This window comes from Numenius arquata, chromosome 10, assembly GCF_964106895.1.
Source record: "Numenius arquata chromosome 10, bNumArq3.hap1.1, whole genome shotgun sequence".
Classification (NCBI taxonomy): domain Eukaryota; kingdom Metazoa; phylum Chordata; class Aves; order Charadriiformes; family Scolopacidae; genus Numenius; species Numenius arquata.
This window is the reverse complement of record NC_133585.1, coordinates 44,871,808-45,015,986: the sequence shown is the minus strand read 5'-3', so window position 1 is coordinate 45,015,986 and position 144,179 is coordinate 44,871,808. Positions and strand designations below refer to the sequence as shown.

At 38.8% G+C, this 144,179-nt stretch overlaps 3 protein-coding genes across 3 annotated transcripts; 1 reads left to right on the top strand and 2 right to left on the bottom strand.

Annotated features, from left to right (window-relative positions):
• The first annotated feature begins 25,512 nt into the window (after window positions 1-25,512).
• On the top strand, window positions 25,513-125,559 carry FRYL (FRY like transcription coactivator). Its single transcript, XM_074154741.1, has 61 exons — window positions 25,513-25,632; window positions 31,571-31,624; window positions 35,013-35,152; window positions 35,596-35,692; window positions 38,099-38,178; window positions 38,614-38,694; window positions 39,169-39,337; window positions 40,401-40,493; window positions 43,418-43,516; window positions 45,037-45,138; window positions 51,409-51,512; window positions 52,133-52,241; window positions 53,250-53,336; window positions 54,021-54,192; window positions 55,491-55,623; window positions 55,870-55,977; window positions 57,293-57,530; window positions 58,181-58,366; window positions 58,460-58,546; window positions 59,359-59,627; window positions 60,055-60,250; window positions 61,268-61,392; window positions 64,642-64,699; window positions 65,678-65,769; window positions 67,380-67,552; window positions 68,034-68,194; window positions 68,723-68,833; window positions 69,762-69,916; window positions 70,131-70,230; window positions 71,362-71,530; window positions 72,294-72,553; window positions 73,456-73,596; window positions 75,408-75,576; window positions 76,894-76,978; window positions 78,606-78,718; window positions 81,122-81,272; window positions 81,638-81,741; window positions 82,243-82,428; window positions 84,129-84,333; window positions 85,035-85,156; window positions 85,630-85,820; window positions 86,515-86,609; window positions 87,861-88,468; window positions 89,105-89,202; window positions 90,177-90,347; window positions 91,336-91,476; window positions 93,881-94,078; window positions 95,330-95,491; window positions 95,793-95,867; window positions 97,387-97,563; window positions 100,265-100,468; window positions 101,353-101,523; window positions 105,364-105,617; window positions 107,542-107,749; window positions 109,043-109,192; window positions 112,423-112,521; window positions 117,029-117,097; window positions 120,457-120,474; window positions 121,405-121,515; window positions 122,886-123,082; window positions 123,434-125,559. The coding sequence occupies exons 1-61, from the start codon at window positions 25,513-25,515 to the stop codon at window positions 123,690-123,692; spliced, it is 9,060 nt and encodes a 3,019-aa protein (XP_074010842.1). The 3' UTR covers window positions 123,693-125,559.
• A 3,315-nt stretch (window positions 125,560-128,874) lies between these two features.
• ZAR1 (zygote arrest 1) lies at window positions 128,875-130,268 on the bottom strand. The gene is made up of 4 exons (XM_074154953.1): window positions 129,444-130,268; window positions 129,265-129,357; window positions 129,106-129,180; window positions 128,875-129,018 (listed from the first exon to the last, which is right to left on the bottom strand). Exons 1-4 carry the CDS (start codon window positions 130,266-130,268, stop codon window positions 128,875-128,877), a joined length of 1,137 nt encoding a protein of 378 aa, XP_074011054.1.
• Window positions 130,269-130,997: 729 nt separating this feature from the next.
• SLC10A4 (solute carrier family 10 member 4) lies at window positions 130,998-132,953 on the bottom strand. Its single transcript, XM_074155114.1, has 3 exons — window positions 132,550-132,953; window positions 132,124-132,334; window positions 130,998-131,513 (listed from the first exon to the last, which is right to left on the bottom strand). Exons 1-3 carry the CDS (start codon window positions 132,936-132,938, stop codon window positions 130,998-131,000), a joined length of 1,116 nt encoding a protein of 371 aa, XP_074011215.1. The 5' UTR covers window positions 132,939-132,953.
• Window positions 132,954-144,179: the final 11,226 nt, after the last annotated feature.

Genomic DNA, 144,179 nt, shown 5'->3' with positions numbered 1-144,179 from the left:
CAGCTCTAGAGTTTCTAGGAGCATTTCTTGTCTTAATTGAAGCGGCGAAGACGAGGACGCTGCTCTTCGTACAGACAAGCCCTCTGTCCTCAGGTCACCCCTTCCCACACGCTTCAATGCAGGGGCTGGGGCCCGGGAGCTGCCTTGCACTGTGTAGCAGGCTCTGCTACCCCGAGCACGGCGGCTTAATGACAGTACGCCAGGAGGTGATAGAGATGACGTAATTGTACGTCAGCTGAGTATTTTGTATGTCTTAATTTTCTTGTATTTGTAAAAATTAAAAAAGGTCAAAAGCAGGAGGTATCTGGTATCTCAGCTTTAAGTCATGTCTCATTAATTGCTGCTTGAGGTGCACTGGGATGCAGTTCCCACTTTCCAAACGCTTCATCAAAATGCCTCCCTCCATTGGTTGGGATTTTTACCCCCATGCAGCATCGTTTGTTTCACCCCTCTGTCTTGTTTGGAGGAATTAGTAGCAAGTTACTTATTGTACAGCGTGTTAATCAGTGCTAGGAGAGTATGCAGATATTTAGTTTGTCCTAATACCTTATTCAGATGTGAGATTTGCTTTTTGCAGTAACTACTGTCATTCGTGTTTTGGACTAATAACTTCCAGTTAAAAGATCAATAACTAAGTTAAGGCAATGAATATTTCAAAACAGGCATCCTTATAGGTTTTGCTTTTCACTTTGGTTTGTGTCTTGCAGATTAACTGTATCTGTTCCAAATTATACCTTGTAATAATACTTGGTAGTTATTAATGTTCTTGTTGAAATAAAGATATTCAGAAGGGTTTTTCTAATATTTTATAATAAAACTTGCAAGTGTCTCGTGAAAATTATTAAAAATCCATAAAGTTGATTTTATTAATGCATATTGTTTCCAAACTAAAGCAAACCATAGGATACACTGTTACAATAAATTCAGTCTACAGCTGGAGAAATGATTGCTGTATAGATAAGGAGATGAATTGCAGAATCTAGACTAGACAATTGTCAGCTGTAATAAGATAGAGAGTAATAATAATAATAAAAAAGAGTATCGGAGAAAAGGTTATCTCCGATGCTATGTTTTCTCCTGTGTGTCCTCTGTTATGTAAGCACAGCGGAGGAAGATCTTCCTGACTCTTCCGTCAGGAAGCGGTACTTGGATCATCTGCCAACAAACTAATTGTCTGTGCTCACTGATTAGATAGCTGGGGTTTATTTCGCTTCTTTCCGCGATTGTCGCTCCGCTTGTGAAAATTGCGGTGATTACGGCGCGGCTGCGTGTCTGCTCTGGAAGTGTGTGAGAGTGGCATTCCGATGGCTTTCCACTCTGCAGACCGGCCGGGAGCAGAGCTCTCCGTGCAGCCTGTGCCGGGTTTCGGAGTGTGGTTCGCAGGGATGGCTCATTGAATTGAGCTGAGCGGGCAAGCCTGTTGCTTTTTTTTTTTTCTAAAACATTTTCCAATCAAGTGATGCGGTACGTGCAGAGCAAGGAATTACGCAGCAGTTACGTTGAGCGTGTGTTTGGGAATTCATTAAATGTGCATATGCTGAGAAATTACTTGAGAGAGGTTTTTCCCTGTGTTTTCATACAGTTTTTATATGCAAACGCTACTTTTTATGGGTTATATGATAACTTCAGAATTTTGTATACTAAAGAACATCGGAAGAGGAGTGGGTATGCTTGCGTGCATTTCCATACGCATAAAAATAAGCATCTGTAGAGAGTGTTTAAGTGATAACAGAAAGGCAGCAAAGCTCCATGGGTCTGGTTAAGGGCTTGCTTAGCTGGCATACTGTTGTTGCAGCGCTGGCTAAGGTTTTATTGTAGTTGATCTTTCTTCTTTCAGTAACAACAATGAAGTGACATTCATATGGCCTAGTTTCAGAATGCTGTCTCTGTGCCAACAATTTTAGGCATTACTTCCCTTTAAATGGAGTCAGGAATGTTCTTTTAATCCAACAGTGAAGTGAGGATGTCCCTGCTTAGGAATTATTTGCTTACTGTAGTTGTGGATATAATGGGAGGCTTTATACTGGCTTGTCCTCAGGTTGCTTGGCTCCATAGTATTTAAGGAATCTTAGTTGTGATAATGCAACTTAATGTTCTTAAAGTTACGGATTCTGTTGTTCAGTCCACTGCAGTTTGAATATGGGGTCTGTTTAACCTTCTTCTTGAGATTTCTGATTTTGTAGCAAAAGTGGTAATTTTAGTTGTTATTTATATCAATTGGTGTAAGAAAGCTCTCCTGTTTTGTCCACAAAAACCTTTGTTTAAGGTTAAGGAGGTCTGGATGCCATGAGAATTACTTTTGGTAATGCGGTATATGCGTTCAAGAAACGAATGTGGTGCTGCTTACAATGAAAAGCTTTATGTAATGAGGACCTTTCTGTAAGATACAACATGTGTTTTAATCAAAACTATGCATGTCTAAACTATTACAGTCTAGACAGGAACAACTGCTTTCCAGTAAACATGAGCACGATCCATTACTGCTTTTTAAAAGCTCTTCTGTGTTTTTAGTATTTACTGTATTAATAACCTTGTGCGGTTCAGAAATAAATATTTCTGGATAATAAAAAGGGAACAAAAAACGTACCTACTGTCTTTCTAATAACGAATACACAGCTTTCTGTTGCTGTTGTGCCTCTCTGGTGAACAGAAGGGTACCCCTGTCCTCTGGGTGCTTCTTTGTCCTTGAACTCGCCCCTGCCTTCTTCTGGTAGACCAGTGTTAGAGGTGGTTCATGAGATTTTTCATATGGGCTTGCTCAGCTCCATTCAGAACGTCCTGCATATATTTCAAGAATTCATACCAGTTAAGAGAAAGGGGCTGCTCTTAACGTCGCTGCTGCCAAAGCTGCATTGAGGTCGTTGCCCTTGGTCCCTTTTCGGTAAGGGTTTGTGAGGGTGATATTCAAAGTTACTTACACTTGTGAGCCTGGCAACAAAGTCATGGCAGGAGAGCGAGCTATATCTGCCTGTACAGCAGTCGGTTTTGAAAATGTATTATAAAACCAGAAAGAAATGGAGCAACTTTAAAAGGAAGTGAATTATTGGAGCTACGGCTGCCAGGTGCTGACAAGCATGTGAAAACTGGGGAGCTGCCTGGCAGATGCTTCTGAATCATTCTTTCTGTGAATGAAAAAAGCACTTGGAGTTGAAGAATCGCTTACCTTCCCATAGGATTAGCTTGACTGAAGATTACTTCCTCCTTTACCAACCAAAAATGAACTCTTGGCTCTCAAGAGAGGTTCTGCTCTGATAATATAGTATTTAACAAAGGAGATGTAATGGATTCATTTTTATCCAGTGGCTTTTCATTTCATGACAGCAGCGAAAGTGTAATTTAAATAAGAAAGGCGAGATCACCTCACGGTACTGTGATAGGAAGGTATATGAAAAGGAACCAGATGAGAAATTGTGGAACGAACGTTTTGTTGCTGGTCTTGTTCTTTGGGAGGAGATGGGGTGAGGCAGAGTGTACGCGGAGGTGTGCATGGCTTTAGCAAAAGGACAGATTTGCTCCTTCTGTTGCAGTTTGCTAGTGGATTACGCTTTTTAAAAGCAATGAAAGCACGATTTGTTTATATTTTAGGAATCGTTATTGTGTGATAAATTCCAGCTTGTTTTCCCAGCAACTGTAACGCTGCAAAGAAAAAGAAAACCTGGGGAAAAACATTGGTCTGAGACATTACGTGGTTGCTTCTCCTCTAAACTGTCCTTTGGAGTAGCAGTTATCAGTGACAGTACAGTGCTCTAGAGAACTTTCAGACATCTTTTAATGACAGTTTTATATTCCAGAGACAAAATCAATGTTATGAAATGCCAGTAACATTCTGTGTAGTGAAATCTGCTATGTAAAGAGAAGATAGCTATTTTATTTTTATTTTCTTTCAGGGCAGGTTTGAAATAACAAGGTCTATAAATGGATGTAGGCTGGCAGAAGACAAGGAGGCTATAAGTAGATCATCCAAACCAGTCGAACCAATTTATCACCCTGAAGCTGGAGAATACCCAGTATACATAAGTGAAAGTTCTGAAGTTGTCAAACTTTTTCAGTCCCACCCCATTAGATGTGGGTCAGGTGGGCAGGATGAAGAGGAGAGAAGTTTCATAAGACTGCTGAGCTCAGCACTTTTGCCCAAAGTGGTGGCTTTGCCCCCAGCAGTGCAGCCTTGTCACTTTTTCACCTGCCAACTGTGGTACTTGTCTCATCCTTCTAGTGAGCTGGTTTGGGTCATTACATCAGCAGAAATTTTCTTGGGAAGATGGAGATTTTTTTTGTTGTTGTTGTTAAATTATCCAGCTGAATCATCTCGAGGCAGGGAGGGTGAACGTGAGGGCTGGTGTAAAAGATGGGTCAGGACCACCTGGCTCGCAGTGAGAGGCCAACTGCATGTTTTGGTGGGCGCATATGGGTGTCTCAGCTCAACCGGATCATTCAGCCCTGCTCTGACTTGTATTGCGTAGAAGCCTTGTTTATATTTGCTCATTTTTCTTCTGTGCGACTGAAGCTCTGTGATTATTTTTGGGTATTTTTGGCTCGGTGTAGCTTTCAGTGTTGCTAAACATGCATACCTACATCTATACTTTTTCCCTGCCTTATCTGTTTGATGCCTACAGTCTGTATCATAACACTTTTTGTGTAGATTGGGCATAATGGTATGGATGCTCATTAGGGAAGTGTATGTAACCAGATTTTTAACAATCTTAAGTAGATCAACTTAACTTTAACTTTTAACAGTCATAAGTAGATAAGGATACATGATGTTTTGGGCCTTACTTGGACACTCTCAGCACATCAACATGGAAAACCTGGAACTGTGAATTATTCTTTTTTTTTTAAGATTGTAATGTGTGAGTTGCTTCATATTAATTTTTAAATAGGATGCCTGTGTTGTACATTATGTGTTGGAATATACATTATTTATCTTCATCAGACATAGATATGTTAAAATGAGTTTTCCTTTGGGGTATTCTTTCTAGTAAAGCAAGATACTTTTTGCTAAACCCATAACTACATTCTGTAATGATTCAAATTGCAGAAGAGAATGCTGTTGAAAGGAGAAAGTGCCCCAAATGCAAACCACTCTGTCAGCTACTGTTGCTAGAATAAACTGCATGCTCTGCATGGACTTCAGGAAAGCTCCAGATAAACCGATTGCAACAACCCATATCAAATACCCCATTTCTGCTGACTTTTTTTTTTTTTTTTTTAAACTCTAGCTCTGGTGCCTTTGTATGTAAAGGGGAGAGGTTCAGACACTAGAGATTTAATAGCATTTAAGAGATCACTGATGAAACAGTATTTATTTATTTAGAAAGGTGACTGCCAACTTTAGAAAACTCTGTGGAGCAAAACTGTTGTTTGCTATATTACGTCCTGATTGCATGTAGTTACAGGTTTTACCCTGTATAAAAAATACTCTTCCTCATTCCTCTACAAAGAGCAATGGTGCTAGGGTGAGCTTAAAGAGGAAAAGGCCATTCTAAATCAAAAGGGACTCTCAGAACCTAAAAGACTCTGGGCCATGCTACTGTAAATATGAAGTAAGTGTTTGAACTCTGATGTTCCCAGTTGCCTGTGTGAATGTCACAAACAAAGGTTTACATTAGTAGTTCTGGTAGAAACTACTTTCTGGGAGAAATTTCAGGGGAGTTTGCTGAAATATGATTTGTATCCTAGGCTGCAAAGCTGCTGTAACAGAAGAAAATAACGTGTTAAGGCATAGAATTGCTTTGTTTTAATTACTTCTAATATTACAATATTAATTATTGGAAAATTAAAGTATAGAAAGAAATAAACTTTATATCATTGACTTTGCATTGATAACTCTCATTAGACAAATGCAGGAGTATTTATGGACCAATCCAGAAGTATTTAAAATATGGTGATGGTCAAAAAGCTAGAGATGGAGAATGTTTCAATACAGTTACAGAATTACATGTTTTATGACTCAAATTATTTTCATCAGATTTTAGACTTGATGCCCTAAGTAGGTATAGTTAGAACAAACAAGCAAAGTTTTGTTGGACGGATTTTACTCAGTTCAGAATAAATATTACTAGTGAGTATATAAGGCTTTCAAAGTAGCAGTGGAAAACAACAGGCAAATAAATTTTTTTTCTCAATCTTTACCTTTTCACATTCTTCTCTTAAGAATCAAGAATCTGAAAATCCAAAGGGGTGAAAGTACTTTTCTTCAGATTTGCATAGCCTCAGAAATAGATCTCTAAGAGTTTAAAAAAACAACAATTTTCTAAAATAAAATTTTTCATTTAAAACATTAATATTTATAAGTTTCTTGCTCCAAGATTAGTTTGAGTTCTAGGAGTAATTAATTTCCCAGAGATCTTAGGAAAGCACAGCATGGGAAGTATAAATGAATCCTGCGGTTCTGCCACGGGCACAGCTGGCATGTGATTTGGGGACATTTTCAACTTTACTTTTTGAAGTTTTCTTTGTAGACAATTGCTGCAGACCAGAATGCTGGTCTAGAAAGATGTATGAATGCCTTAAACCCTTGCAAATCAATGCTAACTAATTAATGGATATCAGAAAGAATTGTTATATTCACAGTGCTGTCCAAGCAGCATAAGTAGCCTTAGGAATTATTGATTTTCTTCCTTTCTCTTCTTTTATTCACTATCCCTGTTTGCTTCCTTTGTTCACGCTGCTGAAGTAGAATGTCAGATCTTCAGGTTTGGAGCTGTGGTGTTTGTGAGGGTGCCGTTGCGCCAGGGATGCCAGTCAATAACAACTCACCTGCTCTTAATGCAGCCGATCTTAGGCTTAGAAAACAGTGTCTGACATCTCAGTGGAAACCTGCCTCTTTTTTCTCTCTAACATCTTGTTTGTGCCGGCTGTCAGCAGGACGTAGCAGTTGGGCCAAATATCACCAGATTTTTACTGTTCTTTCAGCTACAAATGAGGTCTTGTCCTGGAAAAAAAGAAAGGCTGGCAACTGACACTTCGTTTTTATGACAGCAAAGCAAAGAAGGAAGCTAACCCAGATGTACTGAGGTTTGGCTGAGAAGTTCAAAGGTTTTTTTGATAGCTGTTAAAGACACTGTGGCCAGAAACCCATGATAGACTGCTCAGGGGATGTGAAGGTGGAGTCGTGCATTCTTCTGCTTCTTATCTTCAGAACTTCTCTCTCTTCAGAAATTAAAAGGATAGGGAAAGAGGAGGGAAGAATCCAAAACCTGGAAATTCCCTAGCAGAAGTGCATGGATGAGAAAGATTTTTGGAGCCTCTTTCTCGTGGTTTTTGTTTGTTTGTTTTGGTTTTTTTTTTTTTGTTTTTTTCCTTCTTAAATAATAATGTAGAAAACCTTGAAAGGGTACTTCAGTCTATAACTATTCCTCCACAAGAAAAAAAAGTAAAAGCGTAGCACTAATTCTGAAAGTATTATGTTCAGCAAAGCAATATGAGCAAAACTGGGTTCCAGAAATATGGCGGAAGGTGACCGCAAGGAAAGTGATTCCACTGTTTAAAGTTTTCCTAGTGTCTGTCACTGTAGTACTGTTCAAAGGATTGTTTGAATAATTTTCACTTATTTATTTATCATTTATAGTTTGTGCCTATCTTTTATTACCGTGTTATCCCTAAAGGGGGATGCTGTAACTGGAAAACTAGAGTGCTTGTCTTGAGAGGATAAGGGAAACAAGAATGTAACTTGTTGAATAAAGTAGGGAGAAGATGGTAGGAGAAGGCCTGGGAGGGCCCTAGGAAGGGTGCACACGTTTGTTCTGTATTTTTGGAAGCAAGCCTGTAGGATTTCACTATCTAAAATGCGGTGAAGGATGTGAATTATGCTGCCACTGGACATGAAAACTTTTTGAAGTGTATTGAGCTGAAGTTCAGCCTCGCTAAAATTGAATCTCACTGTGCCAAACTGGTGTCTTCCTGGAGATGCAAGTTTTCAAAATAAAAAAATAGTATAGACTACTTACTCTGAAGCCCTGAAGTGAGGAAGTACTGATTCCTCAGTTAATTTTAGTTCAGATATTGGTTTATTAGATACGTTCTTGTACTTTTTTAGTTCTTTCTCAAGCTTTCGTATCTCTTCTGTACTTCCTTACTTCTGCTCAGACTATTTACATTAATGGTGCTGGAAAAAATGGTGTCGAGTCCTTGAGAATTATTTGGTTTCACTTTATATTTGTGATTTTAAGATGAAGGTTACGAAGACTGCCAAAAAGTGATGATGACTGTTGGATAGCTTTAGCTGTTTGGGCCCTGGGAGACATGACGGGGCCATGAAGGTGCAGAAGATGAGCTGTGCCGTCTTGACAGGATTTTCTCTGCAGGGTTACGGTTCTCAGGAGCCTCAGGCCCCAATTCCCACCCACTGGGAGCGCTACCCAGAAACTGTAGGCTAGGCCTCAGTGAAAATTCCAAGTTAATGGCACAGTAATGTGTGTGTGCTTTGCGTGTGTCTTACCTAAAAAAGTCTTGTGAGAGGGGGATGGGATATTTCTAACCTGTCTCGTTAACTGGAAGGTGATGGCTCCTGAGCTGTCTGCGTTGTGACTCTATGGAGGTGGCAGAGGCTCATGAAGGGTCGCAAGTTTTCATCAGCCTCTACAATTAGGAAAAAAAAACCTGATAGATTTCTCTGTTTTCCTGGCCTGTGCTTCTTGCCAAGCACAACTGCTTCAGCAGGGTATTGATAACATATTTCTGGAGATTGAACACTACTCCCTGCCTTGAGTTGTGGCTGTAGCTGTGGAGCAGCAGCGTGTTGCTGGTCTGACTGCCTTCTGCTCTCCATCTGCAGAGGAAGAAAACAGTAATCTCATTCTTCTGTGGGTCTAGCAAACTTACAGGCAGCTCAGAAGGGAAGTGGGCTTTTATATTAAAACAGTTTGGTGTTTTATGGTGCTGTCGGTACGTGACCATACAAACTCAAATACCACATCACCAGGGAAAAAGATGAGCGATGAGCTCTGGATGTGAAACTCAAATTTCTAGGTCACTGGCTGAGAGTGTAACTCAGCAGAGGCCAGAGCTCATTATCATGTCATGGTTTGCATTTGGTCTCCTTCCAGGTGTCGGCACCAGAGCGCTCCCTCCTTTGAGGCCCTCACCCCAACTGAGCTGCACAGTCCCACCGTGGCCAGACTGCTTGCCTGCTCTCTGCTCCTGTCCCCATCAAAATGGGTTCAGTTCTTAATCTAATCTCTGCTTTATTACTGTAGAGTGATTAATGAGGTAATGGTTTCTTGGGATACATACAGATTTTGCCTGTGTAACTTTGATATACTGAGGAAGCTGGAGGTCTAAAACCTTGACCTGAAAAGCTGAGATTTCCAGGGTTGAGAGAGAATAGTTGGGCAATGCATAAAACCAATTTTGGCAATAGTATACCTGAGCAAGGATGCAGCAAGTATTGCTCCGTATTCAAAATAATGCTGCCGGTATATTTATAGATTGCAGCTTGGGAGATGGTGGCATTGGCTAGGTATCTGTACTAATTTTGGTCAGTAAGATTAAGTGACCTTGTATTTTTTCTTCAGGTAGCAGTAGCAAGGAGCATTATGGATTATACAACTGGTTTTTTTTGTGATGTCTGCTACCTTGAAATTTTACCCTCTGTTCCTGAGGAAGGCTGGACATTGGAGAATTTTAAAAGCAGAATCTTAATAGTTTCATGTCTCGCTTCCAAGAGATTTCTGCTTTCCTTCTTTTTATATTTGTGGTGAACTGTGTAGTCTTCTAAATACCACCCAAATACTGCTCCTGTCATTAATAGCCAAGCCATAGTGGGCGTTAGTGCATACGGTTAGATGCTTAGTTACTTTTCAAGCCTCAAAACCTGGCAGTATTCAAATGATTACAGTTCTGAATGTAGCTGTGATAGAGTTGTCCTACCTCCTTACAGGCTGCTGTCTTTAAAATATGGTTTTATGTATAAAGTTATTTTTATTCCTGTCCATCAGCGTGGAAGACTTCAGAGCAGATTTTACCACAATTCATTTTGTAGGCGAGCATCTGTTACTTTATTGATAGACTGTGGATATTTTCTGTCTTCCTACAAAAATATGAATCGTACTATTTAATTTTTATCAGAAAACAGTGTAGGAAATACTGTTGCAACGTTGTATAAACAATGTAGCAGATGTAAATGCAAGACCCTATACGAGAGGGAAAGGATATGTTATTTAAAGAACTGAGGGGGAAAATGAGTTTTCACTCACTCTCACAGTCTATTGAGCACAGAGCATGTGTCCAAGAGGTCCATCCAGCAGCTGGGCACCAGGACAGGGGTGTTCAGGGTGTCTGTCCAGCAAAAAGACACCATGATGCTTGTGTCCAGCTGTTAGGTCTGGAATCCATGGCCATAATATGGGAGGTAAGGACGCCAGGTGCCACATTCTCCACATGTCCCAGGTTCCTCTTCAGTTGCCAACAGATTTTGCATATGGTTTTTTGGAGCTGGCAGTGATTGGTGTCTCCATCCTATACCACCCCTGTGAGTTGTTCCAAGTCATCGCGGTTCTTTGTCTCCAGGTCTGGGTGTGTTGTGAAACTGCAGGTAGATGTGCTGGAGGTCTTCATGACCTGCTCACTGGGTGCCATTCATGCAGGCCAGGCTTCCAGGCAAGCCACCACTTCCCCTGGTGCCTCCACAGCCAGACCTTCCCCCTCATACCAGTCTGAGCCTCTCAGTTACAGTTCTCCACAGTGATTTTTAGAGCTTATAAAAATGTATTGAAACCAGATAAAGGTTGTTATTGTGGAGGAAGCAAACTACTTTCTGAAGTAAATTAAAATCAGATAAGATGTTAAAATGAAAATGACGAAGGTAGGAGAAAAAAAGCTTTTTCTTTTTTCCTTTGAATTCCAATACCTACAGCTCAAATCTTTTAAATGACCGATTTAACCATGTATTTTGGAGTTCCATGGACAAGCATATAATAACCTATTTTTACTTCAGACGTGACTAGTCTCCTCCCCTGGAACTGACAAAGGAGCTGTTAACTCTGAAAGCTCGGTGTGTTTATGGGGTCTAAGAATAGCACTGTATGCCACGTAGCATTGTCTTCTTCCAGAGGTCCAGTTCAAGCGCTGGCTGTGTCTGCATGCTACGTGAGACACTTTTTTCACCAGGTTTGTGCTGTGCCCTTGCACTTTCTCTGAAAACTTAAAGCCCTCAAGACTGTTGTCTGTTTTTCTAAGGAGTTGCACAACTTCAGGTTCTTGCTAGTTTAGTTTACTTTTATTTGCAGTTAGCGTAGATAAATTTCTTCAGAAGATCTGGTTAGAAACACAAGTGTCTCATGCTTACTTGAAAAAAAAAATATTGTTAACTAGGGCTTCATGTCAACTCAGTGCTACCTCGTGCTGTTAAAGTCTTAAAAAGTGCTGAGGAGCCTCAAAATACATTTCCCACACTAACCACAGAAGCAAACCAAATGTGGATAAGTGGGCTAGTGAACAATCACGAATCTTCTAGATATTTGCTAATTTTCATGTTATCAAACTTTTTTCCCCAAGAAAAAATGAAAATAGACATCCCAGACTATCACTGACTCAGCAGTTGACGTTGCTGTTTTTCTGTAGAGTTTGGTGAATGAAAGGATTTGGCTCAGATGAGTACATTTGGTAAACAAAAAAACACAGACAACTATAGCTAATTTAAAAACAGAGAATATACAACAATGTAAGATATGTGTGTGCCGTCACAAGGAAAGGTATATTCTAGTTGAAAATAATCAACCTCTCCTGTCTGCTTACTCTTTGGTTAGTTGTACTGGGAACTGAAACCCATCAGAGTTGAATTTTCAGACAAGCTGTTTCCCTCAGTGCAGGGCAGAAAACTTCAGAGAGTATGTTCAGATACTAATTTTTTTTTTTTTTTTAAAGAATTAAATTCCAGTAGTTACCTGGATGTGCAAAAAAATTTTATTTTGTTGTTTTGTTTTGACTCAGCAAACTTGCTATAAGAATATACTTTTGAAAATGTTGATTTTTTTTTTTGTTTGTTTCTTTCTTTCCTTGGCATGTTTGTGTTAAATGTGACAGATCGAATTAGTCTTCAGAGGTTTATTTCCCTTTTCAGCTCCTATGTTCATACGGAGGATTACTAGGCAAAACTGACAGAATCAGAGCGTGGAACAGTTGTTCTTTCCTGAAATTGATACTTAATGCGTGAGACTTATTCTAACCCTGATTTGTGTATGCCCACATATATTCCAGTGCTCAAATGTATTTGTTTGTTTATTCCCTTTTTTTAATCCTTGTGTGTATATCTAACGCTTTAATTTTCAAACCATATCTCAGTATCAGAAGTACTATTATAATGTTTCTGAGTACTTCACTGGGCAGTTACCTACGAAGATGTGAAAATGCACTCTAAATGGACCAGGTCTGGGCTAATGTAATGTTTTTGAGCTTTAACTTTTAGATATATTTTTCATATGAAATATTAATATGCTCATATGGAGCATACTAAAAGAAATTAATTTGGTTCCTTTATAGATTTTTAAAAATAGGCTTTGGTTTTTTAATGATACATGATTTGAAGTTATTGGTTACTTTATAACTGATGCTCCAGAGTCTTTTTCCAAAATAGCTTTTTACAGCAAAGCTGTCAGTATTCATTACTTTTTGCATTTACTCAGGAAAGGTATCAGTTTGACATTAATGAGGATAATTGAGGATAATGAGCATAATGAGCATAATGAGGAAAAGTCTTTTCCTCTTTCTACTGGGAGCTGGAATTGCCCTCTTCTCACAGGCAGTGGGAGGGGTGTTTAAACAAACTACCTTGGGTTGTGTTCGGCGAGAGAACTCCGCAAAAGCTGCTGGCTTCTGACACTATCTTTTTGGAATATCAAGTGTAAATCTGTTCAGCGTTTTGTCATTGTTTTTTCCTTCAGTACAGTGCATCATTAGGATTTTTTATATTCTTAATTCTTCAAACTGAGGATGTGGAGTTTTGTTTTTCCAGAGAAATGTGGATTAGGAAAGATGAGAGAAGGTATTTATGTTTCTTCTGTTTGCTGGTTAACAAAGGCATATCTATGATCACTTTGACCTTGTTACTTGATGCATTTTTTTGTGTGTCATATATTTATCTGTTAATATATTAAAAGGAAACAAAACCTCATCATAGATGATATGTTTGCAGTGACAAGTGTTAGAATTAAGTTGTCTGTGCAGCCCATACATGGGTGCGTTTTTATTCTTTTGATGCTATATCCTTGCCTTAGTTTTGGGTCTTTTAGGTACTATTTCTTAAAGTTTTAAATTTAGGGTTTATTTTGTGCTTTTCTTTCACTTCACGTAATTTGTGTATCATAAAAATGAAGTCTTTATTCAGAGTAAGTTCGCCCTCAATTTGCTGAGGAAATGTGTGCTTCCTTAACTTGTAGAACACTGTACATGGAAATCTGCAATAAACGCTAGTAAATATAATTATCTTTCCTTCTTTTTCTACTCTTCTAGACCCCAGAGTTGACTGATGTATCCACTGCTGCCTTTGCCTCCCTTATGCTTTTTAATTTAACATCACTTAGCCAAGCATTGATACAATTTTATTGCCTCTGTTAGCTCATGCTTAAGATAGGATTCAGAGCATCAGTGCATTTCCAGCCTGGTGCAGCTTTCAATTTGATAGCCCAGGAAGGAAAAAAATGGATTTTTTTGTTAGCAGTAGATGTTTTTTTCTCTGCCCAGCTTCCCCACCCCCGTGGGCTGAGCAGTGCACGTTTTCCGTACTAAGCAGAAAAGGCACGGGGGAGAAAGTATGCGAGCAAATTTACCTGCAGACTTACCTGTCACTTGAGAAGTTGACTGTCGTTCTGTGGCTCTCAAACTGCAGTTTGTCAGCTGGGGGAGGGAATGGAGAGAAACCAAACTGCTCCTAGCAAGCTTAAATTTGCTCAGTAGGAGTCTGCATCCCCTTTGGATGCAGGGAAAAAAAAATAAATAATAATGTCTGCTAATGGCAAAATACTGGAAAACGTTGATATTAGGATTATGGATACCTGCTAGGTTTGAATGGATACCTTATTTCTGGGTCCTTATTGGTGAAGTTTGGGTAAATGCTACAACCAGGCTGGGAATCTAGCAGTGAGCCATGGGATGGTGTCAACATTTTTAGCTTTTACATTGTCAGAGGAAGTTGTAAATGCTCATGTTTAGAGAAAAAATTGATGGCTTAAATTATTGGAATTGATACCAGATAACTAAACATCCGAGCTGAGCTCCTTCCAGTCATCCTTCCGACTCCGGGAGTTAGAACTGAAGTAAAGATGTGTGGTGCTTTCCCGAGTTATGGCCTCTTGGCTATTACATGAATGCAGAGTACTAAGAGCATGATAGCCATGACTGGTATCACCGTGACTGGTGATGAGCCTGAGCCTATAGGTCTCCGTGAAAGGCAGGGAATACGACTAGCTCAGATGTAGTGGTGGTTGGTTTGCATTTTCCTAAGGGCAGGTGGATCAGAAGAACTAACAGAGCAAGCCAAAATTACACTATTCTGTCCCTGCTCTCCATATTCAAAAGGAAGTTGTCATCTTTACTCCTGTTGCAGTAATAATTTTAAATAAAAAATAGGAAATTGAGATACCAGGATACATACCCCTCTTATGTGCTTAGGGTGGTGTCTTTTCTTTGAGAAGTTTGCAACTTCATTACAGAACCGTTTTCCAGCAGAAATTCATATAGTAAGTCTAACTTGCTTTATTATACATGCAGCTTGAATTTTAATTGAAAGCTACAGTTGTATAAAACTTCTGGACAGTAAAGGTATATCTGAAAATTACCATTGAGGTTTTAACTTATAGCCCTGAACCTTTACATTCCTGCCATTATTGTACTTCCTTATGTGATGGATTCTGTTCTAGATTATGGACAAACGAACAAGACTTATCCTTTATATTCTTTTAAACTGCTTTTGCATGGGAATGGCTTTCTGACAATGAAGCCAAGCGTGTTAAATATATTAGCAGTTTGGAAGTATGCTATGAAATAAATTTCATGTCTTTCTAAGTGAAGGCTTCTGTGAAATTCAAAATATGATTTTTAATTAAAATGGTTTATCTGAAGAGGTTTTCTATTCTGGCAGTTGGTCTAGAAAAGGAATTACATAAACTACATTTTTAATGGTCTGACACTTTAATGGTCAGGATTTCCTGACAGCATGCCATAATCAAGAATGACTGGGCAGGACTTGAGACAATTGAGTTCAAACTGATTTCCTCTTCCCCCTCCAATTTTTGTGCTTTATCACATTGTTTTCCAATGTGTATGGTTTGGTCTTTTGGCATCTTGTGCTATCAAAATTATTTTTTAATTTCCTCTTTTTTTTTTCCTGTCTGATAATAATCTACATGCATGCTTTACCATAGAAGGCTCTGTAAAGTGGTTCACATGAGTTGTATTTCTTCTTGCATATACTTATAGCAATTTCAGCCAGTATTTTACATCTCAGTCCAAGCTGTTATGTTGTTAAGATTTAAAAAAAATTAAATATGTAAAGTTGATCTTACATACATCTTAGTGATTTTTTTTGTTTGTTTTTAATTTAAATTTCTTGTTTGCAAAGGTAGTAGTTGCACCACAGATAGGACGTTCTGCCCTGCCATCCCATACTAACCAAGTTAGAATTACACAGTATAAGAGATCAGTGAGCTTCAGCAAACATCTTTTGAGACTGTAGCTTGTAGCAGCCTTTGCTGCTCTCGTCTGACATTCTCAGAGGACAGAGCGAGCCCAGCAATGACTAATAGTCCGTTTCTGGCTGTCCTCGATGTCAGATCTGACCCCCTTTCCAGCCATTAAATTTCTTAATAAAACTATTTGTGTTTTCTACCATCCTTAGATATAAAATACCTGCCTATTATATCTGATCTGGGTGGTTGTACGTAACGCATATGGCTGTTGCTCATCGTGTTCAGTCACAATTCTATAGAGAAGCAGGTTCTCTATATACAGTATTAGGATAACGTGTTGCTCTGCTAACAATTTTTAAGGATTGCTGTGTTTGGTTTTTTTTTTTTTTGCACCCAAAAGAAAGCTTTGCTCAGGGATAAACACTTAAACTGGTATTTTGCAATTTAGTAGTGGTGCTGCTTTCCACAGATGAGAGAGGTTGGGAAAGAGGAATGACTAGCATAGTCCTTATTTAAGAAGTGGCAAAGCCAGTAGGGTTTACTTGGGGAAATTCGTAGCCCAGTTTCTCCCCTCTCATGTATCTGAATTTAGGGAAAAGAAGTATTTAAAAATAATTTTCCTGATTTTATTCCTGTAATCTGTTTTATCTTTCTGTCTGTTTTAGAGTTTTGGGGAAGAAAGAATATACCTGTTTTAGAATAAAACTTCTCAAAATAAAGTAGGGAAGAGACTGCAAGATATGAAGTCCTGTACAAGGACTGGAATATTTGCTGGTTAGAATTTGCTCAGCCATTAAAGCAGCTAGGCAAGAAGAATTTCTTGTTCTCTTCACAGTACTTCCTCAAAGAATGTCTGAATATTACTACAAAAAAGGGGGGAAAGGTGCTATGTAGCAGAGAATATAGCAAAAAGTCTCCAGATGATTTTGGTGATGGGGAGTTTAGACGGGGGAGAGAGGCCTTTGAAGGACTTGTCTGTGTTTAAAATGCAGGGGACTGACTTCATACGTCTCAGACCGTGTTAGTAGGTGTGGAAAAGGTGGAGGAGAAATTTTCTTCTAAACTTCAATAGATATTTTTTTTTAAATAGCAAAAAGCATCACTTAAAATTTTGAAGCAGTATTACCGGAACATTTCTCTTTCTCCCTTGCAGGAGACTGTTATAGTTAGATTTCTAGAAAGTGCTATGCCAAATGAAAACCTCAATATTGCAGTTTATGAATGAAATTGTACGAGATATTAGCAGCAGTGGGCAAAAAGACTACTGAATCTTTGGAAGGACAAAACTACCTAGTTGTAAGGCAGAACTTCAAATTTGAGGATCATCAGTAATGGCAAGACTATATCGTCTAAGGAATTGTAACCTGGCCCAGATACCTAGAAAACTAGATATTGCCAGATGAAGATTTTATCCCTTAGAATCTCTGCTGTGTTTCTGTGTTGACCTGTTGCCATTCATTACCAGATGAGTCTGCATTCTGGGGAAAGCTAAGATTAAATTTCTTGCCTGTGTTTCCAGAGTCTTTGAAAGCAGAAAACAAGCTTCGTGTGAGTACCTGTAACTAGACAAATTGGCTGCTGGTCTCCTAGTTGAGTCAACTTTCCATAAAGAATGGATGATCATATTTGGGGGTAGAGAAATGATTTTGTATGATAAAGCTTCAGGAGATTTCTGTGAGGTTTTTGTTCTATGGTTTTTTTTTAATTCAAATGCAAGCTGAGTTGTCATAGTATCAGTTCCCACTATACACCCAAAAAACCTTTCCTTTCTGTATTCCCTTCCAGGGCATCCTTCACCTTTTAGCCATGTGCATAATTAGCTACTTGTTGAAATAATCTTATCTTCTGTTTATTGATGCAGCATTCATGTATGTTTCTTTATTCCAGAGTTTGGCTAAAATGTAACATAAACATGTCTGAAGCTTAGATAAATTGTCATTAGGGAAGTGTTTCTACTGCAGAAGTAAAATGTAAGTTCTGATTTAGGCATGGAGGGGAAGTTATCAATACACATACAACTTCCTCTCACTGAAAGATTTGACTTGGCTTTACAAACATTCCACTGAACCGTACCACTGAACTAAGCCAGTTCTAAGCCTGTTTCTACTTCACAGGTTGGATAATCCATTCATCTCATTAACATGTGACATTTCATAAATGCATGACAGAAGTACCATCTACTACTGTTAGTTGTTTAATTCTTTTCATCAAATTCACATAAAATCAGTGAAAGAGAGAGAGGTGAATAAGAATATGCAATCTGGGCTCTTAGTCCACGTGGCTTGTTAGTGAGATGCTGGTTTTCTTTGCCTGTTGGTGTAGTACAATTGGACATGTGGAGCCATGATCTTCGTTAAACATTTCCCAAAGATAATTCACTGTACACTGCCAGCACAGAGAAAGGAGAATGCCATACCTCGTGTAACCAGACGAATTAGTCATGTAGTCTGTATTGAAAATAATAGGATGTTTGTTCATCAGGAACTATGTATCCAGGCTAAGGTACAAGAAATATGGGAGAAAGAGCAGATGTTTTTTTTTTTTTTTTCTCTTGGTCATGTATATTCTAATGTATTTGGACTGATTTTCAATCACTGTGTTTCTATTTGTGGTGTTACCGATCAGTAGGTGTATATTACATAAAGCAAAGGAATATCTAGGTAATACAACCTATGAAAATTTGTGTGCTTAGTGGCTCTTAATAGATATATAATTTCACTGGCAAAAACCGTAGATTTTATTCACATTTAGGTTGTCTTGTAAAGTGACATGACTATGGTGTCAGGAGGCTGCTATGCCTCTCCCTTCACTTCCAGTTTTCATACCAGTATCAAGAATAATGTTTTTATTAGGTACCTTTATTTAAAATGCATCCTAAGAGTACCTCAAAAAATGGAATCTAGCAGAAATGTGGTATCTTAGTCCATCTAAGCACATTACTGAGAGTAATGTACATCACTGAAAAAATTGGCATAGCATTTATATATAACTGGAAGTGGTTAAAATAAGTATATAAGTATATCTGAGAAGTTTGCAATTTCTTCTCTTTTATTGTAATCTATTAGCACAGTTTAAAATGAGTAACATTTTTCTGGTAAGTGAGCATTCATGGGATAAATGGAAAAATCTGGATAAATGCAGTGTAATGCAGACCTATCCACCATCTCTGCAAAGGCTGCTGACTCCAGCACTTGCCTGCTGCTGGCAAACCGAGGAACCAGCCAGAGCTGTGTGTGTAGTGGTGCTGGCCGTGCATGAGATCAGCTGGGGTTCAGTGCAGCTAGAGCTAGTGAGGCAGTAATAAATCCAATTTATGGACAGAGTCCACGCGCTGCCGCTAGCGGTGCATATAGTTTGGACAAAACCCAGTGAGGTAGACCTGGCTGTTTTGCTGTGCTGTCCCATGCTTCGGCAACCCAGGTAAGCTGTCTGGATAAATGAATAGCAACTGCATCCTCCCATCGCCACTCTGAAAGCAAATCCAAGGGATTTAAGTGAAGAATGGCTCTTTCTGTATATTTGTCTGTAGACTGGAGACTAAGATATGGAATGTGCATCTGTTACTAGAGCAGCAGATGTTGAACTTCATTGTCTTCATAAAAATGTTCACCATTTCCCTCATTCAAATCAGGAGGTGTATTCATGGAATGAGATTTTTTTCACTAATGTGAGTAAGGAGACTTTGGAAACAATAAAACCTTGATGATCTACAGGAATTATAGAATTGTCAACTAATGATAAAGCTATTGAAGAAGTTGGCTGCTCTAGAAAACAGGCTGCTGGTCTGGGACACGGGAAACTCAGATGTAACTTTCTGGCTCTGCTCATAATTTGGTGTGATGATACTGGACAGCTTGCCATCTCTTTTGAGCATTGACATCCTTATTAGGAAAAAATGATGCTTCCTTTGGTAAAATAACTAAAGATTTGTTGCTATGAAGGACTCTAACAGTTGTTTTAGACATGGTTCTGTGTATATTAATATCACTTCTGTGAGGTAGAATGAAATGTTCTAGATGTTTATCAGACTAGAAGACAAGGAGCTTAATTAAAGTATTTTCAATCTTTGAGAATTTTTGTATTGTCGGTTAGACATGCAAACCCTGTTCTGCAACAAGTATCACAGGAAACTTAAAGTACTGTGATACTATGTGTGCTTTAAAATAATAATATAAAGCTTAATCATTAGATGTGAGCTGTGTAAAATGATTTACTGCCTTAGCAATGAACGTAAAAATAGCAACCAAGAATATGATCTGCTTGATGAAAACTATGGAGGCCCTCTCAAAAGTGTGTTGAGTATTCTTATTTTGTAGTTGGATACCATATTTAAAAAAACATAAAATAATTCTAGATGTATTTTCAGGTATCTCGAAAGAAGGGGAGATACCTGATGGAAGTTTTGCTTCAGTCCAACCATTCCAACTTCCTGAGAAACAGCAGCAACTGAAAGCAAATTTCAGTTAAAGGAAAAAACATGGAAAACTTAGGAAGTACTATTTAAAGCACACGTGAAGTGTCAACACTTGGCTAAGTGTAAAGTAGTACCAAAACCAGTCTATGAAAGATAAAAGTCATCATTTCAGATTAGCCATGAAGTTAAAATGCACGCACAGACTGTCACAGGCTGGGGTGCGCTTGTTACCTTTTGGTACCTGTTCTGTATGTTTGAATCCTGAATTATTTCATTGGTAAATAGGATACTACTTATATCTTCAAATATTTGATGCATTTGGTCTATAAAGAGAGAAGCAGGATGATAAAAGTAGCATTCTTTAATACCAACTTGGGTATTAAGTAACCTTTCCTACTTTGGGACACTTGTGTTTAACGTGAAACAACTTTGTTTCTCATTTAACATACATCAGGGCGTGTTGCCTTTTGACCTAGGAGTATGTTGTCTGTCTAATTATCCTTTGTATTGTTTCACTGTTCCTTGAAACTATCCAAACAATTTGGTGTGGCCCTAGCAACCAAACAATACTGTTTAACAGAGATTTCCTACAGCACTTGCTCCCAGATTTCCCACGTAGGGCCGGCTCGCATCAGAGCAAACAAACAGGATATTGTTTCAAGTGAATAACATTCAGTGTTTTCAAGCAATTTATGAAAGTAGTTTTTTTGTTTTTGAGCTGTTGCGAGTGGTATGATTTTTGGTTCCAGATTTCATCTGAAGTTCTGTAGAATGGTCCACGTTTTGAAGCTTCAAAACTGTTTGAAACTTTCTCTGGCAACTGAGAGTAGAGATTGGCTTATGCTTTGATGGCAAAGATTAGCAGAAATAAATTACTTAATCCTGGCCTGTAATGAGATTTTTTTTTTCTCCATTAAACATGTTAAGATCCACGCAGACCCTTCTTACAGTGTTATTGATTGCAAGTTCATGAGTAAATAAATCCCACTGAACATAATTATACCAGATAATAATGTTGTTTGACCTAGTTAAGTCTGATAACAGATTTTGGCTTTTCTTTAAGGAATTACTGTATGTCTTCTCATATACACAGTCAAGCTCCTTTCCCTTTTTCCCTCGTATGTGTTTTTTTTCTGTGTATGTTTAACTAACTGGTTTTACATAGCAGATAAAACCATGAACATTGTCATATACAAGGCAAAAGTTGTTAATGCGAACCGTTAATGCTGTCATGAATTAGAGTCCTCAACAAGTTCATAGATGAAAGCAAATCCTAGTCGTTTATTCCACCTATTGAATATGCTGGCATTTCAGCAAAACTAAGGTATTTGTAATCCTCTCATGGCAGTGTTTATAATTGCTTCAATTTGACATTTTTCCCCTGTTTTTTTTTTGAGAGGTATATTACCAACTGAAGAGTTTGTGCATGTGAACACAGAGATTAGTGACAGGGACAACTGTAGGACAGCCTTAACTCTGCTTTGCTGCTGGAAGAGCAGAAAGGCAAGTGCTGGCCCTGCCTTGACTCTCCTCTTTGTGCTGGCACAGGCGTACGTGCGGTTGTTTGCTGAGCAAATTGGACAATGTGGGTCCAACCCCTTTGGGGTTGTTTAGCCTGGAGAAAAGGAGGCTGAGGGGAGACCTTCTCACTCTCTACAACTACCTGAAAAGAGGGGGTCTGCCTCTTCTCCCAGGTCACAGGCAATAGGACAAGAGGAAACGGCCTCAAGTTGCTCCAGGGGAGGTTCAGATTGGATATTAGGAAAAATTTTTACACTGAAAGGGTTTTTTAGCATTGGAATGGGCTTCCCAGGGAAGTGGCTGAGGCACCATCCCTGAAGGTATTTAAAAGATGGGTTTATTAGTGACATGGTTTAGTGATGTTTTTTTTATCAGTTAGGTGGGTGGTTGGACTAGATGATCTTAAAGGTCCCTTCCAACCTAGACAATTCTGTGATTTTATGACAACTGATTGTGTCAAAATTCACCCGGAGAAAAATATCAATATATACAGTGCTTTTCCAGTTCAGTTCACTACACAGCTGCACACTCATGTTTGCTTGCACGGGAGGAGGATGATGGCCCAGGGAAGGAGAGAGCTGGCCTTTGACAGTACTGAAGGGGGCTGCGTGAAACTGTAGCTGAGGAGCGGGGTTCGTGGCATTGCAGGCTGATGTAAGGCTGTCTTGTTACCATCATGGTCATGCTCTCTGCCTTGCACTGGAATCTCGACAATGCTTCTGGGACCTGGTCTGGTTGCTTCTATTTTTTCTTGCCAGGGTTAGGTTTTTGTCCAGTGTAGTCATTTTGAGTTGATTTCCTGTGTTGTCGCAAGAGCCCGGGGGAGGGATTTGCTTGCAGTATTGCCTGGGTTTAGATCAGCCTAAACAGCCTTGGGGTTTCATCCTTAGGGAGAGAAGCCGTTTTGTAGCTTTTAAATTTAACATACTGGTCTCTTACTGAGGATTAGTTTACTAAAGGAAAGTAAAGATAGTACTTTGAAGATGATCAGCTCTCAATGTTTTCCCTATTCTTAAATGACAGAGGCTTTTTAAGGCGATCTTTTGAAAACTGGAGACAGAAACATATTGTGTAAACACACTATTAAGACTTGTCTACTAAAGCAAATCTAGATGTGGTTCTGGGTAAAGGAGCACATTAGTCCTTCTTGGTTTCCCTATAGAGGGAGAAGAGCTGGTTGAGTCCCAGCTTCTCATCGTTCGGGAGTGTGGGCTGGACCGGAGCCGTGACATGTGCCCTCAGTTCCCAGTCCCGATAATGTGGGGACTGTGGCATACTCCAGTAGGTGAGTCTAGAAGGAGCCAAAGCAGCTGCTTTGCTAAATGTCTTCTGACCAGACACAGCTAATGTTCAAAAGGGGACTTAAACTTCTCATTTCTTTCCGATCTGTTACCTTCAATATGTGACTTAAAAGAATAGAGTCTGTTGAGTAGAACAAAGTTTTAGTTTTCTTAGAAACTCTCATATTTAGGATAGAAGCAACCGTTTACCTAGGAATGTGTGCTATCTGTTAGGAGTCCTTGGGTACTTGACTTTTTCATTTTGTTCATCTGCAGATGGATGTGAAAGGAGACTTGTTCAAAATCTGTGTGTTGCAGCATTTTTCTGTTTTGTAAATCTCATACTGGGTGTTTCTGTTTGTTACCAGCTATGGCTAGAAAGGATATATTTCTTCTTTTCACCTCTTTTCTCCTCAAACCTTTGTGCTTGACACAATGCATTTCTCTTGTTTCCTGGGCTGCCTTGGAAACATCAGGGCTTACGAATGACAGGAGCACAGATGCTGGAGAACATAGACATTGTAAAGAAACAAAATCTTTTTAAAGTGCCCGGCACATTTATGCTTCTGTACTGAGGGACAAGCCAACCATCAGATATGGGATAAGAAAGAATTTTTCTTTCAAGTCAGGTGTTTTGGGTTGTCGCCTTTCTTTGCAGGGTGCACTTTGGTCTGTTTCCTAACACATTTGTGTACTTTCATCTAGTGAACTTCCACCATCAGGATCTAGAACATGGCAGCGTCTTTGATCTCCCATTGCCTGCGCTGTGTGGCACACACTTCTGTGTCTTTTAGGACCTGTGCTACCGAGATCAAAGTGCTAGATCAAAGTGTTAGAGGGTGTTCAGAAATGCTTTATGCCACGCAGTGTGCTTGCGTGTCATTCTGGTGTTGCCTCTGGTCACTGGGAACTCAGCTCTGTGACCTTGGCAAGTCCTTCCAGCCTCAAAGACGGCATACTGCAATTAATGTACAGGAAAAAGATATGCATTACTCCAACTAAAGAGCAAGTTTGTGCAAATAATAATTAGGGGAAAAAACACAGTTCATATATAGTACTCACAATGTTATAACAAGGTAACCTTCCTTTTTGGTTAGAGGCTAAGGTAGTTTTGACCATTCTGTTTTGACTCCTGCTGAATTGCTCACTTCGCTAATGAGTTTGATAAACGATTCTTTTCAATGGAGGTTGAGGAAGTCTGTGTTACATAAAAGGTAACTTTCTGAATTGATAGAAGAAATTTTGAATGGCTGAGACTCAAACTTGGGAAGATGCGAAGTACCAAAGGTTTAGTCTCCATGGCAACCAGTATTTTCATGAATGAGCTGAACACTGAAAAAATGTTTGAGTAAAAGTTGGGGATAATATTTAGCTAATAGGAATTGCACATGTACAAGTTGAAAACACACAAAAAAATCGCAGGTTCATGAAAATTTGCCAAGTGCATCTCCTCACATTTACCTGCAAAAAGCCTTAAAGCTTCTCTGAGAAGCTTACCTGAACAAAGCGCAACACGTAATACAATAAAGTAGACTGAGACTAGGCTCCCTATGCAATTATCTTAGGAAAATCAAATCTTGATATCAATAGGTAAGAATTCTTAATCTCAGTTCCTAATACAAGTTTAGAAAGTAACATCTACGGTCATGGAATATGCTAGAGAAATATCAGACCTTTCTGGGTAGGTCTGGGGCATCATTAGAGATGTCAATAGTTCTTTTGATTTATAGTGTGCAAGACAAGAATTGTAATTATTTACTGTAATTGTTATATGTGTGTTAAACTCATGCATGAGTGAGTTCTGATACCTGACTCGCTACTGCAATTCACATTGGGTGGCAGCTGTGATAATAAAGAAATGTTTTTGAGTGCTTAGAGAGAAAAATAAAATTAAAGGTTGATGAATTTATGTAAACTTAAGAGTATGACAATTTCAGAATTAAGCTGAAAGCACTTTGAGAGGGATGCTAATATATCCTGTGTTATTTATATTGATTAATTAATATTTCTGATGAGGAACAAGTCTTTCAGATTTGCGACTAGAGAGTGGAAAAAAATAGTTAGGATGACATGTCTAGAAAGGGTTTGTGTTCTTGTTAGGAAAATCAGCTTACTAACAAAAAGTGCCCAGAGGAGCCAAGGAAGTATTTCTCTTGAAGATCGTTGGACGCCAAGTAGAAATTTGAACTTCATGGATGATTTTATAAAAACTGAATCAAGCAGATGCCTCTCACAATGTTGGGAGATAACCCTCTAAATTTAACCTTCTGATTTTTAGTCATACTTGAACTGAAGATACCAGATACTAAAAACTGTAATCTTTATCATGATCATCGTACAGTTGTATTCAGAACAGGGCAGTTCACACAGCATAAGACAGTTTTCCCTTTTATGAATAACAAAAGGGTTTACAGTGCAACTAATTTATGCAACTTAAAGTAGAATTTCCTACCTAATTAAAAAAAAAAAAAAGTCGTCTTGGATGCTATAACTAGTTGTTTCCTCCTTGTGGTTTACAGAATTTACTGAATGAATACATCTGTGTGGTGGATGGGAAGGTGACTTTTTCTTTTTTTTTTTTTTTTTTCTTTCTATAGCCTCCACGCCACCCAGCAGAGTAAATAAACGCAGAGTTTCTCCAAGTGTTGCTTCCACCTGGGAAAAGAGAGGCATCATCATGTCTAACATTACTATTGATCCAGATGTCAAACCTGGCGAGTATGTCATCAAAAGCCTCTTTGCTGAATTTGCTGTTCAAGCTGAAAAGAAAATTGAAGTTGTAATGGCTGAACCTTTGGTGAGTCCTTTTTTTCGTAGTATCCATTGAAATGGTCCTCCTTTTTTTCTAAAATAGGCTGATTTATCATACGTATGGTTACTGAAAATAACATTCCCGATATGGTTGACTTTTCAAAGGGATTACTTCAAGGATAGGCTTCTGCAAACAGAGTTGCTACCTGGATTGTGTTTTATTGACTTCCGTTAAAACTGTTACACAGTGGTTACTGGAAACAAGACCTTTTAGTATTCATAAGTTCTGTAAAGTTACAAGAGGAAATAGCGACAACAAAAAAATGTTCCTTCGTTAAGGCTGCAAAGTGTTTCCTGTTGATGTTTCTTTCAAATAATACTTCAACAATATGCTTTCAAGAAAAGATGCACTGGCTTTGTTTTCCCAAGTAACGACACTAACAACTGGAAGAACATAGTCCTTGGCTTATATTGCAGATTAGACAAAATGTAAAATTCTGGTGGTGATCCAGACTGTGCATCGAAGACTGAGGAAAGGGAAACATTTCTTTGTTGGGATCTACTCAGCTATACATTTTATATATGTGTGCGTGTGTACCAGGCAAGCCTACAACTTAAACATTACTTGTCTATTTCCTTATAAACATCCAAAGGATGTTTAGTCAGGTAGTCAGGAGGGTTTGATAAGGAAGCACAGAAACTTCGTAGGCAAAGGGGCACGCAAACGGTGAAGGGTCCGTGGCTAAGAAAGGAGAGGAGAGCTCTTGGGGTGGTGATGCCATGGGTGGAAAGGCAGATCGCTTCCCCCAGGGTGCAAAATGCACGGGGAGGGCAGCGCTTGGCCAGAGCCACAAAGACTGGCTGTAATTCAGGTGAGCTGAAAAGCACTTTTCCTGTAGACATACCTAGTTCGGAGTTAAATCTCCTAGCCAGAATACTAATAGCAAGGTAAATATTATAACCCTGGAGTTCACTTGTGCTGCAAAACTTGTCCCTAGACCAGATTAAATAAATACTCTGACAACAATCCGAGCCTGTGTCTCCCTGCCACACTGTTGACTGTTACTTAAACAAATGTGTAAAAACAGTCAAGCATATGAAATCAAAACATCTTGCCAGATTAAAAATTAGAAAACCCATGAAACTAATGAAATAATGTACTTCTCAAAGAAGAGTGATTCCCAGCTCTGTTGTCCGCTGGGGTTTTATGGTGATTACATGAAGTCTACCTTAATCAGGGTTGTTTGCTAATAGGTTTCTGAAATTGATATTTTGTGTTTATACAGTAAGTATAAAATTCTTTGGGATAAAATAAGAAAATATAAATATTACTGGAGTAGTCATTTGTGAAGGTCTTTAACAGTTCTGCCTGGATTCATTTGCCAAGTTGAATTCATTTAAACAAAATGTTTTTTAATGCAATCAAATGTAAATTTACTTTATATTAGTAGGAAAGAATGACTGTAGAAAACCGGCAATTTAAAAGAGGTGCCAAAAGCTGTGGAAAAGTGAACCAACATGAGCCTATATAACACAAAATGATAGAAGGGAATCCTTAGGTGTCTCAATGAAAGGAAATACTGAAGTAGATTTATTTTTGTGTGTAGTATTTGATGTAAATACTGAATGTTCAGTTCTAGTTTATGACATTTAAAAAGAAAGGTAAAAGGCTGAAAGCGCACAGGAAAGACACTGACTGAGATTGGAGAAAAGGCTTTGATGGGAGAGAGGAAAGCCCTTTATCATTTTAGTGTGATTGGATTTTGTGGGATCACTTGGCTACAAATAATAATGTGGAGAATATATACAGTGTCACATAAATCTTTAATGTGTTAGGTGAAGCTAGGTTGTTGGATGAAGCTGTTGGAGAGGATTTGGAGCCAGACCAATTGAAGTTGAGAGCCAGACAGTTTTTAAAACTTGAAGATGAACATACCAGTAGGGGAGCAAAAATTAATTAATTTTATTTTATTTTTTTATTAAAAAGTAACTTCAGATCAAGACAGCACCCAGGGGTAAGGGGACAGTACCATGTTGACTAGATGTATGGGTTTCATTTAGATGTGACTGACTTGTGATTTTAAAAAAGTAACTAAATGGTTTCTCTGGCTGTGAATTTACTTAGGATACTCAGTGAGTAACCAAGTAGTTTCCTTTCAGTGATTTAATTAAGAGTTGTCTGCTTGCAAAATTTTAATACCGCAGTTCCCAAAGTTACAGAAAGAGCTTTTCAGCAAATGCTTAAAATTAATGACTCAAGTAGCAAGCATAACCACAGGAAGATCATCTTTTTAGTGAGTAAAGTAAATTAAAACACTTTTTAAAAAATAATTTCTTCTAAGTATTTTGTTACAGTATATAGTTTTAAAGGAAAAAGGGCTCAGACACAATTTACTGTAGCTTAAAGTACTCTTCCTCAGCTGAGCAAGGGTGACTGTGAATCATGAGACCAGCCTTCCCCAAAACGTGAAACAAACGATACTAGTGAAAAAGATTAGTGATTAAACTCAGTTACCCTGTATTTTGTCAGGCTGTATGTACATATAGATGGTTAGAATTTAGGCATGGAGTTTAACATGAAGCCAAGTGTTTCTCGCGTGCTGCTCTGGGGCTGGGGCAAGGATGCGGGCGCTGCCCGGCGCCTGGGCTACAGGGGGCAAGGCAGCATCGCTCCTCTGGTTTCTCACTTGCAGCTCGGAGGGCAGAAACAAGACAGCTAATTTTATTATGCTCACCTGAGCCACCCTGCTGAGGTGTGCTTGGCCACCAGAGGCCGGTGCCGGGTGGGTGGTGGAGAGGGGCCAACGGGTGGTACCTTTTTCCAGGGGTGCAGTTGTTTGCACAGCACACACACACGCCTGTCTACATCCTGATCTCTGCTGCCTGCCATATGTTGACATTTCTGCTTTACACAATGGATGCAAACTGCTCTTTGGTTAATTCAATAGTGGTGGGTTGTTTTGGTTTGGGGTTTTTTTTGTTTTTTTTTTTTTTTTCATTTCACTCGTAAAAGATAAATGTAGACCTATTATTTCCATCTCTCACTGAACTTCAGGAAGCCAGGAAAATCAATCTTAAATTATTAATTCAGTGAAAGTTTCCAGACCTTTACTTTATGCTGTTGGATAGATTTTTGTAAGTCATGTGAGATGACTGGGGCCATGACAAAGCAGAGTTAGAAGGTAACTCAAAGGCCTTGATAAACCTGTGACTGGGTTGAAGAGTGTTATTTGGTTATGTCGCGTTTGTTTGGTTAGTGTCACATTAACTACGGTGATATTTACCTTTCAGCAGTTAAGATCTTTAATGCTAAGGAAAAATAATAGGAATATGAACTTGTAAGGTCTTCATTCTTTCTGATACTAAAAATCTTTAAAGCTATATTAACATTTGAGGTACAGAAATATCTCAATTAGGATAGAATGGGGGGGGGGGAAGCTAAACTTGCAGAACTACCTTAAAAATAGTTTGCTCTCTATTGATACGGATTTCAATTTCTTCATCTAAACACTTATAGATTATTTCACTTCTCTTTACTTTCTTACCATCTTTTTCTTAAGCTATTTCTAGTTTTAAATACATGCAACGGGTATAATAAACCCAGTGTTCACCTGTATAATAGTTTTGTAGTACCATCATGGAAACATGGCATGTCGGGGCATTGTATCATAAGGAAACCTAAGGAACCTGACTTTTACTATCTTCTTACAGGAAAGTCACTTCTCCATCTTCTTGGAAAAGAGTTTTCTAGTTATTTTCCTACAACTTATTTAGCAATATATGGTGTTTATATAGGGTGGAACATTTCTCGTGTTTCTGCTTTATAGATAAGATTATAATTATTTGTGCACTTTATCTAAAAGCATAGTATAGATAACATGAATTCACCTACAGTAGTCATTTCCTTATTAAAAAACAAATAGGGAGAGAGGAATTCTAGTTAAAATGGGATTGCGAGTGCTTTCTGGAGCTTTTAGTATCTGCTGCAAAATGTCAATTCTCATAACAGTATTTTGAACAGATTTAACATGTGAAATTAAATGAATTTGTAAGATTCAAAAGTGTTTGCCAGTGTCTGAAACCTCTTCCCCCTTGCTTTTGAATACATAGTGAAAGAACGTTGGCTAACACATCAATTGATGAACAAATACAACTATTTTAGAATGTTAAATGCATTTTCCTGAAACTACCTTCTTTTTTAAAAAAAAATTTTTTTATTTAGTTATGCTGGAAGTGTACACAAATGACTGTTTTCTTAGACAATTGAGTGGGTTTTTTTGATTATAGAAAGTGAAAATGGTCTGACTTCTGAATTGATACCTGTATGATTTCCAGATACGCTTTTGGAGTAAGCAAATGCTTTTGCTTGGGCAATGTTGAATTCAAGTTTTCAGAGGCTGTAATAGTTGCCAGAGATTGTGTCCTTCTGAACACCGAATACAGCTGCAGTCATAGCAGAAAATGCCAGAAGTTGTCTTGTATTTTCAAACTTACGATTAAGAGAAGTGAAAATAAGCTGCCAGTTTGAATCTTGGACTTGGTACATGCAATCCCAGTTTGTATCTGTTTAACGTATAGCCCCTCTTTTGCAGTATTGCGAGGGTTAAATGCCAAGCAATACTGACTTACTGAAATTTTGTCAACACCCTGGGTGTTGTCTCTTAATAAACTACTGAGCAGGTACTTTGTGTTAACTGAGGCACAACCTGTTGAGAGCAGGTTATCAGTATTGCTGACACCTCCTTTCACATCCCACACCAGGCAAGTTAACAGCTCTTCCAGCTTCCTACTGGACTTAACTTGCTCCATAAAAGCTCTTTGTTTGCTTACTGCAATCTAATGTGAACTATTAACTCCCTACCCTGAGTACTTTTTCTGTTTTCCTTGCCAAAGATAACATTTTTGATTCATTTATAATAAAGTGAAAAGTAGTTTAAAATTTCTTTAGGTAGCAAGAAATACTGATCACATCCTTATATATCTTACTGTTTTGTAGCATGCCCTTAAAGCTGTTACTGTGGCACTTGGCTTAATGTAAATCATTGACCCTCAGAGCCAGTACATGGGATTTAGTCTTTTTTAAATTTTTTTCTTTTTTTTTTTTCCCCTTCCCCTTTTCTTTCTTTCTTTCTTTTTTTTTTTTTTTTTTATTTTCCAAGATACCTTAGCAAGAGAATAAAAGTTGTATTTCTTGCAACTGTATAATTTAGTACTCTCCACAGTGACTAGTAAGAATTACGATTACATTACTATTACAGTTCATGAGTGTTTTGTTTTTTTAATGCTTTAATTCTCACTAAATTATTTTGTCAGGAATAGAATTTAATTTTGCTTTTAACAGAGCAGTATGTTTTACGGTACTGGTAGCAATGAAATATTGTAATAATTATAGTCTAGTAATATTGCAACTTCTCTGTATCTTGAAGCTATTTCAGATGTGAAGCAAGTTATGATTGGCATTTTCCTTTTCCGGGACTAGGTTTTCTAGCTATTTTTCATTGCAGTTTAGGGAAAGCGCAGATTAGAAATGCATGGGACAACTGTCTCTGCCTTTGCGAAGGCATTTTAAAATTCATTCTCGTAGCTTACAATAACTGCCTTATATGAACATGAATATGCTGGTTAATTCAGACGGGAATGGCTTTCCTTGTGAGTTAGAGGTGGCACCCAGCGCCAGCTATCTCCGCTGAGCACGCTGCTGTAGGCCCGGCTCTTTGGGAGAGGTGTTGGACAGTTTCTCTTTGTCAGTCCTTAACGCGATTGCTATTAAGGCACCAAACTAATTTTAGGTCTGTATTCTTCTATTTTGTGAGTACACTTCACATCTTCAGAAATGGTTCTAGCTGAAAAATAATGCAAATAGTCGCATTAAAAGTTATTTCTTTGTTCTGTAATATAACGGAGAAAGCAAGAATCTGCTTTGATGACAGTAATTGCATTGTGAAATTCATGATTCTTTTCCTTTATTTATTTTTTTTTTACAGGAAAAGCTCTTGTCCAGATCTCTTCAAAGAGGTGAAGATCTTCAGTTTGATCAGGTAGGAGACATGCAATTGAAGGCAGTTTTTATTGGATTAAGGTGGCCTCTTTTTTTGCAGAATAGTGGTTACACTGTTAAAATGACTTGGAACATCCACGTCTGAATCAGTGTCAGAAGATATAAACCTTGAATGTTAGTTAGACTTTATTTTCCATTTATTTTCCAATATGACAGTAAGAAACTACTAAAATAGAATAATTATTTGAAGGTGACAGTGAAAGTTGTTGGACAGAAGATGCTGAAATATGGTAGGGGAGAAAAAGAATTTATTTCTCTTCCTGTTAACAGGCTTTCTGTAACATCAGCCTATATCACTTATTGTTTCAGTGTTAGGGGTTCTGTTTTATATGCAAATAGTGTTAATTTCAGCAATATGGCTTTTACTGAGGGTTTTTTAATTCTATGGCAGAAGGCATAAGGTAAATTCCTTTGCTGAGTATATAGTCGCACTGTGAGGCTATTCTGTTTCGCTTACTGTAAGTGAACTGTACCTGGAATAACTGCTCAATTTTTTTTTCATGTTTATTGTCTTTATTTCTAATTCTTTCATAGTATAGGCATATTTTTGTCCCATTACTACTTCCTTGCAATGGAGAGGCAGCATTCAGATGAAGCCCCACTAATTGCCTGTTCCTGTTCTTAACTGTTACTGAATAGCATCTTACTGTATGAAGTTTAAATTCTTTGGTGGCTACAGTATTTTGTTTTAAATCTGACCAAAGGCTAAATAATATGCAGATAAGAAATCTGTAAATCAGTGATACTACTAATTTTTCTACTAACTCTGCCCCCACCTCCCCCCTCCTGCCACCACATTTTTCCTCAGTTAAGGATGTTTTTTATAAATCACTAGTAGTCATGTATTAAACGACATATAGGTTCTAAAAATATTCTGGGTGAAGAAAAGTAAAAAAATAAAGCATGTAACTTTTGAAATCTTGTAATACAGAAATAAGCTAGTTTTCTTGAAAACTTATTGTTTTGATTGTGTATATATATGTGTGTGTGAGAGAGTTCTTATTTTGTTCTTTTGTTGTTTGTAATCAACTCTTGAGTTCATCAAAATCTGAATTTTAGTGGTACTGAATAAATACTTTAGAGAGTCAGAGCAGAATGGTTCCCTTGTGGTGACAGGGGTTGTGAATTTTGATAGGGAATTTTGAACATTGTTTGGCAGAAAGAATTCGGATTGCTTCTCTCTGTTCATTACTGGGTATATGCAGCCCGTATTAAGATCAATTCCCCAGGAGTGCAGAGGTTTGCAGAGTAAAAACAGATTGGCAAAGTATGGGAGAGAGAAGGGGCCTGAGCGCACAGCCACAGCATCCTGCAGAGAAGGTAGAGCTGCTGCTGGCCAACCTTGGTCACCCAGACATCTTTACAGAGTTAGGAATTTGAGTCTAAAAGTGCCTTTAGCTGTACCGATACGGTGTCTGAGCTAGTAAGTGTTGTACTTTGGAAATAAAAGGAGCGTGACTGAAACACAAGAGGGACTCTGGGAGTAAGAAAGTATGTAGTTAACATGCTCTCAGCTCAGTAAGTGATGAGAAGAGGGATGGAGCAGGAAGGCGTGTAGTGTTGCCTGTCCTTATCACGAAAAAGTAAAATAGCTGTTTAATGCTGTTGGAAGCATAACCAGACCAAGAAGGCTGCTGTTAGATCCGAGTGTGCAAAATCAATGGTTTCTAATTTTCAAATAGTACAATTCTTTTATTTGTCACTGAGGTTTTAATTGGAACAAAACTTTAAATTTAGCTAAGAGTTAAAACTTTGGAAAATACAAAAGAAATTTCTTTTTGATACACTTCTAAACTGTTATCCCTTTATCATTCCCAGCGAATCAAGAAGCTACTGGAGAGGAATTTTTTTATAGAGCATATATTCCATTTCTTGAAATATTTTTGCTTGGACAGCTTGAAACTGAAATAGCATATATTTTTCATCCTTTGTTTCTTGTCGGAATCATACTTGGCAATTTCCTACTCTTGTCCTAAGACACCAAAACTTTATCCTCATGCAGAAGTGTATCTTGGCCATTTCGGTGACTGAAAGCAAAGTGTCTGTGGGGTTCAGGCTTGTTCATGATTTAGGCACAACTTGAGCATTGTTTTCAGGATCAGGATTTTGGCCATAGCTGGAATTTGGGCTCTAGCATCTTACTATAATTTTACATCTCTCTCTCCTTACCTGTCAATGTACCGTTGGATTTGTTAATTGCAGCAATTAGCAATATATTACAGCCTTTAAGACTGGAGCATGCTTTGCTGTTTCATTCCAAGGAATACAAGTATTGTCATGATGACTAGTGCAGCTCTGTTCTCTTGGGCGTTACAGGATCTCTCTTTGTCTGGATTGCTGCTTTCAACCTAGAAATAATTTAATGCTAATAAAAAAGTGTTTTCTTACAATTTTTATATAAGATGATCTTGAATTTAGTATCCAAGCAGTATGGTAATTATTTTAAATAAAAAGAATAAGCATATAGCTCATGTTCTACTTAGCAGCTATGTAATACAAGCAAAGATTTTGTCATCTTGGTAATTCCGGTGCCTTCTCATTAGAATGTTAAGGACGCAAAACATGGCAGGAAATAAGTACTTATAATGCGAAACTGATTTTTCATTTCAAGAGGAAAATTCTTTATAATGCCAGTAGTTTCTGGGTTTAGCACTTTACCAATGGCAATTTTTTTTTAATGCATGTAATACAGCTTGTTTCTGTGGAAGACGATGTAAATTATCTAACTGCTGAAACATATATGAATGGTAGCAGTATTAATATGCTGTGTAAACTTGCAGGAAAACCTAAGGAAAAGGTTTAGTAAAGCTTAAAACGCAGCTTTCTTCTTTTTCTTCTACTAATAAACCCATCAGTTCAGGAGGGCAGAGGAGCAGAAGTGTTTTGTGGCATCATTTTACATTGACAGCACAGGGTAACTTAAGCGTCCGCTTAATCTGTTCCTGTCGTGTTGTGTGTGTAGTTGCTGTGAACATAGCTCTGTCCAATGGATTGGGTATATCATTAATTTTAGAGAAAGAGAGCTTGTTATTTTTAGAGAAAGAGATATTAATATATTTTCCCAGTGTTTAGGTTATTAGGGGTATGGGAATTGACAGTAAATTCTGAACACAAAATGCATTTTGGATTGCTGTGGTTCTTCACCAAGGTTAGCTTTAGCTTTCCTTCTAAGGATTACCAGTTACATGGTCGATTTTATGCTGACTCTACTACCATCAGTTTAATAACTCATGAGGAGGGTTCATTCTTTCTGCTTTCTTAACCTTTTTTTTCCCAAAAAAATGTATTAATACTTTTAACTTGTGATACAATTCTAGTTTTTTTTAGATTGTTTTATCATGCTAAACTATTTTTCTTGCTTTTCTCAGTTGATAAGCTCTATGAGCTCAGTAGCAGAGCACTGTCTCCCCTCCTTATTACGCACCTTGTTTGACTGGTACAGGCGTCAAAATGGAACAGAAGATGAATCTTATGAATACAGACCTCGATCTAGCACAAAATCAAAGGGGTAAGAGTTTTCCTTGCAAAAGTCTGTTTTATTTTTGTGTGCTTTCTTGTAAGAAAATGTCTGTGTTGTACTTTTTTGACAAGTATTTTCTATTTGGATCTTTTGTTACCTAAATCTGTGTAGAAAGAGCACGGGCTTCTGAGGTAGTGCATTTAACTTGTGTAGAGGATATGCATGAAGTGAATATTTTGGGGTTGATATACAGAAGGAAGTTGGGTGCTGATAATTCCAAGTTAGTTTGTCCATTTTGTAATTGTTGTGGTTGTTGGCAGATCCTTTTGGAAGGGGGCGAGATGTTGCTGCTGCACAAAACCCCAAAGTCTTTCTAACCATCCATTTTATATACGTGTGCAGCAATGATGGCATGAAAGCCATGTATACCCCTTCTGTGTAATATTTGTGTTCTTGTGTATGATCTGTGTATTCTTGATCTCTTATTTTAGGGATGACCAACAGCGTGAAAGAGATTATCTACTTGAAAGGAGGGACTTAGCTGTAGATTTCATTTTTTGTTTAGTTTTAATAGAGGTTCTAAAACAGGTAAGCTCTTTTGCTTTGGCAAGCTTTTAATCTTTTGCTTTTAATGTCAGTTTTGATCATCTCCTTTAAATTTTTATATTAAAAACTGGTGCATATATATGATACGCATATGCAAGGCTGTAATTATAGTCTCAGTTGCATCAGGCCTTTGGCCTCTCCTGTCTTTTCTTTACATGCCTGCATTATCTCAGTTCACGTGTCTTGGAACCACTAAGTCAAAGCTGCTGATGTACTGCAAAAAGGAAAACTGTAAAAAAACCAAAAACCATTTTATTTATGTTAAGTACTTTTTGTCTGCTTAAACATTTTTGAAATACAATGTGAAATAATTGAATGACAAGATTAAAGTGCCACTTTTTGAAAAAAATTAGAAACTATGTAATTTTGCTTGGCGCTATAGTGCAGTGCTAGAAGATGTCGCACAATTTCTGTTAATATAAAATTTGCATTGGTGTATGGACAAGAGAATAGAGTTCGTCTTCAAGTAGAAAACTTGCTTTTTTAGAGAAAAAAGGATTACTGTAAGAATGGATTTGAAACATGCAGCAGATTTGAGCAAATTTCACATTTCGAGTACTTAAGTAGTTTATGTCTTTTATGTATAGGTACATGAAAATTAAATGGCTTTCTGTACTAAGTGAAGCAAGGACTATGGTTTAGTTTGCAAGTAATTTGTAGGAGACATGTTTATGTGGTTTTGTGATATAGGGAAAAATGAAAATGGTAGAACAGAAGAGGCTGCCTGTCCTTCTCCAAGACACTGACCAGTCATCCAAAGTGATGTTCCTGTACTTCATGCCAGAGATGCAGAGAACAGTGTTTAAAACCATCAAACTCTTACATGTTAATGTTTTACAGAAAATCTTTAATTCATGCTCTCTCCCTGTGTAAATTTTCCGTCAGTGCAAAAGAAAAAGGGAAATGGCCTAGGTTGTTCAGGATTGCAGGGTTGTATGGGCAGCTTCTCTCTTTCGAACTGGCACTGGTTTTTCTGTTGAGTACATGTTGCCAGTGATGCAAGTGTCAGGAGAGGTGCCAAAGTTCTGGTCCTCAAGAGAGTTTGTGGTGACTCCTGTAATGCTCGGTGAGCCTCTCACGCTTCTACTCCAGACAGGAGAGGTATTTTTCTGATAAGGATATTTTCCTCTGCTGAAGACCTGCAATAGGCCACTAAACACAGATACACTACTTAAGACAGTCCTTTGGTCAATTTAGTGTTAAAAGTTATATGACAGAGGGTTTGTATGTTCTGCCTGTAATGCGAATCTGCAATTGGACAGTCAAACAAAGCGCAGAAAGGATGGCTTTTTATCAATATATGTATTTACATTCACATTACATCCGTCTTCCTGGGAGCCCTGTCATTGTTTAATTCTTATAAACTGGTTTTAGAGGGTGCAAAGGGTATGATCCAGCCCTTTCTGTAATATGCACAGAGCAACTGGAGAAAGGGTGACAGACATGACCTATGTCGGAACAAAAATCTTTTGCTTAAATGAGTGCATATTACTCATTGTATGAATATGCATGTAAATAGCCAGTTCCAGTAACTGGAAGTTCTTGGACAAATGGCTTTCTTGATGCCGAAGAGTATGAAATTCTCAAGCAGTAAGTGCTTCATTTTCTGTAGACAAGACAGTAATCTTTTCTGCTAATATATTTAAGTGCAAATCTTAATTGCTCTTAAGCAGTAATGTTTAGTAGGGTTATCCTATTCCTTACCTAAATTGCTTTGAAATTTTAAAGATTTTATGACTTCACAATAATACATATTGTTTTTTAAAAGAATACATTTTATTTTTAAGCAAATGTTTTCTTTTAAACCTGATAAAAGTGGTGATGTCAAAAAGAGCCTGAATAAAACAGGGCCCTCTAATCAATGCTTGGTTTTGGTTTCTCACCAGATTGTTACTTATTGCTAGGAAGATTTTTATATGTCTTGGCTGCTTTCATCTGCAGAAAATCTAAAATGGAGATGATCATCTCTTCTGCATTCTTATTTTTTGGGTTTGGCTTCCTTTACATCAAGATGAACTTCATTGTGAGGTTAAGTCTGTAATAGTAACACCACACAAGGTAGAAGGTGTGGCAAGATGCATAGTTTACCTAGTCCTGATAAATTTTGATGACAAATTCGAAGTGTTTACGTTACTGTTGTTTATTTCATTACGAATTTAATCCCTAAAAACTAGTATGCAAAATAATTTGAGAGAATGTCAATACAGGTTGTGTAAATGTTTATATGTTGGAGCATTAACTTGATTTGCCAATAAAGGATGTGTCCTTTGACAGTAGTGGGAGAGGTTTCTACAGGGCATCTCACAGTACCGTTTATTTACTTCATACATACATATGCATATATATACATGCATAGTTACATACATATAAATGATATCTGCATTTCAGATACCTGTTCATCCAGTGCCAGATCCTTTAGTACATGAAGTTCTAAACTTGGCTTTTAAGCACTTTAAACATAAGGAAGGGTAAGTTTCGCTTGTGTACTTTAAAATATTTTGTGTGTATTAGGAGCCTGTGCTTGGTTGTTGTGATTGTTTTCCTTTGCCTCACATGTAACATGTTTGTGATAATACTGTAAACAAACACTGATTGATACCTTGAAACTGAAAATGTATCTTGAAAGAATACAGCTGTGCTCAGTATGATGCTGCGTTTATTTTGCTTAGAAGATACAGAATGATTTGCAGCCAGCCAGAGTAAGAAAAGTCCGAGTTTGGGTAACTATAGTGAATTTCCTATGCAGAATAAGTCTCTTAACGTCCACTCAGTGAAACTACATCACTTTAAATGTCACCCATGCATTTTATGCTTGACTTTCACTGTTTTTATGGTAATAATCCGTCTTGCTATGGAACAAAGTTGAATTTAACATCTTCCTTTTTTTTTCCCTCTTTATTCAGGTATTCAGGAACCAACACTGGGAATGTGCATATTATTGCAGACTTATATGCAGAAGTAACAGGGGTTCTTGCTCAATCAAAGTAAGTTCGGTCTCTGACTCTTCTTATGTTTGGGGAAAAACTACTCTAGACTTCACAGTGCTATATTAAATAGTCTATTTTAGTGACCCCAGTAACCAATCCCTTGAGCGTCAAGCATAGTCAGGCGTAGTTGGGTGTGTCTGTCTCATGTTCCAGCACAATAAATTCAAACAAATCAAGAAGTAATCTTTAGTACAATCCTGAATTGCTTTGCTGTCAACTTGCAGGTGCAGGGGAAAGAGGGCTGTTATCAGTCAATAGCTGTTGTTCAGTTAACAAGTATATTCTAATACGCTGATCATCATAGGCACTCTTTAAGTGCCTAGATTTTAAGCATCAGAGTTCATCTTGCTTGTGTTTCCTTTACTGTAGGTGCTGTTATCCTAACAGACTAAAGGAATTGGTTCAAAATTATAGACATCAAATAAAAGTAACTAAGAATGCAAGTAATTGTCATCTATATCCCTTGTTCAGGTTTCAAGCTGTTAGGAAGAAATTTGTCACTGAATTAAAGGAACTGCGACAAAAAGAACAGAGTCCTCATGTAGTACAAAGTATCATCAGTTTGATTATGGGAATGAAGTTTTTTCGAGTAAAGATGTATCCCGTGGAGGATTTTGAAGCATCATTTCAGTTCATGCAGGTAAATGAATATTACAGACAACTGAAATGAGCATAATTTTGATTAAGTCATAAAGCTACAATGATGCTTCCTGTGATCGGTCGCTCGCTCTACTTGTGTGTCGTCCTTCATCCTTTTCTTTTTAGTTCATAAGTTTTCAGAGCTATGAGTCATTTGTTTCTCTGCAGTTCGTGAGTACATAATGAGAACCCATTCTCAATTGTCTCAGTATTGTGGCAAACTTGTAATATGAATTTATTATAGACTAGATGAAAATGGCTAGCAATCAAATAATTTTCTTTCTTTATGAAAGCAGCGAGTTAAAGAAAAAAATTACTTGATATATCTTTTTTTAACAGCTGAGGTGTCAGGAAACACTTTGGTTGAAAAAACACTTTGGTTAATCTTCAGAGAGACGTAAAATCTCCTTGTTTGCTTCTCTTGATTGTGGATTAAAAAGTGTCCTAATGAATAACTTGCCCATTTGACAGTAACTGAAGTTATTGCAACTTGGTCATAAATTTTATTAGAGCTATTTAGCAGCCATTGTAATTGCTCTGAATCCTGAAAAAACTTAATATATACATAGGTGCTTTGGATTGTGTACAGAGTAGTCAGTTTGGTAGAGTGGAGTGTGCAAACGTGTACGGATTATTTATTTCTGTTTAAAATTTTCTTTGCATCAAAGTAATCTTGAAAATGAAAATGAGTATATAAAACAAAATATTATTTTCTAATTATTTTATATAGAGATAAGCGTTTTTTTAAAAAACTTCAGAATAATCTGAGGAAAAATATACATGTTTATATTCTATGTTCTGAGTACTCATTATATTCTGAGAAGAAAGTAGCTATCTGCTATTACAAAAGTTCTTTCAATTTCTTTTTAATTGCTGGGGAGACAGGTTTTAAACTTTCTAATGTTTTGTAAAGATGATATTGTCAAGGAATATAAGACTAACTTAAACACATTGTATGTTTTAAATTCAGACTGGCAATTAATGTGATACTGCTAGTGCTTTTTATGGCATAGTGACATGTGTCTTCTTTTTTCTAAATATTTTTCTAATGCTTCCTTACTAAGGAATGTGCTCAGTACTTCCTGGAAGTAAAAGACAAAGATATAAAGCATGCACTTGCTGGTTTGTTTGTGGAAATTCTCATCCCTGTGGCTGCTGTAAGTATGAGTTTTTTTCCCCGCTATTCCACTCATTTTCAATTAGGCTCTCATTGTTAAAATTGCTTCCATAAATCCTCGCCACATTACATTTTTACAGATTCAAAAAGACTATTAAGTAAATTACAAGCCCCTACATAATCTTTTCAAGGGAAACGTGTCAGTGTGATTTGTGTATTAGCTAGTTTCCAATCTTTTTTTCAGAACTTCTTAAAAGTTTCTGTTTTCTAGACCCTTTTATTACCAGATCTGTGTAATCTTATACTTGCTTTAAAAATCTGAAATTTCCTTGGTTTAATATTTGTTCACTTGAGGGCCCCATTGACTTTTCTTTATTAGCTGAAACCTGTTAACTTCTTTCTAGAATAAACTGAGGTATGTAACATTTTTACAGTCCAATAGGGAGAGTGTGGTCTCCTATGCAAGAAGGATGAATGTAGGGTTTGGCCAACTAAATAAAAATTGTTCATAGAGGTGAGCATCCACTAGGTGTAATCCTTCAAGTGGAAGAGCAGTCGATCATCTCCTGTACGTGTTTTAAATGTAAAGGCAGAAATTTTACTCAGCAGCCACAAACAAGAAAAAAAACCTTGATACCATCACAGTGTTGGATGTACAGTGGCTGTAACGCTGCTTGTGAGAATGCTTTCGGTCAGGACAGGTTCTCCCCCTTCCTCCCACGTCCTTTCTCTTGGTTGTGTAAACTTGGCCAACAGGTCAACGAGAAGTTATGGCAGCTCAGTATATATAGTATATATACTTCACTAGGTAGCTCAGAAGGTTTCATTGTAGTAAGATGGATACTTGCTGTGATTGTTGTCTAAAATGATAGTTGTGTTAGGCTACAGTGTGTTTGGCACGCTGTCCCAAAAAATGACAGGTCATTGCTCCGTATTACGACCGATTCTAGGGGCATATCTTGCTATATATGGAGAACTGGGATGTATAGATCCCATTTTGGCGGGGGATCTACAGAGACTAGCATGCTGGGTAAGGATCCTGTCTAAGCAAGCTCATAGGAAGAGAAAGATAAATCTCTCTAAATTCTGCATCCTCTTTCAAATGATCTGCTTTGCCCCTTTGCCTTGGGAAAATGCTTCTCTCCCTTCAACAGTCCCAACCTTGGGTTTTTTTAAAAAAATAGATAGGAGACAATCTTTCTTCTTAAGACATGACCACAGAGAGGTGGTGTTAGTAGTAGCTCTTTATTGTCTGAACTCTTGATCTTACCTGGGCACTCTTCTAGAGAAGAATTTGTTGTCCTGTTAAAAAGTGAACGCATTTGTCGTTTTGAACTCCATAGCTGCTCGGCAGTTGGAGTGGGGGTGCATAGAGAAAGTACTTAGCATTTAGGTAAACACGAATATCAGTTTGCAAAATCATAGTTTAAATATAGTGAAGACTGCAGGTACGGTAGTGAGGCAGAAGCAGCCTTTGGGGATTGGGACTATGCGGTGGTAACGGCAGAGGCACGCACAGCGGCTCTGCAGAGCGCCTGCGGTGTTTTGTGGATCGCTTACTACGAGCATCGCCTGAATCAGCGCTTTGAACGGCTGGTGAGGGAAGCTTGATCTTTCCTTCTGACTCACTGAGTCCCTAATCATTTCATACAAATGGAGCTTTTTAAATAGAAGTGGAGAGCCCCATCCCAGACTGAGATGCAGTTGAGAGGGTTAGTCATCCTCTTGGAAGATGCGAGATGGGAGCTTGAATCTTCTGAAGCAGAGGAAATGAATCTAGATTTTTCTGTATCTTGGATACAGAAAATTGCTTAAGTGAGGAAGCTTGGGTTTTGGCATTGTGACTTCTTTACTGTCATTCTCTTGTTTAGTCATTCAGGCATTTTTAGAAATATGACCTGATTTGGACCCTGCAGGTATGACGGCTGACAGCGTATTTTACAGTGGGGAAGTTAAGGCCAAGGTTATATCTCAAAGCAACAGTGTGGTGCTGGCAACAACTAATTTCCCATATCGAGCTAGCAGGGTACTGATCAACTTACAGCTTAAGAGTAGCAAAAAATAAAGAATTGGGGATAATGTAGGAGGTGATTTAAAACATAATTACTTTCCCAGTTCTTTGGATGTGACTATCTTTCAAAAACTTCGGATAATAAAAACAAACAAAAAATTACCTTATATTATAGGGAAATTAAGTGTATAGAGGATTTCTTCCAGAAAAACAAACCCCCTTCTCCAACACCCGACCCTCCAATTTGATAAATAAAGCAGAGACACAGTATAAAATAGTAGGCTGAGAAAAATGTTTAAATGGATCATCACAGGTGTCCAGAGAGAAGCCTAAGAGACTTGTAGAGGTGTAGATAAAGAAGGTAGGAGCCTGGTTTGTGGAAGGAAGGCTATTCTGTATGCGAGGATAGAGTGGATAAAAAAAGGTGTAGGGCTCCATGGGTCTGTTTCATTAATTCTGAAAGCTGAACAAACACAGCTTATGTGTTTGGTTGGCTGGTAATCCTGTGTATCGTTCCCTAAATTTTCAGTTTTCAGAACTGGAGGACATAAGAGAAAAGGGGAGCACTGAAGAGGGGAACGGTGATGGGTATTATTTTTTCAAATATATGAAATTATGCTTATAAAGAGTTTCAGTGTAGTTTTTATTTGTTAGTTTGGTGGTAAAGCCTTTTTCTTCTTTAAGTATGGAATACAGGCTACATTCCTAAAATAGTACTTTTTTAATGGCTTTTGGATTTGTTTTGCTGGTTTGATTTTTTGTAACTGTATGGAAATAGTGTATGACGTGATTTCTTATGCTTCTGTTTATATTTCAGATAAGTACACTCAAATACTTAACTAATGTGAGATTTCACTTTTGAATGTTCTTGTATTCATGGACATCTTGATGTATATTTAAATTGCCTTCTGTATAAACTATTAAACCCATTTATGTGTGTATTTTTTTAATAGGCTGTTAAAAATGAAGTGAATGTGCCATGTTTGAAAAATTTTGTGGAGATGCTTTATCAGACTACCTTTGAATTGAGTTCAAGAAAGAAGCATTCGCTGGTATTTTAAAGAAATATTTCAACTTCTCCGTTTTGCTCATCTTAGACTTTTAAGCTAGTACATTATATGAGGAAAAGCTAACAGCTGTATTAATTTAAATTTTAACTCCTCGGTTGAAGTATAATTAAATTCACACTGTGTATGTGCATTTGCTCTAATTTTGATTTGTTTCTTTGTGCAAGATACGTGCTCTGTTATCTCACTTGTAAGATTGTCTTGAAATTGATGCTTATTTTTTATTATTTTAGAGGGTGTTAGCACAGAGTTATTTAACCTGTCTGCTCAAAAAAGAACGTGCATTCAGGGACTCTGTGTATTTAAATTATGTTTAATTAAAAGATGGAAGTGGCAGATGACTTTTTCAGCAAAACAGCAGACAGTTAATAGCCCTGCTCTGCCTGTTTTCTCCCCTCCTCTTACTTTGTTTTTCTCTAATACTTTTTATTATCTCTTTCAGATATAAATATCTGTGGGTTTGTTGGTTCTCCACCTCCCCCTTCCCCGAGACTGCATTTTAGCTTTTCCCCCAAAACTGCATTTTTAGCAAGAATTTAAATCTCTCATTAATGCAGTAATTCTTGATGACCATGGCAGCCATGTTTCAAGTTGATTCACTTCACTTTGCTGGAAATGTAGAGCTAAATGTTGCATTACAATTGGCATATTCAGTAAATTCAAGTGAATTTAAATTGATTTATTCTCACTTTCATGTTAGGGACGAGCTTTACTTTATGGTATTCTGGCCATATAAAGCATATGTCGTTGTAGCTGGTTAAACTCCTAATGTGAGAATAACATAAAGTAGTTGTTGTTAGTATTCACAATGTCATTTTATTTATGAAGTCAGAAACATTGTTACATCAAGATTACAATTAACCTATTCATCCTCATTCGCTAATTTTGCTCCATAACTAGATAATCTGCAGTCAGATTTGGTATTAATCACCATTATGTATTGTGTTTGTGGTACGTGGTGGTTAAACAAATCTTTGTTACTAAAGCAAAGCAAAGTCATGCTAAGTCTGTGTATTCACAGACTTTGTCAGACTGTGCTTCGTTCCTTACTGAAAGTAGACCCTGAGCAGAAGTAACCTTTCTGACAACCTAAAGTCTGCCACAGGTTTTACTGAGCTGATGATGTTTTTCCTGAGTATTGTTCTTCAAGGCAGTTCCCTCTCCCAGCACGTAGGACCCCATGAACTGAATCATGTGATTGCAGGGAAAGAGCGAATATTGTAGGTGAGACCTGCTCTCAGTTAGAGATGAAGCCTTGCTGGGGATGAGCTTCACCATGGTCCCCTGCCCCTCTCTTACACCATGGGCTCTCACCATGGGCATGGCTGTGACGCCCAGGGCATGTGCCTGGCACGTGTCCTAGTGCAGGGGAAGGGCTGTCATACAATACTGAAACTGTGAGAGTGAGGGACAGAGAACCAACTGTGTGTCTCACTCTTGATGTACACGACTCGGAAGGTCTGCAAAGAGCAATTTGATCAATTCTTTTTCCCCCCTGCTCGTAGGCTTTGTACCCATTGATCACCTGCCTGTTGTGTGTCAGTCAGAAACAGTTTTTTTTAAATAACTGGCACGTTTTCCTGCAGAACTGTTTGTCACATCTAAAGGTAAGAATCCTTTTCGATTCAGGAACTCTTGCAAATCAATAGCGTTTATTCCGATATGTTCTCAGCATTCTCATGCCAAATAAACAATCAATATTTGGCTGTTTAAAAGGACACTGAATTTATTTTTTTTTTAAATTAAATGTCTTAAGTCGCCATTAGTATTCAACTTAGTAGTAAGTTTTGGTGATGCTATGTAATGCTGGAAATAGATGTGGCCCCCTTGGGGGACTATCACTTTTATTAAGTAAAATCTGCAGAAGTATCTGCTAATAAATGCTATTTATGCCAAAGAAAGTACAAACTGTGTTTCTTCATGTGCAAATTGTATGTGAGAAAATAAGTGGCATGTCTACTCCTCTAAGTAGAAGGTATAGTAAGTGCAAAATTTGTCTCTCTTGTTCATTTATTGAAGAAATAGAAAATGAATTGGGAGTCGAGAAAAGAGATTATATCTACAGCCTGTGATATATATTTTCCAAATAAAACTTACAGTGTCCCTTTAACTTCTGGCTTCAGTTGATAGCATTGTAAACATGAGTTGGTTGATGAAGAGATCAAGATACTTGAAATTAGGGATTTGTTTTAGTGACTTTCTTGTAGCATTGATTATTGTACATGTTCTTTCCTTAATTTTAATTAACATTGTTCATGATTTTCCCTAATGGATTGATTTTGATAATTTTAATAAATTCTTTGATCTACCTTCACAATATTCGTTCTGGTTAGGTATGAGTGACAGTTCGGAAGCTTATTAGTAAAATACATAAACCAGCATGAAGTCAAAAGGAAACAGGTTTAGCTGCTTGGATTTTTTTTTAAGGGTCATTTTGTTTTCATGACATCTTTCACACTTCTCTGTTGCTTGTTGGGTTTTTGTATATTTTTCATCTAACATTACAGTTCTTTTGCAATATTTGCCTTGATTTTTGTTTCGTTGTTTATTTTGCTTATGGAGGCTGCTTTTGCTTTTTGTTTTTAAAGCTTTGAAAAAAATTCTTACAACCTAGGAGTTGCATTTTTCTGGCATAATGTCCATTGGTGATAATGGATGTATTAAAACTATAAATGCCAGTGAGTTTAACTGGTAGTTGCCGAGCATGCATTTTATATTTTACTTAGTTTTGTTAACCACTAACAGCTTAACACATTTACTGTAAGGCTCTATTCAGCAGAAATTCTACATATGAATTTCTGCAATTCAGAATTTGCAGTGTTATGATACTGTGCCAGCAATGAGTTATTTAGGATATTTAGTGGCTTGATATAATTTAGCCCACCAAATGCTGTTGGTTTTTTGGGTGCCTACCTTGTTCAGAAATTTTGTTGAGATTAATCTTGAAAAATACAGCCCCACTATCCTCCTGTGTCTTATGAATTAATGTGTTCCTTTTTTTTCTGAAGCTAATTAAATGCATGCACTCTGTAATAAGTAATTTAATTAATTTGTAAATCTGAATTTCACAGCAGTTTAGTCTTTTAGATTTCCCCTTTCCCATTTTAAATCCTGGTTTCCTAATGACTAAAGTTATTTTATTTGCAGTTACCTAAGTATGTAAAATGCAATAAGGATTCCAAAATCATTGTCTCTAATGTCTTTGCTATTTAATAAAGTAATTTTGAGAGTTACTGAGAGATACTTTAGAGTACTGAAAAGGTTCATACAACCCTATTGCATAAGTTAAAATTAACAAATTAATGATTGAAATGAGGACAACACTTAGATTGTCGCAGGGATGCTCTGTGAAGCGTACAGGCCCGTTAGCAAGTTGCCAAGAGGTAACATAGATCATGGATTCATGGTGCTCACTTTATTCCCCAGTGACTGCCCAGTGCAGACTCTTACCTAGCAATGAACACCGTGTGGTCACACTTTGGTGACAGAAATAAGTAATTTCCCATTTGCCGTGATGTGAAAGATCGCATCTTCAGAGTTGCTCCATAGTACCTGACGGGTAGCGTATTCATACCCTGCCTTACCCTGCAGTATTTCAATGCTGTGTTGTGCTCAGTGATGCTCCTGAGGGTGCTCTGAATCCTAATCCAGCACTAGCAACATTTGTTGCCTTTGTAAACTCTTCGTACTGGGTTTCAGTGCGCGCTACCTTTAGTTATCCTCAAACTAGGCTTATTGTATGGGGAAGCCATCCTAGCCTTGCTGGAAGGAGGAAGCCAAGGGGCCTGGACCGATGCAAATAGAGGATAAGTGAGTTGTAAGAGTCAGTTTAGACCAGGAGTGTACCAAAGGGTGTTTCACAGAATCATAGAATTGTTTGGGTTGGAAGGGACCTTAAAGATCATCTAGTTCCAACCCCCCAGCCCTGGGCAGGGACACCTCCCACTAGACCAGGTTGCTCAAAACCCCATCCAGCGTGGCCTTGAACACTGCCAGGTTTCTTGGTATACGTATGGCTGGCCCTGTCCCACAAAGCAGTTGAGATGCTGTTTCAGCATTAAGCCCAGAGGGCATTTCTTTGCACACTGTAGCATAGGCAAAATTCTGAATTTGTTCCACAGACAGTAACACTGGGTCAGTATTGTAAAACGTTCTGCTTAGTTTTTTAACTCGTATTCAAATAGACTAATTCCCTCAGGTTTGTCAGAAAGCTGAGAGGTCCTTGGATGAAGCTAAGTTGTTGTGGTATCCTTACCACCTCTCCGGGGAGAGGAAGGAACATTTAAGAAAGCTGCTGAAATGGGAGAGAAAAGTGTCTATCAGTTGGGTGGAAAAGAATAATTATCTTTTCACAATTTAACCTTACCGTCTGTTACCACAAAAGCTTGAAAGCTGGAGGAACATTTTCTGGCAGTGTAGCAAAACCTGTATTTCTACTGAATAGAGTCCTTACTAGTCAGCTATCTGTTGGTTTTGTGCTTTTTTTTCATCTAACATGCATGTGCCTTCCATTCTCATGTTTGTTATGTTTTGCTGTCTCACATTGCTTTATTTAGATGCCATCTAACAACAGTATCAGAAAACAAATAGAAACACTGCAGGTGAGTTAATACGTTGTTATAACTCAGTGAAACGTTGCTTTGTCTCATGTAAATACTTTGTTTTGTTTTCTATGTTAGTTGTTGTATTTTGTGCTTTCCTTTCTTTGTAAAATTGCTGTTAGTACTGTTAAGCAACAGGACTAAGAATAGCTAATGTTTCAAAGATCTTTTTTTCTTGCCAGGGAGTAAAGGAGAAAGATCAGAAAATTATCTAATATCAGTTTTTCCTTGGGGGTGAAAATGTGGCTTTGTGAGATTGAGTATCAATATCACAGCTGATTTCCCTGAACAGCAGTGTATGTTTCCACTGGAAGTAAACTACCTATTCAGATGTATGATTTTCTTCTTTTAATTCATTTCAAAAAGTGTCTTGCATGCGAGCAAACTTGAAAACAATTTCACAATAAAAAAACCACGCAAAACTGATTTACTATAAAAACTTGCAGTGCACTAACTTGAAAGACTTTTACACTGTTGGTTTTGCAGGTTTTAAAAAGTAGAAATTGTTTTAGTTCAGAACAGAAGAAAAGTTTAACATCAGTATTAAAAAGTACTTTCTTCAATAAGTGACTACATTTGACTAACATGGAAAAAATGCTATTTTGTTTCTTGCCTTCGTTGAGATACGTTTCATTGACTCGTCTTAATGTGTCATGTAAGAACACTGTAGATTTACTCTCTTTTTGGTCGTGTAACCAAATACAGTTCTTGTCAGCTTATTCCATAGTCTGCTGATATAATTTATAATAAAAGTTTTAGGATTTTAAAGAAAACTATGTTTGAAAAAAAACCCCCAGGTAGAGTGCTTTAAAATCTGTCAGGCATCAGCTAAAAAGACTGAAATTCAGCCAGGCTGGTGAATGACATAGCCATATATACTGTGTTCTAGTTGCAGTAATCGCAAAGAGGAGAGGAAATACTGACATATTAGCATCAAGTATACACGAAGTGTGCCATAAATTAGACAGAAAAAGCCATTTTCTTCTAGAATATTTGTTTAGTTCCTAGTTATAGGAAGAGATAATTAAAATTTTCAATGCTTAAGAAATTAGAAGTACTGTTGTGTTTATTTTGTAACCCTTTTAAAAAGGTGAATGCCTCCTTATACATTCTTTTTTTCTTTTTCTTTTTTTTTTAACAAAGTAAACTTTGTTATAACTTATCAGAAGTAGCAAGTAGCTATACTGGATGATTTACTTCCTAGCAGATGGAATGTTGTTTACACATTGTAAAAATCTGCTACCTGTACCATTGTTTCGATTAAATGATTGAAACTTAATAGCAAATTTTTGGTTTTCTTCCGGATTTGTAAATTAAGCTCCCCTTTGGTATATCAGAAATAAGAAAATTGAAGCATCACTCAGTTCTAGATCCTGCATTTCAGATAGATTTTGATAACGTGTACTGATGAATTCACCAGCCTACTTTGAACATCAAGAACTGTTGGCCTGTAGATTAAATGTGATGAGCAATAATACAATGTTTTTTTGCTGTTCAAGTTGATTAAATTCAAAGCTATCACAGTCTCGCCCTCCTGTACAATTATGAGTGATTGCTTCTTCCTCACAGTAGCCCTGCTGGTAAATTAACTGGACAGTGGGACGGTTATATGAATACTATACCAGGGACAGGTGTAACTTCTTACGGGTTAGATTTTGTCCAGATGACCTTCCTAAATTTACCCCCTAGTATTAGTTGCAGGTGTGCTAATTCCAAGGCTATGGCAGGATCACATTGCTGAGTGTGAAGGGCGGGTAGAACTGACATAGACTGGGTTAAGTTATTCCCTCTAATATTCTGATAAACAGTCACGTATGTTACTTGTCTGTGAAGTACCACTTTTGCCTCTGTGATTTTGTGATAGGCTTTTCAACTTCTTTAAAGTAAGTTGCTGCCAAAACCAATAGTCCCGACCCACCGGTGTTAAATCCGTCCAAATTACTCTCCTTTGTATAGTCTGTTGCACAGACATGGCCATGAAATTATTGGATCAATTTACAGGTGTGAGTTGGACTTTCTTATTGCTCAGGTCAGTGCAAAGGGAGCAGTGACATTGTGGAGGAGGGAACCAAGGATGCCGCCATCTCTTTTTGAACAGTACAGTCTTAGATACGCTTACACCCTTTGGGAAATTGTCCTCCACTTACCCTGGAAGGACAAAGTACTCTGCTCTTCTGACTCATTGGCTTGTGGTAGAGGCCAAAACAGGTGAAATTAGTTAGGTTCAAGCCTTTGTATAGGTACGTCTTGAAACAGAGAGACGTGGAGATGGGAAAGGTGTGGTTTAAAGATTCTTTTGTTGGTTTTTTGTTGCTTGTGTTTGGGGTTTTTTTGGTTAGTGGTTTTTGTCTTTTTTTTTTTTTAAAAAAAAAAAAACAAGCTGAGAGAATGCCTAAAAATATAACAACTGGGAATTTATGCTGCTCATGAACTCATACTTGTCCAGAATCTTGCTGGATGCCTCAAGATTATAAATACACCAAGAATCCCTAGTTGGAAAAGGGGTCGCTGGAGTTGGTGTGAAGAATGTTAGTTACTTACTGTTTTACACAGTTTTAAGACCTAGGAGGAGCAAAGCTATACTCCTAGTAGCAGCTTTAAGACAAATAATTGTTCTTCACACAGTGCATAATTTAAACTGAGTGATGCCACCAGATTTTCTAGTAATTCAAGAAAAAGCTAGCTAAATTGTTACAATAAAAATCCATTGGAAGTGAGTGAACACTAGTGCAGCCCACAGGAAATGGCTAAGTTGGGGGAAGCCTGGAGGGTTCGCCCAGAGAAGCATCCTCGTGTGCCTGCCCTGTTTTGCGTTCTTTTCTTCTGCACCTGCTACTATCTGCAGCCGTAAGCTTAATGATGGACTTAGACTTTGTGCCTGATCCAAAGCAGCTACTCCGATGTTTTAGACAAACTATAAATTAGTTTGCTATAAAGTAGGTATTCGTTACTGATGGCTTTCTGAGAAAAGTTTTTGGAAGCGATACACCCTTGGTGTTCATCTCAAGTGGAGTATCTGCTTTTTACTTACTCCTCTGCTCCCAGAGTGAAAGATGGGTAAAACAATCTGGAATTACTTGTTAAATATTCGGGCAGTGTTGGAAATATGCAATACAGGGTTGTTTTGTGAAGACTTATTGAAACTTATAGTAGTATTAAACATCAGGTTTTATTGTTAAAAAAATGGAAAATACTCTCAAAAGTTGAAAGAGCAATAATAGAATTTTCTGAGTGTCTCACAGGCAACCGTAACTGTATTTTTCATTTATTTTACAGAATAAAGATCCCAAAATGTCCCGAGTTGCACTGGAATCTTTGTATAGGTTATTGTGGGTTTATGTTATTAGAATAAAATGTGAAAGCAACACTGTAACTCAAAGGTAAGTTCATAATGGAAAGGATTTTAAGCTATTGATTAGTGAGTTTTTTTCCCCCTAGTGATATCAGAAGAGCTCAGGGGTGGTCTAGTCAGGTAAACAGGGGAGCAAAGACTTCATCTTAATAGAGAAAACCAAAAGAACTTGATTACTTTGACAGGGAGAAAGAATAGAGTCTACAGTTGTCTTTTCAGGGATATGCAAAAATAGAAGAGGGCAGAGAGACAAGAAGCAGGAAATTTACTAAAGCTAAAAGGCATTTTTGGTACCAGAACAAATAGAATATGAAGTGGCCATCGCTAAGTATGGGCTGGAAATGTAGATGTTTCCTTTATAAATTAGCATCATGACAATTTGGAATAGTCATTCAGATTTCGCCCCTCCTACTGACAAGCAGGAACTTGTTCACTGTATAAATGAACTCATGATACTGTTGCCTGTGTCAGTAGAGGGCTGGATTTTCTGTAGGTGGTTCCTACCTGTCATATGCTTCTGTATTATTTAGTAGTATCCCCCTCCCGCCCCCCCCAGCTCTTCCAGGTTTGAACTGTACCATCTGTGCTATAATAAAAATTTATTTTTCAAAGGTTTTCTTGTTTCTTTTTGTTTCTAAATTCTTGTAGCCGTCTCATGAGCATTGTATCAGCACTTTTTCCAAAAGGATCACGTAGTGTGGTCCCACGAGACACACCTCTGAATATATTTGTGAAGATTATTCAGTTCATTGCTCAGGTAAGAATATGTCTAGGTAGAGCTATAGGAATAGGATGAACATTATTTAGAAGAAATGTAAAATTAAGGTTAGTTTTTGAAATATTTACACTGAATTAATGGTCTTAGATCTTGAATAGAATTTCCCCAAGTATATATAACAAATAAAATTACTCATTCTCTTTCTACTAGTGGCAAAATATTATAATTATTTACTTAAACTTCAGTAACTTGTATATGACCGTTATGTTGATTAATATTTACACTTGCATTGCACTGTTGTGGATGTGTATGGGTGTTTGTTTGTGTATATATATATAAAAAAAGATAATACACTGATGTAATTAGTATATTCCATTATATTTTTATAAGGGACAAAGCACTCGAACAGTAATATCCACTTATATTTATCCTGGAGGCTTGCCTCTGTAGACAGAAAAAATATGCAATACATGGAGCAGTGTGTAGTTAGTATTGCGTTATGATTTATATTAGTTTACGTACTTCTGTTGTTCTAATATCAAAATGCAGGATATGATCTCTCAAGATAAACTCTCATTCATCTATAACCTTACAGATTAGAGACGTGTTTTCCTGACGTACAAGTAGAACCTTGTCTGTGGTTCAGCTTCCAAAATGATTTGCATGTGGTTATACAGGGATGAGGCAGGACACATGACCTGCCACTGCTTATATTTATTTCCTAGGCCTCCTTTTTTTATTGCTAATTTTTAGTTATCTAAAACAGTTCATCTCATTTTTAGAAATGTTTGACCTGAGCAGAATTGTCTGGGAATTTTTTCAGGAGGAATGGTTCAACTGTATCAGGGGATGAACTGTGTTAAATTGTACTATATTTTAAAAAGAACGTTAAGTCATAAGAATAAATAGGAAAAAAAGAATGTTTTTTCAACTTTTTGTTTTTAAACTTTTATGACGTGATAGCCAGCACCTCTGTAAAGCCAAGAAATTAAACTATGTATATTAACAGAAAAAGAGATGATCATATCAATCTATTTGCCTTTATAGGAACGTTTGGATTTTGCAATGAAAGAAATAATATTTGATCTTCTTAGTGTTGGAAAATCACCTAAAACCTTCACTATTAATCCAGAGGTAAAAAAATCTCATTACTTGCATGCAGTGAGAACAGGGGATTGGGAGATTGTTTGTGGGGAAAGCAGTTAGCTATTTCTGAGCTGGGATGAAAGCAGCTTAATGAATATCTGAAGGGGTGTTCTGCTAAAACTAAAGAAGTAATTGTAGTTAATTTTGGTTGAGCACAATTGCTGTTCCATTTCTGGCGAGTAAGCTGGCAGCAGTACTATAGGTCAGACTCATTTCAACAATTTCAGTAAGTATGTGGGAATTGTTGTTACAGTATAACTGTAAAGTCTTTTTCCAGGGAAGTTATACCTAGCTCTTATGGCTCAAGACCCAATCTAATCTAACGGATGAGACTTTTAAGCATTTTTTGTCTTCAGTGTGTCATTCTTGAGATTCATATGATGTCCTTTAGTGCTCTGTACTGTAAAATATTTGGTATATTAATTAGCTTGTGTCAGGTTGGTTAACTGGAATCAGAGTTGTGGGGAGGCACTGAAGACTTAAACTTCATTCTTGTTACTTTCGTTACCCTAATATGTGACATTTAAATAAAACCTGTCCTGCAGGAACCATACTGCTGCCTGTTTAAAAGAGGGGAAAAATGCAATTCGTGTTTTGCCTCATCCGTGTTAAATTAATGTTATAATTTCTTCTATGTTTTCTCTTCTTTTTTCTTCCCTTTTGCTATTGAAGAGGATGAATATCGGCCTCAGAGTCTTCCTTGTCATAGCAGATAGCTTGCAGCAGAAAGACGGTGAACCACCGATGCCAACGACAGGAGTTGTTCTTCCCTCAGGAAATACTCTGCGTGTGAAGAAAATTTTTCTTAATAAAACGCTGACAGATGAGGAAGCAAAAGTTATAGGTATGTTGTATTCTTTTGTAAGTTGGCGTTCCAATATGTGTGTATTTATTAGTCTCAAGCAGCACCTCTGTGTAACTTCATCTCTGTATTTATTTAATTGTTAGCGAGAATCTAATGATAGTCTGTTTTAAGATAATTGATTCTTTAGAGAGGCTTTCTGGACAATATCGACCTTCTGGTGTCTGAGACCAAATCCATGGCTTTTTTTGAAGTGTTTTGCACTGCCAAATTAGCAAAAAGAAGCCTGAGTGCAATTAGCGTGGTAAATAGCATGGCAGTATTAGATCCCTTAATGTCTGTCGTGGTTTAGCCCCAGCCGGCAGCTAAGCACCACACAGCCACTCGCTCGTTCTCCCCGGTGGAATGGGGGAGAGAATTGGAAAGATAAAAGTGAGAAAATTCATGGATTGAGATAAAGACAGTTTAATAAGTAAAGCAAAAGCCACACAGACAAGCAAAGCAAGACAAGGAATTCATTCACGGCTTCCCATGTGTTCAGCCATCTCCAGGACAGCAGGGCTCCATCATGCATAATGGTGACTTGGGAAGACAAATGCCATCACTCTGAATGTCCCCCCCCTTCCTCCTTCTTCCCCCAGCTTTATATATGCTGAGTATGGCTTCACGTGGCATGGAATATCCCTTGGGTCAGTTGGGGTCAGCTGTCCCGGCTGTGTCCCCTTCGAACTTCTTGTGCGCTCCCAGCTTACTCGCAGGTGGGGTGGTGTGAGGAGCAGAAGGAGCCTTGACTCTGTGTAAGCACCGCTCAGCAGTAACTAAAACGTCCCTGAATTTCAACACTCTTTCCAGCAAAAATCCAAAACATGGCCCCATATTAGCTACTTGGAAGAAAATTAATTGTCCCAGCCAAAATCAGCACAATGCCACTGTAGAACGTCCCAAATGTCCCACAGCTGAAGTGGAGTAAAACAATTTTGATCCCTGTACTCTATTGATGTTTTGTGGATGAGGTAGTTGTCTCTAAAGAACTGTTTCAACATGTAAAATTGAAACTAGAAAACTAGAACTAAAATGCATAGAATTGAGGAAACAGAAAAGCAACTAATGGTTGCTTCCTTGTTTATATTCTTTCGGAAGGAAACTTCTACTTTCGTATAATAACTCCTACTACTCGTTTAACGTGCATTTCTTTTGATACTTAAAATCTGTGTTTTGTGTCATCTTTTGTACAAGAAGAAATTTGTCCTGAGCTGAATAAGTGCTAAATATGGTAATAAAAATGTTACAATTAAATGAGAACAGATGAAAGGGGTGATCGGAACTCTTTGGCTTTTCAGGAATGTCCATATACTACCCTCAAGTCAGAAAAGCGCTAGATAGCATTCTTAGGCATTTGGACAAAGAAGTTGGAAGGCCCATGTGCATGACTAGTGTGCAGATGTCCAATAAAGAACCTGAAGACATGATTACGTATGTACTCAATCACAATATTTTCACTGTAGCAGTTATGTCATATTATTTTTATGCTGTAATGTTGCAGATGCTGTCATTAATGTATTACAGTTGTTTGCTTTCTACTTGACTATTAAATGAATGCTAATTTCATTAATTAATGATAAACATTTTTGTTAGCTACTTAGTTTTGACACGACATTGAAAATATTTGCAGTGTACTGAAACAGTACTTGTTTTGTTGGTGATAAACTGTTTTTGTAGGGGTGAGAGAAAACCTAAGATAGATTTGTTCAGAACTTGTATTGCTGCTATCCCGAGACTGATTCCAGATGGCATGAGCAGGACTGACCTCATTGAATTGCTTGCAAGGTAAGGGAAATGAAATTCTGCTCTTAGGGATGTTCCTTTTCAAATGCCTCGTGTGTAAGAGTTTGTCAGTGCACGATGTAGTGTGAGTCCACTGCATACAGGATCCGTTCTTCCTGCTCCTGCCTGCCTTCTGCAGTTGGCCAAGTGTTACTGGCCAGAGTAGCAGGAGGTAAATCTGTCCTGCAGATCTTGCCCTTATTTTTAGAGAGAATTTTTTGAAAAGTATTTCTGTTGCTTTGTTTTTTGAACTTGTCTTATCTTTTTGTTACTATCATACTTTTTTCCCCTTTTTTATTTTCTTTTTTTTTTTTCTTCCTATTGCTAATACTGTACATTATCATAAAGGCATTCTTATTTGACATTACCAAAATGTGACAGGCACAGGACTTTTTTTTTTCTTACTCTTTACTAATCCTTCTTCCTTTTTCCATTTTTTGATCCAACACTGCCCATATCCTTCCATTTCTTATCTCAATTTAAATTGAATGTACCTTATCAGTACTGATAAGTAGTTGAGACAACTGGACAGACAGGCATTTGCAGGTGGGTAAACTGAGCGTTCAGTGAGAATATGTAGTTGTGATACACGCAGACAGTCTTTATGTATTACTACAGTGATAAACCTTTCTCGTTTTAATTTTTAAATTTTTAATATGGTCTTGATGCAGAAATACATGATAGCTTTCAGCTTTGAAATTATGAATTCATTTGCATATAATGTGTTGAGTTATATTTAAAAGTTAGTAATAACGTGAGAGAATAAGTTTTTTCTAACACTTTTTCTTCGGTGTCAAAAATCACATAAAAGACATGAAGTATTAAGTAATAACACAGTATTGGATAACTTTCTTCTACCGTAGCACAGAGACATATTCTTAAGTATATACGCAAACGGAATTTTTTGGAGTTTTTTCTCATATCCAAAGTAAAGCTGCTTTATCTAGGAAAGTAATCTGTTCTATTCAATTTTAATTTGAAGAAAATAACCAGTACATCACAGGGTGCCTGCCTACTGAGCTCTAAGGTGGTTGCTCAGATGCATGCAAAGATGTGCCTGTGTGAAAGACTTGACCATCTCTCTTGAAAATTATTTGTGTATGCTAAGTTTTGTGGAGTCTTGCATTATTTTGCTATAGTAGTAGCGCCTTCTGTTAGTAGCCAGTTTCAGATGTATTCAGTGCAAAAATGCGTCTGTGTGGAAGTATTCTGCATTGTACAGTAAAGAAGGAAGAGTTAACACCAAACTTTAATTTATAAAGGCTGGTTAAGAGTATGCCAATCTAGGGTGATGATAACCGGTATTTTTTCTAAACAGGCTGACAATTCATATGGATGAAGAACTTCGTGCCTTGGCTTTCAATACTCTCCAAGCATTAATGCTTGATTTTCCAGATTGGCGGGAAGATGTTCTTTCAGGATTTGTATATTTTATTGTGCGTGAAGTGACTGACGTCCACCCAACGCTTCTTGACAATGCAGTAAAAATGTTAGTGCAGCTCATAAATCAGTGGAAACAAGCAGCCCAAATGCACAATAAGAACCAAGATTCTCAGGTATTTCTAAATAAGGTCCTTTGATGTTAAAACGTGATTTGAATCTACATATAATTTTATTAGTAGGCTTTATTGGTTTTCTTAAGTAATAAAAAAATCCACTTACTTTTTACATTGCTTGAATATTTTTAGACCTATTATTTTCAATCAACATTTTTGCCAAAAAATTACTTTAATATTATTAATTGTTACCTAAACACAGATCTATGGCCACATTCTGCTTACATCAAAAGTCATTATGTGTAACTGGAAATAATTTAAGTAGGAGTAGTTAAGCAGTAGAACTAGAAAAAAGGACTATTTTTTACTAGTAAAGAAAAAGAGTTCAAATAATTTAATTTTATACAGTTCTATGTGTAAGAGTATTACCTGTTTATTTTTAATTTTCCCCTCACTGCATCATTCTCGTGAGAAAGTGAAATAAAAAAGACTTTCTTGTGATACGTATTTGGACCGAATTCAGAGAGACGCTGAAAAAAAAACCAAAGTAGTTGATATTATGCCATTCTCATAATGGAAAATTTGACTAGTAGCCAAACAAGCTCTAAATACCTTATGATTAATTCTGTCATCATCAATAATGGAACTATAGCTTGGTTGCGTTTACTTTTTTTCTTAGTTTGCTTAACTTCTGTGATCTTCTTTTTTAGCGTGGTGTATCCAATGGGGCTGCCCATACCCTTCCTCTGGAGAGGAACCTTTATTCCAGTGTGTTTCACGTGGTGGAAGGCTTTGCTTTGGTCATCCTTTGCAGCACAAGGCCTGCCACCAGGAGACTGGCTGTCAGCGTTCTCAGAGAAATAAGGGCCTTGTTCACAGTTTTAGAAATTTCTAAGGTAAGAGTTGATGACTCATTGTTGTGACTGCTTAATGAAAGTGCTTTTATCTTGACTTTCTTTGAGCATGTTACGTTTTGTATTTACTTGTAGAGTGAAGATGAGTTGGCTATAGATGTAATGGACAGACTAAGTGCTACTCTCCTGGAGAGTTTCATACATCTCACTGGGGCTGACCAGGTAGGAGAATTTTTATGTTAAGCTGGGTGTAAGATGAGGTAATTCTGCTAAACTCTCCCAAGTAAAATGTATATAATTTAAATGACAGTGTCACTATGTTCATGCGAACTTTATCAGCAAATTATCACCATAGAAAACAATCAAACAAACAAACCAAACCAACGAAAAAAAATTCCAAACCTCAAAAATCTTCAGGAACGTTGTGAGGCTGACACCACCATTGTACACTTTCTGATCAATAGTGTGTCATTATGACCACCATATACACACAGACATCTGTATCTGTAGCTGTTTTTTCTCATCTCACTCACAGATTACAATTTCCTCGAAGCAAAGACCACTGCCTTTTCTGCAGCGATACAGTGTCTTAAGTCAATGTCCTTTATCCATGACGAAAGCTATAATAACTATCAATTAATAACAACTGAATTCCGTATTTACATATTTATCATTAACTCTTTTAGTATCAAGGAAAAGCTCTTCTGATTTTAGGTTTAGGAAACAAGTTGGAATTCAGCAGTAAGGCTTTTAGAGTCTGGAATCTCTTGGAAGAATTAAGTCATCAAAAAGAGCCTTTTTCTCTAATTTACTATTTCCTGTTATTCAGTTCCTTCCCAAAGTGCATGTTTATATAACTGTCCACATTAGAAACTTCTGTTAAAAAAACCCCACAAACTCATAAATTAAGTAATGTGTTTTATCTATTCCAAATGTGGTTTTGACACTGATACTTCATTAGTTAACAATGAAGAGATCGTTACTTAATATACATGGATATTAAATATGGCCTTGTTCTCTTTTTATGCACACAGACTACTTTACTGTACTGTCCCAGTTCAATAGATTTACAGACTCTGGCTGACTGGAATTCCTCCCCAATCAGCCACCAGTTTGATGTGGTCAGTCCATCACATATATGGATATTTGCACATGTGACTCAAGGCCAAGATCCATGGATTATAAGCCTCTCAAGTTTTATGAAACAGGAAAATCTTCCAAAACACTGCCCAACAGCTGTAAGCTACGCTTGGACGTTTGCTTATACCAGACTCCAACTGCTGTCTCCACAAGTGGATATAAAGTAAGTTAATCTCTAAAGTAAATACTATATATTATATTGAGTATTCTTTCAAGATTTATCATTATGGTAATGTGTTTATGTCTGAGTGAGGTGAAATACAGACTATTAATATTTTCTGTGGGTTTAATTCAGCTTTATATAACAAAAATTAAAGCAGTTCTATCTAGAAAAAAAGTTATCTGCTGTAAAGGTTAATTTCATGCCTTTGGCCACGTTGTAGTTCAGCAGATTTGACTATAAAAGCATACATTGTTGATGTACAGGTGTATTCTGAACAATTTATTCAGAGTTTACCATGTTAACAATTTTGGAAGCAATGACACATACATAACTGAAAAATAAATTCAGTAGAGAAACCAAGTGAAACCTGGTAAGCTTTTTTTACTATACTGAGCTTTCTTTTTTGTATTATTTTATTTTTTAATAGCAGCCCTATCAATGCAAAGAAAGTGAATACTACTACAAGCAGTGACTCCTATATTGGGCTCTGGAGAAACTACCTGATTCTTTGCTGCAGTGCAGCATCTTCTTCAAACTCCTCCACCTCCACAGGCTCTGTGAGATGTTCCCCTCCTGAGACGCTGGCGTCTACTCCTGACAGTGGTTATAGCATTGATTCAAGAGTAGGTTCTTCTAGTGCTTACTGTAAATAAGTCTGCATGTTATTTATTGGAAGTAGAAACACCTGAGGCTTATAATAACTGTCATGATTCTTAAAAACTGGTGTAATTTGTCTGAAAATACGTTTCAGTATACATTTGTCTTTCATTTGCTTAGGACAGCATTTCAGTTTGCTTCTCCCAATATGTGCTATAGAGGCTTTTCTGCTTATGTTTTTAAGGCAAAATCTAATCATGTCATGAAAAGGTTAACCCAATCTCAAAATCTTATCCTAGTGGTAATGAAGAAATGTTTTGTTTAGCATTAAGGGTTTGCTTGGTTTTTTGTTGTCAGTAACCTTCTGCAATTCTGAGCAAATAGCCTCTCACTCCGGTAACTGAAGCAGTGACCTGTTCAGGCATGATGTATATTGGTATATTTTTCCCAAACACAGACAGTTTTTTGTCTGCCTTGCTTCATATCAGCTGCAGATTTTTCTTTCTTTTTTTGTTTTGCTGCTGCTTTGCTTTTTTTTGTTCTTCTCCTTTTTGGCTTCCTGCAGAAGGTACAGTAGAGGTGAGGATAACTCATAGACTATGCAGCAGATTTTTGGCAGAAGCAGCCTATTCCACTTGTTTGTTACCAAGATCTTTTCCCTAAATCTGCTAAACTGTAGACTGAAAGCTTTGTTCTCTTTGAGAGCCACGATGGAGTCTTAGGAGTTGGACACCAGAAGTCTGCTCCTTCTCCCAAGGGAGGGCAGGTACACTAAACATGCAAAGCATCTGTTTATCCCGTTGAGGCATTCGTTGTCATCTGACAATGAAAATTCAATTATAAAAGGAATGGAGAAGTAGTTAATACTAGTTTACTGTATCAGAAAGTCTTTTTCCATGTCAAAGATCAAAAATTTTGTTTTTATCATTTTAAGTCACTGACCAGTGTGAGAAGACTCTAAAATTACAGCAGATGTTTTAACGTCACACCATTTGATTGTTTGGTAACTACTTCATTCTGTTTTATTCTGGTTTTCTTCTTAGATCATTGGCATTCCATCCCCTTCCTCCCTGTTTAAGCACATAGTTCCAATGATGCGCTCTGAGAGCATGGAAATTACAGAATCCCTTGTGCTGGGACTTGGCAGGACCAACCCAGGAGCTTTTAGGTAACTGTTGTGTTTCATCTGTTTTTATCCTAATTGATTACAAAGCTGGGGAATCAGAGCACAAAAAAAAAAAAAAGCTCTTTTTTTTTTTTCTTTTAAGAATTTTAAAAAAGCTGTGAAAACTGATTACCATTGTCTTTTCTAGCATTTAGTAGTGTGATAAAGATTCTTATAGGTTGAAATAATTTTATGTAGAGGTCATGCCTGCATAAAGAAAAAGAAGTTAGTTGAAATAATAAATGGCTGCCTTTTATTGATATTAAAGGCTTCCCTTAAATGAAAGAACAGACTGTGTAGACTGTTAACATTTGAAATGTTAATTATAATCATGTTTGTAAGAGTTACTAAACTCTCCTTACTGGTACTGCCAACAAACATATGTTTCTGAGCACTTTGTGTGTAGGAGTTTCATGATAACTGTATTCTAAAAAGACATTTTTGGATCAGGCTGAAAAAAAAAACCAGTTGCAACTGTTTTCTGACTAGTACTGAAGCTTCTGAAATTTGTGGCACATCCCTCTCCCCCCTTTTCTTTTTCTTCTGAGTAAAATTCCTGTAACTCCATAACTAATACACCTTTCTTGTACCAATGACAAGCCCATGTGGACTAGTTTGGGCGCTGGTAACTGTGATCTACTGTAGCAGAATTAAACCTGTGCCAAGTCACTTGTTCTGTCAATTTAATTTCTCATAATACAAAACTTTTGGTTACCCTGTTGTGACAAGTCTTTATATAAATGTCGAATTCAAAATGGTCTATCGAGCCATCGTGGCGTACCTGCCTCAACTGAAATTTACTTTTCTTCAGATCCTGATGTGTATTACAAATCCACTGAGGTGAAAAGGCAGCTCTGTGCCAGGAAGCCATGAGTTTTAAAATGCCTCTCTATGCCACTGTCCTCCACTAAAAGCTCTCTCTTTATGGAGGATGGATGAAGAGGGAGAAATCACTCGTGTCACATATTATGGCAGATGAGGAGCCAAAGATGTACTTAAAACTGTAATGCCAAGTCCTCAGTTATACTATTTGGTCTTACTCCTTTTATAATCTTCTAATTTTATATCATATCTGACTTTACTGTCCTAACCAGGAGTAAAGCAAGACTTTGTCCCATGACCCTGAAGATCTACTGAACAGTTTAAATCATAATTCACAGTTTAAATCATGGGGTTCTAATTGACAAGTAGCTGAATATGAGCCGGCAGTGTGCCCAGGTGGCCAAGAAAGCCAACGGCATCCTGGCTTGTATTAGAAATAGCGTGACCAGCAGAAGTAGGGAGGTGATTATGCCCCTGTACTCAGCACTGGTGAGGCCACACCTGGAGTATTGTGTCCAGTTTTGGGCACCTCAATACAAGAGAGATATCGAGGTGCTGGAGCGAGTGCAGAGGAGGGCAACGAAGCTGGTGAAGGGCCTGGAAAACAAATCATATGAAGAGCGGTTGAAGGAGCTGGGACTGTTTAGTATGAGGAAGAGGAGGCTGAGGGGAGACCTCATCACTCTCTACAACTACTTGAAAGGACACTGTAGAGAGGTTGGTGCTGGTCTCTTCACACAGGTAACTAATGACAGAACAAGAGGGAATGGCTTCAAGCTCCAACAGGGTAGGTTTAGACTGAACATTAGGAAAGAATTTTTCACAGAAAGAGTGGTTGGGCATTGGAATAGGCTGCCCAGGGAGGTGGTTGAGTCACCATCCCTGGATGTGTTTAAGAGCTGTTTAGATGTGGTGTTGGGGGATATGATATAGGGGAGAACTTTGTAGTGTAGGGTAGATGGTTGGACTCGATGATCCCAAGGGTCTCTTCCAATCCGGACGATTCTATGATTCTATGATTCTATAATTGTGCTCTACAAGTCTAGAAAATGCTTTCAGAGAAGGATTTCGCCAGAAATCCGTGTTTCCTAGCTTAGAAACAATTCATTCAGCAAACTTTAAAAAAATAAATATCTGATTCTCAGCAGGCTTCTGATTTCTTTATTCTGGATTTTGTTTTGTTTCTGATGACTAGCTTTTTCCTCTGTCCAGTGTGCATACTCACACTAGATGCTAACTGTACCCCACCCTTCACCATTGCAGCTCTGCACTGATTTGTTGGTTTCATTTTGTTCTTTCAAGCACTGTTCCTCCCCACTTGGTGTGCTTTACTCAGGAACTTTTTTCATTATATCTTTACGTTTCATTAAATCATTATGTTAAGTCCACTTAAACTTGCTAGAATATTCTTTTTCTCTTTTGTTTTCTGTTATCACGTGAACTTGTCTAGGTGTCTCTTGTTCTCTATGTTTTAGCACCAAAAAAAAGCTTTTTCCAGATTCTTTTCTGTATTTTCTGTGTTTGAAATAAAGTATACAACTATCCCTGACCATGCTCAAGTCTCTTGTAATTGAGCACACCACAAAAGTTTGTGCAGCTTTCTGATCACCTGGGCCCATTCAACAGAGGGGTCACTCGTTTACCATGAAAACTTGAAGAGGTTTATGCTTTTGATGTTTAAATTACAGTAGCACAGGAAATAGTAAAATGTGTCACACTCCGACAAATCTAAAGTGGAGGCGGTAGTTATTATGTTAACAAATATTAAAGTAAAACCAATATGGTTTTGCCTTCATATTTTGTCTGAGTAGATCCATTCTACCTATCTCCTTCCCCTTTCCCTCACCCCCTTTTTGGAGTCTTGGTTTGGCCGAAGAACCGAGTAGTAATAAAGACTGTGGAGCTTCAGAGCAAGTAGGGAATGTAACCACGGCGTCAAAACATGTTGCTTTTCAGTTTTCATAGAGACTAGTCTGACTTCTGTCAGCATAGCATTATTTGCCTTAAAAAAACCAAACTTTATTAACAGCTAAATGCATCAGTACAACTCAAAGAGTATTGTATGAAAAGCTGCCAACCTTTTTTTTTTCCTAATAATATCTATTTGCACCATAAGGCTTTGTTAAACTCTGAATAATAAAGTAAATGAAAATCATCTGTGATAGAAATATGCCAAAATACTTGGTGCATGCAAACTTAGTGGTAATTATTGAGACATACGTCTGGTAGTCTGTCTTTAAATTCGGAAAATATCTTTCTGGGAAACATCTCTCTTAAATGCTGATTTATTTCAGAAAGCTGCAGGTAAAGAGGGAAAACTTGAGGGTGTTTTAACTTACATTGTAACACTAGTTGCTGTGAAATATCTTTCAGTTGAGATGTTAATTTAATGGTTGATTTTATCCTTGTAATTCTTTTCTTTTAATTCAGGGAACTAATAGAAGAATTACATCCTATAATTAAGGAAGCACTTGAAAGAAGGCCAGAGGTAATTAGATATTTTCCACTATGTTCAGTACACAGCTTTAACTACCTTCTCACTAATGGTAGTAAATAAGTGTTGGTTATGTTCTTTAATTTCTGTAGCTAAAAACTGTCAATATACCAGATAAAAAGGGGAGATGTTACTTTTTTAAATGATTCTGAGGTGTTTACATTAGAAGAGCTTTGTATTTGTTTTGAGCTCACTGTTATTCCTGTATGAAAGAGGTTTTGTCTCAAATGATGAAAAAATTACTCTAACCTCTTCCACATTCTTTTAATTCCTTTTACCTAAGCATAGTTTTACACAGTTGTTACTTCATTACATCATCAGTAACATGTCCACAATTAGTAGTACCTAAGACACTGAACTGAGTTCTGCTGTCTTCCGACTTTGCTGTTTGCAGTTTTTTTTAAGTGGAGAAGGCTGTAAGTTCACCTGACTGAGTGCTCTGACTAAAAATTTTCTGATGGAGAGCATGTTTTTTACAGCAAGGTTTAGAAGCCTCAGTAGGTATTCATAGAAATAATAGTCTCAGTATTAGTATCAGTAATATTGATTACTCAGTATTTTCTGTGGTAACTGTCAAATACGGACGATTGGAAGAAAGATCACTTCTGTTTCAAAATGTTACTGGTCTATAGTGTGTTTTGTCATTCTTGTGTGCGAATATGTACAGAGATTGGCATTTGTACTTCATTTTTTTAATGTTGTACTTTGTGACAGAAGACTGATAAAAAACATTTTGATAATATGTGTAACAGCAAACCTGCTATATTTTGGAGTTGCAATAGGGAAAATTTTGTTCATTGTCTGGTTTATTAAAATTGCTAGCAATTTTGTTAACCCATTTTAAAAGGTTCTCACCCGTGATAATCGATGCCAGTTGTTTTACAGGTATAATAATGTTTTTATATGCCATGCTGGTTTTATACTTAGCGTTTCCTCTGCTTCATTTAACTTTGTGTTTCCTCTCTTGAATAGAACATGAAACGGCGCAGGCGTCGAGATATTTTACGAGTACAACTAGTACGAATATTTGAACTGTTGGCAGATGCTGGTGTCATTAGTCACAGGTAGGGGCAGCACTCGTGAGAAAATGTTGTTTATGCTTCTGAGTTAAGACACAAGTATTCCTATGACCCAGTATAGCAAGCATGCAGAATTCTTCAGAGTTTTAGTATATCACTAGATAAATAGTCATGGCTTTATAAAACTCGGGATTTTACTGGCTCTCTCATCCCTCCCTCCCCCATACTCTTTGTCACTGTGGTCTGTGTTTTATTTTAAATGCTACTATTCCCCGTGAAGTTGCTTTGGGCAGACACTGTGTCGTGTTCCTTCTTGTTTGTGTGTGCTCAAACATCGCACCAGTTACGCAAATCAGAAAACACAAGTTACAACTATTCTGTAATCAGTCTGGAATTCTTTCTCACCTGGAGTCAGTGTGTCCTATGCAGAGAAGGCTTCTGCTCATTAATACTGGACCCTTTTTCTTTCTGAGGGAGGCAGAATATTAACTGGATTGGGGTTTTTTTTCTCAGTTTACCCTACTTGTGTAGGAACACTTTGAAAGAAGACTTTCTGGCATGTTTTACAAGTTTCTTAGAAATCTTTTTCTATGCAGGTGGAATTGTATAAGAGCAAGAAGTGAGGAGATGGTTGGGGTAGCTCCTCCCATTCTGTTAGACAGCAATGCTTAAACATTTATTTGCCAGCCTTAGCAATATAATTGGTGTGAAATTCTCAATCTTTAAGCAAGCTGCTACAGCATATTTCAGAATGTTCCCTCAGAAGCGTTGCTAAAATGCCTTTCTTCCTTTCAGCATGCTGATTTTTCAGAGTGCAACCATTAAAATCGTACTCTGCCTTATCTTTTAAGGGACTCACTGGTGTTTAATTATGTAAAATATCTCCTAATCACAGTCTGCACCCTAGAACTTTGTCAGCTTTTTTCTCTGAGGCCAGTCTGACTCTGGTGGAAGCTAGCAAGCAATTAAGGGCTACCATAAACCTCCTCATCTTGCCCTTGGTGTGCAAAGGATGCTTTTTAGTTGCCTTCAGTACGCATGTGGAAAGATGGTGGAGGGAGCAGAGAAGAAAGGAACCACCCTTCTAACAATGGTTTTTCAAAGGAGGGCAGGTTTGAATCACACGCAGTCTTTAATCTCCTTATTTAGTTTAGTACAGATATCTAGTCAGATGCTAAAGCAATGAAATTGGGGAATGAATACGTAAAATTAATAAATTGTTTTTATCTGCTAATGGTCAATAGCATGTCATGAAGTATTGAACATCTTGACTGACTCCCAAAAATCAGTATGTAATATAGATATCTATACTCAAGTAGTTGTAATTATTATTTCTGGTTTACTAATTGCATGTGTTTTGGGGAGGAGGGATTGGTTATTTGGGGGTTTTTATTATTTTTAACATTTTTCCCCAGTCGAAGAACTAATTCTGTGGATGAGTGATTTCTGATAGTGAGGCTTGATTATTAATTTGCCTTTACTGGAGCTTTTTATTTAACAGTTAAATAGAAACTGGATGAAGGAATGAACTTGAATTAAATATTTGCAGTGATGAGGTTGCAGATTTTTTTTAAGGAGAAAAAGTAAGGATTGTTTTAAAAAAAATGTTGCTTGTATTTATCATAATATTTGATTTTTTTAATGTTATTTTTAAGTGCAAGTGGTGGCCTTGATAATGAAACACATTCCCTCAACAACACTTTACTTGAGTATGTTGATCTAACGAGACAACTCTTAGAAGCAGAAAATGAAAAGGATTCTGATACATTGAAAGATATCCGATGCCATTTTAGTGCCTTAGTGGCAAATATCATTCAAAATGTTCCAGGTATGTAAAAATGCTTTAATAACTTCTGATGACTGTATTTAATGTGCAGTACATTTTAAAAAACACAACCAACCAAACAAAAACTAAACAAAACCCCATGTCTTCTCTCAAGTTTCAGAATACTGTCATAAAAAGAATTTATGCCATCAGTGTTGAATATAACTTTAGCAGCATGAGTTTTAGGAGGAATTTTTGGTACGGTTTGTAAGCGTGCAAGTAATTTTCTTATTTTGCAAAGGTCTTGTTGGTTGGCAGTGCATTTAAATTATCTAGACTAAGAAATAGCTTATTCTTGTACACTAGTAGCATTAAACAGCACAATAGTAAAGCTACGTCCAGCTATTATGATGTTAAAATAATGTCTTTACATTGATTATTTTTTTTTCCTTTCATATTCATTGTTTGGGTCTGTTTCTGTTTTACATACTTTATTTTAAAGAGTTGCAAGAGGAGTGTGTCTAATTGTGTGCTTTTCTTACAGTACACCAGAGAAGAAGTGTCTTTCCACAGCAGAGTCTACGCCACAGTCTATTTATGTTGTTCAGTCATTGGGCAGGTCCTTTTAGTATCATGTTTACTCCCCTGGACAGATACAGTGATAGGAACATGCGAATAAACAGACACCAATACTGTGCATTAAAGGTATTTTAGCGCTTTTTGAATTTTGGTAATGGATTGTTAGGTTGAGTTTTCTAATCCAAATTTAACATTTGGCCTTTTTGGACTTTGTTGCCATTCATAACTTAGTTCTTTTTCTCTTCCACATGTGTATTTATAATAGTTTGCCTTTTTTTCCATACTGTACATTTTTTTCCATACTGTTGCACTTGCTATAGGAATTTCTTAAAAATACTACTAAATGTTCGCTTCCCCTGACTTTAGTCCTCAGTTGCCTAAGGAGAAAGGCTTTCATGTAAAAGTACGTTAACAATCAAACTGACATATTAACTGTTACATATTATTTCAGTATTGACAATTGCTTGTATTTGGGAGTAGAGAAAAAAATGATTTGATAATTTCTTGAATAAGATGTTAAACAGTTTTTTATTAGCCTGGGTCTTCCTTCTGTGCCTGAACAGAAGTTAGTTTTCTGATACTTTAATGAACTTGGTAAAACCGCTTCCTGTATCCGAGTTTTTAAAATGTATTCTTTTCCATTACTTTCTGAAGGCAATGTCTGCTGTACTGTGTTGTGGCCCTGTTGCAGATAACGTCGGGCTCTCATCTGATGGCTATTTATACAAATGGCTGGATAATATTTTGGATTCACAAGATAAAAAGGTAATACAGGCGAATGTCAACATCGGTTTGCACCTGTCAGTGCCTTTAACATAAGCTTTAATGAGTTTTGTGGTCAGATTGGCCTAAATGCTTTAGAGTGGCTTAAGCTCAAAGCTGTTTTAGTAGTGCATATTTTTGCACTGTCCTTAATGTGTGTATTCACCCTGTTGAGGAAGGGAGTCCCTAATCTCACAGTCTAAGAGCAGACAAAACAGATGGATGAGGAAACTGCAAGGAGTGAAACATTGTGTATCATTTATGAACTAATCGGCTAGGTTAAGTTGTAGTAATAAGCAGATCTTTTAGAAATTTAAAGGAGACAAGATTTTGACAGGAACTCTTGTGATACTGTAGAGCCCATTGAGGGTCCTGCAGAGTTACGAAGCCCAAGCTTTACATGCGAACGGTAAGGCAAACTTTAGATTTAAAAAATAGGGCCTCCGTTGCACTAATATGATGACTGCATAAAAATACAGCTCCAGTGGGCTGCTTTGATTCAAGAGAACGTGCAAGTGTCCACGTAGATCTATCCCTTGTATCCCACTGGAATTCCTGCATGTGTTTAAGTGCTTTTCTGTATATGATGCTCTCAGGTCAGCGTTCAGCTTGTAGTAACACAAGTGAAAATAGTAAATAGCTCAAGGTAGCCTTGGAACTGAGGGAAAAAAAAGGTCAGTAGAGCTATCTAGTTATTTGCTTCAATAATTTATGACTGTGTGTGCAAGTTGAACGTTAAACAATTTGATAAAATTATCTGTTGTTATTTTAGGCTGTGGTCTCATAGTTTTAGATGGAACAAATTTTGTATATCGCAGTTGTTTGGTTTTTTAAAAATTAATTATCTATTTCCCTATTTTCTGCCATTTTTGTAAGTTGGGGTTTTTTTTCTATATTCCTAAATATATATTGATTCTTTTCTGGAATACAGGTTCACCAGCTGGGCTGTGAGGCAGTCATGCTGCTCTTGGAACTCAACCCTGACCAGAGTAACCTCATGTACTGGGCCGTAGACCGGTGTTACACAGGTTCCAAGCGGGTAGCAGCTGGCTGTTTCAAAGCCATAGCCAGCGTGTTCCAAAACAGGTACTGCAGCATTTTTCAAAACTCTAAACTTTAATTTTCAAAGTGTGCTTTCATGAAGACCTGGGGTTTTTTTCTCCCTCTTTGTGTGTGTTACTAGAGAAACTTTTCAAAATGTTATCCCATACCATACCTCTGTAAATTAAACTTTAATAAATTCAAATTTTAAAAAGCCAAATGTAATTTTACTTATTTCACACTTGCAATTTTTCCCTAGGGATTACCAGTGTGATACAGTGACCCTCCTGAATCTGATACTATTTAAAGCAGCTGATTCTACTAGGGCTATCTATGAAGTTGCTATGCAACTATTACAGGTTTGTAAGCTAATTGTGATTAATTTTTTTTCTTTTACAACAAGAATTGTCCTGCGCATTTTAAAAAAATAGCTCTGTTATTGTTTGGTTGTGCCTTCAGTAATGTTTGGGTTTTTCTTTTCTTCTCTGTTTTAGTACATAGTTAGGCCAGATCCTTATCTGACACAAATAGATGTCAGTGGTAGTGTGTCTGTTTTCATGAACTAAGCACTCAGGACTTGTATTTTCATAATATCTGCTTTTCCAAGAGACAAAACCTAAATCAAGATTCTTCTGGTTTGGCCCTGAAATAGTGATATATAGCTCCATTTGTCCAAAAGCACCTCAGAGAGAAGTATATTGCTTCCTGTCCCTCTGTCTGCTGGGGTAGCCGTCAGATTTATGAGTTTTACATTAGTACCAAATTTTTTTTCATCTATTTGTGTGGAGAGATGATAGTGAAAATCTTTTTAGCCATTTAATTCATTTTTGTATATTCCTTTCCGAGGTCATTTAGGGGTAAGCTTAATCTTACAGGCAGCATTAATGTTTAAAAATAAATAAATCATTCTGTGCTGCTTCTGTCACAGACCACAAGTCTTGGAATTTTTTTTCAAAGGTTTTTGTTGTCAGCTAAATTCAACAGTAAAGTCCCCGCTGAAGTCACACCCCTGTTGCTGTCAGCATTCACACCACCTTCCCTTTCAGTCCCGTCTTCCTTCTCAAGTGAACCCCACTGCTTAAGATCAGCCAAAACTGACTTTGAAAGTGTCACGCTGCCGGATCTCTGCCACACCAGAGATTGCATTGCTCCTCTCCACGTCTCATAGATGAGCAGAAATTGATATTGTTTGGAAATACAAGTGTTCAATAGTATTTCACATTTTGTTATAGAGAAATTTATATTTAATAGGGTATTTTGTGGAAGCAGATTTCTGAAACTCATTGCTGGAAACTCATGAAGTGAAGTGAGTTTTAGCTAGTCTTCTATGAAATTACCATGGTGTTAGTGAGTACTGTAGATGCATGGAGATCTGCATGGGTAGGAAACATTAAATGAGAGCAGATACATGAATTTAAAAGGTGATTTTATATAAAGAGTTTCATTGTAGCTCTATACTTAGCTTCCAATTCTGAATATTACTGTTGTAGATCTTGGAACCAAAGATGTTCCGTTATGCTCATAAACTGGAAGTTCAGCGGACGGATGGGGTTTTGGGTCAGCCTTCTCCTTTACCACATCTCTATTCTGTGTCGTATTATCAACTGTCAGAAGAATTAGCAAGGACTTATCCTGAGCTAACGCTTGCTATCTTCTCAGGTATGGTTTTAAAACAAAACAGAAAAATTCATCAGTTTAAAAGCATTGTACAAAACGTGTAATTATTATTTTTCAATTAACTTATATGTAATTCACTAAAATCAGGACAGCGGGATATCATAACGAATGGAGAAAATGGAATTTATTGAGTGGCAGTTTTTGTTTACTTGTATTTGAAATATATTCAAGAGGAAACAATATGAATCAAAGATACTTTTTCTGACTTTCTAATAGCCATGAAAAATCATGTTAGAGGAATATTTTGCTACTGTTTTTAAAAATTATTCTTCTATTATTCTTTCTAGTGTATTCTTATTTACTGTAGATTGCTTAAAAATATTATTCCATAGCTCTTTTAAACAATTGCAGAATAATATCCTCTCACATCAATTAAAAAATTACTAGGACTAATTACTAATATGAGGAAGAAAAAATCTGAAGTGCTTTTTTGCCAAAGTTGGTACATTTTTACATGCTCTAGGTTTTCAGTTCCCTCCTCCAATTAGAATAATATACATGTGTGCACATACTAATATGGTTTCTTCAACGTACTGTTTGTCAGTTGTGTCTTCAATTAGCTCTACTGAAGACTGTGGACTTTATCATTATGAAATGGCACTAGTTAGCTAAACAAAAAAATTATGTCTGCATCAGCATTACTTTATATCAGTGCGGTCTGCGAGGCTTATGGTGGTTGTTACTACCAAACCAGTTTTCATTATGGACTTGCAATTCCTGTATGTACCTAATTTTTGAATGACAGAAGTCAGTCAGAGAATCCAGACGGCTCACCCAGCTGGGAGACAGGTGATGCTGCATTATCTGCTGCCGTGGATGAACAATATTGAGTTGGTAGACTTGAAACCTTTGCCAACCATTCGTCGGCAAGATGAAGATGAAGAAGATTCTTTGAAAGACAGAGAAATAATGGTGAACAGTAGACGATGGCTGCGAGGAGAAGGCTGGGGATCACCACAGGCTACAGCTATGGTTCTGAACAATCTGATGTATATGACGGCAAAGGTAAAACTAATTACTTAAGTGCTCTATCTTTTTGTATTTAGGGTGCGAGAAAAAACTGTTCAAAGATGCTGTGTTACCAAATTTTCAAGAGTTCTGTGTTCATATTTGTTGAGTTGCTTATGTATACCCAAGTTATACCTTACTGTTTTGAGGTACTAAGAGAAATACATAATATAAATGTTATAGTAATTGTTATCTATAGTTACAGTAGATAACTGTTGTTTTGCGATATAGATGTCTAGCTGGATAGATAATACCAAGTCACCTGTATACCTATGATCTTAAAGCTGAGTTTTGGAACCGATGTTGTTGTCAGAGGGTGATAGACCGTCCTCCTTCCTGTGACAGCTACTTCCAACAGAGAAAAAGTATTGGTCACATGCTGTGCTCCTGCCAATTCTTGATATCTTGGAATCCTGCTGATGAGAGACCATGTTTTAAGCTACAAATTAAAACCTCTTGGCAGCCTGTGGTCCATGGAATTTTATTCAGGATTGTCAGCAATTGGGAGAATGGGTCTTTGCTAAATTTAGATAGCTTTTTTTAATTTATATTTAATTAAATATGTAAAAATAGAAATAAATTCACATATAAATAAATATTTGTATACTTACATAATGTATAAGAGTATATATTATATATAAATAAAATGTATGTACAAATATGTTTATATATATTTTAATATATTTATAGCTATAAAAGAAAAAAGTTATTTCCAGAATATGTTTATAAAAATTAATAAATATGAAAGCTTCATTCTGGAATGTTAAAAAGACATCAGCTTCCTACAGGATTTATGTCTCCCTTTTCTAGAGGCTGTCCCACTTGGTCAATACACATCACTTTCAAATACAATGTTTTCTACTGGAGTTTTCAGGAGAGATATTTATTTTGTTTTCTAGTATGGTGATGAAGTGGCTTGGTCGGAGATAGAAAATGTCTGGACTACTTTGGCAGACAGCTGGCCAAAGAATCTAAAAATAATTTTGCACTTCTTGATCAGTATCTGCGGAGTGAACAGTGAGCCCAGCCTTCTGCCTTATGTGAGTATGTGATGTGTCTCTCCTCAGCGCTAGTGGTATTTTAAAAATGAGTTGTGTGTCTAGCAAAGATGACCAAACAAAAATGGGAGGTAGGATTTCTAGTATCAAAGTCTCCAACTGCATAATACCGTCACCCCATATTTTATGACCATTAAATACTAGGAACAAGTCAAATTCAGTTCTTTTGTTTGAGTTACTTTGGACATCCGTGTTGAAATTTCAGTACCAGTTTCAGTTAGACATGGTATTCATGGTGTGGGCTTGAGAAAGGAAGCAAACCAGAAAGGATATCACACCTTAAAGAAAGCAGAGACTTCCTTAAGACAACTTACTGACTGTTGAAATTTAGTCGGGGTGGTAAGTCTGAAACAGTCCACTAGCCATCTTATCAGTTACAAATTGTCAAAATTCAGAGTATACTAGGTGGACCATAGACGCTACTTAGGGAGTAAATCATAAAAAATGGAAAAGACTTATTAAAATGGCTGCATCTGTCTTAGTAATTTTCTGTTCCTTTGTCATAAAATGGAAACTTAAGAGTTTGGTTGCTAAACTTATTTTAATTTTATTAGGAGCATACACTGAACAGGTCCTTTCCATCATAAAACGCAAATCTACTGTAGCAGTTGGTCTCCGTTCATTAGGAGGAATTAAGATAGTTCCATAAGTAATAGTTTAATTAGAAAATTATTATAGGTTTGGGTAATAGACAAAAAACCTATATATCAAGTAAACAATCAGGACCTATGATACTAAGTTCTTCTTAAGTTCTTCATTGATTGACAATAGTTTTCATTGCAAATGAGGAAATCTAGCTTAATGTTGCAGCCCAAAATCTTTGCATGTATGGTTTGAACAAGGTGACAAAGTGATTCAACGAGGCAAACGCCCTGGATCACTTGCTCACCATTCATTTTTGAGTTCTCTCAAATGGATGGAAATAAATCATCGAGCAGTGATGACTCAAGAAAATGTCAGAAGAAAAACTATGAACTTACTGGAGTCTGGAGTAACCACTGACCAGCAGCCATCTGCTGTTGCTTAGTGGGGACCAGGATTATTTTGCTGAAGTAACATGTAGGGGAGAATTCTTAATTACCATATACTTAATAAAATATTGCTCTAGTTAGGTTTTTATTCTTAGCAGCGTATGTAAAAGCCTCAAGCATTTTGGGAATTAAATGGTTTTTCCCATGCTGTAATTTAGAATAGTCCTAAAAAGCAGACAGATAATATAGTAAGGTAAAGCACCTGTCACAGCGTGTAGGGACAGTGTGATTATTCTCACATAACCAAGTATTAAAACAAATAAAGACAACCCACCCCAAGCCCCTTAAAAACCAATTTTATTTTTTGTTAAAGTATATGTGAGAGCGTGGCAGAATAGCACGAAGAAAAATGTTAAACCTAGTGGAAAAGAAACAGTGTAGAATACAACATGAAATATCAAAAATAAATGATATCAGAATACATTTGCTCCAATGTTGATCTCAGATGTTGCTAAGACCTTTGTAAGAAAATATTTTGCTTCTTTAATAACTGTCATTGGACTCAGAAGACTTACTTTCTTACTCTTGTGATCTGTTTCCAATGCTTGCTGCTATTGACAGCTGTGAAAAGGATTTTGTTTGCTTTTAGAACTAGGGTAAGTTTCAGGTATCCTCACTTGCACTGCAGGTAGCTATTGATTCTAAGATGTTGTGGCATTCAAATCTCTCATTTTCCTTTTTTTAAAAAAATCAAATCACTGCAATAAGAATTTAATATATGTACATGCTATTTTATATACATATACTTTTTTTTGATGGCAGGTAAAGAAAGTTATTGTTTATTTGGGTAGAGATAAAACAATGCAACTACTAGAAGAGCTTGTGAGTGAACTTCAGCTTACAGATCCCGTCAGTTCAGGAGTCACCCATATGGATAATCCACCCTATTACCGCATTACTTCCAGTTACAAAATCCCCTCTGTCACTTCAGGTGAGAATTTACTAACTTAAACTTTTATTAATGTCAATGATAAACATGCTGTTATCAATCAGTTATAATATTTGAGTTCATCTGTAAATATTTAATAGGAGTACAATGTTCTTTTTCTAAAAATAAATTAAGGTATGAAGTTTGTTTTACAAGATCTGCAGTTTTTGATGTACCCAGAGTTCTTATGAAAGAACACCTGATAGGTTCACAAGGAACAGCTTTGTATTAATACATGTGCTAGGCTTTGTCTGCGTTCAGATCTTGGACTGTTTACCCTCACTGTATCACTTTGTCAATTCAGTCAAACAAGAGGGAAAATGTGTATACTTTAAATCCATGTAAGTTGTTATATTTGAAGTTCTGTTGTAGACACAAGCTGCGTCAAGAGGATTATTCAAGAGGATTTGAGTGAACTTACTTAGGAGAATGTATTTAGAAATAATTAACAATTAGCCATAGATCAATCATCAAAGAAACCCCCACTGAAAATATAAAAACCTCATTCTTCAATCCAAGAACTTGCTGAGAAATGTGGGGAAAAGCTGTCTGGTTTTGCTGAAACGTCTTTCAAAGTGAGCCACAGAAGACATGGATGGGCGGGTATCTAAGCAAGGACTTGGCTTTTGTGCTGCAAAGCTGTTGATGCTATGAGTCAGCCTGATCCTATCACATAGGGATCATCTGGATCACAAGGTGGATGCATTGGCACTTGTTCATGAAAGTGTTTAAAAACTATGAAAAAAAATTTCTGGGGCTCTTGCACTTCAGTGTAATTGAGAGTACCAAAATCTGTGGGGAGAGCGCAAAATTATTTCCAATTGTGGTCATTTATTCAGTGTGATGCTTGCAAGTTTCTCTTAAAAATAAATTGATGCAAGCTTCACTGCAGGCTGTTAGGTTTTAATCCCTAATCTGTTTGTGGTTTAAATTAACTGCATACCAAAGTCCAAGTACATTTTACAGATTGCTATGAGTTGTAGCTTACAGGAGAGAAAGAAATAGGTCTCTAGATCCTGCTTCAAAAACAAGCCTTCATACTTAATTTACATTGAAGACTCAGAGATTCCTGGAAAGGAAATTTTTTTTATTTTTTCCAGTTAGTGAAATTATGGTAGCAGCTCAGAATCTTTCAGTCTAAACAACATTTTTTTTTCTTGCACATGAAAGTAATTTCTGTGGCTCAGTTTGTATTCGTGGCAACTGCTGTAGCGTAATCCTGGATAGGGCTCTCGGTGTGGACAAGTAAATAAGGGTCATCGCGTAGTGCTTAATACTGCTTTTCTTCTTTATTGACCAATCTTTGTCCATAATTCACAGGTACCACTTCTAGTAGCAATACAATGGTGGCTCCCACAGATGGCAACACTGACAGTAAACATATAAAAGACAATATTGAAGAGAAGTAAGTATCTCCTCAAAGAGCAGTTATTAGTTGAGTTACAGGAATTCATTGTTTTTACTTAAATTACTATAAATACTTGTATCTCAATGGCTCCAGGTATGTCTACATTGCAGGAAATACATGACTGTAAGTTTTATAAACAAGTTTTAAGCAACAGAACCAGAATACTATTTGGAATTAACAGTAGCAGCCTCAATTGTAATTTAAACTCAAAAAGCTGTAGAGAAACTGAATAAATTAAGTGGCCCATCCAGGTCAGGCTTTGTATTGCTATAGCTAGATGTTAATTTATGCCTAAATTAACTAATATTGCACTGGATTGTATATATTTACGCAAGAGAAATTATACAGCAGATGGATATGGATACATCAAGGGTAAATGTTGTTGATTTAGTGATGTAGCCAATTCACAAATTGATTTCCTAGCTCACTAGAAATCAACAGTGGCCATGTGCTGGAAGCTAGTTTGTTCTCCCAATTGGAGTATTTGGATGCCTGGTATCTGTGGCAAGATCCCTTCCAGCTACTTTTAAAACAGATGCCTCCCTCCCTAATGTTTGAGGTTCTTAAGAACAATCTTTTGTAGAAATTTGCCAGACAGTGGTACCCATGTGAGGGTGGTGGAAAGCAAAGAGCTGACACAGACTTAGTCAGGGTGTGGGCTCGGAACTCAACAGTAACTGCCTGTGAGCATGCTCTCATTTTGTGTTAGATATGAGATAGCTAGCCTTACAGTGAAAAGGGAGTAGGGATTCTATAACTAGCATGAGAAGAAGCATGCATAGAAAAAAGTGCACATGTGCCAACTGTAGAGAGCTACTGTGTGGTAAATTCACAAACCACTTTATTTTGTGATGACTTGTTTGAGAGCCTTAGTAATTATATTTCCAATATAATTTCCCAGTTGGACACTTTTTTCCTTCCGCAGGATAATTATGTCAATATAGTTAGATTAGTAAATATATTGACAGAGACAACCCCAATATTTCAATTACATTGGGGGTGTGTATGTGAAAATAAATCACAGAAGACTGTGGAATCTGAAGTGTCATTCAAAATTCAGCCTAGCAAGGCACAGACAAGTATTTGGCTGCTACGGGGGCTGGAGCTGAAGAAATTTGTAAAGTAATGAACGCAGTTTTGAAAGTCTCTGCAAGTTTTGGCGTATGCTGTAGGGTTGTCTAACACCTCCCCAGGGGATACGCTTCTTGATAAGATATACCATGTACATCTTGGACTTGCCAGGAGGAGAGAATTTTAGAAACTTATGTAGAAACAGCTTGAAAATTTTGCTTTTACCACTCTCATTTCTCTGATTTATTTATACTTTATCAGATTAGTGAGGTAGGATCTTCAACTCTGTGTGTGGAGGGATATATGTGTATATATATATATATATATATGTCAGTGTCAGATCAAATAGAAATTTCATTGTTTTGCTAAAGAGTGAGAAGGACTTGCTTATGTATAATGGTAACAAATTTTTTAATGTACTCAACTGTTAGTGAAAATGACCTAAGAGAAATATGATTTATAGTGGATTATCTCCTTGAATCCCCTTATCTAGCATTGCTGCAGGAGGTGTGTCTTATGCAGGTTACTGATGCTGCTTTATTTGTTCCTACAGTTACGTACATCTAGACATCTACAGTGGGTTGAACAGTAACTTAAACCGCCAGCACCACAGACTAGAATCACGCTACAGCAGCAGCTCTGGAGGATCATATGAAGAGGAAAAAAGTAATATTTTTATTTTAAGATATTTCCGTGGATAGAGAACAAAATTTTCACAAGTTAATACTTTTGCAGAAGATTGCAGAATATGAGGAGACAAGCATTATCAGTGGTTTTTGCATGAACGTATTAAAAATACCTTTTTTTTTTTAGTACTGCTATTGAAGTCTAACATACATTTGATTACAATAGAATATGCAAGGAAGATAATACGCTTTCTTTCCTTCCCTTGTCCTCTGGAATGAGTTGTGAACATTGTCCCAAGTGAAGCAGTTTTATTCTATTTTCTTTGCCAGTACCAACACCAAAGATAGATAGATGGTTAGGCAGAAGAAACAGGAGAGAGATTAGCAGGAGGAAGATGAGATGAATGAGGAAAAGGATGATGTGAAAGAAGTTAAAAAAATAGAAAATTGGAAGTAATTGTGCTTTTAAATGATAGAAGTCCTTGGCCTGTTTAAGAAAAAAAAAGGGTACCAAACTTTGAGAAGCCATAGCAAAGGAAAATATAGAAGGAAAAAAGGAACTTGTTGTGTACCTCTAATTTTCAAGCTTGTTTTGAAAATGTGGTTTAGGTTATTTTTTGTGATCTATGTCTGTTTTTTCTGAGGTGCAGAGATAAGGAAAGAGGTAGAAATTTTTCCTGAGACTCCGTATACTTTTGGAGACTTTTATTTAACAGAGGCTTATTAACTGTGGCTACTTTTTTACCAATGCCTAAGATATAAAATCATCATGTCAATGCTACAGAAAGCTAAACAGGTCATGTAATCAGGCGAAAAGGAGGACAGTGGTCAGACAGCGAATGATGCGTTACATTAGCGGGTTCTGTGTGCTTTGTCAGAGCACTTGTTAGACTGAAACCCTTGTTTCAGCTAACAAGCTGTTAGTAATTAAAATGACTTTGTACTTTAACCCTGCATGGGATTATCAGATACATTTCAGTCTGATCCAGATCATTATAGTGCTCCCACAGAATTTCCTCTTAGGTTTCACTCAATTTTTTAATGGTCAGTTGATTTTGCTACCAGTTAAGCTGTTTGGCTATGGCACAGCACGCGGCACAGCGCTACCTTTTCCTTACCTTTCCTTGCTACTGAGCAACGGGATATGAATTTCTGGATTTTGAGCGTTGTGTGTCAGTGTGGAACCTTGTGCATCCCACGCTGTATTGATGCAACAGAGTCCATACGGATCTCCTTATGCACTCCTTAATGACCAATTCTGTGCAGACCAGAAAGGTTAGAGTGAATTTGTGGTTTGTATTGCCTCTTTCAAGAAAATGGAATATAAGGTCCTCTACAGAGCTTGTGGTAAAGGCTGGGCATACTGATGCAGGTCTGCTAAATGTTAGTTCAGTAATAGGCTGGTGGACCCTCTGGCAGCCAGTGTGTTTGTTACTGCTTGGATGGGCGATGTCCAGTATCATAGTCATTTGTGGCCATTTTCATCTTTGTTTGCTATTCATGATAGCAACACCGAGTACCCTGAAGCAGGTGATAATTCACATGTTCCATCAGTAAGTTTGTCACCGCCAGTCAAGAAGGTGATAACGAGCTGATACATGTGTGAACTTCTGAAACTTCTCCAGCTATATTTCTGAAAGGACAACTGGTAGAATGACTGAAACGCTCGGCTGTTGAGGCAATCTCCTTACTTGTTTCCAGCCTTAACTGACCGTTCTGAAGTGCAAGACATCTCATTTAAAAACAGAAAAATATTTTGGATGCGTAACACAGTGTACACTCATATCAAATAGCTGATGTGTTTCTTCCACTTTTGAAGCTTGCCTAATCAAAAATGAAATGTCTTTCTGTGTTTTCTAGATAAATTTATTGATTTTTCCGAGCAGTGACTTTTGTCAAGCAGTGGAATTGGGCTATGCTGTTGTAAAAGTGGCACGTTCTGAGTTACCCCATCTATGAGGCTGGCACTATCTGACACATAGCACTGGTGGTTTTTCACTAGAGAGACCTATAAGGAGGTGCTCTTGAGAAGTACTTCCTTAGCCTATAATGAAATGCAGCTCTTCAAAATGAGTTCAGTACAATCTTGGGACCCAGCCTTAACTCCCTCTCTGACAAGAGGCTTGAAATTCAAGGAAATTATATTAGATCACTTTGCCTTTTTTTCCTTATGTGCATCCATGTTCCCTATATGCATCTATTGCTTTTATGAACCTATTCAACAAAATCTTACTCTGTTTTGTGTGTGGCTTCTGCAGAATCATCCTTATGCTAAAAGGAATAACCACTTTTTTTTTATTTTAAACTTTCTCCAGCTACTACTGTTTACAGCTGGTTCCCCCTCTCCCAGATCTCAGCTTTTCAAGAATTTAAAAATTACAAGATTATATAATTCAGAAATGTATTATGGATGTATTTCTGATTTAACTATCTATTGTGTTAGGTGATTCAATGCCTCTGTATTCAAACTGGCGGTTGAAGGTGATGGAGCACAACCAAGGAGAGCCTCTACCTTTTCCACCTACTGGGGGTTGCTGGTCACCGTTGGTGGATTACTTGCCTGAAACTTCTCCTCCGGGCATGTCTCTTCACAGGTAACTGTTTTAACAATGCTGATAGCAATTCATTACGTTTTAATTTGTGTTGCATAAATATAATAATTTAAAGATAGCAGATTAAAAGACAGTAGATTTAAACACAGTAGAGAGTACCTTTGGTTTCTGGGGTTTTACTGGCAGGTCTAGCAGTTTAAGCTTTCTCAGTCTTTTAATTTGGAGGACTAAAGTTTTTCTACCTTATGAAGATAATCTATCCTCATTCATCTTTTTCCTTATAATACAACTTTCTGGCTGTTTATAGACTTAAGAAAGAATATTGGTTAGTAGCATATTAAGCTCTTTGTGGTTCTTCATAAAGTTAAAGTTATATTCTTCTAACAAACTAATTTTTCTGGTTTTAGATGCAATATAGCAGTGATCCTTTTGACTGACTTGATAGTTGACCATGGTGTAAAAGTGGAATGGGGAGGATACTTGCATCTTTTGCTTCATGCAATTTTTATAGGTAACTAAATTCTTACAGAAATACATCTAGTAACTTAGGAATTGTAGCTATTTATGTAGCTGTTCTTTTCCACATGTAAATTAATGTTTGCCATTGTATTGAAATCTCATTTATTTGTTAATATTTACAGTATTTTAAAAGATTTAACTGAATATCTTTCAGCTTGATTAATATGAATATAATTGAGAGTTTTTTGGAGGTGTTTAAAGGCACTTTGTTGGATCCAATTTTACCTCTTTCTCCTTGTAGAAAACATAGTAAAATTCAATTTTTTTTCTTTCTATTCTTAATGCTTTGTGAGAAACGAGGATATATTAATGTTTGTTAAACTGTATGCTTTTGTTTTTATATTGAAACACCGTAAGAATATTGTTTAGTGAATTTTGTGTCTGTTATTTGGTAAAGTATAACAGACCGGTCTGAATACTGCTATTTTTTAATAATTTAATTCTGCGTTCCCTTTGAATGTAATAAAGCTCTTCCGTTTTCCTTTTGTGTTAGGTTTTGACCACTGCCACCCTGAAGTCTATGAGCATTGCAAACGACTGCTTTTGCATCTGCTGATAGTGATGGGATCTGGCAGTAATGTCCAGTCTGTTGCTTCTGTCCTCCTCAGAAACAGAGAGTTCAATGAGTCCAGGGTGCTTACTGTCAAGCAAACGACCCATTTAGATTATACTTTCACAGGTAGGCTTTAGATTTATTAAGTGTTGCTGGTTAAAATGACATGGAAAGTTATCTTTCCTTCCAGGCATTATTAAAACTTCTGTTATTTGCAATATTTTCCTGAGCCCTTGGCATTAAAGCATATTTCTTCAGCTTTTAATTGTCAAAATTGGTATGGTTCGCATTAGCACTCTGCCCAGTCATCGGAGTAGGGAGCACAGTTGAATGATTAAATAGTAGTGGAAACCACAGAGGGAGCACTATGTTTTGGATCTGTAATACACCGTTTTTTCTGATGCCCTTGAAAATAAAACCCAAGACAATATATCTCTTCCTTGTTTATAGCAACTTTAAATGTCTGACCATTGTCAGCTGTAATAGCATTGTTCAATAGGCTCATAGAATGCTCTTTTGAGATATTACCTTTTAATGTTCACCTTAACATTAAAATATTGTAACTATACAGGAAACTATATATTTTCTATGTTTCTCTTTATGAAAGGAATATTTTGATGGTGTGAGCCTATTGTAGTTTCTAAAGAAATGTGAAATAGTTCATTTTTTTGAAACCTAGTATTTGATATTATTTCAGTAGGTGGCAGCATGTTGCTATACAACCTGTTTGTTCTGTTTTGTTCACATCAGAAGTGGTTTTGTCACTAACCAAAAATATTCATCTGTTTTGTGAATTTGATGTTCATAGCAATGAGAAATGAAAAAGTGGGCATAGTGGAAGAATTCTTTTATGTAAATCTATTCGCAGAACTTTACCAGTGCACCTATATGGTGACCTATACAAATGATCCCATTCCTAATCTTTACGGATTTGGGTAAAGCGGTCTAAGCATGACATAGTGTTTTGCTACTATTAAAACAAAAATGTCTGTTAGATACTAGAATAAGATCAGCATCAAACATTTCCAGCTGGTGATGAAGATAAGGTGATTACAGGTATGACACCTAGCACAAGGTCAGATAAACTAATGTTATAATGTTAATTTTTATTTGAAGCAGCCCATGCCCCAGACCAAACCCTTTAGCTCCGTCGAGGGAAAATTTTTGATGGATGTCAGTGAGTCTCAAGCTTATGTACAATTGTTGCAGTCAGAGGTTCATGACCCACTTTTCCTTGCCAGTTTACCTTCTTCCAGCACCTCATACATAGAGGCATAACATGAGGAGTTACTACAGTTTTATTTTATTGCCGTGTGATTCTTTACACGGAGAGAAAAATCTTACAGCAGCAAGATTAAGGAACTTCAGAGAAACTTTGTGTAGCCAGAGGGGTTCTGCTTAGAGTCTATTCACTAGCTAATACTTAGTGGTCACTGATTTGAATGCTGTCAGTTACACCGCGACTGAGTTTTAACAAAAAAAAAAATAATCTGTGCATTTTTAGGAAGTGGTTCATATCATTTGTCTCAACTGATTAAGACGAGATTCCTCAGAAGCGGATAAGCTGTCATATTACCAATACAAAATCAGACATAATACACTGGTTTTAAAAAGGGATCTGGGAGTTCCTTATTAAGGGTCTGATCACGTAAAGACTTTGCATATATCAGGCTTGTTGATTTCAATGAAATTATTGCATCCATTAAATTGTTCTCATTACATTTGCTAAGTTATTGATTTTTTTTGTAGGTGGCTATTTTTTCTTTTTATCTATTTAATATTAACTGTCAACTTAAGACCGCATAATCATCTTGTTTTTATTTCAGCAGGTGTTCATGATTTTATACCTGATTACCAGCCCTCCCCAATGACAGACTCAGGGCTTAGTTCAAGTTCTACCTCTTCTAGCATCAGTTTAGGAAATACAAGTGCTGCCATTTCTCATCTGCACACCACCATCCTCAATGAGGTTGACATTTCAGTAGAGCAGGATGAAAAAGTGAAAACTCTCATAGAATTTATTACCTCAAGGTAAGATTTCAGTTTTCATTTTTGTCAAGATGTCTTTTGTGGAAATATGGCAAAACCCTTACTGGTTAGCATCATGTTGTCTAATTTTGTCTCTGTTTTGTCACCATAAGAGACAATTTAATCCTGAAGTGTTTTTATGTGATACAGGCTATGAACAACTCTTAACTCTCAATCCATTTTAGAGAATTTTGGCCACCCTTTTCATGTCCTGAGTGTTTAAAAGTCTTTACCATGTTCTACACAGGCCTGTTATCTTTTCTTGCCCCACAGTTTATAGAATTCCCTTTACCATCTAAAGGATTAGGGCCAGAATACACAAAGATGGTTAGGGAGCTGCAAGATTTGTGTGGAGTTTATAGATTACTTAGTGGTAGAGAGCTTCCCATTCAAAATCCAGGAATTTGTGGCAAAGAACTTCTGTAAATCCACCAGTGCTTGTGCAGTTTGTATGGTAGCTTTTTATAAAGCTTTCAGGGATTGTGTAGATCTGAAATCCCGCCTGTTTCTCAAAGCTTTTGATTACTTCTGCTTTACATCAGCCTACATTTAGAATAGCATGGTGTACTGATGGGAAGAAAATGGGAAGGAAGGAGGTTGTTTTAAGAAGACTATGATGGTGTTGATTGTACTGATTCTTTGGTAGATAACAAAATATTGTCTAATATTAAAATGTCTCTTCCTAAACTTATGGGTTTTTTTAGGAAAAGAGGCCCACTTTGGAATCATGAAGATGTTTCGGCCAAGAACCCTAATATAAAGAGTGCTGAGCAGTTAACTGTGTTTTTAAAGCACGTGGTATCTATATTTAAACAGTCTAGCTCAGGTACGTTAGAAAATAGTCGATGCATGATAGAATGTCCAAGTCTGCAAACTAAATTAATTTTTTTGAATGCCTATAAATTTACAGGTTATCTATAAAATCACTCTAGGTGATCACTTACTGCTTCTAAAGAGTAGATTTTCTTGTGTATTGCACACTTCGGTTCTTGCTTCTATTATGACAGATTGAAATACAGTCTTTTAGGAATGAGACAAAGTATCGTATTAATTTATTGTGGACACTTAATATTCAAATCATAAATGTTTTATTCTGTACAAGTCTCTCCAGTGTTAAGTATTATATACAAGTTTATATGCCTGGAAAGATTTTTGAGAGTAATACTCCTTGAGAAAAATGTAGAAGATGAGAGTATCTTAAAGTTAAGAATGACTCTGGCAATTTACTTTCTGAAATTACTTAAATTCAAGCGGGTTTGTTTTCTATTGTGTTGCTTGAATATTTATTTGCTTTTATAGGAGGATTTCAATTGGAACACCGTCTCAGTGAAGTTGCTTTGCAAACTGCGCTTTCATGCTCCTCTCGGCATTACGCTGGAAGGTCCTTTCAGATTTTCAGGGCTCTGAAGCAGCCTCTTACTGCATCTACACTTTCTGATGTTCTCTCCAGACTAGTAGAAACTGTTGGAGATGCAGGAGAAGAAGCTCAGGTATTTGAAATTTTCCCCCCACTTTATTAGAAAGCTAAGTTTGCCTCAATGACATACTTGCATCATTATTTTAATGAGAATAAAATTTAAAAACGTTTTTTATTCAGTTGCTTTTTATTTTTAAGTAAAGATATTTCAAATATCAAACAGTTTTAATCATGACACTTTCTGAATTTTCACCTAATTAAATGACGAAAAGATGAGCTGCGCATATTCTTTTCTACAGCAATAAGAACTTTCAGACTGAGGGTTTGATACATTTGTTTCCTGAAAACACCTTCTTTTCATAGTTAGAGAATCCTGAGATCAGCCATATAAAAAAAATAATTTAGGTTTTGTTTTATTAAGAATTTAACGTGATAAAGTGCTAATAACCATCCAACTTAGTGTCATTGTACTTCTTTAGAAGTGGATCTGATCTTTTAATATTGCAAAATGAAAGTTTAAATGTCTCCATCTTAAGTCCATCCTTAAAAATAATGCAAACCAGAATTAATTCTGTAAATATTTAGCAGTAAGTTTTTCCCTGTCTTGCAGTTAATTTGAACTTTCTCATCAGGATTGTGTTCTAATTCATGTATGAAATAATAGTTACTGGTACTGATGTTATATTTTTATATCACTACTTGGTAGATTTTCTGTGATCTTCCTTGTGCATATTGCGTAATTTATAATGACCTGTGGCTTTCCCCAGGGTTTTGTCATAGAACTGCTTCTGACCTTAGAGTCTGCTATTGATACATTGGCTGAAACCATGAAGCATTATGATCTGCTTTCTGCCCTTTCTCAGTAAGTTCTTTTATTAGTCAAGCTACTTTACACATTTTTATACATTTGAATTATTAAAGATTTGTATTACAAATGTAATGAAATAATTTCTTGTTGCCCTCGCAGAGTAGTTGTATCCTTACAGCAAAATTGCCTGCTCATTTTTTGTTTTTATCATTCTGCCTCAAGCAAAATTCATAAGAATCTACATTTTCTGAAAAGGATCTCTGCTACCCTTCCAACTTACCCTCTTGGGTCCAACTTAAACAAAAAAAGACGTTCAAGGTGTTGCTTATGGCTCAATTGTGAAATGTTGTCAATTCTTCTGAAACTTCTCAAAAATAAAGGCACTGAGTACATTTAGAACCTTTTTTATCAGGCCCTACTGACCTTGATTAATAATGTAATTTTGAGGGGGGGTCTTATTTTTTCCCCATTTGTATAATGAAGGTAATGGCGCCAGTCTTTAAAAGGTAATTCAAGGTACACAGATAAAATCTCCTGTACTGGAATGATTACTTTTGTTCCAGTATTAATACAGAAGAAATTTCATCAGTTACAGCAAATGCTAGTCCTTCTTAGGCCTCAGATTTGTTGTCCATGTATGAGAGAAGTGTAATTGAATAATCCGAGTCATTTGTGTGTCTCATTACAGCCTGAGTGGTTTGCTCAGTGACTTTTTATCAAACTGAAAAAAAACCCTAAATGTGCAGACATCTTCATCTGTTTGACTTCATGGCAAAGGTTTTGAAAATGTTAACATTTCTAGGAATATATTCAGTTTCTCAGTTTAAGAACTGGAAGGTGCTGTTTTTTCTAGGTCAGATACTGCAGACAAATATAAGGTAAATAGTAGGTAATTTCATTTATTAATTAATTCATTTCTCTACCCTTATCACATCTATAAGTAAGTTGGAATGTTAGATCTTCGTTTACAGGTAATCATTTACACGCTATGGGGTCATTTTTCTGATTTTACTGAATTGTTATGTAGTTATTTTGGTGTTCTGGGATTGTAACAAATAGATTTGGTCGCAGAGATAGCGGAATGCTACAGTTTTGTCCTTATGCTGTAAGGATATTTTAGTAATGTATCTAGAAATATTTTTTTCATATATTATAATACTCTTCTGGTGAAGAAGCGGAATATTCACTCTGTGTGTATATAAGTGATTAGTGTAACATCTTTGTACTTTCTTCCTTTTAGCTAAACTGTATGTTATTGAAGTATTTTGCATGGAATAATACGTAATATTTTTTATTTTTTTTTAGAACCTCATACCATGATTCTGTAATGGGAAACAAGTACGCAGCTAATAGGAAGAGCACTGGACAGATAAATCTAAGCACAAGCCCCATTAATAGCGGCAGTTGTTTGGGATACTACAGCAATACAAGGAGTAATTCTTTGAGACTGAATTTAATCAGTGAGCGGAGAGGCGACCGTCGACGGAGCAACACACTGGATATAATGGATGGACGGATAAATCACGGTGGAAGTTTGGCAAGGACTAGAAGCCTTTCCTCCCTGAGAGAGGGAGGGATGTATGATGTGCAGCCCACTACTGACCCTGTCAACTTGATGGCCACCATCTTTTGGATTGCAGCTTCGTTGCTAGAGTCAGATTATGAGTATGAATACCTTTTGGCTCTCAAGCTACTCAACAAGCTTCTTATTCACTTGCCTCTGGATAAATCAGAGAGTCGGGAAAAGATAGAAAAGGTGCAGAATAAACTGAAATGGAATAACTTTCCAGGGCTTCAGCAGCTTTTCCTAAAAGGGTTTACTTCAGCATCTACACAAGAAATGACAGTCCATCTCCTCAGTAAACTCATCACAATTTCCAGGCATGCTTTGGTGGATCCTTCTCAGTTAGCAGGTATCTTTAGTAACTGTAGATGTAATGAAAATGTATTTTTTCATCAAATTAAGTGTAATCAAAATCAGTAGTGATTATGCATTTGCCTTTAAAAAACACCCTTCAGTTAAGTGTTTTTTGCAGTTGTCAGTATTACAGTGCCAGATAGTGGGAATACGTTACAGAATGTGATTATCTTCCAAGAAAAACTGCATGAAAACTTTATGTATTGATTATTAACTTACTTTATTCTTGCTTGCAAGTTTTAAGAGCACGTGTATTATTTTTCATGATCTTGTGCTAAATAGCTCAATTAGTACTATTTCAAACATTTGCATGTATTGAAACAATGTGGCTGTATTGCCTAAAGCTATCCAGTTTCATGATAGTTTTGCCTAATCTGTCCAGTGATGATTTTATTTTCATCTTATGCATTTTTATACCTATACAGACACATGTATATACCTTCTACATAGATACACTCTTAAGTTCATGTGTGTATATATATAATTCATGTATCTGTGTGAACGTTTGTGTATCGTTCTCTATGGGTTTTTAAATACCAGAGGGCTGTTATATGCTCACATAACTCCACATTAACTTAAGTCATATTAAAATATTGAGGGCTCATATAACTGGTTTTTTGTATGTGTTCAGGATTTCCCCTAAACATCTTGTGCCTACTTCCTCATCTGATCCAACATTTTGATAACCCAACTCAGTTCTGCAAAGAAACAGCTGACAGGATAGCAAAGGTATGTAAAATAATGCCTAGGGAGTATCCGGGAGTTTATTACCTGCATTGCTGTATTTTTCTGCTCCATTATGCAATACTTTCATGTGATTCTAATAGTCTCATAGAAATAACTCTAAAAAGTAGTGTTTTAAAGGTGTGATCCAGTCCTAATTTATATAGTTGGTCCTCATATCAACTCCTGAGTTTCCCTTTGTCAATGAAAAAACACATTTTGCTTATTCTGTAAATGTTAGATGTAAAGAACAAATTTAACTTATTAATGATATCAGTTACTTTTTCTTACTTATCTGATTTTGCAGCTTGTAATTTTAAATATAAACTTAATCAATTTTTAAGCACACTTCCTAATTTACTTATGATAAGGAAGTGATCCTTACCTTTCAGGCTGGTAGGCAGCGCGGAAAAGGTACCGTGTTCTTTCTATTGCTTGCACACAGTGATTAACCTTGGAATATTTCTGAACTGTAGTGTCTGTTAAAGCAGTACACGGTACGCACCAACAAACTCCAGCCAGGCTGGTGGTTTGCTGCGCTCGCAGCCTGCGTTTTAAGGAAGAATGCGGAAAGGGGAATAAGAAAGCGCTGTCTGTCGTAGGAGATGCAGCCATAGCCCTCTGGCTGCCCAAACTGTGATATGTAAATCACTCATTTACCTAACTGTGCGCAGGCTACCTCACAGGAGCACCTGCCTGATGCAAATCCAGAAATTACTGCTGTCCCTTTTTAAATACTTGCACTGGTAGCTGGGGACGCTGGTTGGGGGAAGTTTGGTATGAGCGGTAGATAAACTTGGAGCATGGATGCTCACAGTACCAAAATCCAACAGGAACTGTAGGTGTTGCTTGTATGATTAGTTTGATTTCAGTTATCAGAAAACAGAGTGAAGTCTGGGGAATGTGCATAATGGCTTGGGAGTGCTTAGGTTAAAAATATGTCACTTCTAATATAATTAAATATGCCTTTTGCTTTTCAGGTGTGCGCAGAGGAAAAATCGCCAACTCTTGCGAATCTGGCTCATATGATGAGTTTATATAGTACACACAGTTATTCCAGGGACTGTTCGAACTGGATTAATGTCGTGTGTAGATATTTGCATGACTCTTTCTCAGATGCCACATTTAATCTCGTAACTTATCTTGCAGAGGTAAATTTTTAATAATAGCATATCTCATGTATCAATGTTACTTTTATACATTGCCAATTTCTTGTTTTTAATGATTCTGAGTATTGGGGGAGGGGGGAGCACATCTTCTGTAATGGGAGAATAATATTAAAATGTTCTAGGGTATAGGAAAGGGATGACTACTGCCATTTTGAAGTGCAACAATTGAAATGTACTTTGAAATTATAATCCCTCTAATGAAAGATCCCTTTTTATGAAAGTAGTGTTTTGTAGTAGATATTTATATTCCATACCACATGAATAAAATGCACACAGTCTTGGCCTTAGCAAAATATTCTTCATGCAAATTTTAAAGAGACCTTTTTTTAGCCAAGTACACATTTAAAGGTGTCCTTATCACAACTTAAAAAAATAATTTCAAAGTTTAATTGTAAATATTGCATAGTATATAATCAAAGATCATTTAAATTATTGAATTCGGCACATGATTCTGCCAGCCATTTATACAGAGAAACTGCCATTGCCTTTAAAAAGGTACCTTGTGTGAAAAGCCTGTAGACCTGGTCCTTGAAGTATAGCGCTTCAAACCGGTGGAGATTTTTTTAAAGTATTTGTACATTCTTATTATATCTAGTGATTTTGTTTGTTAGATTGTTTCTCATCCTTCTTCAAGGTGTAATTGTTTTTCGTGCACATCTGAGGTGTTGAATTTGTATGGACGCTTCTATTTAGTGAGAAGTGTTTTATTATTAGTTGCTTTAGTTCTGTGCTAATAAATATGTCAAAATTCAGGGAAATGAATCAGGACAGAGAACATTGTTCTATTACATTACTCTTTTATTTTTTGTGCTAAAACAAAATTTTGAAAAACATGAAGTGGTATGCTTAAGTTTCCTGAAGGGAAAAATAAATATGTATGGTATTTAACTGTATTTTAATGTTTGTTTTCTTTTTTTGCTATCGTTAAAGGCCCTAATTAAATTCTGTATTTTAAAAAATTCTTTTTTAGCTGTTAGAGAAAGGGTTATCCAGTATGCAACAGTCCTTACTGCAGATCATTTACAGTCTTCTGAGTCATATTGACCTATCCACGGCACCAGTGAAGCAGTTTAATTTGGAAATCATAAAAGTTATTGGTAAATATGTTCAGGTAGGTACTCCAAAAAACTGTGAAATACTTTCTACTTATTAGCAAAGTGGTAGTGAAATTACGGTTGAATTTTGGGGGGAATTAATTTATTTTAGATATAAAAATAGTTGTTGAAAGTCAGATTCTGTAGTATTTTTTTTTTTGTCCTCTTAATACTTAATTCACTATATGCTTATTTCTCTTTGGCTTATTATTATTTGTCTAATTTGACTTACATCCTGTGGGACAAGTTATCTGGGTGAATGTGCATCTATTTAGACATACAGGCAACTCTACATATGTAGTTAGAGGAGATGATCCTTCAACTACCAAAATATAAGGAAATATTTAGTGATAATACTGCACAAGTGTTTTATTTAAGTGTATGTTTTCAAAAGGAAGATTTACAGTTAAATGCGTGTTTAAATCACTTTCACTAATGTATCTGTGAGGAACATTAAGGTGTACCTTAATGAATTCGAGTGCAATTTTTATTAAAGCTAGTCCCCAACAGATGAACGGCAGTGTTTTGCCCTAGGTAATTTGGTCCTTTGTACCTGGAACACAATTTACTGAAAATCTATTTCGCAGAAGAAGGACTAGCGTCTTGCTTGAAAGATTTTATGAAAATGCCTGGAGCATAAAACCATTTCAGTGCATGACATTCTCTTTTTTATTTTTCCCCCCTCCTTTTCTTTTTTCCTGAATTCCATTATTGCCAAATGTATTTCAGGCAAATGGTTTAATCATAATTAACCAGGAGAAGTCATGTTCCTGGATGTTTTGTTACTGATGGATGTGTACTTTAGATATTGTGCTCCTGTCAGAGCGCATTAGGCTAAATGGAATGATTAGCATAACTACAGGTTTCATGGCCTGACGGCTGCTTGCTTCGCCTCTAACCTTTAGCTGAGCTTTCGATGCAAGCCCACGCTACCAGGGAATGTAATCTTAATTAGAAATAACATCTTCTATCAAAATAATGGTGCTAGCAAAAAAATTATACAGTGAGACCTATGTATTGTTGATGTGATAAAACGTGTCACTGTAGATGACAAAAGATCATAAATTAACGTCTTGTTTAAATGTGGAGCTACTAAGCTGATTATTTTTTAGTCCTCTGCAATCACAATGCATCTCAATAAATTTAAGTTGCTACAGGATGGTTGAAGTTTGAGACGTACTTTTTTTACATTTATGATGCACAGAAATTCAGGAGATTGTTGAAGACTCTCATTACCTACAAAGAAGCATATACTATTTAGAGCCTTGAAAGGGGTGTTTGTTATTTCAATTTCACTGAATTTCACTGAATTTTTTAGAGTTGGAAGGGACCATAAAGATCATCTACAACTCCCCTGCTGAAGCAGGATTGCCCAGAGCATGTCAGAGCATGTTACTCAGGACTGCATCCAGGCGGGTCTTGAAAATCTCCAAAGAAGGGGACTCCACAACCTCCCTGGGCAGCCTGTTCCAGGGCTCTGGCACCCTCACCATAAAGAAGTTTCTTGATGCAATACAAAAAAAAATATTTAACAAACATGACATCCTAATTTAAAAAACAAAAAACCCCAAAACAAAACAAAACCAACAAAAAACCCCCAAACAACCAGAGATCCTGCTGATTTAAAAAATTGGAAGATTTAAGTTTCAAGTAGAATCCTAACATTTTCAGGAGTGTAAATCTTAACCCTCCCAAGGTGCAACTTTTGGTGTAAGTCTCTTCTGTGTTCTATTCCACAGTCTCTGTAATTGAAACCGCTGAATTATTTACATTACCTTGATCCTCTTTTTAAGGAGAGTGCACTTAGCTCAGGCTCTGCATTTATGTTCTCATGCTTTTGCCCTGGCTTTTTGAAGCACTCCATGGGTTTGATACTATATAGAAACCTTGTAAATGTTTTGCCTTTTTCTTTCTTTAAAGATATTTGAAATGCATGAGGGAAATACAAAGCACAAAATATTTTTGTCTGTTTCAAATTCAGTTTACGCTGCCCATAAGTGTAAAATAATTAAAGGTGCCAGGAGGCGGAAGATTGTTTTTCTTTTAAATGCTATCAATTTTTATCTTTTGGGGCTGAAGGGCAGATACTTCAGACAATGATAAGAAGCATAGTGCAAATACAGGGAGAAAGGGAAATGGTACAGGATGTGGTGCAGCTGGGACTGTGACCTGGAGCTACTGAGCCTGCCTGGCTGGACATGACCGCTCACCACAGTATGACCAAGTGCTTTGCCGCTGCCTTCCAGCACTTCAAGGTCCAAAGCTCCCCACCTGTGCCAGCACCCTGCGCCCGTGTATAGAAGATTAGAGATTTTGGGTTTCTTTTGGGAATCTTGCAGTGATTCAGTGCAAAACCCTACTGTACGTTAAAAATTGTTGTCTTGTTTGAAGTGATTGTTTTGTGATTTGTGTTCTCTTTAGAGTCCATATTGGAAGGAAGCCCTGAATATTTTGAAGCTGGTGGTGTCTCGATCAGCAAGCCTTGTTGTACCTAATGATATTCCAAAGTCTTATGGAGGTGATATAGGTTCTCCTGAGATCTCTTTCACGAAAATTTTTAATAATGTCTCCAAGGAGCTACCTGGGAAGACCTTAGATTTTCATTTTGATATATCAGAGGTAATTATTATATTTAAATTACAATGCAATTGTTGCAAACTCAGATTTGTTTTATATTAGCCTTTTGCATTTATGTTTTAAAACAAATATAATTTTTAAGAATGGCAGATGTTGAAGTTTTACATACATGTAATTAGAGTCATACTGAAAGATAAACTTTGACTTCTTTTATGTTGTGTTTTTCCCTTTTCCCCTCTTTGAATGTCTGGAAAGTTAACCACTAAAAGTCAGTAAGATTATTCTCAAGGGCATTTCAGCTGTGTCAGGGGGCAGGCTGATGCAGCTAATGCAGCTGTCTGCTGCTTGCAGCTGAACATTCCAGGCTTTCATCAAATGAAGGGTTGTGCGTTCAAGGGCTGAGAGGATTAAAACCCTGTACTGCAGTTTTGGCCTGACTTTGGAAGGGGAAGAAAATTTAGAGGAGACAGTAGGATACAGAATATAGGAATCTCAGTGTGAGGTGGACACAACTGGAGAAAAACTACCTTTAGTTAACAACACCCCTACTCCCCAGTTAGGATTCATTAGAACTGAAAATAATGTATTTTATTATTACAGCTGTTACTCATTCTGTCTTAAAAGGGGAGCTTAGCCAAATTACTGCAGTGTAATATAGGGATCTGAAAGTTGTAGAAACTTTAGTAGTAGTTAAAAATAAGAGCTTCTGGTTGAAGCTGACCCTAGATAATGATTGGAGATATAGGTGTCTCAGGAGCATTACTTAAATTGTTAGACTCTTCTCTTTAAGTTAATTCCTTACTGGAAATTTCAGTGCATGCAGATAATTCAGAGACGAGGAATTCCCTCATGAACCCTCATCATTCATTGGAATAGCATTTGCTGTCAAAAGGGCTGAATTTGATCCTTGGTTTTCAGAAGTGTGCGTGTGTTAGTGAAGTTGCTGGTCCATGAAAACAATTTGTTCATGTCTGAACGATTCTATAGGAAAACGTTGCCTCTTTTAAACTTAGAACACAGTTGGTTTTAAAGTGTGTTTAAAAAAATATACATTGTCAGCGTATAACTTGCATAATTCAAAAAACCACAAGTGGGCAGAATGGCAGCCTGCTGCATAGGGCAGAAGTATTCAGCTTTGTACCGATGCTCGGTGGATTAGGTATGGGCTTCACAGAAAGCTTACAAACAGACAAATTCTCCTTCATTTTATATAATACGAGATTCTAAAATCAATTGTGTAGTCTTTACTAATATGGATTTGCATTTTAAGAAAGTATTTGTTGTCTTTGATAGACACCAATTATTGGGAATAAGTATGGTGATCAACACAGCGCAGCTGGTAGAAACGGGAAGCCCAAAGTCATTGCTGTCACCCGGAGCACTTCTTCAACTTCATCGGGCTCCAATTCAAATGCATTAGTTCCTGTCAGCTGGAAGAGACCGCAGCTATCTCAGGTACATTGTGTCTCAAGCACATTTTACCTATCTTACAGACAGTTTATGAATGTATTTTTAACAAAAAATATTGTTGAAATGCAGTTTGAAGTCTATATTGTGTCCTAGCAAAGCAATAAATGAATATAGCATAAACTAGAAGCTATACTAGAAACTGGGGAAAAGATAAAACGGTAAGATTCTTTTTAGAGGATGTCATCATGCGAGATGACTGGTTAAAAATGCAGACATTTTACATTTTTACCTAGACCTCCAGCAGATGCCTTGCTTGCTATGTGATTTTCTTTGGTATATTTTTCAGAGGAGAACTAGGGAGAAGCTAATGAACGTGCTTTCTTTGTGTGGTCCAGAATCTGGTCTTCCCAAGAATCCTTCTGTAAGTGGTGATGGTGGTTTGTTTTGGTTTTTAAATTCCAGTAGTGAGCATGCTATTGCATTTTCAGGTGTTGGTGAAGTTATGAAGAGTGTTTTTTGACAAACTGGTTTTGGTTCAGTAATTCAAAATCCAGTTGAATAATTAAAAAGAGATGGAATCATAAGGAATGAAAGACTATTATTCCTCAAGAAGTCCAGTGCGGACCGTTCTTTATTAGACAGGTTTCAAAACAGTATTTAAATTCAGCGAAAACTAATGTTACCATCTTAGTGAATTTAGGTCAATCTTATAAGGATAGGACTGTATATTTTAAAGCAAAGATAAATTACTAGGATTAATTCTTTTTATCTTATGTGGTTATCAAAACAAGGTGTTTTTTAAAGTCTTTGGATTGGAACTCGGATCTTTCCTCTCCAAATTAGATTAGTTGACTGCTAAGGAGTTCTGTTGATCAGACTAATCCATAATACTTTTTCTCAGCATTTTACATTCTTCGCAGAACAGAAGGACTACCCTGCCACTCCAGAATAGTGTGTTGTATGTTTGAGGTCCCACGTATGAATTTTAATTGTCTTGGCTAGAGGAAGGGATTGAACTAGGTCTCCCCTGTTCTGAGTAAATCTCTGTCTAGTCCATTATAAATAGATGTGCTTTAGAGAGAAGGGGCAGCAATGGCTGAGGACTGCAAGGATGTTGGTGCTGTACTGAAAATACCGTAGAATCCTCTGAAAATTACAATTGGATCACAGGCCTTCAAACTAATGTGGATATCAATAGGAACAATGGTCTTAACTACGGAGTAAAAATAGGCCGATGGTGTTACTTCTGTGTATGGCACAGAAAAGACCCCCGTTGGCATACAAAGTTTAATGGTGGTCATGACATTAAGAACTTTTAAAATAAAGTGAGTAGCCTACCTTGGTTATCATCTGGAATGTTTTTTTTTATCATGACATAGAAGTTCTTAGCTGGGGAAAAATATTGATGGGAAGTGGATCTTTAATCTAGCGAAGGAGGCTAAAATAAATAAAATTAGATGCATAAAAGCTGAAACTGAAGAGGTATTTAAAAATCAAATGGGAATAAACAGCAATTGTAATTTGTGAAGATTATTGTCACTGGAAGCCAGCATTGGATGCCTTTTTAAAGGTATACAGCCCTTCCACAGAAATAATTAGGCGAAAATGGTATGGCCTGTGTCGTGTGAATGGATGTTTTTATTCTTAAGTTTGACTAACATTGTGGTTATGAAAATGATGTTTCAGGGGTACGTTTTTCTCTTTATTTGTACCTTTGCAGCTCAGTTACATTAAGGAGAGAATGATATCACTAGTTTAAAGATGTAGTTTAAAATCCAACTAGTCTTGAAACAAATTGCAGTCTGCAGTTGCCTTAGTGTTATGATTATAGTGGTCAGATAACTGCCACTGCTGCCATTACATTCTGGGAAGGAGGATAACTGACTTCTGGAGTTGCAGAAGTTGGAAGGTTTTATTTCTATTTTTACCCCTATCTGCAGGTTGTGTTTTCTTCTAATGAAGACTTGGAAGCTGGAGATCAACAAACTAGTCTTATCTCAACAACAGAAGAAGTGATTCAAGAGGAGGAAGTGGCCGTAGAAGACAATACCAGTGAACAACAATTTGGAGTTTTTAAAGACTTTGACTTTTTAGATGTTGAATTGGAAGATGCAGAGGTGAGACCTTGGGATTTCTTCTGTGTATTTCCATTTGAGAACGTTTTAAAAATTAGGTTATGTTGGTGCAATTCTAAGGAATTGTCAGCATTTCTAACTAATCCAATTAGGAAGAATTTATGACGATTGAACTTAACTTGTATGATAAAGAAACCTGTGTCTCAAACTTTGTGGTGTTAAGTTATTGCAAATTGTTGGGTGGTTTTTGGGGGAGAGTTGGGATTTTTGGGGGAAGGTTGAGTGACTTAGTCTGAAAGTGAAGTGATACGACAGTATAAGCCAATGATAGGATGAATACCTGGGTATGATGCAGTAGAAAACTTAATTATGGAACAATATGTTAAGAAAATGGCATAATTTTTGGTCCTGATATGTTTCTGCATTTTGAAAACATGAAGAATAGCTTTCAAAGCTACAAACTGTGTGATACAGTATCTCATTATATACGATTGCCTCGGGCACCATAATTGCTTGCATTGACTTCTACATAATATCTGCTCTGTTGTGGTTCTTCCACTTCCTCCACTTCTCCTCCTGTTCAGAAAAGAGAGAGGAGGAAGTAAGACAAAATTAAATATCAAGAAGTAGTAAAGATTCTCTTAACAATTGGTATTTGTTTGGGATAAATAAAAGGCTTCCGACCAGAATTTGCTAGAGTTTAAAATATGACTGTAAAAGGAATGGGGAGAAGAAATCAAATGCTTTGTACATTTGTTTCAGTGCTTTGTTAGTCTATACAAAATACTGAATTAGTAGTGGACAGCCTTGCAGGTCATAAGTCAACAAGCCACTGAGAAGAATATCTGCCTATCTAAACCCTAAGACTATCCTTCACCTGATTAATCTAGCCCTTTTTACAAAATCTTGCGCTTTTTCCCCCCTAATACTTTAGTTAATCTCACTTTCTTCATGCTTCCTGTGTACTGCTTCACTTCAGCCAATACTTGCATCTTCTAGCAGAAGTACAGGCTCATTATGATCTGTTGCCTATGTGTGACCTATACAGATACGGTTTCCTATATTGAATGCAAGTAGTCAAAAAATTCAGAATCAAGGCTCATTATTGTAACACTAGATGGGGCTTTGCAGGTAGGATGCCAAAAGTTGAAAACTTTGCCAAACCAAGTTAGTCTTTAACTTCATTTTCTGTATTATTTTAATAGCAGATGATAATGAAGAAAAGACAATTTCTTTCTCATTACTTGCCTGTATGCAGTGCATAGTGCTATACTTGCAAATATTAAAAAAAGAAAAAGGAAAAAGCACAGCTTGCACAAATTTAGGACATTACATATACATTGTGCACTTGATATAAGAGCTGCCTAGCTTTGCACCAAAAATATAGAATGTTTTTGTTGCTAATAATTAAATGTCAACAGTATAAGCTGGTGCTTTTACATTAAAATCTGAGTAATATTCAGATTAAACGTAAGTCCTGCAACTCATGGAAGTAGTACTTTGTTGTTGGGATTCTTTTGCTCTGCCATAACTTCACCTTTTCGGAGCAAAACAAATCACTAAGAGAGAAAGAGATTACAAAATGTTAAGTTTGCTTTGCACATTTAACATGTCATGGTGATGTCTGAAGTCACCACAAGAGACACTCACTTTGTCAGTGCAGTTTTGGAACCCGTACTTGCACACTTGGGCCTTGATGTGGTATTTTCAGAACTGTTTGGAGAGTGGCAAAGTGAACTGATCAGGTTTTCCATGTTACTTAGATGAATTGTTGAAGGTTGACAAAGTGCTTGAGAAAATCAAAGATCCTTATTGTATTTGTGAATCAAAACACTAGCGTTTCTAACATACGAATTTCGCATAGTTATGTTGGATGTCTGAAACCCAAGTATCCCAGCTTTAAAATGTGCAAACGGGAAGGATCCACCTATTGGTGTTTAGAGTACACTTCATAAAACTGACACAAAGTAGCTGGTAAAACAGTTAATGAAGACGTTGGTTTTTCTACACCCTGTATATAATTGATGTTGATGATGCTTTGTCAGTTGGATGTGGTCAGTTTAGATTCATGTGTGTTAGTTAAAGAATTTCATCTAATGTTTGTTGAAACAGTTGCTTTATGTGTTACACTACAGAAAATGTATCATAAGCATGCTGGTTTTAGTGTTCTGTCATCAGTTTGTTTATTTTTTTTTATCAATCTCCCATTAGAAAGAGGAATTATTTTAAATACTAGCTTTTTGACGAAAGCTTTTTTTTTCAGAGCTTGAATCAGTCTTTTACTGTTGGCAAATCTTATGTAATAAAACATTTTTCCCTGGTTCTAGAGTATCTTTAAGTGTTTGTCCTCGTTCTTTCTAATTATATGTGTTTTCCTTTTTGCTAACCAGGAGCTGCAGGTAAGTTGCAGCCTGGTGCCCTGGCTTGTTCATCTGTTGTTGTCTGTGGTGTGTTTGTTCTTCTAGTCAGATATGTAAAATTGATGCTGATATAGTTCTAGATTATATATCGAGTTACTTTCCAAGAAGATATTCAAAAGATTTCTACTTCATTTGCCATATATTTTAATTTATTTACAAACGTCTCTTATCAAGGTATTTAAAATTTTAATAAAATTAAAGGGCTGATTGAAACTCTGTTCATAATGCATTCAGTACTTGTGTTTTCTGTGTGGCATTCGTCTATTAATTTTATTATGTTGAAATACATACATACATATGTGTGCAAATTTTTTTAATTACAGGGTGAAAGCATGGACAACTTCAACTGGGGCGTTCGTAGGCGCTCTCTTGACAGTATTGACAAAGGAGACACACCGTCTCTTCAAGAATGTCAGTACTCCGGTAGCACACCCAGCTTGAACTTGACCAACCAGGAAGATACAGATGAGTCTTCAGAAGAAGAAGCAGCCCTGACTGCAAGTCAGATACTGTCTCGTTCCCAGATGGTAAGTTATTTTTCTGTGAAAGGTATCTGAGAACTTAAGCTTTTACTTGCACTTTTAATGGAGAAGTATGGCTCATGCTTCCAGCCTAAGTGAAATAGAGAGGAACTAAATTAACATAGGTAAGCTTCTTTTTCGTGACAACATCAATGAAGGGAGTTACTTTACCTACTGGTGGTACATAGCAGGTTTATAATTCTAGTACAACATTTATTTTTTTTAATGTCTTTATACTTACTATATTTATTTAAATATAAGCACAGAATTGCACGTGTTATATATAAAGTGTGTGCCTTTGTAGCAACACACTTTATATATGTATGTAGCTTCAAAAAAAACCCCAAAATACTAAATAAGAGCAGTAAGTGATCTTGTGGGAGCCTCGGTTGAGTTTAACCATTGAAATTGCTAATTTAATGATTGATTTTGAAGCATGTGTACGTATAACTGAGGAAAATCAAGAATGCTGGCTACTCAGAAGTCTCCCTGCATTACATAAATTAAATTAGGAAAAATTTGACTGGATGTGGAGCTGCAGGGATAGTACACCGCTTTCCAGACTTTAGGCAAAGTTTGTATTAGTGTTGCCCATAACAAAGAGCTCTGCTCTTGAGTGTTTTCGATCTAGCATTCAAAAGATCTTTAAGAACAAGAAAGGAAATATCTTTCTGGATCCCATGGATAACTTCAAACTTCTCTTCAAAGTTAAATGTTACAGAAATGCATGTGATGCTTGTAGTGGTTTCAGTTTAAAGCTGTTATACTCATAATATGTTAATTAGTTCAAATAGGCTGTTTCAGTGTGGTTAGCTATTTCAACACTAATGTGTTTTTCCCTGTAATTTATATATCCAATATGAAGAGTTTCACGTTTCTTTCTTTTTTAGTTAAACAGTGATTCTGCCATAGATGAAACAATATCAGACCATGCTGGTTTATCACTTCAGTCTCAAGATTCCACTAGCAGTGTGGGAACAGAAGAGGTGCTTCAAATCAGAACTGAGACCCCAAGTCTGGAGGCTTCTCCTCTAGATAACTCTAGCAACCAGCTGCCTGAGGTGGGGAGAAATGTGGGCTGGTGCATGGCTGATTTGGGCTCCTTCTAGTGTTTAGTAGCAACTTTGGCTTTCTTTTCAACTGAATTTTCATCTGTTACACTGATTATTTGATTTGCTTTTAATATTTCTAACCTGTTGGAATATTCTTACAAAATGTTCCCTTGGTATGAAAACCACTTGGGATGGACTGAGGGAACTTACTACAGGTTAAAAATATTCTTGAAGGGCTGAAAATGATCATTTCATGGTGCAGAATGAAAATAGGCTAATATTCAAGATCCTTTTACTTGATATGGTTGAAATCCTTCCTGAGCAACGTTTTCTTTCAAATACTTTTTTATTTCCCTTTTTTTTTTTTCGCTTTCTTTGGGTTAATGTGATTGGTGCTATTTGGGAATAAAACCTCAGGCCAGCTGTGTTAGCAGTTGGTTCCGTTAAATAATCTTTTATAAAGGACCACAGATGCTAGTGGTATACTTTTTTGGAAAGGCCTGTGTGGACTGAGACAGATTTCAAGCTAATGGCCGCCTGCAAATCTGTGAGTACTTCAGTTTTTTGGTTTTTAAAATCTTTTCAATAATTTCAAATTAAAACAATTCATTTAAAATAAAATTCCCATCTGCTACAATTCCTATAATATTTAGCGGTTGTAGCTAAAACCTCAGTATGTTGGTCTCTTTCTTGAATTTGAAGTGGCTTGGTTTAGGTGGATTTTTTATCTCTTCAATTAAAGTTATTGGTGCTCCTGACGATCTTATTTTTATTTGGACAAGCATTGCTCATCCCATCTTTAACAGAATGTCCAGTTTTATTGAGCTTTCCAGAAAATTAAGCTATTCCTATGTGTATTTGAATAACCAGCGCACGGTTTACTCTTAAGAATGAGTCTTCAGCCAGCTTGGTTTAAACAGTCGACTGACTGGTTCAAGTCTTACTGTGTAATATCATGACTTATATCAAGCAGCTTTTTCCCCACATATTTCGTATTTTTCTAATAAGATTACCTGTATGCTCTTTTTAAAGTGTTTGGTTACATCGCAGTTGATAAATTGTCTCAACTTTTATAGAGCACCTGTGCTTAGATTGTCAGATTGTTCTGTCAGCACTTCATTTTCTTGTCTACAACACGTGTTTTTACTCCAGTAGAATTTCAGGTGAAGAACACCACTCAATCTGGATGATTTTTTTCCACATAGGATAGATGTTTCATGTTAAGATTTTAAAAGGGAGAAGCGATGTATAAACTGGGATTTTATACAAGTTCAGCATGATAGAACTTTTGACTTCTCCATTCACTTATGGTACATTCTCAGCTGTAACTCATTTTTACATTTTCATAAGTTTATAGTTGGATCCGTTGTTCTTCTGCAGCTCCCTTTATAAAATCACTATAATTCTGATAATCCACGTGAAAACATTCACACAAAAAGCACCGATGTCATTAAAAATATTGAAAACATTTAAAGTGGGCTGTAAATTAATTTCATGACTAAGCAGCATCCAGAAAAAATTGCTATATCAAAAAAAAAGAAAGACTGTATATATATGTGTATATAAATATATATATGTATATAAATGCAATCGCTAAATGTCATGTGTTCCAGGTTTATTTTGTGCTTGTTAGATTGTGGGATTCAGTCATACATATGTTTTCTTCAAGGACGGTTCAAACACTCAAAGCTATCTCTCTACAGGAGTTAGCTCTCTGGTTGGATTTTGTTGTTAAAAGGAAGAGCTGGCTTTATGACTCTAAACAGAATGAGCTTGAGAATATGCGCACTATCAACTCACTTTGAAAAATTTGTGAAGCCAGTAAAACTAATTTTGTTCTGAATTCCTGTCCTGCACAACTCACAGCATAATGCAGTTGTTTTTTTCTGATGCTCATATACTTTATATAACTATTTAAACTCTGGCATTTAATTGCAAGTCAAGTGTCAGTTATCAAAATGTTTTTAATATAAATAAATAAGTCTCAATATTTATCTAAGGTAAAATTTAAAAAATGGAAGCCATTATTTAAAAACAAGTTTGTGTGCTGATTAGATGCAGTTGAACTCCTTGTTACTCTTGCAGGGATACTGAAGAGTTAAACAAACAGTTTACTTAAATGTATTTGTCTGATTCCCAGTAACAGCATGTATCTTTGCAAAAAGGATGTTGTACATTCCAGTTGGGAATTTACAGTCTAGCTTACAGTACTATTTAAAATTTTGTACAATAAGTTTTACAAGCTTAAGTATATGAAAGTTTCTGGCTAAAAGGATTCCCTATTTTACTCACACTATGGGTTTAAGGGGAACGGTTTACTAGAAGTAATTTTCCTTAGGTTCTGTGGAATTGTCAACTATATAAATCACATTTTTAAGATACTTAAAGAACATTCATGTTGGTAGTAAAGACGTGACATAGAAAACTTCAGAACTCAGGAGTCATGGCACCATGAAGATTAGCTTAGCTGTAAATTTATTAACTAGTAATCAGCACTTAAATATTTCCTAAAAGTGTATCCCTCATATGTGCATCTACTAGACCTGATGAGTGCAGCTCCATATCATATATTAACATCTAGAATAGAAATGGGCCACTCCTTCAATCCAAATTGTTTTGCTGTGTTATTGTGAAAGTGTGGTGCGTTCCCACGTGCTGCCTTGGCTGCTCAGTGTGTCAAAACAGCTATTCTGTGCAAGAAAAATACACATTTCACTGTTAGAAAAGAGTTGTTAGAAGTGAGGTCATGAGCTGTGTCTGATGACAGGAGGGTCACGTTGAGGGGTACCATAGTCACGGTGAGATGAGGTTAGGATCACTGTGAAAGAAAATGATACAATTCCGTTTAAAGCTGAATTGTCTTTTCTAAATATGTGTACAGTTATTTATCTGTCAGAGGATCTGTTTAGACTCATGAAAGCCATGAAGTGATGTGTATTCTTAGAAGCTGTCCAAAGGTTTGTTGACCAGTCTTGGATATGGCCGTAGAGCAAGACCAACACACTAAGAATGAAAATGTGCGATAATTTGTGCCTTTAGGAAATAGCAAGTACAAGAAGGTCTTATTTTTATTCCACAGAAAAATCCAGTAAAAGGCTTCAAATGAATTCATCATAAATTAACTTAATCTGAATTTCTCTGTTCAATATATTGATGTTACTGAGTATAGTAATGCTAATGGAGGAAGAGGGAAGGGAGAAAGGGTCATTCTGATATTACCTACCTGAGTTTAATCATCATCTCTTTATAATTGCCAGTGATTGAAAGCCTACATTTAGAGATTCAGGGTTAAACCCTTAAACCTCCCTATATTAACAGTAATGGCAAAATAATAAAAATAGTGGAATGTCTCTTTTTACACTGTTGCTCAATTATGCTTTAGAAACTTGTTAAAATGGGGAGTGGAAAGGAGAAGAAATGATCTGTACTGTTTCCAGACCCCAAAGGGAAGCATGAGGCAGTAATTTTGGTCCTTGCCTAGAAAAGTAAAATATGAAAGTCTTGATTGTGTTCATTGTGATCTAAATATGTTTGAGGCTATTTGCAGATATTTTTCTGGGAGTGTTCTCTTTACAGATTTAATTGAGTGTATTTGAGAACTTGTATTTGCTATAAATGATAAGTCATATTCTAGGATATTGTTAACCAGAAGTTATAAATATTTTACAAATAGACTGCCTGTCTTTGCTCAAGTAAAACTGTGTGTACAATCCAAAGAGCTGAATGATTAACGTATAAATGGGTATTTGCAAACAATTTTTTATAACTCTGTTACTTTGCCATAATAAAAACTGATAAGAATACATAAGGCCTGACACTAAAAGTAATAAAAGCATGTTTGATTCACAGGAAGGCAGTTCAGCAGTAAGGGATGAACAGGTTAGCACTGCAAGTGAAGACACGGGGTCGTATCTGCTACAAGAACAACAGGACTGTCTGGTCTGTCATGAATCTCTTGAGTTGGAAGAGACTCCGGAACTGGCAGAGGCAGCAGCTCCTGAGAGCTATTCTGAATCCATCTGTGAAGAGGATGTCACTCTGGCTTTGAAAGAGCTAGATGAGAGATGTGAAGAAGAAGAAGCTGACTTCTCTGGTTTGTCTAGGTAAGATTAACACTGGTTCTAAGTAACAGAAATTACATGTTATCAGCGCATGAATTAAACAAAGTAGGCTTTCCTATGGTGTGGGTATCTAAAATGATGTTTTGAATATCTGAAATAATGGTTGCTTGGTTTTGCCTGTTATAGCAAATAAACTCAGTACTTTGTTCAGCAGCTGTTTCTGGTACAGGGAAAACAGCCGTGCGAGCAAAGATTAGAATTCTTGAATAAAAGAAATCTAGCACATTTCATCACCATCAAAATAGAAATGTGAGAAGAGGTCAGAGGGTGTTTTGGAGCATTTTCTTGGCAGCCACCAGCTGCAAGCAATATAACATGGAAAAGCCTTTGAACTGCACTGAATTATGGCAGAGAACCTGTTTTGGCACCAAAAGATGGGAAAAAAGGTTTTTTCTTTTTCTTTTTTTTTTTTTAATCAAAGCTCCTGTAGGAGTCAGGCCAGTTTGTCTTCGAATTTACCCAAGGTTTATTTTCAGTGTGAAGGTCAACCAATCTTTTGTATATTTCTAAGACATTTTAAAGTAAAATATCATTTTTGATATGGAGAGCAAAAATAACTACTGAGAGGAAAAATTATAGTAAGTCCTGGCTGATTGAGTCATATTTAAAGTGAAACCCAAAATCCCTTGAAGGAAACAACTTAAGAAGGAGGGAAAACAAGCAAAAAACCCCAAACAAACAAACAAATAAAAATCACCCAAAAGAAAAAAAAAAACCCACAAGAAACCACAAAGAAATTCCAGATTGTTCATAGGCTCATTCATACTTAAAATTTGTTCAGAAGTTTGGGTTTAATAATACGTAGACTTAGTCTATATTTGAACATAGACTTAGTGTATATTCTGTCAGAGCGATCATTTAAGGGTTGAGAGAGATTATGTATAGGGTTGATACACTAGTTAGAAAATATCGGCAAAGCTTTTCGAAGCTGTGCTTACAGATGCTGGTCAAAAGGATTGCATCTTAGCTTTTGAGCTTTGTGCTGCTTAAAAGAATATACCTAAAACCAGCACCCACACTTCTTGTTTAAGACATGTTTAATTCTTGTTTAAGACACGTGGTGCCGCTGTGAATGAGGTTGTTGTTATAGAGAAAAACGCTATGTATTTAAAAAAATTATTTTAATAAACTATCTGTACTTAGAATCCTCCCACACGTACTTTTGCTGTGTAAGTACAATTCTACAAGAACTGCCAAAATGTATCATTCCTTGTAATACAGAAAATTTTAACAATTAAGTTAACGATTGTAAGTAGTAGCATTGATTAATTTATAGTTTGATATTTTTATTGGAGGTTTGGTGCCTAATGGAAGGCACGACTGCAGAATGCTTTTTGAACAGAAGCCCATTAAATTGATTGCCCATAAAAATGAAAGTGTTCCAACCTATCTTCATTCACTTATGATGTTACTTGAGACAGTTATGAAATAGTATTACACTGCTAAATAAGCTCTTGTGTTTCTCTTAAGGAAAGCTGGAATTTCTTACTGATATTGGTGTACCATGTGTTTAGATGAATAAAAATTTGAAGAATTGAATTTTAATTCAGTTATTGGGGGCAAGGAAAAAATACCAGTTTGAGTTGTGTGTGTGTATATAAAAAGCGCTGTATATATAGCTATATATAACCTACAGATAGCCATTTGTTTGTAGATATGCATAGAAATAACATGTGTTAATAAACTTCAGAGGTATTTCAGAGTATAAGCAATATTTTTGTATTGCAGTAGCAAAAGGTTTTGATTTTTTACTTTTGGTTCAGTTACCTTAGTTGACTGATTATTTATTTACAAAACACTATTCTGAATTCTAAATCCTTGTTTTTTTTTTCTTCTTACCAAAATGAAGGGATTTTTTCCTAAAATATTTACTGAGGAGTTAATTTCTGTTGTTTCTTATTCGTAGCCAAGATGAAGAAGAACAGGATGGTTTCCCAGAAGTACAAACCTCCCCACCTCCTTCCCCATTTCTTTCTGCCATATTGGCAGCTTTCCAACCGGTGGCATACGATGACGAAGAGCAAGCCTGGCGCTGCCACGTCAATCAAATGCTGTCAGATACAGATGGGTCTTGTGCCGTCTATACATTTCACGTCTTCTCAAGGCTGTTTCAGGTCAGTGAATTTTCAGCGTGTGGTTACTTGTCTGAAACCTTTCCTCCTGCTTTCAAAAATATTCTTCCTCTCCATAACTTCACAAGCCACAAGATTATGGTAGCAAGAATCCTTAGAAAGCAAATCAAAGGCATACAAAAACCCCACATTCCTAAAAAAATGTTATACGGTCATACACTATTTTTTTTCATGGGATATCTGCTGTATTCATTGTCAGAAGTGATTCCACTCAGGGCAAAAAAAATCAAGCCCAAAAAAAACCCAGTTCAGTGTTTCTTGTAAGCTCTTTATTCATGTTGTGTCCCTGCTTTTATTTTCTGAACATCACCTGGGTTCTCTGCTGATTACAGAATTATGACTTCCTCCTGGGTTTTCTGTGGGATACATTATTATGGGATCGCAGCATGACAAACATTAATGAATTTACCTGGCATCTGTCTTATGAGAAAAGGTTTTTTTCTGCAGAGAAGTAATTGAAACACCAGGAGATCCACTAAAGCTGGAAGTTTCAAATGCTTCTCTTTAACTATATTTACCTCATAGAGCTGGTATCCAACACAAAATACCTATGGCTTAATTTTTCTGGCTCCCTCCTTCCCTATATTTAGGGGAGGGGTTTTTTACATTTTCCAAGTGGTACCACCTGGACATACATTATTTTTTGCAACTTGTTACAGAATAGAAGCACATTTTTTTATTTACAGGCAGCGTGTCAAGTGAGCTAAGAACAAATTCAATACTACAAACCAAGACCTTATGACTCCAACCCTTTCTTATGTCTCCAATATTAATTTTGCCTGCTGTTTGATATATCATAATAAATTTCTCAGTGAAAGCCTCCCTTTGTTTTACCACACTACCACACATTTTATCCTATTGTGTATGGGCAGGGTTGGGGTTAGTACCATGAAGTAACTTATATATGAAAAATTCATACTCTGCCTTATTCTTGGAATAACTTGTTTGTGCACCTATACCCATTTTCCATTTTTAGTTGAACTAAATATTTTGCCACAGTGCTGTGAAATTCCTGTCATTGGATTTAGATTTTTGTCTTTTAGCTTCATCTAGACATCAGGGGTTTAGTTTCTCTGTATTATACCAAAGCTTAGCTGCAGTTGCTTTTCACACATTCGTTTCCTGAAAGTGGTAAAATGGGAGTTCATTTTCTTTTGACAAAAATATATGCGCTCGTGATGGAAATTTGCCCTGAGATTCTTATCTAAAAATCCAGAGGAGGGAGGGATAGTAAAATACAGTGTAAAATAAATGTTTTTCTGATTTAATTTCTAGACCATTCAAAGAAAGTTTGTATCTATAACAAATGATTCGGTCAGCTTTCTTGGTGAAAGTCTACAGCGCATTGGAACAAAATTTAAAAGTTCTCTGGAAGTGATGATGATGTGTTCAGAATGTCCAACAGTCTTCGTGGATGCAGAAACGGTAAAAATCTCATAAACTTACACATTGAACTATCAGTCTGCTTAAACATTTTATGTAATGATGTTTTAACATTTGGAAAATAGCACTGCTTGGGAAGAATTTTCAAAGGTTTGAATAAAGTATGTTAATCACATTTTTTCCTTTTAAAAGGTTGCTCTCTAATGTCACTAATTGAAATATCTGGGATGTAAAAAAAAAAAAAAAGCTTTTTATAATTGAAATCAGAAAGGAATTAAGATGTTAGGTGGCTGCTGTGCATCATAAACATTTGAAAACACAAGTGAGGAAGTGCATTTTCTCCAAAAATAACCTCCAGCTGTAACGGTGAACAGAAAGGGAACTTATTGATACTGGATATCACTTAAATTCCCTTGCTATTCTTTACCTTCCCTGTTGTTTCATATTTATTCTATATTCTTTGCACAGAGAAGAAGGAAGACTACTTATCTAGCATCAACTTTGCCTTTTTAAACTGTATTGTTTATGTATATATTCAACGATGCATGAGAACAACATTCTAGCTACAAATATACAATGAATGCTTTGAATTGTTTGTTGTTATGCCAGTTGAAATCTTGGGTTATAATAAAAAATAATGTGAGAAGTCAGCTCAATGTTCAGCAGCAGTAAAAAAAAAAAGCTATGCTAGAATAATTAAGAAAAGAAACAGCAAAAAAGAAAACATCATTGAGCTAGTGTACATATCCCTGATATATCTACCTGCTGAATTTTGGAGGCAGTTCTGGTCCCCTGCTCTCAGAGAAAGTAGAGTTGAAATGGAAAAGGGTTCAAGAAAGATCACAAGGGTTATGAAATACGTGGAACAGCTTCCATATAGGATATAAGCATGCAGGCTAGGATTTTTCAGCCCTTTAGGAGAGAAATCTGTCCATAGGTGTAACTGTGAAACCCTGTCCTTTTTCACAGTGTCTGCTCATGTTTTCAAAAAGTAACTAATGAGATTCCTGAAAGAAATAGACTGGATAGATTTTTTTTTTTGAATATGCAGAACAGCATGTTGACAGAGGCTAAGAAAACATTCTGGGGCAAGTGGATCACCACACGCGTGCCCTGTTTCGCCCTTCCTTACGCAACTGCTATTAGACGTTGTCAGGTGGGGCACAGAGATAAAGATAGATGGACCTTTGGCCTTGACCTAGGATGAGACTCTTCTCCTGACCTGTTTTTTTCCCTTGGTGCTGAGGGGCAGCTCTGTCTTACGCTCTCACTGTATAATAAAAAATGTGATACGGATAGTGCATTTCAAGGGAACCATATGTAATCTTTTTTTGCTCAACCTAGGCCACTTTAAAAGCAGTAGAAATTGGCCAAAAGAAGAAATTTGTTTGGGATAAGAAGCCACAAGAAGAGTTAACTGTAGTGTCTGTCTAGAACAGCATGTGTTTTAGAAAATAAATATGTGTGTATATATATATATTTAAAAAAGCAAATATAAAAAAGGAATAATAAATATAGCATGCACAAAAGTATACAAATTTGTGTGTATGTGCATATGTATGCACAGAGATATGTTAGCGTTGTTACATTGGCAAATACTGTGTAGATAAATCTTTCCTCTCCAGATAATTTAACTGAAATGGACCTACTTGTTTGTTGGATTACTTCTTACTAATTCTTACTCATTCTTTCTGAGTCGCTAATCCAAAATAACATTCATGCACAAATATTTGGCTACGCGATGCCTACTCGTGTACAAGATTGGCATTTGATTCAAATTTGGCCTTTGATTCATTCAGAAAGTAGTTTTCAGCAGAAAGGTGTCCCCTTCCATCACAGTGCGGGTTCACGAGTGATTTGGGAGCGACTCCTGGATTTCACTGAATTCCACTGAATTTTTAGAGTTGGAAGGGACCATGAAGATCATCTAGTCCAACTCCCCTGCTGAAGCAGGACTGCCCAGAGCATGTCAGAGCATGTTACTCAGGACTGCATCCAGGCGGGTCTTGAAAATCTCCAAAGAAGGGGACTCCACAACCTCCCTGGGCAGCCTGTTCCAGGGCTCTGTCACCCTCACCGTAAAGAAGTTTCTTCTCATATTTGAGTGGAACCTCCCATGTTCCAGCTTGTGCCTGTTGCCCCTCGTCCTGTCACTGGCAACCACTGAAAAGAGTCTGGCTCCCTCCTCCTTCAACCCAGCCTTTAGATACTTATAAGCATTGATAAGGTCTCCCCTCAGCCTTCTCTTCTCCAGGCTAAAGAGTCCCAGCTCCTGATCTACCGCTGAAACAAGGTGCCCACTGACTTGATTCCACTTGGATGTTATTGCACACATTGAGTGCAGAGTGGCACCGTGCCACAGAGCCGTAACTTCCTTCTTGGTTATGTGGACATAGAGGTTGGGAGTGGCGGTGTCTTAATGTGGTGGTAGAATAATAATCTCGATGCGCTTGGAGAAACACACGAGCACCCCTGTGACTCCTCGTGCCACAGTTTTGTGATCACAGTCTTGGGCTTGCAATTTGAAGCTGACCAAGAGGTACCAGGTAACAGGAGTTGGAGAAAAGTACAGAGCTCTTAATGCGTGCAAGGGAGGAGACATCATGTTAGAGGCACGATTATTACAGAAAGTGACAGGAGAAGGATTAATAAGAAAAACCTAAGTGGAAATAAAACTGCAGGGAGAAATGGTGTGGCGAAGCTGAGGTAGCAGTCCTTGAGGAAGAAGGAGGTTTTTGAAACTATGTAGAAAAAGCCAAAGTCATAAACAATAGGAAATCCTTCAAATATCCAACAGTTCCTGCTTTGACAGTTCCCAATTCCTTCAGACTGAAGCCTTCGCTGGTGGTATAGTTTGGATATTGAGAAGGGCAAGTAACTCTCACTGAACACTCCTTAGGTTGCTACAGGAGCAATCCAGCAGTACCTTTTTTCCTGCTGCACGCTGTTCTATTTATGGTAGCTGTGTGTATATCAAATATTCTTCTTTTTGAAAGATCTAAAACTCCCTTTGAAATCTCTCTTTCAGATGTTAACAAGGTACTGGCGTTCTTATTTTGGAATCAAAACTGCTCAGTGATTTAACTGGTACAGCTACATGTGTTAGTTTACTAACTCAAAGGTGTCACAAATGGTCTGTACCCAACTAATTCTAAGTTGATTGTTTTCCAAATGTGGACTTGGAATTTCAAATTATATAAATTAGATATTAGAGTATATGGATTGTAGTCAGTTGTTACATGCCTATAGAGGTGATTGCTTTTATCTTTCAGCTATTGTCTTGTGGCCTGCTAGAGACATTGAAGTTCAGTGTTCTAGAGCTCCAAGAACACTTGGATACCTATAATGTCAAAAGAGAGGCAGCAGAACAGGTGAGTCTCTTACATTTCAAAACAAAAAATACTAGAAACCTCCTCATCAAGAAAATGTTGTGGGTCTTTATCTCTCAACACAGATATCTAAAAGTAAACTGTGGGAAAAAAAATCCTGAAATAAAATCCAATTTCCTTTTCTTACTGCTATTCTATATGTGTAATCTGAAACTGAGGTTTTTCTTATGTGTAATTCCATCTCTTTTTTTGCACATATTGCACATATTTCTGAAATTTACTTTGAATATATAACATTGCACAAATGCACTAGCATTGGGAAAAGCGCATTCCTAATTTAAAAATCCTCTTTTAAAAATATCCAAATATTTTAAACATGAATATCAAAAAATCATGGTAATTTTTTTCTCTATTAATGTTCTGTCTTATTTATTAGACTAGAAGGGTGGGATTCACCTCCAAATTAAGGTGTTTATAGATAACTATCTATATGTGAATTAAGTGCCTTAATACCCATAGTATTCAAGGAAAAGAAATCAAGAAAGCAATACATTTTATCCTAATATAAATACTGATTTGTTGCTCAGCTAAAGAGGTCTTCAGACTTCTTTTTGTTGACTGGATCTCCATTGACTGTAATGGGGGCTTAAACAGCTATATCATACACAGATACATAAATTTAGGTGTCTCATACTGCAACTGGATCCCACTGAGGCCGCTGTTTATGGCAGTTATTTAGGATAATACAGTTTAATTTTCAAGTTATATGTTAGTGGTTATATCCTTTTTTTGCAAAGAAACACAAAGTTTAAAAGTTGAAACTTTCTGTAGCAAGGGTCTGTATATTTGTTGTTGTGAACCTTTGTGTGAAGTTTAGGAAGGAAGGTAGTAACTTCAGAAAACTGAAACAGGTAAGATTTCCATTTCAAGAGCCAAAAGAAAACATGGATCTACAATCAATTTTTCAGGTACAGGGAAAGAGAGAATATATGGGGCTTTTGTGGTAGAGAGAAAATGATTCCTAGGAAAACTAAACATATATCTGAAGGAACTTTTTACTGATCTCAGCCGCCTGTGAAGCCATGGCAAGGGCCATAAGGGCAAGTTTGGGTGATGCGAAACAGAACCAGAATTCAAGCCATGACGTCTTGGCAGAGCTGTATTTTGCAGCACAAGTGGCTCCATGTTTCTTGATTGTGTTGAGTTTATTAGTAAATGATGGCCTCTGCCTTCCAAGATTGCTGACAGCTCATTTGTTGAATAGACATCCACTTTTTTGTGGAAAGGATTTCAAAAGAAGTGCAGTTTCCTCAAGACCAATGCTGAAGTATGCCACACAGCACTGTTAATGGAGATAAACTTTCTAGGATCCAAGCCAGCATTTCTGGAAAAGAGTTGCTGCATTTTTTACCCTGCTCTGTGGTAATAACAATTTGTAAACTAACTCATGAGGTCTAATATAATGAGGTATGTTTTGCTGTTTAGGCTTAATCAGAAACAAAGTGCCCATCTAATGACTAAGATTACTCGATGTCAGACATTAAGTATTACAATCTCCAGTGCATAAGGCTGTCATCACTCCTATGAGAAAATAATATATTTTAGTCCTCATTTTAGAGAGCAACACTGAGGCACAGAGAGGCTAATGGATTTGCCCCAGGGTCAGAGGCAAGTTAAGGAGGAACTCATGCGTGTGTATTTAGAAACATGGAGGAATTCTCAGTAAATAAACTCCTCGTTTAGCCTGCAGTTTATCATAGCAATAACAAATGGTATTGTTTGGTTGATTTGTCAAAGTACGATGAGTTAAAATTGTGCCTTTTTCAGGTGGCCAGGAATTCACTTGATGTATTTTTAGCTAATTTTGCACTTCTGCATATCATACAGACGTAAATCCATGCTGGGTATTAAGAGCTTGTTTGCATTTTATTTTACTTGATAAAGGAGTATGGATATCAGTTTGATGGCCTCTGTCATTATATCATAATGAAAGGATGTTGTTTTTCTCTAGTGCAGCTGTCAAAAGGGTGTCCAGTAACATGTTTCTGTGCTCGGGCTGTCTTCTGCCACAGGTTTTGTGAGTGACTGGAGCAGGAAGAAGGTTCACAGGATGAAAGGATTTGTGCTGAAATAACTGAGAGCATTTTGACAGGGTTTTATTTTGATTTAATCATTTATAAATAGAAGGAAGCAGTACTGAAGAGGAAGACATTTGTAGCTTTGACCAATTATTTCTGGCTCTTGATAGCACGTCATTTAGCTAATTCAGTGCATTATTTAAGTATTTATTTAGCATGTTAATTTAGAAGTAGTGACTAATTATCTCAGATAATTTATTTTTCTAACGCTTTTTTATAAAAGCATTTCTTCAGCTGTTGGTCTTCAGGTGTTTTTTTGTTTGTTTGTTTGATGAGTATTTTATAGTATATTTAGACTAAGAATGTTCCAAAGCTACTTCTCAGATATGTTTTATTGGTTTTCTTACTCTGTCCTATTAAACAGGATGTAGGGAATGATTGAAAGAGACTTCCTCAAGTCAAATCTGAATTTCTGTTATTGCAGGCAATTGTGCTATGTATCCTATTGAATCTAAAAGTATTGAGGCAAAACACATAATGAGATTATTGCAGATCCTTGCTTTTTTCATAGAAACATGCATAAAAATGATCAAACTAAGTTGGTTGGACTATTGGATAATAAAGTAAATATAAATTAACAGATATTTAAGTAAATATAATTTGCATGTTAATCTGGTATCCTCTAGAATCAACTATGGGAAAATTCTGTATGTTAACTTTAATGAAAAATTGTTGTTGCAAGTTTAACCTAATAGATGATGCTTGCCAGTGCTGTGTGTTGTAGTGGCACTCACACGAATCAAATTTAAAAAATAAGAGGCTTGGGCTGCAGTTTCTTAAAACTTTGTGGGAGCTATATGGGGAAAACATAAATTGATGTAAAGCAAACATATAAAGGAGATTATTTTGTCACATAATCTACTGCTGTTCCCAGAGAGAAAATTTAGATCCTTCTACCGTGCTGAACATCTATTGTGTAAAAAAATTTTAGCAAATTAATTTTGCCACCTTTTTGGAGCTACAGTTCTATTTCCTTGCAAGGAAACTGCTTCAACTTCATGTGTGTATTAGGGACAAAGATACTGTCTCGGTTAAATGTAGTAGAAAATAGAAAGTTATATGTATATCATGATGTTTCTAGGCATGCCCTTCATATGGGCTGATTTTAAGATTTTAAAAAGATCTTGAAAGGGCAGTGTGTGAAAATAAATACTAGCTTCCCAATTGTTGATGCTGTTTGTTCCAGCGCAAACCTATTCCATTGTTACCGACGGATGCTGTCAGATAAGAAGAAAAATGAGATTTGCTGTGTACTTTGGTATCCATGTCACTAATTGAAACTGACACCGCGGTGTTTAGAGAATTCCATTTCTCCTTTTGATAAGCACACAGGCCCAGTTAATTCACTAAGTAACCTTTATTAAATTGAGCAGATGGGAAATCACATTTTTCTTTTTCTTGCATCAGACAAAGGTTAGAAAAAGGTCACTAAGATTTCCTGTGAGACTGAAGATATCAAGCACACAGTATGCTAAATTATTCTTCCTTGGATGTATAGAGCCTGTTCTTCATTTCGGAAGATAATCTGCACTTTATCTCAACGTGACGCATTCCCATTTCTGTAATACCCGAATTACCTCATGCTTGCAGTTGTTTGCACTGTACAGAAAATAATGCTGGGCACTGTGTCGATGAGGTGATTAGGTCATATTGTCCAATAAGAGCATATTTGAGTCTCCAAATGCTTTATATTAACGCTTTTAAATTTGCATGGTTGGTTAAAGCTAGAAGAAGAGATTACCCACTGAGATTGTGAACTTGTCTGCTATAGGAACTGGGGTTAAATGCAGCCCTGTATTCAGGAAAAGGAGTGGAATCTCCCTGGCTTGTATGAACTGGAGGTGATGCTAAACTCCCATTGAAGAATTTTTTTTCTTTCCATTTAGTAAACCTGCGCTTGCATCTAGTTACACAGGAGAGCTCTATTTCCTTCTGTTTCTAAAGTAGTCCTAAGAAACAGAACAGGCTTACTCTTACTTTCCAATTAGAATTAGTGCTATATTTTTAAATGCTGAGAAATCATGTTAGTGTAAACCTTGTGCAGCAAGTAAAGAGAAAATAGGATCTCATTTAACGAAAGGGATTTTTCTGCTTCCACCTTCCCGCACATCTCACTATAACAGAACCCAAATTCAATCACAGGTTAATATTTATGCTGAAGTGTACTAGCCCCATCTGGGGTAATGAGGGCTGCAGGAAATTTACAACGGAAGGAACACAATAAAGTGTGATATATCGGAGTGGAAACGATTAGTGGTAATAACATTGGTGAACAGTTGATTTCTTATCACAATTACTGACGTAATCTGAGAATGTGCAAGACCTGATGAAGTGTCTTACATGGTTTTAGCACAGTCTTCAGTTTGCTCTGTTTCAGATGATGTTTAATCTCGTTCCTATTTATTTTGCAGTGGCTGGAAGACTGCAAAAGAACATTTGGTACTGATGATGGTATTCATGGCACTAACACAGATGCCCAGGTAGGTGTATGTCATTTGTGAGCCTCTGGATATGAGATTCAAAACCATCTTTGTTTCTGTTGCACAAAATTTCCAATATTTGCAGAGAGATTAAAAATGTATGAAAAGCTTTTCATTTTGGTTATCATCGTATCTTTTGGAAACTCAGATTCTTACGAAGTAGTGGTCTAATAAAAAGGGCTCTTTTTAATAAAGGTTGGCAATCCGTCTTGGGTTCTAGACTTAATAACACTGAGTAGATAAGCAGACTAGATACCATCTATGTACCAGCAAGTCTGCTTTTCTGCAGCTGTTTCTAGAATAAAAAAGATTAGCATTCTTCTTATATGCTCAGATAAAATGTCTAGCCAAAAACCTTTACTGAATTTAATATAATTAGTACTATGCAAACACATGTGACCTTTTTGAAGCCATTATTTGGGTGGGAAGGAACGGGGAGTAAAGTAGCAGTATGGCAAAAATCTCATTAAACATTCCTGTCAAAATATCATCTAACAACAATAGGTGTAACCTATTAATATTAGTTCAATATTTTGTATGTATTTGCGTGGCAGTCATCCATGTTTAATATTACTAATTGCTATAGTAAGTGATAGCTTCTCCCCAAGCATACTAGGACTTTTTTTTTTTTTTTAAAACAATAGCTGCATAATATTGACACTGCAGATGATAAAGCAAATCCAAAATCTATCATTAGTAGGTACAAGGAACTTGCCATCTAGAATCCTGTAATAAAAACAGTGAAAAATGTAAGAAAGTAGAATTGCAGGCAGCAGATGAACTTACCTTTTCACACTGACATTTTGACAAAAATCCCAAATCCAATTTTATTCCTTTTCTTCAATCAAACTCTATTCATTGATGCACTTGGTCATGTTTCTGCTGCTGAAAATGTGTTCAGCAACAGAAATGTCTGCTGTGTGCATGGACTATTTCTTTTTTTATACAGTTTTCATTTGCTCTCATATATGTATATGTATATAATAAAAAATATGTATATTTTTTTAATTCAATCACAAAATGCTCCAGAATTTTTAGAGCAGTGGAAAGTGTAATAATATACTGTTGAATTTCTGTATTGCAATAAAGTTGCGTATTTAATTTTTTTTTTCATGTAGACAAGCATAGGTAATAAAGCAAAATAATTTGCTGCCATTTGCAAGGATTTTTGCTTTGCCTATGAATACAACATTTAGTGTATTCGACACTTGGTTTACATCTTTGTATGCTGACTAGTACACGTTTAGAAATATGTAACAACTTCTATTATTACAATACAGTAAATGTTCTGTATATTAATAAAAAAGCAGTATTTATGTATTTCAGTCCCTATTATTTAGAATGCTGTTTATAGTCACCAAGAAGCTGGTTTAACATTTAACTGTTAGAACATAACTCTTTTTATCATGAAGGTAAATGGTACTGTTTCCAGTGTATATCTAGGGAAACTGAGAAATGGAGGAAAAGCCCCATGCATGCTTTCATTTTTGCTTGTACAGAGAGAATCCAGGATTTTGAGTGAGGCAGTTTTGTCTGTTCTTTCCCATTTCTGCAGGGTTTGAAGAGTCTGAAAAGGAGTTACGTGACCATTCCACATTGATTATTTGTGGGGACCTGTTTCAATTTTGGTTTTGACTCCTAGCCAGCAGGGCACGCTGGCAATTTTTTCTTTATGTGGTCCTTGCACTTGCAGGCTCAGTTAATATCATTTTAATATACAGTATCCATTGAGAAGGCAGAGTCCTGTTATCCTGCTTCATAAATAGACATCATTTACAGAAGTTCTAAATTTATTCACAGAAGCTTATAGTGACTTGAAGGAGATTCAGTAGTTACCAAGTGTAAGATCATTACTTCAAGAAGTCCTTGTAAATGGAGTGTGGGGCTGACAAGTCTGTCCAGTCAACCAGTTACATATTTTTAGCGTTAAGTGTTGTCTTGCTTAGGAAAACAGAGCTGCTTCATTCAGCAGATATTTTTCATTCACTAACACAAATAAGATTTTCTCACTAATTTTTAGCGCTGTGCTCAATACAGCTAAGGAATAGTGAGATGAATTCTGTTCTGGCTCGTGCATTGCCAGCAGAGTTGCAAGTAAACCTAATTATTGGATTTTTGTTATTAGTACTTACACGCAAGCCTGAAAGAATGCAGCTGGACTCTGGCTAGACTGTTAGTACAGGACTGGCAGGTAGAAAAATCAGATTGTTTCTCAAGTGAGCAAGTATGTGAAGGACACTGAAGCAGTACAAAGCCATTTTTAAAGGAAAACCTCTCCTGAATTTGTAGAATAGCTGTCAAGGTGTGATTTGGGGGAGAGGGTTTATTTATGGCTTACAGTAATAATGAGACTTGGCTTAAAGAACACTGGAACTTAATGACTAAAAATATTAAATATTCAACTTGGCCATTCCTCAAAGTGTGATTCTCTGTGCTTCATTAAAGTGAGTCATAGAATTCTTGTCGACTTTGGCAGTTCAAGATCTTATCTCTTCCCAGTGATTTTGCTTATAAAATAGTTGTGCTATGTATATGATAGCACAGAACAAAACCATGCAACGTTTATAGTCTGTTAAGCACATAGTGAGTAACTTATACACATCATATATAACTGTGTGCTTAGTAAAGCTCAGCTGCTTCTGCCTGTGGGAGTCAGGCATTGGTTGCATCTTCAGGTGTTTGCTATGACCACAGTGCTTGCTTAAATGCCATCCATATGCTTAGCCCTGTACAAAGCACAGAAGTCAAGTTCCTGTCCCTAGTGTCACAAATATATTTTCTGATGATTTCTCTCCCTATCGCTCTCTTCCAAACATTTTCTAAAATAACTTGTAAAAACCAAGTGCAATTAAGTTACAGAAACCTCACAATGAGGTGTTGAGAATTGAGTTTAGCAAAATCAAGAATTTTCTAAACTGATTCAGAATCTGAATTAACATTACATCTCAAATTTTAAAAGGCATTATTTTTGCTTAAACTATAGTGGTACAGAACAAGGAAGAAGCATTGTACAGATGTTCAGTCCTAAGTGTCCTTGGTTTTGATTTCCTTAAATTTGCACACCTTTTAGACTACACAATGTATAAAGGCCAGACAGGGTTGTGAGGGAAGTATGTTACTCATGTTGTGGGACAACAAAGCCAATGCTATCTGTCGTTAGTTATAGCAGCAAGTAATTTCATTTCAAATTCAGTCTGTTAATTTTTTCCATTCATGGTATATTTGGAGCATGTTACTTGTATTTCTTCCTCCATTTTACCTGGGACATCTTTTACCCTAATTAAAATTATTTCCTACACTAATTCTTGATCTTTTTTTCTTTCTTTGTATTTTTGTGACCTGCTCATCTTCTTGCTTAGCAAATGGAAATTCTAGCAGTAAGTGACGGTTCTTGATTTATCAAATACTTAACCATGTCAGTCACCAAACTGGCCTCCATCTGTCTCGTCCATTTGTGACATAGTGATGTCTTGTCATAGACTATTACAAAAATGCTGTGTGCTTCAATTTTGCATCATCTAACCCATTGAACTGTTGGTCCTTTGTAGATAATAGGATTCTGTAGTTAGTAGAACGTTATAGAAGATTATTCCATTAGCCCTAGCTTTTATGTCTGTATGTAAAGCAGTGTTAATACTGTCTGCACTTTGACTAGTGTTTTAGACACATAAAAATGGAAGCAAGAGAGTGCATAAGCTAATGCTGCTGCTTCATTTCCTGAAGAATATATCACGTGGTATTTTCTAAAATAGAATCAGAGCTACCTTTTATAAAGGAAACATTATTCTTGCCTCCAAGAATGGAATTATTCTCCTCTTAGTCCATCAGGCAGTTGTAAGCTAAGGGCCAGGTTATATACCGTGCTTACATATTTGTATTAATGGTTATGAAAGATTCCATACTTAGAGACCACAACTGCTTCTTTTGGATCTTGAATTTAAAACAGTAAAATATCAACAATAAAATAAATGATCTATGAATCTCTGTCTTGGAATATGACATTTCAAAATGCCTTTTGAATCACTTTACATCCCACCCCATCCCCCTTCTTAGAAATATAACTTCTTGTTAAAAAGTAAACTTTAAGCCTATGTGAGAGAGGCTACCTGTAAATCTAGAACTGAACGAAGCTTTCATTTGCTTTTCATTAGCTTCCTGCTACGTTAGCTTCTAAATCTTTTCGGCATTTTCTTCAGTAACCAAATAACTACTTTTAATTTTTCACGTTCGATACTGAAGTTGTCATTTATTGTCTCTTGTAGATGTTTTGCGCTTCCTGAATATAATAATGTTGTTTACGTTTGTAGGAGCTGGAGTTGTGTCGGAGGCTGTACAAGTTGCATTTCCAGTTGCTGCTTCTGTTCCAAGCCTATTGCAAACTCATCAGCCAAGTAAAAACCATCAAAAAAGAAGCAGAGGTAATGAAAACCGTGTCATTTAGCTGCTAATCGTTGACATTTTAAAACCAAACCATTTAAAATACATTTTGATAACATTTTCATCAGTGGGACATCTTTTTAGAAACTGAAGGAGGGTACTAGCTGTTTTATAGCCAATTAATAAAAGACTTAAGTAGAGCTTGTAAAAATTTTCTGAGATATTCAATTATCTGTGTTGATTTTTGTTCAGCTTGAAAGCTCTTGAATAGACAGGAATGCAGGGAGTCCACTGATGAGAGTTTTAAATATTTCAGTAGTGCTCCTGGTGTATTCTAATCAAGCTACAATCAAGGCGCATCACTTCTAATCAACAGAGTTCTGGGATGAAGCCCCTTTCCATCACCCCAGTGTTCGCTATCGCGAACACCATCACTTGCTACCAGCTGATATATATAACTCTGTCACTTCGGCCACCGCTCCATTACTCCCCAACCTCAGTCCCCATCCTAAGTGCAGTTAATAACGTGTTCTAGACATCTTGTGCCTGATTTTTAGTTGTACCCACTTCAGAAGTAAAACATGTCCTTCAGCTGTGCACTTGTGGTACATATGTGATGTTAATTGAGTCAATCTGAATGCATTATGCTATTAATAATGTCTGCTGAAAGTTCTCCCCTGGGTCTGTAATGCAATAAACAGGGGGAGCAGGAAAAAAAAATAGCCTTGGTCTTGCTTGATACAGTAGGGAGGAAAATCTTTGAATTTTGAGTAATGTAGGAAAAAGTGATGCATGTTCTTCACTTAGATTTCCAGATTTTTGTAGAAGCTGCAAATAAGTGAGTTCATTTCTGTCTGAAGAATGTTGTGGAAGGTCAGCGTTGCACCAGTCCCACTTCTTGCCTAAGTTAGTCAGATGCAGACTCATATTCTGAACAATGGCCTTGTTTTAAACTCATACCTTGGAGCTACAGCCAAAGATAGCAGTATATACACTGGCTGCATAACAGTTATTCTGCTGGGTTACCAGTCCTCCAGATTTTTTTTCTTTGTATTTAAGTTGTCCTTATAACAACACAGTTGCTACTGTACTTTTCCAAAGTGTTTAATTCTTCTTGTCAGTTTAGTTGTTATTAAGTGATGTGGGGAGAAAAGAAATTTATTTTTTGAAACCAATTTTAAAAGAACTGAGATTGAAACTTCATCTGGGGAAAGTCCAAATACCTGCCATGCACGTGTGGGCCATTAAATTAATTGTATACTTAAGCAACTGCAGGAAATATTTGGAAGTACTTTTTCTGCCTCTCATTTAGGATTGCAAAGAGGAGGAAAAATATAAGTCTGATCTGCTGAAGTTAATTTGACTGAAAATACATTTAAACTAGAAAAGATAACTCTTTTATTTGTTTCAGGTTATAAACATGTCTGAGGAACTTGCTCTTTTGGAGAGCTGTCTGAAGGAGGCTGAGGCTGCGTCTGACAGTGGTATCGAAGAAATTGAAATTGCAGAGGCTTCCCAAGCCAGCACGGAAACGGCTATTCACTCTCTCATTGAAACCCTGAGAAACAAGGAGTTTGTGTCAGCTGTAGCACAGGTCAAGGCTTTCAGGTAAGTGCTTAAGGATTGCTTTCAGACCTAAGTTTGCTAATGGGCCTTTTTAATTTAAAGATAGGGATAGGCACTATTCCAGGTTTTTTTCAGCTCTCGCTAGATGTCCTTAGTGAAAAGGACAAGCCCTGCTGCTTCATTCCAGCTTGTTCATACACATTTTGCAATTCTAAAAAAAAGTAATTCTAGTAGTACTTTTCTTTAGAATTTAACTATCAGGACTATGGAAGAAAGCTCTCTCTTGCATTTTCCTATGTCTTCTGTTCAAACGTCTGTTTAAAGAACAAGAATATTTACACATTTAATTTTTTTTTTTTTTTTAATGTTTAAATCCAAATTGTGTGTTCACAGATCTATCTGGCCCCACGACATCTTTGGCAGTTCTGAAGATGATCCAGTTCAAACATTGCTGCACATATATTTCCGTCATCAGACGCTTGGTCAAACTGGTAGTTTCGCGGTAGTAGGCTCCAACCAAGACATGTCTGAGGCCAGCTCAAAGCTGATGGAACTTAATCTAGAAATTCGGGAGTCTCTACGCATGGTGCAATCCTATCAGCTTCTAGGGAAAATCAAACCAGGAATTAATCTTGTGAGCACTGGATTCTGAACAGCTGTCAGAAAAGAACTGATGATGAAGACGCTTCAGACTATTATTGAGCACCTTTCATGAAAAAAAAAGAAAAAAACAAAACCTCCAGCAATCCTGACAACCAACACAGTTAGTTCACAGCAAGAAATTGTTTCATCAAAAGTAAAAATCTGAGAATTGAAGCGAACGTCTTACTTGACTGCTCTTTCTACACAGTAGCTGTGTGGCAGTAGTATTTTTTTATTAAATTTCTGTATAAAAACTACATGAAAGGAAAAGGGCTTAAATGTAATGCATACATATGCATTATTTTCTGTTGTAACATAACTATAAATGGTGTTTGCAGTAACAGCCTCTAAAGGTTAAATCAATATCGCAGGTGGGATGAGGCTAAAATCAAGGCTGGTTTATTTTGGCTGAAGACCTGCAAGGCTTCCTGGCTTTCCAGCTGTTGTAGATCTAATCATCAATCTAATACCCAGTGAGACACTTTGCAACGTCATGAAGAATGTGTGGTCAAACATGAGTAGAATGACTTACGACTGCAAAAACCGTTGACTTCTCAATGTTTTATTTGCTTCTGGTGTCTGTAACAAGGAAATGATGTGTGTGAGTTAGAGTGTATGGCTATGTGACAGTTGTTTTTTGAAGGTATGGATGATTGTTAAATAAGGTCTCAGAGCATGCTTAAAAGAGCTGCAAGATTATTTTTGAAGAAATTTTATTTTATTAGACCTAATCCTCATAGTGTGTAAATGTTAGGACATTTAATAATATTTTAAACTGGGATTTCCCAGTGTTTCTAAAAGAAATAATATATCTGTTAACTTTATTGGAATGCTGCTCAGTTCTCTGATCAGTGCTTATGTTACAAATAATGATAACAACTAACCAAAAAGTAGCTGCCTGCAGAGACTTTAAAATGTATATTAAAGATATATGCTGCCCATCAGCAATTCTCATTAGAAGTTAACTTATTTTATTCTGTATATATTCTAGAAACTGTATAGTGCAAAACCAGTATTTTTCTTGTAAATTTGTGCAATGCACTGTTAAGACAGTAGGTGTATAAAGCTATGAGGGGAAGGGGGGGGGGGTTCTCCCTATCGGTAGTCACATACTTTACTTGCAGTCTGAGTAGTCTGCAGGGTTCGAGGAGTTTGAATGCACGTATATGCATCTTCATGACTCAACTTAAGCCTAGGGAATTGGGACTATATAAAAAAAAAAAAAAGACAAAAAAAAAAAAAAATACTGACTACCAAAACATGCAAACAGGCAATATACTCATCGTTCAGTGTCAAAGTCTGTAGCATAAAACAAACTGGATTCCGTTGAAACCAATAGCATTTTGTAAAAAAAAACAAAACAAAACAAAAAACAGAAAAAAAAAATGAAGACAAGAAAAAAAATAGAAAAAAGAATGTAGTCCCATGATTCCTGTGATTTGAAAGGAACACCCAGTATTTTTATATACATCTCTTACCCACTGTGATTTTTTTTTTAATGGGCTCTAATTCCAGAGTTTAGAATGTAGAATTGAAATTCTTAGCTCTGCCTTTTTGGGGAAATTGGACCCCACTAGAAATGTAATTATGCTGAACTGCATTAATTGAAGGCACTGTGCACGCTGTTGGACTGCTGACAGTAGTTATTGTTATCCTAACAAGCTCTGTAACTGGTCAAGGCACATCCATAATCACTGTATTTTTTTCCCTGTCCCTGATAAAATTGAATTATTTTGATGGTTTTGTGGTACTGTAGATGGTGTTCTTAATTATTTAATAAGTATTTACTGGGGATGAGTAGTTTTATTTAGTGGCGCATTACACTTTTATTTACATCATCTTTTACCAGCTTTTTTTGTAAAAATAAAGACATTGTATCTGTCATTTTGTGTATTTTTACAAGCTAGAGTTTAAATACTTTAGCTAAACAGCCGAAACACTGACAGTAGAGGCCTGGGTGCCCTGAAATCACGTTTTTTTCCTTTTATGCCCTATCAATGCAACAGCATTTTCCAAGGCATCTTCTGAAGCTGTTAAAGGATTTCTCATGCAACGCAAACCTGAATTTATATACATAATTCCTTATGTTATACATCTTCCTCCATTTACAAGGACTAGTGGAACCGGCCCACTGGAGCGGAATCACACATTTGATATTGCTTTAACTTTGTGAAGCTCTTCCAAAATTACTCATTCAACTGCTGCGTAAGCTGTCGCCCTGCATTTACCTGGTGCCAGGTCTGTGCCAAAACCTGAAGCTTTGGTAAAGCTCTCTAGAAACAAGTGAGACATCAGACATCTTCTCTAAGCTGCAGCAAATACAGGGCTGGCTGAGCAAACACATGCAAACGAATCTTTATAAAAAAGCTGTGCAGGGCAAGTTCAAGATATCTTTGAAGAACTGGCAGCACGAAGGCTGTTCCTTTTGGCTTTGCATAATCACAGAAGCCAGTCACAGAGGTCACAAGCAGCTTTCCTTCCTTCTGCTGAGTCTAGGAACCAGCACCCACCATAAGCAGCAGATGCTGTCCAGGATGTGACAGAGCAGTGAAGTGGAAAAGGATGTGGAACTGTACTTGGGCATCGAGCAGTAAAAGCATTGACCATATTTATGTAAGAGGAATGACACGTAGAGCTACTGCAGAACCGAGGGATGCTACAGGATGAAGGAAAGCTTGTCCAGTAGTGCTGCCCATTGCACACTATTCCTCCAAGCCTCAAAACCTCACAGTAGCATCTGCCTCACAGATGAAGGCAGGGGTGGCTCCTTGCTGCTACCTGCTGCTTGGAGCCTTCATCAACTGCTCATTTGGGCCAGCTGCTGTTGAATCACTCCATACAGTTCAGATGGGCCAGGCCTGCTCTACATCTTACCAACAGAAGCAACTCCTGCTTTGACTGTAGTTGGTGGGGATGACGATTCTAAGCTGTACTAAATTTTACTGATAATAATTGTGTAAGAGTCACCATATTCACAGCAAGTAACCTTCCAAGCTGTGCTTGCGAGGACATCTGTGTAAGCAGGAAGCACTCGACTGCTCCTATTGCTATGAGCTGCCATGTGACTTCATACTGACACGGCACTGAGATTAAGTTCTCAAACTCATTACCAAGGTGCACAGACTCAGCACACTCTTATTGCATCCATCAGGAACAGGCGACAGCTGCTAGAATGAGAAAGAAGGCAAACAGGAGAACATAGTGAAGAACTTTCTTGGAGGGAAATGGGCTTGGAAATAAAAAGAAATCCCAGATCACAGGTGCAACTGCAAGCTGAGGCAGACTATGGGTAGATGGCTGCAGAGGTGACCTCAACTGTGTTCCTCCTCAAGCTGGAGACTTTGCTACTTCTCATTACTGAAAGGTGAGTGCAAGGCACACGCATCTACAACAGAAGATTGCTCAGCTCCAGTTGCACTTTGCAAGTTTAACAGGGCAAGGATAGAACTTACTGTGAAAGTCTGAGTCTATCAAGGGATCGTTCCTTTTATTGTGATACAGGGGAAAATACTGCAGGTAGAAGCATAAAATAACGCAGTACCCCATCCCGGGGGGTGGTAGGTTTAGGTGCTCCCAGGATGCTTCATGCTGCTACAATAATGAATGGAACAAGAATAAATAAAATTACTTGGCAATAAATTGACACTGAGGCATTAAGCCTCAGTTACTGCAGCAAATTCAAGGGGCATGTTGAAGTAAAGTGGGAACCTACAGCAAGATGAGTTAAGCCAACAGCATTAACACTCGCTGCCCCTCTAAATGGACATCTGTTGGCAAGAAGGCCAACGTTTGCCCACCCTGCCATACACTAGCCTCCATTTAGAGATGCAAGACCACTAGGCACTGAAGCTGTTCCACAGACAGGTTCCCCTTTTAGTCTTCAACAGAGTGCTCTCAAGAAAGCTGGGTACAGGTGTAGATATGTTCAGTACAGCCAAGATAAATCAGTCTTCCCAAATAGAAGCTACCCCAAGAGTTCTGCAAAAGGCTTTGTGCACTATTATGTGCAATTTCAAAATTAACAGCTTTATTACATTTCTGAGAATGCTATGTTTTCCTCCAAGTTTATGCAACTCCTTGGCTACAGGGTAGACTTAGTGGGTTGTAGGTTTTACTGGCTTGTGAGTCTGCTCAGATGGTGATGCTGTAGAACCAGAGTCGGCTTGTAGCGCTTTGCTGAAGCGCGGTGTCCCTGCAGAGGCCACTGCCGCTGACAGCACCAACAGGCCTCAGACAGCATCACCCGGGAGTCACCATACTGGTTCTCCCATTACTACCAAACACCAGAACTACAATTCCCAGTTGCAAACCCAACCCCAGAAGGGTGTGAGAATTTTATCCTTTCCCGATGGCAGACACCTAAACCATAGCTAGATCAAACTCTTCAAGCGTAAGCCACTGAGTGCACAGCTCTTGTGCTTCTCCTGCAGGTACAGGAGGAAGCCAGGCAGATGCAGCATCATGTTTTGAGCTGTTGAAGTGTCACTTGATAACCTTGTGGAAGTAAGGATGAGCAACTAATTTACCAAGAGACCATAACATCGGTGACTCCCTTCCCCAGCAGTTTGTGAGCACTGTCCCTGAAAATGCATTAGTCACGAGCTTTCTTTGGCTTTAGTCTACAAGACCAGAACACCAATTTAGCTAAATGCAGACCAGCTGTACCAGTAGAAGTGACCTAGCTTTTACACAGCATTTCTCAGTCATTTTCTAGTGATGAAGAACAGGTGCAGGAGACTGTCTACATGGAAGTGTGCACCATAAGTGAATACTATTAGGTGTTTTGTTCATGAGCAATGCTCTGCTACCTACTGTAGATGTAAATTTAATGTTGAACTCTAGGTGTATAATTAGTTCAAGGGTAGGAGCAGTAACAGACAGCCTTTCCCACCTGAGATCCTACAAGGTCCTGAGTCAGTTGCTGCCAAGACCATCACTGAACTACAAAATATTATTTGCAGGCTCTTCCCCTATGCAAGTTACAGAAGTTGCAATATGCGCCCTCTGAGCTGGGCACAAACCCACCCGATCATTTGAGCGTGCTTTGCAATACCTTTATTCGCGTGCTTTCCTAGCTACACCTCACCGAGTACCTTCCAACAATAACAACAACAAAAAAATTCCGCTCAACTTGCAGCTTTCTAGAAGAGCCCTAAACGGAAACAAACCCCAAAACCCCAACCCCATCCCACTCAGATGATGTATTTGAAACTGAACGTGCTATCGCAGGAGAGGCGTTTCCCTTTGCACCTCCCACAGAGGTCCTGGCGGTGGGGCCTCTTGGGATCCACGTGGCGCATCTTCACGGGGCAGGTGCACCTCGTCTGCTTGCAGCTCTGGGGGAGAAGGTGGCCGTCGGTCCACGAGTCGGTCGGTGGGCGAGCGTCCGGGGGCGGCCCGGAGCAGGTCAGGGGGTCCCTTACCTGGCAGGTGATGTCCTCCACGCGGTACGGGTTGTAGGACTTCTGGCAGGTCCGGCAGAACTGCCGAAAATAGACCTGGGGGGCGGGGGGAGAGGCTGGGATCAGCGGAGGGGCCGGGATGGTCCGAGCCGAGCCGGGGATGGTCCGAGCCCGCCCTACCTTGTTGGTGCCCTGGACGCACCAGACGTAGGCACTCTCCCAGCGGATGTTGCAGTCCTTGCAGTGGTAGTACCCGTACTTCTGCTCCAGGAACTGCCGGCGACAACCGTTACTCGGGGGGGCGGGTTCTTCCCCCGGGCCCCACTGCGCTCCCCCCCCGCCCCCGGGCCGCCCCTCACCTGGAAGCGCAGACGGGTCTTGCCCGCCGCCGGCTCCCGCTTCTCGGGGGCGGCCGGCGGCTCTGCCCGCGCCTCCTCCGCCGGCTCCCGGCTCCCTTCCGGCGGCTCCGGGGTGGCGGGGGGACGCTGCCCCCGCGGCTCGGCCGGGCGCTGCCCCAGCGGCTCGGCCCCGCTCTCGGGGGGCTTCTCCCAGCTGGCCCGCACGGCGGCCGCCTCCGCCTCCCGCTGCTCCCGCAGCGCGGCCGGCTCCTCCTCGACGACGGCCGCGGCCGCCACCTCCTCCTCCTTCTCCTCCTCTTGGGGCCGCCGCTCCGGCTCCGGGCCCGGTTCCTCCAGGAAAGCGGTGAGTCTGCGGGACGCCATGGGCGAGTAGACGGCGATGGTGCGGGGGAAGCGCACGGCGCGGGTGCTGGTGGTGGCGGGGCTGCCCTGCTCCTGCTCCCGCTCCGCCTCCCGGGGTCGCGGCCCGGCGGGGGGAGCCGGGGGTCCGGGACGGCGGCGGAGCAGCGTGCGGGGCCCGAGGGAGCACTGCACCGAGGCGTCCTGCCGCGGGTTCACCTGGACGCCCACCTCCTTGGTGTTGGCCTTGCGGAGCCGCGGCGTCAGGTTGGGGTTGACCTGGGAGAGGATGGCCTTCAGCTGCGCCCGCTGGTAGTTGTCGAAGTACTCGGCGGCCGCCGCCGCCTCCCCGTAGCCCGAGAAGTAGCCGCTGCCCCGCGGTCGCCAGCCGCCCGCCGACCCCCCCTTGCCCTTGGGCGGCGGGTAGCGGTAGGAGTAGGGGTGGTAAGCGGCGTACAGGTAGCTCTCCATCGCCTCCTCCGCCATCGCGCCGAACCCGGGGCAGCCCCCGGGGGGGCGGCCTTAAATACACCCGGGGCGGGGCGGGCCCGGGGCCGGGCTTCCCTCGCCCCCGACGGGCGCCGGCTTCGGCGGCCCCTTCCCATCGCTGCCGGGTGCGGGGCCTCGGGCGGGGGATCCCCCCCACACCCCCCCCTCCCGGCGCAGCTCTCCTGGTGAATCAGACAGCGCAGCCCTTAATTACCCCCGCGGGATTAATCAGCGGGGAACACGGGTATGGTTCAGCTTCGCCATGTATTTATGGTGAGAACAATGAGCGCGATGCTTTTACAGAGCGGGTGGGAGGCACGGAGGTAACGCGCGCGCAAGGTGGTTTGCCCGTCCGTCCGCACCGGCACCGCGTTGGCTTCACCCCTGCAAAACACTCGTCTCCTTCCTCCTGCCCATTCCTGCCACTCTCCGGCGGGCAGCAGCCTCCTTGCATGAAGACGGACGGTTATTTGCGTCGCAGGGATACTTTTTCCTTTGTTGGGTTTTTTTTTCTTTTTTTTTTTTTTTTTTCTTTTTTTTTTCATATGTATTTTTGAGGAAATACAACTGTCACGGTAATAAACACACATCACCTTGTACAATGGGAGCGGCTGGAGAAACGATGGAGGCCGGGCAGCTCCGCCTGCGCAGCGGCGAGAGCGGCCCCAGCCCGGTGGAAAGCACAACACACATCACACGTCCCCGGGTGTCACCTCCTTATCTCCCTTACAGCGCCGTCTGCGTCGGCTCCATCTGAATGGAGTTGTGCTCCTCCGCGGTCACTGTGCCGTACGAAGTGTCGGCCACCTCCTCTTCTTTCAGTTTCTTGTAGGAAATATCTGTGTCTTCCTCTTCCCCGAGCGTATCTTGTTTGTAGCTGTCTCTCCCGTACATCTTGTACGCCAGCACAAAGAGTCCCGCTTCTGCCGACTGAAAAAGCGCGTAAAGCAAGGGAAACATGTACATGCTCCCTATGAGCTCCGGGGGGAAGGTGAGTTTGAGGATGGCGGTGCAGAGCTGGACGTTTTGGCACCCTGTTTCCAAAGACACTGTTCTCCTGCAGTGCGGGGGCATTTTAAAGACGGTGGCTAAGCCGTATCCCAAGGCGTACCCCGCTAGAGGCATCAGCACCGCAATGGCGTAGACGGAGGCAGGAATATGTGCCATCAGATCTGGGCCCAGCATGGTCCCAGTCAGGATGAACAGGATCACCAGAGTCACCAAGAGTGACCAGAGGGAAATCTGGCAACAGATACAGACATTGATAAACAACACGGGGGTTATTAGTTTAAAAGGATAAGCATAGATGCTAAAGGATTATTACAGAGTCTAAAATGCAAACTGTGGTTGTGCCGCCTTTCCCGGGTTTGCTCCCGGCTCAGGACTTTGGTGGTGTTTGATCGTATCCCGGGAAAGGAAGGGGCTGAAATTGCCCTCCATCATTTTGCTCTGGGGTGACTTGCTGGGAAACTAGAAAGCCGGGGCTTGTGCTTCACTTTTCCTTTTATAATTAAGCTAATTTGTTTGCATGTTTTAAGGAAGTGTCGGTGTGCCTGCGGGTTGGTTCCGCTAGCCCTGGGTGCAGGGGGAGCAGGGAGACAGCAGGATACCGGGGAATGCCTCTGCGCCAGGGCCCGGGCTGCCTCCTGGGGTGCTGGCGGGCGGGTAATCTGCCCCCCCCTCGCTTTCCATCTCCGTCCCAGCTTTTTATGTCGACTATACGCCCTTATATTCCACCTGAGTAGCGGAACATGCTTGTGTGAAGCTCCCATCGGTTCGGAGGGATCAGAAAGGTTACCGCCATTGGACCCCCTGGACCCTCAACCCCCGCGTCCCCCGGGGCCGTGCCTACCTTAACCAGGAGGTCGGCGGCGCGGGGGTGCCGGTATCGGATGAGCACCCCCAGGCCGATGGGCAGGAGGGTGCTGCCCAGCGTCAGGCTCACCGCCCCCAGGGGCAGCAGCCGCACCAGCGCCGTGTTGATCCAGTGGCGGCTGTAGACCCAGAGGCAGAGGGGCATCAGGAAGAGCGCCAGAAGCGTGGAGGAGGCCGTCATGATAATGCTGCGCCGGGGGGGAGAACGAAAGGGACACCGGATCGCTGCCCGCCCGGCCGGGAGGCAGCCCCGGGAAGCCGCAGTCCCGGGCAGGCAGGGTTTTTAGGGAAGGGGGGGGGGGCGGTTCGGAGGCGTGCGCCGGGATCCGTGTAAGACCCGTCCGTCCCGGCCCCCCCGCCGGTAGGTGCCCAGCCAACCCTCCCCGCGTCCCGGAGCCCCTACCTGAGGTTCATGTCCCCGTCGACCAGCACCGACATGAGGTTGGAGAGGTTGCCCCCGGGGCAGCAGCCGCACAGCAGCACAGCCACGGCCGCCACCTCGTCCAGGGCGAAGATGAGGGCGAGGAGGAAGGCCAGCAGCGGCATGGCCACGAACTGCCCCAGCAGCGCCAGCAGCAGCCCCACGGGTCGCCGCAGCTGCTGGCCCAGCTGCCCCAGCTCCACGGCGCAGCCCAGCCCCAGCATGGTCATGCAGAGCGCGAGCCCCACCAGCACGCTCAAGCCCTGGCTGAGGGACCGGTCCCCGAAAGCCTCGCCGCCCCCCGCCAGCGACCCGCCGTCGGGGCCGCCGCCGTCCCCCGCCGCCGCCGGGGGCTGCGCGGAGCCGGCCATGGGCTGCGCGGCCCCCGGGAGCCGCCGGCTCCCCGCCGAGCCCCGGAGGAAGGAGCTGGGCGGCGGGGAGAGGGGGGAGTCACTGCGGGATGCGGAGGCGGCTGGCCCCGGCGGCCGGCGGAGCCCGCATCCCGGCCCGGCTCGGCCCGGGTGGGCGCCGCCGATGTGCCGCGGTCGCCGTCGGTCGCGCCGTCTGCCGCCGGCGCCGCCCGCCCGTCCCCGGACCCACGCGGGGCCGTCCCCCGGCGTGGGCGGCGTCTCGTCGCCGCCTCGACGGCCACCAGCCCCCGGCCGCCAGCGCCGCCCGGCCCCGGCGGGGGGAAGCGCAGGGGGAGGCGGGGGCTCATGGCCGGACCCCCCCCTTCCCCGGCGCGACCCCCGGCAGCCCGCTTCTGGAGCCGCCTGCGCCCTCCCGGGGGCCGGGGGGGTTACTTTGGCATCGGCATCAAAAAGGCAATGGGCGTCGCAATGTCACCCGATGTGGGTGGGCAGCACCAGTCCCCCTCCGGTGGGGGACATCCAAGCTCGTTCTCCCTCCAGGCAAATTGTCGGCTGCGGGAGTGGGTGAGAAAGGATGGAAAGCCCTTCCAGGAGGCTGGGGAGGCACCGCTTTCTGCTGGTGGGCTCCCAGAGGCTTGTAAGGAAGGGTGATACCTTTACAGGGCAGTTGATGCAGGTGGAGGAAGCAGATAAGCTCGTGGGCACGCAAGTATTCAAACCAGGGTAAGAAACGGTTGTCCATCACCCCAAAAATCACATCCAAGAGTGCTTATAGTGTTGTCAGTCGTAAAACTGTGCTTATAATATTTATGTTTCCCCCATTTCATATTTTTCATTTAATAATTGTGCGTTGCCCTGTTCCTTCAAAAACAAATGCTCTATGGGATGCCAGGCAGGGCTCCCGAGGGCAGGAGCTCCCGAGAGAGAGGAGGGCAGCCTCCGAGAACCGGACGGATGTTGGTGACTCTCTCTCTGTGTGCTCAGTGTTGCTACAGGCTGTGTGTTGTGAGAGTAACTGTCTTGTCTTCTTTATCCCAGAGGATTTAGAAGGGTCATGGCTACTGCTTCACATCCCCACTCCTGGGTGGGAGTAGCTGGCTCAGGGTAGCATCCCCAGGGGCTGTCCCTTGGCTCCCACCCTGAGCTTGGCCCCCTGCTCTGTGTGGGGCGTCTCAGGTCACAGCTCAAGGGGGGTACCCCCAATTTAAGGAGAGTGCCTACAGGAGCCACCCTGAGTGGCTGTTCACCTTCGACTCCAGCGGACAGTAAGTTTCTCAAAAATTTATTTGGGTAAAATTTTAGGCCGTGCCAGGATTCAAGTAGAAATTATTGGTGACTCGAGAAAAATAGACTCTTCGCTTATTAAACCTTTAATTCTGACTTGTGGCACAGGGGGACACAAGAAGTACAAGTCGTACCTAGTGACAAAATTCTGGGTACGGCAACTTTGCCAAAACGATGCCAAGTTTAATATCGTTCTGCCTGTGTTTGTTTCCTCCTCATTAGCCTAAGGAGAGCGCAGGGAATATGAGTCATCAGAGCTGAACAACCAAATAGGATCCACCTGACTTTAGTTCGTTCACATTTTTGGGCTCAGTGTGCTGCTCGAGGAGGGGAGCCTGGGGTCTGGTTGGCTTTCTGAGCCAACAGCGTCCTTTGGACTTAATTATCAGATCTGCATACGCAGAACAGTGCTTGCAGCGTATTTATTCTGCTTCTTAAGTTATTACCACTGCCGTATCGTACCCCATCCTTCATGTAGCCAATATTTGGCTTCACAACATGTAGGTTGTTTGCTTATCGTGCCCTCCCTGGGTTGTAAGCGGGGCTCGTGCGGTTTCCCTGCGGCGGGAGCAAGGCGGGATCGCCGTGGGTAAGCCCAGGCTGGGTCAGGCATGTGGGGCACAAGGCGGCTCCTTATCGAGCAGGTGTGAAGGGCACAGGGCAGGCCTCCTGCTTTATCACCGAGCGTCACTCCCCAGCCTCCCCGCCGGAGCAGGGCTGCTCATGGGAAGATATTTTTGTATGACTGTCCCGGTTTGAAGTAAAACCGAACGAATTTTCTGTTCTGTAATTTTACATGTTAGCTAGGCCTCCTCTAACTCTCTGAAATTAACAGCATCTTGTGGAGAAAACTGCTCGTTCTCAGAATGATCAGCCCAATGTTTGTGCTCCATGCCAAGGGATGGTGTGCAGGGAGGCCCTTGCTTATACTTATTGCTATAACAACCAAGGGCAGCCAATTTCGTTATTTGCCCCTTAGAGGGTCAGAAACGGAAAAAACGTAGAGGGGTCACATCGGTGGGGAGGAGTGGACAGGACAGGTGACCCAAACCTGACCAACTGGGGTATTCCATCCCATCTGCCCCATGCTCACTATAAAAGCTGAGGGATCAAAGGGTCAGCCCCTTCCTGCGATGGCCAACGTCTGGAGAGGACTCTGTCTGTTCATCTGCCTTTGATCCCGATCCGTGTGTTCCTGACTCCAGAGCTGGAATCCAGTTCCCATCAGTCACTGGGTCCAGTCTGGGACTTCCCCAGTGCCTGCCGGTGACGTGACTGTCACCCTGGGAGCTTGACACGGTTTTGTATATATTGTATCTATTTCATTATTTTCTCCTTTATTTTTATTTTAATATTAATTCTTCATTAAAGTAGTTTAGTTCATTCTAAACTTCTGAATCTCCTTATCTCTTCCTCTCTCCTCTTTTCGGGGGGGAGGAGGGGGAGGGAAAGGCCATCTGTCGGTCTGGTTTTGGTAAATTGGGCTGAAACACGACAGTGACATATATCACACAGGCAGTTGGAGGAGAAGGTCAGTAAACCCAGATACGGTGAAACTCTATTGCCGGTGAAGCAGACGCGTCCTGTTTCGGCGCTCACCCATCGTAAACTTCAGTTTCAAGGGACACTGAACTAAGGGGAAAATGTCGTGAATGAATCGTAACAAATTAAGACCGCTTGAGATTTTTCTTGAAATTTATCGGCTGAAATTGAAACTCAGCTCTTGGTTTAAACGAGAGCAGTAGCGCTGACTTCAGGGAAAGCCAAGTCTGAACCCAGCCAATGTCCTCCTTCGCTATTTGTCCGCCCGGTGGGTACCGTCACCCCGGGCGGCACCCGGCATATTTTCACAACCAGCGAGCGGAGTGAAAACACGTTGTATCTGCTGCCGAGCGTGGTTCTTGTCTCTTTAACTTGCTGCAGGCTTTCCTGATATGTCATCGTTAAAGCGGAGCCTGGAGTCTGGAGTGATGCTAAGCAGTTTTGCGGCATCTGGCTGTGAGGCAGCCGGCTCACACCACGCTGTATCTAAATCAAGGGCTAATTCCTTCTCTGTTTTCTTTTGTGGAGGGCAGGAGCATTCATATTGCCTGCCCAGCTATTACAGGAAGCAACAGAATGACTATCCGAGTATAAAAAGACTTGGCAAATAATCCTCATCATATATCATTCTCAAATTATTCCTCGTTAGTCCTTCTGTTGAAAAATGGGTGAGAGGATAAGAGCGAGAGCACGAAGAGGGGGTGGAGAGGACTCATTGAAATATGAGCTTGTCGTAGTTTGTAACTTTTAGGAATAATATTGCCTTACATTATTTTTAAGGAGAGGTTTGATTTCCGTAAGAGAGTACCTGCGCTATAAACCTGTCTGGAGTAGGAGAAGTCCTTCAAACACTAGGAAATTTTTTTTTGCTCCTTTGTAACAGGAATTTTTTTGCCTTTCCTTTGTTTGACTGGAAATAAAGGTGAAAAATAAAGGGTAGGCTTGTAAGGAATTTTGGCAGTGCTGTAGGAAATGAGCAAAGCCACCTTGCCATTCACTCAGCTAGTGGGTGCTCCAGCATGTTGCATGAAGATGTTGTTTGAATCACTTGCTCCTCCTGCCAGAGACTAAAAGCATCTGGCAAAGCCCAGCATTATTACAAAATTGCATATATACAAGGAGGTCCCTTTGGTGTCCCCCAAAGGAAGTGGCTGTGGGTGCCGGGGGTTGTGCTGAATTTGGGGCAGCAAGAGGAGGTTTGGTGCGCGCAGCCATTATGCCCATCGCTCCGTGGGCTTAGGAGCCTCAGGCAGGAAGGGTTGGTTTGCAAATCCCAAGCCGGTTATGGATTGAGGCAGGCACAGGTGAACCATAGTCTCGGACTTGGAAGCCTAAATCCCAACTGTGTTGCACTTCAGGAACATGGATGCTGTGGTTCTGAGCACTGTGTAAAAGCAGGACGATGGGGTGGGGTGGGAAAGCAAAGGGCGGGCACCCCCTCTTTTCCCTCTTCCCATTCCAGCTCGATATCCATTTTGGCTCCCGCTCCTCCCGCCCTGGCTCGGTGTGTGCCGTGCTGGGGTCTGCGGGAAGCGGCAGAGCTCAGCTGCTGCGGGATGGCGTCATCCGCCCCTAAGTCACCCTTCACCTCTCCGCACATCCCTGCTGGCTGATTTGTGGAGCTGTGCCCGGCGCTTGGAGGGGAGGAGAGGCCTCCGGAGGATTCTCCTGGAGGATGGAAAGCTTTCGGTCAGCACCTTTAGGTGGTGGTGCTGCTAAAGAGGCTGGGACAAATACTGCTGTGAAAGGGATGTTCAGATGAGACCTGGCAGGAGCAGTTTCTGATTTTCATGGGACATATAATCCCTTTGCTTCCACTTTACTTGCTATGCACCTAGATTAGAGATAGAGATAGAAATAAAAATGAAACTTAAGACTTAATTGGAGAGTAATAATTTTGCATGGAGAAAAAAAAAGGCTTTGCTGTCATTGTCTTGGATTAAAATAATCCTTAAGGTGTACCGTGTGATCCCCTGCATACAGTTTAGGGTAAACTTGTGGTAAAATCCATGAAATATATATGCTTATTATTATTTATAACTTAGATCCAGAGCAGTGACTTAGGAGAGTTAGGAACTGGAGCATAGTTGTGCAGAGATACTGGTGATTCTGCTGCTTCTTCTGCGGTTGCCTTTGTGCTGGGAAGGAGGCATCAGCTGGCCCTTTGCTGAACCAGGTCCCTCTCTGACCCACGGCTCCTGCTCCCTCTCTCAAGAGCCGCAGCATAGAGGGGACTTTGCACCCTTTGTCACCCCCTCTCATACCCCACCCTCACTGAGCCACCAGCTGTAAGATCTTGGCAGACTCATGGCTTTTTAATTTTTTAGTTTTATGTTGTTTGGGAGCTGATTCACTGAACAGGCAAGAAAATACGTTTTTGAAATAAGATGAAGCATTGAGATTTGTGCCATTAAGTTGCTCCTAAGAAACCTTCGCAGCCACACGCAGCCAGAAACTGCTTTGGTGAGGATGCGCCGATTGATGGATGTTGCTCCTGCCCCAAACCACTTGTGTTTCCCACCAAGGCAGAGAGCAGTGGGACCGTGTAGGTGGAGAACACACAAGAGCCAGGGGTTTCCCGTGAGTCCATTGCTCCCACAGCTGCCTGTGGTGCAGAGGAGCTGGGACAGACCTGCTGTCCCTGCCTCCCAGGCTTCTCTGCTACCCTTCGACACAACACCTGGCCCCATTGCAGCCCTGTCACGCCTCATCCCAGGCTTGCTTTTCTTAAACTCCCTTCTGTCCTGTCCTTAGTGTGGTCCCGTGGCTCGATCCTGCTCGGTAAATCTCCACAATAATTGGCATCTTTTATCCCATGGCCACCCTCCTTGACCAGGCCCAGGGTTTGAATTCCAGGGTGGGAAAAATTAGATATGTGTTCCTTCCTCCCCTCCCCAGTGGGAGTCATTGCTGAGTCCCTGTTGTCTCCTCTACGGGTGGGATCCCACCAAATCATCCTTCCCTTCCCCTTGGCCCAGGTGGCAAAGGCAGATATCCAGGCACCCTCCTCCTCCTCCTCCCTCCTCCGCTGCCTCTCCTCTTCCCTGCTGCCTTTGTGATTGCCCTATTCATGGGAATCCTGTCCCTTTTTCCCTCCGATTCCTCTTCCAAATGATGCCTGTTTCAGTCCAGCTCTACTCCATATTTACACCTCCCTTGGGAGCACTGCTCTGCCACTCGTAGTCTCTCAGATTTTATTAAATTGAAGTGGTGTGGAAGGGAAACAGCCGGAGCCTGGTCACTCGGCTGCGCTGTCTCCTTCGTGTCCCTGCTGTCGGCGCAGTCTCCGAGCGGCTGGGGATGGATCCTTGCACTGAAGCTCCGGGTTAGCGCTCAGGGGCAGAAATCGTTATAATAAACCCCTCCCGTTCTACTTGGTGTTCCCCCATGTTTCTTTTTAAGCTGCCTGAAGGCCATTAATCAACAAGTAAGTGCATGACGACTCGGGTCACAAGGTGCCAATAATTCATAATTACAACTAAGTGTTTGAGGCTGCGTGACCTGCCTTTTAAAAACGAGATGAAAAGACCTTTTGCCAACCATCCCATTAGGAAAAGGCTTCTGGTCCACAGAAGGAGATGAAATCAGGGGATCACTGAAGAATAATTTTGTAAATTGATTGCTGACGGTCATTCATTGTGGCAGTTGTACCCCTACAACTGTAAAACAATTAGTAGCAGTAATTTTTTTCCTTAAGCAATTAAGTGGCTTTATGGGGGGATACCTTTACCCAAATTCAAACAAGAAATAATTCTGCCTCAGACTGTGTTCCCTTTTGTTGCTGTTTTGATCTTCTTCTGGAGTTAGAGTGTTATCAGGATTAAGATGAAAAGTCGCAATAAAACAAATGACCTGATGACTAATGCATGCCTCGCTCTGGAAGAGCCAAAATTAGCATCCTGCCCAGCCAGGCAGGGACGGGAGGCTGCCGACGGGATGAGGCGAGGCTGCCTCTGAAGGCACCGCGTTCGGTTTTAAAAGTCAAATGGTATTTCTGCACCGCGGGTGCGGGTCTCGCTTCGCACGGGCTCTCGCACAGAGACAGTCTCAGTCGTATTTTGGAGACAAGCGCGTTTTGGTTGCTGTAGCCCTGATTTTCCTCCCTGTGAGTGCCACAAACAGCCCGTTCAGCGTCTGCGGGAACCGGGGGAAGGTGCGGGGGGACCAAGACCAGGCTGGATGGGGCTTTGAGCAACCTGGTCTAGCGGGAGGTGTCCCTGCCCACGGCAGGGGGGTTGGAACCCGATGATCTTTAAGGTCCCTTCCAACTCTAACCATTCTGTGATTCTGTGACCCTGGTGGCCGTGAGGGGACAGCGCTGTCATCGAGGCCAGAGAGGACACTGCAAATGGGATGTGCACAACTCGGTTAACAGTGGGGCTTTGGGATGCGTGTGCAGTTGGAGGCCCAGATCCAGCAGAGCTTATTGGCTTCTATCGCCCATCGAGGCTCCCAGCCCCCTCTTGATTTCCTATGCAGGAACCTGGCCAGGGTTAAGGGCATAAATCAAGGGAGGTAATATGGAGATAGGTCAGGCAAATGTGGTTTTGTGCCTATAAAATCTATATTTGGGGTTTTGCAATAAAATGCCAGAACAGAGTAAATGACACCAAGACTGTATTGTCCCACAGAATAGTTTAAATGTCAAAAAATGCAGAAGTAAATTCAATAATACCTACAGCAGCAGTTGATTCATAGAGCGTTTATTTAATTGAAGAAAGACACCCCAAAGACAAACTACATCCCTGTCCTGCCAAATCCTTCTGCATATTAAGAGGGATGTTAATGCTGAGCCTCGGGGGAAAGATAAGAGCTGATAGCATTGATACTCTATCTCAGGTTCCGCAAAATAAATCTTTGCACACAGTTGCCATTTGTATCGCTGCATTGAAGGTGTCTGGATGTGGACTAAGACTGTTTTGTGTCAGAAACTGTACAAACATAGCATAAAAATGCTTCTTGTCCTGCTGCCAAATTTCTACCAAATAATAAAAGTGAGTATCGGTAACACCGATCAGCAAATAAGCAAGCCCTTCAAAACAGGTGCACTATTACTTAAATTAAATCTCAAGCTGACTAGGAGAAATCTCAGGCAAGCGGGAAGAAATAAATCTCAAACATAATAGGAATCTCTTCATACTTGTCTGAGATAATGTTGTGTATTAGTCCTGTGAAAATAGCCTCGACGCGTAGTGTTATGTGCGCTTTTAAACCCATGATAAAGTAGGACATTTTTTAATAACCTAAAGGATCTTCTGAATGTTAACCCTGTGGTATCGGTAGCGCTTGCACGTTGCTGCAGCTGAGGAAGGTGTGCCCTGGGTTTTGTACACGATTTTGGGTACCTGTTGATTTGCCAGGAAGATGAAAGGGTGAGTGTCTTGGTCAACAAGATCTTTTATTTCCTTTCTGGGGCATGAAGCTGGGAGGATATTTCTTCTGCCTGACGTGTCCGCTCTACCACTAGTTGAAAGTAGCCTCTTTATAGTACCCTCACAAGCCCACAGAAGGACAATGGGTTTAAGCTGCTGTAAGAAAGGGTCAGATTAGATACTGCTGGGGCAAATAAAATCAATGGTGCTGGAGGCTGGCGAGCCCAGGGAGGCAGGGGAGTCTCTCAGGGGGGTCAGGCGAACATCTCACCACTGCAGCAGGGTGAGCTCCAGCTGCTGACTCGACTTTGGCAAAAATGCAGGTCACAGCTGAGCTTTTCCCAGGGGATGTCTCGGATCAGATGCCCAAATCTGGAACCCCCGAGAAGCCAGGCTCTGCAGAGAAGGATGCTGGCCCGTCTTCCCCATTGCAGAGTAGTAATGGCACCGGTTTGCCCAGAGAGTTGCCCCAGAGCTTTGTGCAACCATCTGTTGCCCCAGAGCCCCGTGCAGCGCAGGCTCCTGTCCCCCAAGTAATGTCACAGCTGTGGCGGTGGGAGTTGGTGGCCCATTGCTACATTTGGGTGGCTCAGAGGAGCTGCTCTGGAGGTTGGCTGTGCTCGAGTGCTGTGGTAACTGCAGGTGGACCTGCCGGGGAGAGAGGAAAGGGGTGGATGTCTCCTGTAATCCACGCCAGCTGTGAGTAGCTCAATACAAGCCTTTTTTACACCCCCCCAGTCCTGAGCTGGTGCCGTGTGGTGCTACACATTTAGTTGGAAAACCTCAGCCAGTGGGAGAATATTTATCAAATCTTAAACATTTTAGGAGGTTTAAATCCACCTAAAATGGAAAAATAAAAAGTCCTACATCATAAAATCTAGACAAGAAGATGACAATATCGACGCTGGCATTGGAGCCATCATTGATAATCTGGGATGCAGCCTGGCAGCTCTATGAATTAGAGGTGACGTGCAGGAAAGACGAGCTGAATTTTAGCTCTTCTCTTTCAGATAAAGTCACAGATCTGTACGAGAGGTGGTTTTTCCTTGGTCTTCCCTCAGACTGGGGCTTTCCTGGCGTAAATGCAGCTGTTTGTTAAATTCATTCAGGACCTCATGGACAATTTGGTATAAATTCAGGATGATGTGGCGAATTGAAGCTGGACTAGACCAAACTTGGGACTGAAAAGCACAGAGAAAGCAAGACCTCCCCCTAGTGTCTGGAGAGCCATCAGAAGGAAGTGAGGAGAGCAAAAAAAAGAAAACCTGGCATTATTTATAAGAGTAAAAAAGGCACAAAAGACAGTAAAATAGAAGGGCTAAAAGGAGGGCGTAAATGGGCTGTAAATGTAACCTACCTGTTGTTTTGAATTTTGAAATGAGGTTCCTGGTAGGCAGATTTCAGTGATTTGCTTTGGTAATTAATATTATTTAATTATCTTCATAACGAGGAGGGTGCAGAAAGTGGGAACACGCTGATAGAAAGAATCTGCTAATGAAAAAAACCTGAGAGCCCTGGGGGGGCAGAGGGAGGGCAGGACAGGAAAATGGCCTTGGGGAGGAGCGGGAGGGACGGGCTGAGCCCCAGCCCTGCAGCGGGTGCGTGGTTCGAGCCCCGTAACGAGAACCGCTGATTTTTTCCTACTTCAGTTGGTCCCTCAGCCCGGGGAAAGGAGCCCTGAACTGATGCGACACCTCTGTCGAGGTGGGAAAATTAAGGTTAGAAATCGGTAGAGCCCATGACACAGTCTCAAGCCTGGAGTAGTAGGTTGTAAAGTGGTTTTGGAAAAGGAGTTTTCTATTTCTTCTGCTTGAGAGCTGGCCATGGGGCAGGAAGGCTGGCACTGGTGGCTGGGGGGGGTGCAAGTGCAGAGGGCTGCATTTCACTGCCCTGGGCAAATTTTCATGTGGACATAAATCGTAACGGTGAGAAGCCCACCAGATACGGATTAAATCCCTGTGGTGGGCTCAGGAGACGGTAGCCTGGGTTTGCCAGCCCTTAGCAGAGCCTTGTGTTACCCAGACCCGCTTTACTGCCCAAGGAGAGGGCTGAGGTGGGCTTGGGGCCTTTTCCAGACCCATCAGTCCCTTTTAATAGTGTTGTGGACAGTATCATTCACTCTCAGTGGGGCTGAGCCCGAGTGAACGGCAGCATGAATACAGTAACTAAATCTCTGTTGATTTTTTTTTTTTTTTTTTTGTTCTTTTACAGGGAGAAGAAAAATCCCTCGACTCTGACATTTACAATAGACATTATCCGCTCCCTGACATTTGGGCTCATAAACCGAGGGCGACCAAATTTCCGTTCTTAACTTACCCCGCTGTATGAGACAAGATACGAACTGACTGACTGACCCTTCCTCTGAACGGCAGGGAACCTGCCCCTCGCTCCCCGCACGCGAGTTCGGAAGACAGGTGCTTATTTCAGTCCACGGCTGGCCATGGATGGAGGGGGCTGCTCCAGGCGGCTTTCCTGAGGCTGAGTGACGCTGGTGATGCCACGTTGCTGTCACCGACATCCAGGCTTTAAAAGGATGAGAATCAGGACAAGGTTTTCATAACTCCTTTAAAGACAGGTCAGTTGAAGCAGCATTAACTGGTTTTATGTGTCTGCATTAGCCCGGTGGGGAATGGATGAACAGAAACAATACAACCTTGCTCTGGGCTGAGCGGTTGGGTGAGTAAATGTAGGGGTAAATGGACGACCGCAGAGCTGAGAAATTCGAGGTTAAGACAGGAGCTGAGGCAGAGCGTGAAGAGCAGGGGGTTTGCCTCATCCCCCCACCCCCAGCCCTTTTCTTTGGGAGGGGACTCCAAGTGGCAGCATGCGCTTTAATAAAATTTCATTTCTCAAGGAGGAGAGTGACAAAGATATCTTTAAGATGGGCCTGTCCTGCTGATCTTCAATGAGACAACTAGCTCTGCTTGAAGAAGAAAGCTCATGTGGTGCTCCTTTAACTTGGCACGCACCAGGTTCCATCAGCCAGGAGCGCAGCTGGCCTTACCCTCCGCTCTGAAGAGGATGCAAACCAAACTCCTTGTAA

What these genes read in the sequence shown, in the direction of transcription:
- FRYL (XM_074154741.1), top strand. Translation starts at nt 25,513, where the DNA reads ATGTCTAACATTACTATTGATCCAGATGTCAAACCTGGCGAGTATGTC. An exon ending in CCTTCACTATTAATCCAGAG is followed by an intron (nt 53,337 to 54,020) that starts GTAAAAAAATCT and finishes TTGCTATTGAAG; the next exon opens with AGGATGAATATCGGCCTCAG. An exon ending in TACTGTCTCGTTCCCAGATG is followed by an intron (nt 100,469 to 101,352) that starts GTAAGTTATTTT and finishes TTTCTTTTTTAG; the next exon opens with TTAAACAGTGATTCTGCCAT.
- ZAR1 (XM_074154953.1), bottom strand. Translation starts at nt 130,268, where the DNA reads ATGGCGGAGGAGGCGATGGAGAGCTACCTGTACGCCGCTTACCACCCC. An exon ending in GCGTCCAGGGCACCAACAAG is followed by an intron (nt 129,181 to 129,264) that starts GTAGGGCGGGCT and finishes CCCGCCCCCCAG; the next exon opens with GTCTATTTTCGGCAGTTCTG. An exon ending in TGGAGGACATCACCTGCCAG is followed by an intron (nt 129,019 to 129,105) that starts GTAAGGGACCCC and finishes CTTCTCCCCCAG; the next exon opens with AGCTGCAAGCAGACGAGGTG.
- SLC10A4 (XM_074155114.1), bottom strand. Translation starts at nt 132,938, where the DNA reads ATGGCCGGCTCCGCGCAGCCCCCGGCGGCGGCGGGGGACGGCGGCGGC. An exon ending in GACGGGGACATGAACCTCAG is followed by an intron (nt 132,335 to 132,549) that starts GTAGGGGCTCCG and finishes CCCCCGGCGCAG; the next exon opens with CATTATCATGACGGCCTCCT. An exon ending in CCGCCGACCTCCTGGTTAAG is followed by an intron (nt 131,514 to 132,123) that starts GTAGGCACGGCC and finishes ATCTGTTGCCAG; the next exon opens with ATTTCCCTCTGGTCACTCTT.